We start from the raw sequence: 118,104 nt of genomic DNA, 5'->3' as shown, positions 1-118,104 counted from the left end.
AAAACTACTATAACTTTTTTCAGGAAATAGATAGCATCTACCTAATAACTTCACCCTGACACAATCTAGAAAAATCGTTATATAGCCATATACAGACGAGATACAATTTTAGTTTCTTCAGCAAAGTTTCTGAAAAATAAATTATCTACAACTTTGTAGTAGGAAATATTGCTCTATAAAAAGTTAAATTTTTTAAAACGAGCAAAAGTGAACCACCCTAGTGACTAATTATACCAAAAGGTAAGTCTCTTTTTGTAAACAAAATCTTCTGAATTCATGAAATCTGTAGAGCAGCAAATAGTTTTTACGAGATATTGATTTTTGTCTTGAATTTTTGCTTTTTCGACCATAGTGGGCTTAACCCGAGCATGCTGACTTGATTTAAATGGTGCTATTTAAAATGCATCAAAAATAAGAAGAAGAAAACGAAAGCAATCAATCTGCAACCGAACTGGCTTCTCTCTCTTAGATAACGATGAAACAATGATCTTACAATAAACCTAAAAAGTTACGGCACATAGGTTACGTGATAAATATGAATTCAGAGAGGATTGGAACAGTTTCTTCAATTCTACTATGATAAATTCTACTACGCAGATTGAGAATAGTTAAATACGGTTTCAGCAATGTTCCGGAAATTCAGTCCACAATAACAATAACGCCAATAACAAAAAATACTTAACTAATTGCTTTGAAAACGGAAGTGTTCGGTAATTCTTTCAATAATTGTATAGTAAACTGTCATTGTATTACTGTATTATGCAATCATGCATTTTATTTTTACTAGAACACTGATTAAATAAAAGAAGAAATATGCAAAAAACATGTTCATATGGTTGATTCGCATCTAGTTTGTGTAGATTACATTGTGTTGGCTTTCATTGTTGCGTTAAATCGCGGCTATTCGATTGGTTTATTTTTGCTACGATTATTTGACGAGGGGTTTCCGTGTTCGATTCTCTTGTTTTGCAGTATAAATGCTGCTATGTTAATATTTTACAGTTGCTAATTTGAAATATGTGTTAGTTCTAATTCATTTATTTGGCTAAACAGGGGTATAAATGGTTTCATATTGATTAGCACAGCTGCGATCGATAGGTTCATTACTTTGTAATGAAAATTTCACTACTTTTAATCAGTACATTGTCGCCGCGCGAGTACCACCAGTTTTTTTGGTTGTACGATTCTCCTCGCATTGTTGTATTTTGTTTTCCTACTAGCAGTCTTTTTCGTCGAACGATATCCAATCACTTCACGCCTGTATTTCTCATCCGTCGTTAAATGTAATCAGTTTCATAATAAATACATTTTCTGTTTGTAAAAATTTTATAGCTCGCCACTTGATCGTATCAACACCTGCTGCAGCTGCCAGTAATTCATTCACTATCCTTAATCTGCTGCCTCCTTTACTAATGTAAACTTAGCTGCAAGCTGCCTTAGAATGGGAAGATAACCCTGAAATGTGCAGAAATATATTTAGAAGAACTTCTTCTAATGGTTGCCTGCTACTTCAGCGCAAAACTATGAATATTGAAACCTCGAAACATGTCTGATGGGATGGGTAAACAGAAGAATTTTCTAAAATAGTTAATTGAAACTTTTTGTGAGGAAACTAGCGCTTGTTTCCATATTGTGAATGAAGCATATTTTGCTTATGAAGTAATGATGATGAGAAAAACAATACTAATTCCCATTAACACGTTACTTACCTGCTTCTCGGTATCTTCTAGAAACACTTGCACTCGTTTGACTCCTACGTTTTGGAAAAATCACCCGGTTGAACGTCCGCTGAGCTGCCGCCACTGCCGGTTTGCGCGAAGAATAAATTCCTCAATATATGGGTTCTCGACTTCGGACCCCTCCGTGATTCGTCTAGTTTCGGCGATGCTCGACTTTCGACATTTCCCGTTGACAGCTGCACCTTGGGCGACACTGTCAACGACGACGAAGATTGTTGCTCTTGTTGAGACTGTTCCTCTAGTTCCTGCTCAAGGCTAACATTTTCCGGAATGTTGTACGAGCCAGTGTTGCTGTCCATTGACAGGGTCCGGTGTTGATGCACGGCTGACCCGAGTTTAGGAATACGAGTTCCAAACGCATTTATCCGCTGATGTTTAGAGGTTGAAGCCACCGAGCTTCCGGCGCTGCCCGCCGTTCCTCCCCCTGGGTTAGTTCCCACAGCACAGTGACTATGATGGCTGGTACTAGTGGTGTTGGCAGTATTGTGCGATGATGATAGACTTGTTGAATCAAAGTCGTCCCGGAATGATCGCTCTGAGCTCCGGAATGATCGGCCGCTGCCCAGACTTGCCTTATCGGCCGCAGTGTCCTGGAGGTAAAAGAGAGCACCTTAGCAACGGAAACTAAAATAAAAACAACTTCTTAAAGTTAACCTGATCCAGGGGGACAGTATACCAGATATCACAGGAATCTTTTTTGCTACCACCACCACCAGTGCTACTGTTGTCAATAACATAGCATACAGTACTATCAAAACGTACTCTTTCGGAGGCACCGTCTTCCGAAGCGCTAAAACAGGCCGAATCTGTAGCCATCTGTTGAGCTCGATAGCTCAGAATTGATCCGGCCAGGGCCTTCGTCGAAGCTGTATCGTTTAGAGTGTTGCCTGATTTTTCGCTTACGCATGTCACTGCCGAGGCCGTCTCAGAGGTGCTAATGTCGGCTTGTACCTCTAAACGATGGCTGTAGCGAGGAAAAAATTTAATTTCTTGATTTTAGAACAGAAAGATATTTAGCTTACCCCGTTATACTGCCGGCCAGGGCTGTCGTTGATTCTCGCGTAGACGGATTTGTGACGGTGCCAAAGTTGGAGTGTTGACTGCTGACGCCCAGATGACTTCCGCTAGCAACACTCAGACTTACTTCCCCTATACTAGTGGCACCGATCCGCGATACGGCATCCACGCTGGTTGCGTCTGTGGAATGGAGGACCAGATTGTAACAAAAGTGGAACACAGTGTTGGCGCATCGTAGCCATCTCTTACCATGATTCCGAGAGCCGTTGTCTTCTTCCTCGTCGAACTCGAATTTGGTTCCCTCGTCACATCCAGCGCGACACAAGGAGACTGGCACTACACCGTAAACGTAGAACAACAGGATGGGTACCCCGATGGCGACGGCCAACCCTGCCAGCACTGGGGATATGATTACCTGGAACATTAAAAAAAAAAAAAGAATATGAGATAGCTGGTAGTTTGTGGCAAATTAACAGGATCCGTACGAACAGTGAAAGCATATCCACAGCCCACATGTAGCACCACACCGCAAGAAATGCTACGCACGGTGATTCGACGCTGATTGACGGCAATTGACAGATGAGAAAAACTACGCCAGAGCTTATATGATGATGATGATGGTTCCACCCCATACCCCTACGACGGATTGACGATTTATCTACTTAAGATATTTATGATATAAAAATGTAGCCAGGTGATGAAAGCAAATAACGAACTGGCTCCTAATACAGAATGAATCAAAATTTCAAAAAACGTCCAAGGCTCGTCCAAAACGTTTCCAATCTGAAAATTATCTGGACTGGATTAATAATCGAATCTAATATTTTAGAGCCCCAGCTAGTCACAATTGGTTCTAGATAATGATCTAGCTATGACTAGTCAGAACAGCGGTATTAGTAATTGGACCATGCGTATCCCCGTTACATGTAACAAAAGAAATTGGTGCAGAAAGGAGGTTTCGGAAACAATATTTAGATAAAGTCAACAAAGAAACAAAGTTTGGAAACAAAGTTTAAAATTCGTAAAAACATATTTTGGTAGGTTTTTCATTAAGCTTTGAAGAAAAATACAAAAAACAATTATTTTTCGCCTTTTCTGATAAACTTTAAATCTTTTCATGTTCTACATAGTGATTGTCAAACATATCTGCCATATTTTTCTACCGCTTCTCCATATCAGGTGTTTTGATGGTTTTGCTACATTTTTTCATTTTATGCTTGACGATTGTTCAATATTTTCCGATTAGACGAAAATTTGGACAATTTGGTGGATTTATACTTTTTTTAATGAAATCTATATTTTTCTTTTTATTTACGACATTCCGGCTGTATTGGCAGCTGGCAAAGTCGGGCCGGAACTTCAAGGGACCTTCGTGTCCTCGAATAGATGGTAAAATTATCTTCTAAAGACGCTTCTCTTCATAAAGTTGTCCATTCGAAGTTGCTCCAAGTGATGAAAATCGTCGGAAATTGGCGACGACCCGATGAACTAATCCGGAAAATTTCCCGTACGTTTAGCAAGGTTATAATGTTGATCCGGGATTTGTCTAAAGTACACATCCGGAGTGATTCGCGATAAGGGCGCAACTAGCAAAGTGTAAACAATAAGGAATATCACTGTGATAATTTGCCAGTACATTTTCAAGCCATAATTTAAATAACAGTTATAAAAATCAAGTTTAAAGACATAAATTGGTGTAGAAAAAATCAATCTTATATTTTCACAACAATACTGCATAAAGTTTGTGCATTCAAGCTCAAAATCTAAGTTTTATAGTTGAACACCTTGGAATGAGCCTCAAAGCATTTTGATTTCGCCCTGTTTCGCCTTGTTTTGATTTTTTTATTTAGTTTCGCCTGTTTACAATGCGCCTGTGTTTTGAAAACAACGCAGTTTCGCTCTTTACTATCGCCTGTTTACAAAACGATTTGCAAATAAGCCTGTTACTTCATAACAATGAAAGGGGCTAAACTGCCAATAGTCTTTTGTTGTGATTAAACACTTCTATCGCCCATCACTAAAAACTTGTTTTAAATAATTCTAACGATTAAAACAGAAGAAAGGATTCTTGCCAAGGATATTAACAGTCTTGTCAAGGCCGATGGTGTAATAAAACGATTTGTTTACAATTTGCTAGTTGAGCCCCAATCGCGAATCACTCCGGAAATACTAACTGGAACTGACTTTATAATTGAGTCTCGTTTGTTTGAGAAACCCCACATGTGCTTTTAACACAATTGGACGAAAACAGAAAAAAACTGATTTTCTCGAAATATTTTCAATCCCAACTAAAAGGGGTTTGTGGAATCAATCTTTTTCCAGCATTTGAGTAAAGATGTAGGAATGCTCGAGGATTCAAAACTGTCAAAAACTCATGAAAATTGACTCATGTCAAATGGCGCTTGTGGGGTTTCTCAAACAAACGATTCAATTATATTATTCAACAGTGAAGAAAATGAAGTCGTAGATAGGAAAGTAAAATTCAACGGTCTAATGCGTCTAATATGGGCTGATTATCTCGCCTAGTGTAATACGGACGATTTAATGTACACTAGCGTCAGAAGTAAGCTGTTGTCACTTCAAAACTAGCAATTTTCATTGTGCCCTTTCCGCAATAATAAAATTTTTCTATCTTATTTTTGCTTACATGCGGCTGCAAGCAACATTTGTTTGCATATATCAATGTGTTTTTAGTGGGACATTCAGCAAAAGCAGGTCAAGAACGAGCACGAGGGGGTCGACCGACAGCTGGACAGTTCTCTGATTAGCGTCTCAATGGCAATGTAACAGAAGGAGACGGAACGTTAATCTGTGAGTGCTATTCCTAGTGCGTGCTAGGACAGGACCTGATATTTCGCATGTACAGAGATAGAGATGGAGCTATCTTGACTGACGACCGTGCGGTGATCGATGGGTGGAAGCAGCACTACGATGAACATCTGAAAGGCGTGCAGACGAAAGACCATGATTGCGGAGGAAGTGACCACATTGATGTAGCAAGCAACGAAGATGTACCACCCCCATCGATAAGGTTAAAGAAGCCATCCAGCGGCTGAAGAAAAACAAAGCAGTGGGAGAGGAAGGCATTGAAGCGGAACTTATTAAAATGAACCCGGACAAGTTGGCCTGCTGTCTGCGTGAACTGATTGTCAAGATTTGGGACTATCTATCGGAGGAGTGGAAAAACGGGGTTATTTGCCCTATCTCCAGGAAAGGCGATAAGCTGGATTGTGAGAACTACCGAGCGATCACTATTCTGACTATCGCCAATAGCCAATAGATTTGTGGGAAGGTATCAAACCGGATTTATGGAGGATTCGGTCTACAACGGACCAAATCTTCATTCTGCGGCAGATCCTCCAGAAGTGCCGCGAATTCTGAGTCCCCACGTATCACCTGTACATCGATTTCAAAGCCGCATATGATAATGTAAACCTACAAGAGCTATGGAATATTTTAGACGAAAACGACTTTCCGGGTAAGCTTATCAGACTTCATGACTACGACGGATGGATCCAGTGCTGTGTGAGAATCTCGAGTGGATTGTCAGACCCATTCGAATCTCGCAAGGGACTTCGACAAGGAGATGGGTTTTCCTGCTATTCAACATTGCGTTTGAAGGTGCTATAGGACGAGCGGCGATCGAAATGCGGGGCACAATTTTCAATAAATCCAGTCAATTTATCTGCTTTGCTGACGACGTGAATGCTGTCGGCAGCACATTTGAGGCGGTGAAAGATTAACACCCCTATTCTGTATTTCGAACGAATCTTTATTTCGTTCGACTTGTTTCGAACGAGATGTTTTGCCCATTTGATTTTGCTGGCGGAAATTTCGTTCGAAATACCAATTCGTTCGAAATGCAGAATAGCGGTGTAATACACCAGACTAAAACGCGAAGCAGAGAAGATTGGATTGAAGATAAATACGTCTAAAACGAAGTATATGCTGGCGGGCGGGACCGAGCGCGACAGAGCCCGCTTGGGCAGTTAGACGTATTATCAGCGGAAGTCGAGCCTACTACGGACTCCACAAACACTTGCGGTCGAACAATCTGAGCCCCCGTGCAAAGTGCACTGTACAAAACGCTTAGACCGGTTGTCCTCTACGGGCACGAAACGTGAACACTGCTAGAAGAGGACCTACGAGCACTCGGAGTTTTTGAACGGCGGGTGCTAACAAACAATTTTGGCGGCATGCAAGAGAACGGTGTATGGAGGCGAAGAATGAACCACGAGATCGCGCATCTCTACGGCGAACCCAGTATTCAGAAAGTGGTTAAGGCAGGTCGAATACATTGGCCAGAATATGTTGCTAGAATGCCGGACAACTATCCTGCAAAATCCGGCCCTGAGTCCGGTAGGAACAAGACGAAGAGGGGCACAGCGAGCTAGGTGGCAGGACTGGGTGGAGCGAGATCTGGCGAGCACTGGATGCCCGCGGAACTGGAGACCAGTTCTCATGGACCTAAATAGATAGAGATATTTTGTTACGCATGCTTTGTTATAAGACGTTAGGCCAATTAAGCAAGTAAGTGTGTCGCATTGCAAAGAAGATAATTTCTGTCAAAAAGGGCCCGGCTTCCTGGTTGACAGATTTGAAGCACTTGCCATATTTGAACGAAAAGTGTTGCCGACTATATTATGCAGAGTACAAACGGAAAACGGAAACTAGCGCAGGCACATGAACCACGAGTTGCTTATTGCAGAAATTCCCATCGTACATCTAGTAAAAGTAGGGAGGTTACGATGGGCCGGTTACGTCTCGAAGATGCCGGACGACACTGCACTGCACTGTGGTGGATTCTGTTCCACACAGACACCAGAGATAGAGGGGCCCAACTTTGCTAGATGGCTCTACTAGCTCGAATCTGACCTGTGAGTGTCGAGACGCTCAAGCAATTGGCGACAAGCAGCCAGATCGAGGAAGAAAATATGGTATCATCTTTCCAGGCGAGGCTTATCGAAATTAGCCATTCTTCTAGGGTTTTTGGAAAATTGGTAAAGCAAATCCCCCTATAGGTTGGACGACCAGTAATTTTGGGTGTCCCAGTAATCTGTGTGAGTTCCCAGTGGGAACTCGAAACATTTCTGTACTTTTTTTTGTTCGATTATAGTCACTTTAACTCATGGTTGAGCTCATATCTAACAGACCGTACTTTACGGGTCAAGCTGGATTCCACAGTTTCACGTGCATTCAGTAATACTTCTGGTGTTCCGCAAGGCAGTAACATGGGGCCTTTGCTATTCGCCTTGTACTTTAACGACATAGTCATTCTGCTTGGTTCCGGATGCACACTGGTATATGCCGATGATCTAAAGATCTACCTCGTTGTGAAATCTATCGCTGATTGCTACCGATTGCAAGCGCTGTTGGACACCTTTGCTGATTGGTGTAATAGAAACAAGCTCACAATAAGCATTGGCAAGTGTGTGGTTATAACATTCCACCGCACAGTGGTCCAATCAGCGAAATTCGTGATCGTGTGATATTGCGCTTAAACGTGAAGTTTTTCGCATATAGTATCTTTAGGAACATTTCATGGTATAACAAGCCCCTTCTTGTGAGAGAAATCTTTGGGTGATTAATTCCCTTAAAAGTGAGATAAGAAATTTATTTTCTCGTACATTCGAGATACAGGTTTGGTATTTTCGGCAAAGTTGTAGTAAATATCAATGCAAACAACTTTGTCAAAGTCACCGTACTTGTATCTCTTCATGGAAATTATCTATGAAGCGTTATTCGTGGACAAACCCTTCAAAACAGTTTTTAAACCCTAACTTATTCTGGTCAACTTTTACGTGTTCATAATGTTCTAGAAAGTTGTTTATTTTGCTAAAATCAACGTTTTTGTAGAACATTACTATAAGTGATTTTCTGCAGTTTCGAAGATTTTGAGCATTTTTGGTGAAAAATAGTACTACTTTGAGCTTAAATATTTCCCAAGGTGGCAAATGGTGGCAGACCAAACAACTCCTACTTAAAAGTACAGCAAAAAACCTTTAAAATCAAATGTCAATTGACTGTATCTGTTTGTATCCTCAAAAGTTATAATTGTTTTAAAAATCCTTCACATTCATGTTTATCGAACAATTAAAATGTACTTCGGATGCAATAAACGCCATTTTGTTTATGTTGACAATCCCTTTCTAACAAGTTGAGTTACCAGCAATTTTTTCGCCTATTTTCGAGTCGAAAATGAATGCAGACTCAAAATTATTTGACGCAATTAATAACCACGCAATTTGACGCAATTAATTAAAAAAAAAAAAAAAAAAAAAAAAAAAAACCGAAAAGCTTCCAAACAACTAACTTAAGTCTATTTTGTTCAATACCTTCGATTGGTGTCTTTTCAAAAGATCCCACTCATAATGGGCTGGTACCAAATGGCCGAAACACAAATGGTCGAATCACGAATGGCTGAAATCCAAATGACCGAATTTCAGCAACAGTCACAGAAGACCAAATTTTCTCGGAATGACTTTTTAGTCTATTTAATTAGAAAACACGAATTGACAAATAGTTAACAATTAACTTTACTCAAACAAAAAATAAAATAAGCAACACATCTTGTTGTTGTACTTTTAAGTACGAGTTGTTTGATCTGCCACCATTTGCCACCTTGGGAAATATTTAAGCTCCAAGTAGTACTATTTTTCATCAAAAATGCTCAATATCTCCGAAACTTAAGAAAATCACGTATAATAATGTTCTACAAAAACGTTGATTTTAGCAAAATAAACAACTTTCTAGAACACTATGAACACGTAAAAGTTGACCAGAATAAGTTATGGTTTAAAAACTGTTTTGAAGGGTCTGTTCATGAATAATGCTTCATAGACAATTTCCATGAAGAGATACAAGTATGGTGTCTTTGACAAAGTTGTTTGTATTGATATTTACTACAACTTTGCCGAAAGTACCAAACCTGTATCTCGAATGTACGAGAAAATAAATTTCGTATCTCACTTTTAAGGGAATTAATCACCCAAAAATTTATCTCACAAGAAGGGGCTTGTTATACCAAGAAATGTTCCTAAAGACAATATATGCGAAAAACTTCACGTTTCGGCGCTATATCAAACGATCACGTATTTCGCTGTTTGGACCACTGTGCACCGATGTAATATGCCCATCTCATTTGATTACCGGATAAACGGAGCTATGGCCCGGACGCGTCGATCAGATCAGCGATCTTGGAGTTCTACTGGAAAATAAGCTCATGTTCAATCAACATTATACTGCTGTCATCTCTAGAGCTTCGCAACAACTTGGGTTCATCACAAAAATTTCCCGAGGCTTCACAGATCCCCATTGCTTGAAAGCATTGTATTGCGCGTTGGTACGGCCAATACTTGAGAATGCCTATGTCATCTGGAATCCTTATAGCCTGTGTTGGAAAGCCAGAATAGAACGTGTTCAACGAAGATTTGTTCGTTTCGCCCTGAAACATCTACCCTGGCGTCCTCACCTCACCTCACAATCTTCCCCGCTACGTAGACCGATGCCAGCTTTTGAATTTGGAGACATTAGAGAGTCGTCGAAGGATTCAACAAACAACTTTTGTGGCCAAGCTGCTTAACCATGAAATAGATGCCCCGGCTCTGCTGTCCTGTATTGATTTTCATGCTTCACGTAGACAGCTTCGCTCATCAAATTTACTGACAACCAGATTCCATCGGACTATGTACGGGTTTTATGAACCACTGACGTCATGCATCCGCACCTTCACGCTGGTCGAAGAATTATTTGACTTTGGAGACGTTTCTTCACGCGCCTTCAGTAGAAGACTGACAAGGTCTAGGATGCTGCAATAGTTTTGTTCTAGATTTAAGTTTATATTCATGTAGATAATATCAAAATTGTCAGATGAATCGACCAAAATACAAATACAAATACAAACACTTTTAGGTCATTCATGACTTCTGCGGGTTAGGATTTGAACCCGGGCCCTCGACGTTAGCGGCGTGAATGCTAACCACTACGCCGAGATTGACCCCAACCCCTGTACTTGTTAGCAGTTTTATCTATGGTACATAGTTAAAATTTAGGATGTTGGTGCAAAAATCACAAATTTTTTTTGAACAGACCAATAAGGTGCAATGGTTTAAGAAATTCGTAGCAAACTATAGCATTTTAACAAGCCTATGCTCTTATCAACCTTCTGCCATACTCACTACAAGCGTTACTAAGGGCGGTAAACAATATTTAAACTTTTGTAGGAATATTTTCCACTACTAGAGGAACATTACCACTACAGTAGGAGCACAGATTAACGAGAAATTAGCAGTCATTAACTTTTCGTCGGTGAGCCCAATTTCAGAAGCAGCTTTTGGGTCCAAATGCGGGGTACTGTTTATAGAAATGTATTCACTGCATTCTTCTTGCCAATCCGAACACAGCGAATACATTGTCATCAATAAAAGTTTTGTTTCAAACACAAAAACTGCTTTTGAAATTTGCAGAATGGATGACGACTAATTTCAACCTTAATGTTAGGAAAAGCAATATTTTAGATATGTATATTGACCAACAGAATGGTATAATTTTAGTATTTAGTGTTTAAAGGCAACATTATCATATAGTTCAATAGGAAATCATCTTTAAAGACTGTCCCCCGACATAATCCTACTATTTCTGGGGCGTCTACCCTATTCCATAACTAGAATTACCACTGACAGTGCTTTGTCTTCATAACATCACTGTTAGAGAGTGGAGTATAGACAGGTTACCATCGCATACACATTAAGTTTGAAAAACATGATTTTACAGAATTTTTTGACAGAAGTTTTTGGAGCGTCTTAGTAGAATACGAAACCTAAAAATAAAAAATAAGAAAACTTATCCAATTTAATTCTACTATGTGTATTTTATTCAATGACAGATACGTATTTCGCCTACGACTTGCAGGCTTCCTCAGTGTCTGTTTTCGAAAACAGACACTGAGGAAGCCTGCAAGTCGTAGGCGAAATACGTATCTGTCATTGAATAAAATACACATAGTAGAATTAAATTGGATAAGTTTTCTTATTTTTTTTTTTATTTTTAGAATTTTTTGATTTTTGGTATACGCAATTATTGTAGTTAAGAAAATTTACGTTTAAAATGTTCAAATATCATGAACATTTTAACCCAATCTTGCAATAAATATCACTCACTGGAATTATTTGTACATTTATTTTAGGCCATGTCTGCACCTGCTTTGAGTTTCCGTCGTCTTAAAGTTGGTACTCTATCTATAGAAATTTATATGAAAAAAAAAAAATGTAAACATTCGACAGAAGTTTACTCCACTTTTTCTCTACTACAAAATGAAAGAAAGCGAAATCGGCATATAATGATCCTAATCCTAATGAATGTGCCTCATACCATACACGCACATATGACATGTTTTTGCCCCGAGGAACTCGTTGACGCTACTTTTCTACTTCTGATTTGCAAGGGTGGTTTTGCGTTCTCTGTAGTGCCGCACTAGCAGCCAGGGCAACGTTTTGGTTCATGATCCACGGTCGGCCACAAATGTTGTGGATTGCGGTTGCATTGTAGGAGATGTTGTTTACGGATTATGTAATTATATGTCCTAACGTACAAACGGTGCATTGAAACCGCAACCGCTTGAAATATGAAGCATTTTCAACGAGATTGATTGGAAACTTTTCATCAACTCCTTGCGATGCTATAAGTGATTCTGAATTGTATTCTACTCTCAACGATTATTTAAATTTGAATAAAACCTCTTGTAATTATAAATTAATACATTAATCAGTCGCATCAGTTGGATTAAAAAAAATTTCTTGTGGAACTGTCGATCGAGAACTTTAAAACAAAATGGTCAAATTATTGAAATTTGTTAAACTAAAGTTGGCTCAATGAACACAGCGTTTTGAGATCATGGTATCTAATGATTTTTTACACATCCCGTGAGCGTTGAATGTTCATAATCTGTGATAGTATAAGCAACATATCGTTACGTTTAGTTTTTTGTGAAATACAGCAAACAAACAGTGCCGATTTCAACTCGCAGGTGATCAACCCGCGTGGCTATAGCGTCCGAAAAAGTATCTGAAAAATCATTTTCATTCCCATTCATTTCCCAGTCAGCTGGGCTGGTTCAATTTTTCATCTCCCTTCAGTCAGATCACGGACAAAAGCCATCCCGGAGCGTAATCATGTCACAAGGGTTGAGTAAACTGTGCTGGTTTTCTCCCGCTCTTCATCGTTTCGTTTCGTTTGCTCCATTTGGCAGTGGCAAACAGAATATAGCCGAAGGTCAAACTGTGCTCGAGAAGGATGTAGGCTACACTATCGGGATGAAGGTCACGTCCCGATAAGAATGCAACATTAGTTAATTTCAGTTCAGACACACATTTATTAGTGGTTTTATGAGCTTTCGTTTTAACTGAATGGCTCGAAAAAAAGGTCTCAAATAAAGATAAACGTAAGAAGATTAAACTTGTTAAGAGAAAAAAATGGGAAGAAGAGATCTAAGAAAAAATTAATTAAAAAAAAACACATTTATCTAGCATAATCGTTACCCAAGTTTATCTGTGTACATGATTGAAAGAAAACTTTTCATGAGTGGTTTAACAAAATTTCAAATACGAATAAAGGAGCGATTATTTAATAAAACATAACTAAGTATTAGACTTCTACCTAACGTAATGGGTGACAGTAGTTTAGTGAGTAAAACATTCGGATATCAACCGAAAGAGGGTGGGTGTGAGCCGCTCTTGCCATTGGTACAACCAAATATACTATTGGTTCGAAATTTTCCAGTTCGTCCAATTAATCATTCTTTGCATCAGACACTTCCTCCCTTTTCAAAATAGTTCACGTTATGACCGCGTGTAGAGTCATCATATACGAATAAAGAAATGCACGAGCCACCCCGGTAGGCTGCTGACGACGGCGACGACTTTCTTTATAGTTTGTGCTGATCATAAATTCCTGCGGAGGTTTTCTCTATCCATTTCAACGCATCCCAATAAGAAAAGTTGCTATAAAGAAAAATTTAAACTCACTGACTTTTTTTCATCACAAAATTCACAGAACAAACTATGAGGTTATCTTGATTATGAAACATAAACGACCACTCTCCAAATTGACTTGAAAACCTAAATGAAGCTTAAAAATACATTTTAGCCACGTGTCAGCTGCGTTTGGTCCCAAAATATTACGGTGCGGTGCAACTTTGATTGGGATGGTCCATAGTTACAAAACACGAAAAACGCCACTTCCTGGGGAATCAGTTTATCCAGTGCATGAACTTCCTGCCGCCTCAATGGAGCGTAAATTGCTCTCGCGTGAACGGAATCTGGCGAGAAGAGCTCATCATTATCCTACAGCAACATATACGGTACACGGGAGACTCTGGCTGGCCCACCCATCCATGCTGTATGGTGCTGCGGTTTTCACGACCATCGCTTCGGTCGGTCGGAGTGATTCGATTGCGTTCGTCGTTGGTGCCAGTGCCAGTGCTAGCCAGTTCCAGCAGTAACCCTGTCGCGTTCGGACGTGATTTTCTCGAACGGTGGAAACCGAACACATTGCTGTTACAACATTGTTGTGTCGGTTATCGTCGCGGGAAAAGTAGAAGAAGGTGTGTTTCAGTGCGTAATGGAAAGGCTTGTCCGTGTTTTCGGTGTGGAACGGGTTCCACCCATCGTTAATTGGGTTGATGCGTTTGGGTTTCCCGGCCGTGGGCTTGTGAACATCGCTTACCATAACATTGTTACATGTGTTTTCGTTGGGTTGAAACAAATTGCATTTGAAGTGCACTCAAAAAGGGTGCGGTGGTTTCGAAAGAAAAAAACGGAGATGCGACAAAAACGATGGTGTGCCATATGTTGCGATCGTATAATAAAGAAACGAATATGTGGGCAGAAATACCTGTCGAAAAAATGATCTATCAAATTCATTGAAAACATGTTTAAAAACTGTTACTATCCAGATGTTACCCCACGCTGTGCCACGACATAACAGCCTTTCCGATTCCCGTAGTGATGGATGGCAATTATGTTGGGAACAGTTCGTCCAACGGTGACGTTCATATTGTGTTCTATTCCGGGATTGAAACACTCAATGTCAAAACGTAATACGACGATGCGTAACGATAATGAATGCTACTAAGAAAATGATTCGCTACATTCCAACCTCAACAGCTGAACCACAAATTACTCAAGGTTTTAGATATTGTACAAAATGAACGTTGCTAGTTAAGGGATAGGTCCGCCCATAAGGCGCTGCTGGTACCGAATGGGATGGGAAAATTTCCTCGAAGTTGTAAGGAACGCGTAAAAGCAGTGCTGCTCCCGGGGACGTGAAACGGAAAACTTCGAAGATGGGAAAGGGCGTCGCAAAGCCTGGTTCAATCATTCGTCTAGACGGCAAACCGCCTACGCCGAAATGGTTATGAATTAAATTACTCTAGATGACGCCGGAGTTTACGACGACGACAGGCTTTTCTGTTCGGTGGGTTCGGTTGTGCTGAGGGCAATAAAGTCGGTCAGAACTGACGTCACCACCGACTGTCGGAAGGAGGAAAATTGCCAATGCAGTGTGGCTTTCGCAAAGGAGCAAAAAACGCACTCACTGCTGTGAACTGACTGCGTGTATAACACGGGAAATTTTGCACTAAAAGAGATTGGAAGCTAGTTGCCGAGAGTGGATTTTTCCACCCGTCCAATCCCGATGAATGTCGTTGGCAAAATCACGCTGATGATTTGCACAAAACCGCTATTTACTATTCGTTTTCATCATTTTACTTATTTTAGTTGGGACTTAAGCAGTCTTTTCGAGCTTTGTAAAAAAACTCTTATATAAGAAACTTGTACAATAATTCAGCTCAACTCAATCAAAGGGTATAAACATTATTTAATCAAATCAGTTGTAGAATTTTACAGGTTGGTAATCTTTAAGAATTGCCAAGTCATACTATTTTATAAGCCTAGAGTTTTATATGATGGTATAAAAAGAAGAAAAGCTGATTTTTTTGACATTAATGTGTATTCTTTCTCATTGATATAAATATATTTCGAGACTTCATTAAAAGAAAACATAAAATCGAAGATACTCCAACTTTGAGGTTTTAGAAAAGAAAAACGAAGCCCATAAATTTATACAAGTTTAAATAATGAATCAGGATATTCTGCTTCGAATGTCCCACATGCCTCTTTTTAAAAGAAATAGCTTTAACATGAACAGCTGGTTTGTACTTCAGAGTAGAATATAGTGAATCATGAACTGTGTTATATCAAATTTAATTACGATCCTATTAAATAGGCAATATTTCTTAAAAAATTATTTTCGATTTTCTTAGTAGAATTACCGAATCAACGAGAAAATTTGAAGAAATTTACCACAATGAAGAAACTTACAGATAGGAATCGAAATACGCTTAGTGAGGAGAATTGTTTTGTAAATACAAGACCATGGACGGAACAGCACCGTTCGCTGGTTCTCTTTTTTTATTATCTCTTGAGTAGTAACGCTCACTTAAGTATAATTAAAACAAAGCTTTTCTCGATGAATAGTGTGATTTTCACGGAGTCCAGCGTCAACCGTTCGATCATTTTTTATTCTGCCTCATTGTTTATTGGCACTTGGCGTTTCGGCCTTTTTAGGTAAGCTATCCAGTCCTCTGAAATTCAACCTTGTTACTTAATTGTTTTGATTTGATCCCGCAAAAAAATGCAAAACTATACCGCAGCGTTCGCGGCATAGTCGCATTTTCGAACGGTTCCTCGGTCCCGTCGTCCGTATTTTTTTTTGTGTGTTCAACTTCGCTCCAATTGCAATAAAACCCAGCCGGACGTATCATTCCGCAGGTATTCTTCTTGTTTCTATTCTATTTCCTGATATACCACGGTTTACTTTACTACCAGCTACTCTGATACTCTCCGGACGGTTCCGTTGCGTCCATCATCATTATTGATGTTGGCCTTTCATCGCTTCCTTCCCCCGCTCCCCGTCCCTCTCGATTCGAGACTTTGTTTCACCAAGCAGTCAGTGGCCCAATTTATCTTCTACCGTACAATCTGCCGCTGGAGTGCACGAAAATTGCAGGCCTGCAGTTTGCTCTGCATTCATTATATTTAAAGCTTTCGGAACGCTATACAATGACAAATAGTTCTTATTTTTGTCTTTTTGAAAAAGGTCTGTGCTCATTCCGACGGATGCGCGTCGCAACGATGATTATGTGTTTATTGTAACTGAGAATGTATGTGCGTAGGCGATTTGGATGACTCCAATTAATCTAGTGCAGAGCCGGAAGTTATATGGACATGAGATGATGTCAGCCATGCCCATGATTGTGTATACTGTTGCTATCGCGAAGGTGTGGCCCCAGGTTAAGCTTGTACTTATCGATCGTTGAACCAGAACAACCAACAAACGGACTGCTGCTGCTACTGTTCGAAAACATTTCACAGTTACATTGTTCTGTAACGATTCGAGGGAGTTTACCAACCCAACCTTTCGCCGAACTGCATAAAATTGTGCGGAGGAAAGAAGACTGAAATTCGTGAATTACATGTAGATAAGCACCATGAAAATGGATTAATATCAGAAATGAGGGGGAAAAAATAATTTATTTATGCAGAGACTGAGGGTGTATTTAGTAAGTTGGTTTTGCTTGTTTGAAGATTGGAAACTTCCTGTTTCAGATGGAGAACTTAACCGAGAGAGTGAGTGCTAGTTTGTATGGAAAAAAATCGGAGAGAACCGGTGTCAGGAACTCACAGTTTGGGATGCGAAATGCAGTTTCCTGCTTCGACCTTGGCCTACATTGTGTAACACAACCTAGGCACTGCCTGAGAGGGCAAGGCAGGCAGGCATGCAGGCTAGAGTGAAAAAAAAAATTCGCTGTGGTCCTAATATCCTATATCTATGGAAAATAGTTTCTTAAACGCTGCGTCACTTAGCTGCAAGCCCAGTTGTTATTTTTATTATTCAGAAAAGGAATCATAACAGTTTTACTGCTCCGAATGCCGGCAGAGGAAGTTGAAGTATTCGAAATTGCTCGTGCATTTGCATTATTTCGTACTAAAGCACTTATCGGCGATTATGGATGGTAGTTAGGAATAACCTTGACGCCTTCTGAAAGTGGCTAAGCGAGGAATGTTGAAATATTAGACAATAACACATTCTTCATTTCATTGCAGTGCACATATTTGTACCTTACTACCGTGCCAAGTCTGAACACTACCAAGAGTAAGTTCTTATTGATTCTTAATTTAAGATAAAAAATGATATGATAATAAAGGTGCAATCTACATTTGCATCTTGAAAAAATTACCTCTTCAGTGTTATATTTACCGAGGACTGAATAACGGGTGGCAACTAAAATTTTGGAATTTTTTTCTCAAGCTGTTAGAAAAGACAACGATACATGAAGAAGATCTGATTTACCGAAATCAAAGATGCATTATCCATTGTTCAAAAAAACTAGTGTACATTTGAAAACGATCCGTGATTGGTTGTTCGGCGAAGCTTCTGTTTAATGTTGGAACAGGAGCGTTGTACGGCCGTCATGTCAACTTTGCGAATGCATCTCTTGATTCTACCAATAAACTGTTTGCAATTCGTGGCTCTCCAGTTATTATTGTTTACACCAAGGAACTTAAAATCCCGAAGAAATCTTCGATTGGGCGCACTGAGACAGGTTTTTCGGGTCTTGGTTTTTGGGTACAAATGGGATCTAATGGGCATTCAAAAATGATTGTTTTTTTGGCGTGACGCGATGATGCTCTATCCGGCCAAAATACGTATTGTCCATCTGCATGACGTTTATAGAAACGGGATCAAAATTTTCTCTAAACATTCGTATGGTGCATATTTTTATTGATAGCTAAACCAGAGGTCTTGTTGTTGAAGGCATGAGAAAGAGAACGACGTCCTTCTGCGTCCATAATTTTGGCTGATCTTCCACTACCTTGCTTGCGAATAGTTGTTGGCCATCTTAGGATATGGTAAACAGTCGAAGCCGCAACATATTAACTTTTTAAATGTTGTACCGTATTCTTTTTGCCGAGATTTCTGTGGTCCGTAGAAGTGTACAACGCGCTCCCGACATGCTTCTTGTTTCGGCGCTATTTTAAGCAAAATTTGGTAAGCATAAACAAAAGAAATATTAACAAAAGAGGATAGAGAGAGCTGACACATACATACTCTCATTTCTCTCTGAGCACGTTTGTTGTTGAGTATGGGGGCCGCGAAAAAAATCCAAAATTTTAGTTGCCACCCGTTAGCATAGCTATGATTTTCCATGTCTTCCGCCGTTCTTTCATTTGTCAACGAAAAGTGGTAAAACATTTCTCGTCCGCAAAAGAACGTAGCAACACTGTTAATACACTAGAAGGCATAACGAATTTTATAGAGAAAGGTCAAACTTTTCCATATTAATTCTAACTATTAATGTTATTATTCCGACAGATCATTCCTCTCGATGAACAAATCAAGAATCAAGGACACTTGATATCTAATGACTTAAGTGTGGGTAGACTATCAGGTCTCTCATTACGCTTTTAACATGCTAAATTCTACATTAACCTGATTAAGGATTTTGACTGTACAAAAGTCGCTGTTACAGGTAGTGTACGCGGTTTTTAAGTAAATTTCGGAATTTACGCAATTTTTAAAGCTAATTTTGAAATTTACACAGTTTTTTACTCGACTTCGGAGGTTTTTAACGTGAATTTGTAAATTTACGCTATTATTTACGCTAATTACGAAATTTTCGCCGTTTTTTACGCGGATTTCGCAATTTGTGGTAGTTTTTTCACGGTTTTGACGTATTTTATATTTTGAATTGTCAACTTGTCACGGCGTTAAGCTCTAAAGTTTCGGTGAGCGTAAACTTGTGCTTTACTGAAGAATGGCTTCGTTTCAGCAAAACAAAGTATAACACTATGTACAGTGACATCGAATTTGCATAATTGAAGATTGTAACTCATTCGAAGGTGATTTCTATAAACAAATTTATAGCGCACCCATGGTAAACTACCTTCCTCGTCTTCTATCTGAACTCTTTATAGGGAACAAGGGAAATAATTCTTCTTGAAGACTAGCTTCTTCTTCAACCAAGCACTGAAACAATTCAGTGCTATATAAAACTAACTCGAATTTGCTGTTTTGGAAATAACCTTTAATTTATTTTAATAAGAACTTTTCATAGCAAACAGACAAATTAAATTATAAGATAGATTTTTTTTTACCAATTTACTAAGGCGGATGCATTTTGGGTTCTAAAACTTGGTGTAGGTTAAAAAGGCTTTTAGAAATTATCAGAAATTATAGTATTACTTTTTATAATAATTCATCATTTGAAGAAATACAGTAAAGTCTGCCGAACTTAGTGTTGTTGGGGTGCGAAATTCCACAAATTTCAAATTCAAAAAATGTAGTTCGCTGAAATTATCGAGAAGTTCGCAGAAAAATTAACAATCATGGTGGACAATTTGCTTCTTTAATTTTTATTAAAAGGAGTTGTTGCAAAATCGTAATTTTTTAGCTTTTCAAGAGTCGCAAAATACCAAAGACCATACCTTTGAAAAGTTCTATTATAGGCAGAGATTCTACTGCCTATAGGAAATTATTTTGGCGACTCGAGTTTTTGTATGCTACCGTTATTTTTAGAGGGTTTGATGACGATTAAAAAAGGTTGGAAGCCGCCGTTATAGTAGATCAATGCAATTGTCAATCAATTTCCCTATTTTCACGAAATTCGACTTTGAATAACGTTTTCCAAAGGACGAAAGAAAACCCCACTAGTGATTCTAGTCCTCAAACTAGCATTCCAGCTGACTAACAGTTTAAGTACCCTACGGAGATCGTTTTTTCCCGATTCGCCAGAAGCATTTTTCAAGCCAATCAACCTGACACTTATACACCTGGTGATTTTTCGCCCGCCTGCCGCCGCTAGTTGGCTGGTGGAGCCGAGATGTGGAACATGAACCAACAAAAGCATCCAACGATAAATTATTCATCCTTACGGTTGATTGAAAATATGTATGAAGGTAACTGTCCTCCCCGTGCGGTGGCGGTGCAGTGCGGTCGTCGGCGTACGGGCGAGCAAGCAGCCAATAAAAGGGGCAACCTCGACCGACGCTCTAAGTAGCAACTAAATATAGAGTTCTGCAGCGCAGTGACTACGATATTCACAGACCAGTTTGGTTCTATTTAAGGGCAACCATTTCTATGGTTGTTGTTTTGTTAGCGAATAGATGAGTCTCCAATGGATGTTTGCATTAAAATCAAGCTTACTGGAATTTTTGGTTCACGTGAGCAATGCCCTAGGAATCGTGAAAAGCAGAGGGATTAATATTAGTTTTATAGAAAATCAGGAAAATGAAAATAGTACTCCAGGAGTACTATTCCCATTCATTGTCCTCAACTGCTAACAACAGCATTGAAGCACAAAAATGAATGAATTAATACAATTAATACTGAAATCTAGAGACACATCGACAAGCTCCTAATTATTTGGTTTATTACTTCAAGCTCGCTACCCTTGTTCAACTGAAGTCCTGAAGCCGAACCAGAATGTCCGATACAGAGGAAGATTCGATCAGCTCTGATAGTTGGCCCATCAACGAAGACTGGCTGGTAGAGGTGTTAAATAAGCACCATGAGGTTCGTTCCGGAATTAAGATTACGGAATTCAAAGTGCGGCAAGGTTGTCACGAAGGGGTGAATAACCTAAGCGATATCCTAGCCGTTGCAGTGGTCTACGAGTTGCAGAACAGCCAGGTGGAGACTAAAAGTTTGGATATCGTGATAAAACTTCTGCCGCAGGATCCGTTCAGCAGGTTTTTCGTCACGGAGGCGCAGTTTGACTTGAGAGAAATTAAATTCTACACAAGTGTAAGTTCAACAGTCGATAGCGAACTTATTTGAAGAGAATTACTCACAATCACTCATTTTCAGATACTTCCTGATCTCTTAGCTTTTCAAGAGTCGCAAAATACCAAAGACGATGGTATCGGAATGTTGATCTCGGTGCCCACGTGCTTCTACACCCAATACGCACCAGCTGTCAGTCCTTCGCAGGGAAGTCCAGAACCCCCGGAAAGTATTCTGGTGCTGGAAGACATGCGGTCGCTGGGTTATAGAGTCTGTTACTTTGTTCGTTACTGTGTTCTATATTGCTGTGCTAATAACAAATTAATTTCAGGGTGCTAACTTTACTTCAGGACTCACTGTCAGTCAAACGGAAGCTGCCATCCGAGCAATCGTGACAATCCATGTGCTTTCGTTGGGCCTCAAAGTTAAGAAAAAGGTCAACATCAATGAGAAATATCCGGTACGTTACAGTAGTTTTATATATTTGATTTTTTATTTAACATTAACAGAATCATTATGTGACAGTTTCTCTTCCAAACGACCCGAGCAACCGAGAGCTATCAGCAATTGGTGGAGCAGGGCATGCCTCAGTTAACGAAATTCCTTGAAACCAAGCCAAATTACGTAAACGAACTGAAGGCGCTTAATAAAATCCGTCCCAAGACAAAAGAACTGATCGAATCACTTTTGCAGCCAATCGAACCGATGGGATTGATTACCCATACGGACTTTTGGTGTAACAATTTGCTGTTCCGTTCGGAAAACGATGGTACCGATAGCTGCATCATATTGGATTGGCAGATGGTGACCTACAGTCGCCCGACGAATGATCTGGCACTGCTGCTGATATCCTCCATCCCATCCAACATTCGGCGGCAGCACAGCGCTCGTTTGTTAAATTTGTACTACAATCTGCTGAGAGAAAATTGTTTAAAGTTGGATATTGACATAGAGGTTGATCTGGACTATAGTCGAAACAAGATGGAGCTAGAGTATCGGTAAGATTGTTGCAAAATGTGGAGGAATAATATCCTAACTTTTTTTTTGCTGAATTTTAGACAATCCGAACTTTTGGCGCTTCTGCTTTGTATTGGGTCCATCGACATAGCTATCGGAAATCCACTAGCCGAGCAACGGCTGCTGGATGTGCTACAAGATTTAAATGAGGGAGGCGTGCTTAGCATGAATGACTGTATTTAATCGCCAGTTTAGTCTTGAAAGATTAAAAATAAGCTATTTTACAAGAACACTAATGAAGGAAACAGTTTGAATCTAAAGCTTGAATTAGGTAAAAAATCTATTCAGAATCACATCCAACTCGCAAGAAGATGAATTATAGTTGTTACCGCGAAGACCTGAGCTTATAAACGTAGAATTCAGCCTATTCGTTCAGTTTATCGTTATAAGCCAGTTTACCGGGTTTGCATAAAAAAACTGCATAGGATTTTTCAACTGTTTCTTATAGATTATTTATTGACTGAGTTCAGAGAAAATAATGAAAATTGTCCATTACGCCCAGTTTTCTTTTAAAACTTGTTGAACAATCTTAAAACTTGGTTTTAGTCATATATAGACAGAGTTGGTGCGCTCACAAATGTTCAGTTATGCCTATTCGACGGTATTGCCGTATAGAAGAAAATTCGGTATAATCTTTCTGACTTGAGTACTGCATTATTTTTTGTATTTACGCTGTAATAATGTAACTGCATCATTATTGCGAAAGCAAAACTAAGCCAGTAAGCAAATACAAAGGCAAAGCCTTGGGTATACACGCCTTTCAGACTTGATCCCTTATTATCGATCGACAGACTTCGGAGCCGGTTATTAGAATACAGGACAATTACGGGGCTAGTGCAACGATCTTACTAACTCTAGCAGCACCACATAGTCGAGATTCGAACACACGACAAGTGGTTTGTTAGACCAGCACCTCGAAGCTAACTGGGCGGTTGTCATTAGTGTAAACAAACGTTAAATTTATATTAGAAGGTTTGAAGATCGTTCCCAGCATAAATGTAAAAATAATGCGTTACTCAATTTTGCAATATTGTAGATTGCGGATTTTGCTGAGTGCAACAACCTCGTTTTGAAAAGTAAAAATAAATCAAAAATTTTATTGAAACAAAATTTCAGTCCAGTGGTATTTTTTCTGTGTTAAAATTTTATAAAAATTAGGAAAAAAAACTTGTTCAGGTTTTTCACGAGTCTGTGTATTGATTTTTCCATCGGAAGTGTGACTTTTCCATATAAAAAGTATATTTTGCAGAAAATCTGTACGTGATGGAGAGAAATGGAAATCAGTTTTGGATACAGCAGCTCGAAACACATACAATTCACCTAAAATATCTTATGCATCTGCAGAGAAACTTTTTTGCAGACCTGTGTAATAGTTGTTACCGCGAAGATCTGAGCTTATAAACGTAGAATTCAGCCGATTCGTTCAGCCAATCTTTATAAAACAGTTTATCTGAATAAAACAAGTAAAGCGCATTAACGGCTAAAACAGAAAGGAAAATCAAAAATATGAAGGAACAGTGTCGTGTTGGTTTCAGCGCTATGTTAGACGTAGGAATAAAACTCAGAGCCCATTAACGACGACAGTCTAGAAGCAGAATCTGAACTACCTGTCAGACACAGACTAATTTGCCCACAAACGCACATAAATACAGAGTTTACAGCACTACCCGGACTGCCCGCAATCGTAAACTAAGTTAATTATATGTCGTGATCCTGCGGCTGGGCATGCGAATTTCAGCCATTTATTGCGAAAGAAATTTCTGAACTGATTGGCTCCTAACTGATGAAATAGAATAATAAGTTAAATTGAGGAATTAATGCAATATCAATCTACTTTAGTTATTGATTCTTGTATTTTTTATTAATTGAAAATTCTTTATAGTGTTATACTGTATAGATTAAAAGAAATTTCTTGAAAAAATGGCATTACTTCGAACAAGTTCACTTATTACTACTACTCATTGTTGATAGTTTACGGTTACGTTTTACCGTAAATAGCAGTTCCAACCGAAGCTTTAACAGTCATATACAACAATAATTCGGAGTTGCTTTTCTGTAATCAGCATACAACCTTTTTTGCAGGCTATCGTTTTTTACACTGCTGCTGTAAAGGAATTGATAATTTTCTAACACTATTTTTGAAATCAAGCAAAATGCTCCAAGAATTTAAACAAAACTGCGTTTTTAACTTGCTCTAACATAAGCCAGTCGTCGTATGTTAGAACCTCGGTTGGGCGATGCTGCTCCCAAGTAGCACACTTTTGGAACTTCTGGTTATAGCAACTCAGTTACATTGGCGTAGCTAGAAAATTTCCCTAGAGAGGGCATAGGGGGTGCCTTCCAAAAAATGTTTGATTATGATCCTGTTACTCTGGCTATCACCGATACCACGAGGTTTTGTAGGGAAATATTGATTTCAAAGCAACATACGATACAGTCGATCGCGACCAGCTATGGCAGATAATGCACGAACACGGTTTTCCGAATAAACTGATGCAACTGAGCTTTGCTACATTGGAGAGAGAGTGTTGTGTTTCGTGTGCATCTCGGGGATACTTTCGAGTTACTTTGAGACGCGGCGAAAGTTGGGACAAGGTGACGACATCGCACTTGAAGGGGCGAACCGACGAAATCGGAATCTAGGACGAGTGTTCTAAACATAAATGCGGCCAAGACCAAATACTCGAAGGAAACAAACGCGTGCCTTTCGCGGACGGTAATTGTTGATGGCGACGAACAAGAAGTGGCAGATGGGTTCATGTATTTGGGATTGCTGGTGCACACGGACAACAACACTAGTAAGGGGATCTAGTTGCGCATGTAAGCGGGAAATTAGGCTTCCTTAGCCCTTCGCAAAACGCTAGGCATACGCTATGTTTGAGCGGAAGGTACTGCGGATGATATTTGGCGGAGTACAAACTGAAAGCGAAGATTAACGGAGACGTATGAATCATGAGCTACAAGCACTGTTTGGAGAGATTGCCATCGTCATCTGGCGAAACTCAGTAGGCTACAGTGCGACGAAAACAGTTCTCTTCAACAAGTGCACCAGCATTAGGAACAGGGAGGCTCAACGTGCAAGATGGCTCGACCAGGTCGAATGTGATTTGCGACTTCTGTGACTGGGAAATTTGCGACGAGAGGCCCAAGATGTAGTTGAATGGAGACGAACGCTTGAAACAGCGTGAGCCGCGGTGGCTACTAAGCTACTGACGACGACGACAACTACGCTTTTGCGATGCCTAGTGAAAAAGAAAATACCTACACAGAGGGAACATATATACACTGAGTTTTTTCCCGGTTTCCAATTCCAATGAGGAAAATTTCTGGCGGGGGCCTGCAGAATTTTGGAGGGGGCCTGATACCCCAGGCATCCCCTCTAGCTACGCCAATGCTCAGTTACGACCTAATTTGTTATATATCGGTTGCTACAACTAGTTTATAACAACTGTGCTAGTAGAGCTAGATAGTCAGTAGAACCGTTGCACCCGTAATTGTCCTATACTCCTGTAGCCAACTGCGAAGTCTGTCGATAAGAAAGGGTCAAGTCTTTAAAGACCAGGGCGGTGGGCACTTTTGATGAAAACCGGTATTTCGGTATTAGTGAATAAAATACCGGTTTTTGGCAATATTTAGAAATAAACCAAAAGTTAGTTTTTTTTCAATTCTGCTCGCATCAAAATCTGACGAATGGTTCTAAGCGCTTCGGGAATATTTCTTTTATTCTTTTGAATTTATAACAAGCAGTTGCAGATTACGGAACCTCAGCTGGTTACGTAATCCGTAGAAGGCCCTGTTGGCAGTTGCGGTCCGTCTTTTGCATCAAGGCTCACATCTTTGTCAATTGTCACAAAAGTAATAAGGTAAACAAATTCGTTGACCACTTTGAAAGTATGACAAGCTATCACTACCTCAGTTCCAACATCCGAAAAGCTGCCACGCTCTCTACCAGCCACCATATACTTTGTTTTGGCAGAATTTATGACAATCCCAATCCTCTTAGCTTCTTTCATAAGATGCGTGTACGCATCTTCCAAAGCTCTACGATTAACAGCAATGATATTGATGTCATCCACGAACCCTAGGAGCATGTGAGATTTCGTAATGATGGTACCGCTTCTCCGCACGTCTGCCCTTTGAATAGCAACTTCCAATGCAATGTTGAATCGCAAACTCGATAGCCTGTCGCCTTGAAAACCATCTAACGTCATGTCACAAACGAATGGAGGGGAAAGATGGGAAGGGTGAGGGGAAGGGGGGGGGGGGGGATTTGTGAGCTACGCTCAGGAATGGTTCGATCACTTTGACTCAATTTTCATTCATTTGACAGTACCGTCTAAGCCGAGCAAAATTTGACAAAGTTGTGCATGGGACATTTGTAGAATTGGTTATTATCTACAATTTTGCTGAATAAAGTTTTACTGTATCTTTTGTATTTATGGGGCTACAATGTTAGTAACTCATTAGTGACTAAATGAACGTTCATAGGGTCACAACGACTACTTGTTAAGCGTAGCTACCAATAACCTCGTCCTCGCCCCTCACCCTTCCTCTCTTTCCACTCCATATGTCTTTGATAAATTAACAATGAATAGAATATTGATTGACTCGGAACCGCCATCAAATTTAAATGTTTAAAAAATGATTCTTTTTGCTTCGATCAAAAACCATATGGGGCATAATGGGCCACCATACGGCGTATCATTGCCTACCTTACGGGGCAATATGAGCACTTTAGTTAAAGTTATCTTTTTGGACAGTTTTTACGAGAAAATAACATAAAAGATTATGGGCCCTATTCTCACAGTCACCTCACCTAAATTTTTTGGGTGAGAGCACAATTTGGTGTAATGTAATCTCAGATTACAGCTTGATTCGACTCATGCACCTTCCAGCATTGGACAAAAGGTAGGAGTCAAAATGACTACTTGTCAAGCATAGTTACCAATACCCCCCCTCCCCCTTTTCCTTTCCGCTCTTCCCCCTCCTCCTTCACCAAAAAATTTTCCATTTCTTTCCCCTACCGTCCCTTCATCAATTGTAGAACCATCGTTTTGTAGGAGATATAGTAGGCATAGTGTAGAGTAGCAGTATATATAAGAGTGACATTTACTGTAATATTAGTAACCTTCGAGAAGCGGACGAATAAACATTTTATAAAGAATTTCCCGAAGTGTCTTCTACAGTTTCAAAAAAATATTAACATTAAAATGCTAATTTTTCTTCATGTGAGCATAATTATGTTTCACAGATTTAGTTACTAATTTTTTTCGATAGTTTTACAGATTTTCACAGATTTGTAAACTAGAAATACAGATTTCAAAATGGCAACCCTGCCAGGTAAATGACAGACATAAATTTTGCTGTGTAACCGTTATTTTCGGGTTGATTGTTACTTACAATTACGCAATATCATACTCGACTGGGTCATTTAAATGTTTATATTACTTTCCAGTCTTTATTGCTTATGATATGTACAAATACATTGCCAGGTATGATCATTATGCCCCTTGCACAGCTATGCTAATCAAAAATAATTTGTATAATAATGCGATAAAACAAAAAATTATTTCAATTACACAAAGTGATTGTTTATATATGGTAATAGTGGAGAAGTCCATAGCACGCAACTAATGGCATATAGAGCTTATTTTGTGGGTTGCAATTCTTATAGTATTTTTACAACCCTGAGTTTTAGTTTTAGTTTTAAAACATCGTGTTACAGTGGCATTTCCCAGGCAAGTGTTCGAAGATTCGACAAGAGTTGAACGGGTTGGTTTGTACCGTGCAAGCACCATATTCAAAACAATGCCTAATTCCGAACAGTTGCAAATTTTTGATAAATATTGACAAAATTCAAGCTATTTAAACAATTTAATCACTACATCTGATGATTTCATATTATTAAAATGGTTTAAATAGCTTAAATAGTTCTGTTAATATTTAACAAAAAATTTGCAACTGTTCAGAATTAGGCACTGTTTTGAATATGGTGCCTGCACGGTACTAGGAAATGAAAAAAATTGGCACTAATCAGTGTGTCAACAGATGCCAAGTAGCAAAACGATGTAGTTTAGAAGGTTCGCACGAAAGAAATATCTTGCAGCTCGTAGACTGCCGTGCAAGAATCGACGTGAAAAACATTATAATTTTAGAGATTAGGATTTGTAATGTTTTTTTTTTAAATTCATGTTTGCTTTAAAGCGTGTATAGGCAGACTTTGGCAACATCGTAGCAGGTTTGTGAAAAAACTGTAACAGAGGAGAAAAAATTAGTAAAATTAAGCAAGCAATCGAGTTCGAAAATGTCGAACCGTTCAATGAAAGCTGCGAAGCATTTTGAAGCAGCAGCAGTTTGAAAATCGCAAGTATTAGCATTAATTATCTTAAGAAAGAAGCGTAAACCTGACGACCGAAAAAAAGCACTGGGTTCAGGTCAAATTTTGCTACCAATACGTAATGAATTGTCAAATAAAGAACAACGAGAGGAATAAGAGTGCTATAAAAATCAAAATTGAATATTTTGCTAATGAAGTTTAAAAACTTACATCAATGTAGGTGTTAGAATTTCTTCACATTTTTCATACGACCATAGCTTATGGACTAATAAATGAAAAGAATATTTAAAATATTCGAGGTGTATTTTTCCCGAAAAACCCAAAGGAAATTTATTGGTGTTTTGTGGGAAAATAAGAGATCCCGAATGTTTAAAAGATTGTTTTCGTTGATAAGTCAATAAACTACCTACAAACAAACCCGAGCAAGGTTTGACAACAAAAGTATATCAAATTTATTACATATTCTGCTGTTGACATCAACTAGAAGTCATGTTTTGTTACCTAGTCCAAATAGCATATTGAAAGAAGCACGCGATGACTTATTCTATTTATGATGTAAATAAACCTACAATATTAAATTAATCTATTTTCACATATTTTTTTCTAGTGAAACGGTCAGTTCTAATTATATGATGACTGAAATATGATGTCGATATGAAGGCAAAATGACAACTAGTTCAGCTTTCCCATTGGTATTGTGTAACAGAAAGATTAGTATTCCATTTGATATTTTTTATAGCAAAAGTAGTAAGGCACACCGGGGCTATTTGAAACGATTTTTTGAAAGTTCGTCTACAAAGTTCTCTAATAAAACTATAAAATAATTATTTTCAAATCTGCTGATGCCATTTATTAGCTTAGTCCAATGACTATCGAAAAAAATAACAAATAATAAAAGTCGTTTTAAATTATTAAAATTTTTGATGCTTATGTGCGGTGTTTCAGCTTACCTGGTGAGCGGGGTAAGCTGAAATACTGAACGGGCATGCGTTAAATATTTAAATTTTGCTTCTATATTTGCGTAATAAGTTCTACAAGCCTGCAAATCTTCAGAATTGTTAAGTACCTAGGTCATAATTTTGTAAGTGGAATAAGTGCAATAAAAGCGAGTGAAAAGATCGCCAAAAAAGTTTAAAACATTCAGTTAAATGTTAAAAGTTAAAACAACTTAAGTTAAAAATGCAATACTGCTCCAAGCAAAAGCTTGTTTCATAAATATTATAGATTCTCTTGGAAGGGATGTTGCGGGCAACGTCTCGGAGCAAATCGAAGTAATGTGAGATCAAAAATGGATCAGCTGCTCGTTTCCTGGCAAGTTCAACCGATTGTGAACCGACCATGATGAATTCTGAAACCGAATACTCAATTCGAAATAGGAAAATAGTCGAACACTGTTGCTGTTTCAACTTGTCCCTCTGTATGCATTTCTATTTACCCCAAGAGGATAAAATATGACGGGTAAGCTGAAATGACACAATACAAAGCAAAAAAAAAAAATTTGTATAGACTTTTTTAACATTGTTACACTTAATCAAACCCAAATAATTACTTGACGTACAATTTTGAGATGAAACTTACCAAACAAACTATTAATGAGCAGATTTAGACAACCCGAAAAATGTTTTAAATTTCCGAATAGCAAAAAGTAAACAAGAGAACGGAGAGCATTCAGTCACTTCGATCTTCCATTTATGGCAGTCAAAGGGTGCAGGTGCACCTCTTCATTGAAAAAAATCAGGCAGCAATTCATCGTTTCCGGTGAACATTGTCGCTTCCGCTTCAACTTACCCCGCATTTCAGCCTGCCTCGGTGTAGCTTATTTAATTTAATTTTACGGCTTGAACTTTTTGCAAACCGCCGAGTAATTAAAATCCGTTACATTAAGGTATCAAATTTTGTTTTCAATTTGCTCTAAAGCTTTGCTCTTATGTGTAATAATTTGCGCAATAATTTTAAAAAATCCCCGCAAGCTCTTCGAGGTCTTTTTTTTAATATATTGGTAAACACCAGTGCCGTGCTTGTAATGATTTTAAGATACACCTAACTTAATTTGTTTGTTTAAACGATGTCAAGCTCTAACACTCTTCTTATTCGCCGCCTATCTTTTGGACTCAGCTTCCACTTGGACGATTCCAACTAGTCGGTAAAACCTAAATGAAAAAGACCGTAAAGACCTGCACTTAAGTGATTTCTGAACGAATGCACATTCGAAACGAAATGCGCATTCTAATGATTTATCGACTAGAACACTTCATCAATGATTAACGAAAATATAAAAAACAAAGTAAAGCCTAGGTGCTAGATGCCGTTATCGAAACTTGACCTTGTGTTTTTATATGACAGACTTCGCAGCCAACTGTTAGAGTACAGGACAATTGCAGGGCCAGTTGCTACGATCCTATTGACGCTAACAGCCTTTCATAGCCGAGATTCAAACATACGTCGACTGGCTTATTAGGCCAGCATCATACCTCGTGGCCAACTGGGAGGACATTAACGAAAATATACGCATGACGAAATGCTTATTCAACTTAAACAAGTACCGATAAGACGACACAAAAGATGAAAAAATACATACGATCTATCATTGAAATCTGTACATTGGTTTCACTTCCACCTTCACCAACCGATTCTAATCAGTCGACAACACGAATCATTCGTAACAATGCAAGTTTATCGTTTTCATGCGAAAACCTTCCGAACAATCTCCCAACTGATACTCATTTTCAGTTTTATAACCCGTGATACGGGGAAATGTATAACAAACATTCTGAGCTTCATTAATTAGCTGCCGTAGAATTTTTAACCTACTGCCGGGTGCAGTGACCAGACCATTCAAGTATGTGTGCGTGTGTATACAGTCGTCATACAAGCCTCGAATGCTTTACAAATTGAGGGGCAGATTGAGCGCGGTTAAGCAAATTATAGGTTCATTACTTACCGACGCCGTTACACCACCCAGAACCGCAAAGTTTCGCTTATGTTTTCCCGCCGCTTGGTACCGTGTGTGTATTTTCCTGCCCACCCAAACGGGAATGCCTAAAAGCGAAACAGTCTATCAGTTATTGGTTCCGAAGAAAAGTTGCAGTTGGTACTTACCGATGATCATGGCAGGCACTGCAATTCCTGCGACCAATGCGATACCTAGTGGTGCTCCCACCAGTGTTCCCAGTTGCCAGAGTAGCTTTTTCTTCCGGGACCAAGGCTTTTTGCCCCAGAAAGTACAGCCGGATGGGCTGAGATAGTGCAGATCGCTAATCTCCTTCATACAGAGCCAGCAGAATTCCGATCCGCAGATGGCACAGACCATATGGTTGCAGGACCCATCGTCCATTTTGACGATCAGCACCTGACAGCGCGGACATGGTTTGATGTCGTCCTCTGAAAATTGAAAACCGACAATCGATTACGTTTCGAACATGCTGATGAGATAACTGATTGCTGTATTGTGTACGGAAGGCAACACCGATGAATGCGTGCGTATGCAAAAATGGCCGGTAGAAAGGTCAATGATTTGGGAAATTGTTGATGGACAGCAGGTGCCGAGCTGGAAATTCGGTGGGGTCGGGAAAAGGTGAATGATCGCTGTACATGTGTTCAAATCATATCTAGATTGTTTCTTTTGTTACAAAGTTTCAATTGCGCTGGCTGGTCTGGTATGCAGGGGGTAAAGGGGATTTCAACTCTGAAGGTGTCTAGATCGTGACAACGATGTAATTGAGCAATTAGAAAACTAATTGCCATGAGTCAACAGTGCGTCTTGACTGATCCCAGGGGATTTTTTATGTATTAGTTATTTGCACATGCGTCATTCGGATAATGGATTGATTGCATTGCAAATAGCAATAATTGATGTGAAACAGAACTCGTTTGTGTATTATTAAAAACAATAATAACTTCGGTGCAATTCTAGCAGGTATGATGCATTGGTCAAATTACGTACTTCACGAGTGAGTGTATGAGTGGGCACAGCAAGAAAAGTACTTTTACCAGCCAGGCAAATATCAATTACACAAAAGAGAACCTACAATTTGGAATGATGCAATGTATGCTTTATCTAAAAACCTTATAATAATTGTGAAAGTATTGTCTTTCACGGGGTTTGAAAGACGATAAGTTAAAAAGCGTACCTAAACTATGTCTGAAAAAAAAATACAATATTTACTGCTTTTAATTGAGTTCTCAACCGATATTTATATCGCCTTAAAATGATTCAATGTAAATTTTTCAAATTTTGTTTTTTATTTAAAACTTTACAGTTTTTGCGTAATTTAAGCGCTTCCCGATCAGAGTGATTTTATAAAAAATATTAAACGGATTTCACGCCAACTCGTCTATGCGGTTGGCAGCACCCTCTCAGAATTCAATGAAACTTTGTGAGTGTAAAGAGTTCTTGTAAATAAGCAACTTTGCATACTTAGTTTTTCCAAAATTAGCCTAGACTAACTTTTGGAAAGGGCATAATTTTTTCTCTTTTTTAAATAAAAATATAACTCTAAAACTCTAAAATCGGGACTTTGTTTATCAATAACTGTGATAGAAATGTGATAGAACTATCAACAGTTGGAATGATTAATGTATTAAAATGTATCTCGTTCCTTTATTTATAGGAACTATCTATGCCACATGCCATGAAGGCTTATTTCTGTAACTATCGAAAAAATGGAAAAAAGAAATGAATATTATTTATCTGGAAAACATATCCACTATAAACGTTTAACCGAATATGTTTAAGTAACAGTACTAGGACGAACAAGTACAATATGCATACCACAAACACGCTGCCGCTACTGGTGACGACATTCGAGTACATATTCTAATAAAACTAGATGACATCATTGTGATTTGATGTAAACCTAAGCTAAACTCAACCAGTTTTGAATAAATTAACCACCCACACGTTCGAGTTCTAAAAGTCATAAAACACAAATAAATCTGCACATGCTCTGAGTACGTATACTTAAGACATAGCAATTACCCAAAGCCGTATATCAACCGGTCACCTACAGATAACAATTTGTGATTATCCTTGCGTCCTTTGCGCATTGGTAATTTTCTAAGCGAGTACATACACAGGACCCAATGTCATGTAAAAATAATTCACACCAAAGCCAACCGCATGCAACATCGCACCCTTGAGCCAAACGCAAACATAAGACAACAACTCTTACTGTGCTGAGAATCTTGACTTATACTACCGGACGGTGCCCTGGTGGGGCTTTGCCTGGACGCTCGGGCTGCATCGCACGTCTGATCCGGATGCCACTCGGCCTTGCAATGATAGCAGAACTGCACATCGCAACCCGGCCGTTCGCATCGTATCCGTGGGCAGGAGGCACACCCGCTTGCGATAACGGCATAACTGCAGTCCGGCCCGGGACACCAGCGTGAATCCGGATCGGCCAGCAGGACTCGACGCACCATGAAATCTTCGTATTTGGTTATGGCAGCGGGACACATTTTCAGCAGCGTTTGGATGTCAGTCGGATGCATCGGTTCGGGACACTGCGGGCAGCTAATGTCCGTTCGGCTTTCGGAGATTTCGATCATTAGATAGTTTTCTAGGCAGCCTCGGCAGGCGTAGTGCTTGCAGTTCAGTAGTGAGCAGAATTCTTCTCCTGCCGGTAAGGTATCGTAGCACAGGGGACATTCTTCCGGCGAGGACGTTGATTTGGTCCCGGAACCGGCGGTTCCGCCCGAAGCGGAACCAGTGGTGCTCTTACTCTGTAGACTATTCGATGATTTATAGTTATTTGGCGTCAGTTTGGAGGTGGAGATGCCTCGATCTAGGTTGCCTGGAGAGTGGGCCGAATGTTGTGAAGTGGAATCGGAATTGTGCTGTTGGAGAAAGAAGAAGAGTTTTTGTTGCTTAGTAAGGAAATATGTCTAGCAAACTTTCAATAAATAAAATCTCACAGACTTTCAAAGCAGTTAGAGAGCGATTGGCTTTTACCCTTTTCTGGCCTTTATAAGGTAGTTCGCGCTTTTAGAGCGATTCAGAGCTTAATTTTGGAACACTTTGTTTTTTTTTTACCTTTTCTGGCCTTTATAAGTGGTTTAGAGCGATTCTGGTTTTAATTTCGGATCCTTTTGTTTTTTGACCTTTTCTGGCCTTTATAAGGGGTTTAAAAGGCCAGATTCTGAGCTTAATTTGGGATCATTTTGGCTTTTGGCCTTTTCTGGTCTTTATAAGGAAGGTGTTAGAGCGATTCTGAGCTTAATTTGGGAACATTTTGGTTATTGGTCTTTTCTGTGTAAGAAATGGAGATGGCAACTGAGAAGAGCATCAGGCATAGCTCTAGCCATCCATCCCCTACCTAGCGGCTACACGTGACCATACCCGATAATGCAAGAAAATGAGTAGCTAAGTTAGGAAGTGCAATGCCGAGGTAAGTTAATCCTTATAATTTGATACTAAATTTACTATATATCTTTTATATATTTTATTTATTGTCTAATACGGGTTGACTCCTTTGACAAAAACATACCAAATGATTGAAAGTCCAAAAGAAATATTAAAATCCATATGGTTCTAGTGTTACTTTCTGGCGGGGCTTGCTGACAGGAAAATTATGCCGGGATACGCTGCAAGTACTCAGTCATTCTTAATGGGGCTTTGGACTGTCAGTAGAGCTAACACTTTCTGTAGCCCGAAACTAAGATGATTTCAGAGACTAAGCATCACTGCAGTAACCTTTTTATCTCTGTAGTACTGTAACAAAGGTTTAAAAATTGGTCGAAAAAAACGAAGTTGATCCGTGGCCCAGAGGGCCGAATCACATATACCAATCGATAAGGTTCGACGAATTGAGCAATCTGTGTGTGTGTGTGTGTGTGTGTGTGTGTGTGTGTGTGTGACGCTTGACTTTAGTCGTCTGTTTCTCGGAGATGGCTGAACCGATTTGTTTGGTATTACCACAAACTATACAGACACCACGCGTAGTTTGTGGTATTACGCTTATTTGAAAGGTGTTATCACCTTGTAGATCACTATTGAATTGTTTTGCGGTTCGACATTTTGTTTAAAAATTATAAAGAAAAATGTAAAACTTACGTGACATGATTTTCTCCGGAACCGCTCAACCGATTTCAACAATTTTAGTATCAAATGAAAGCTCCTGCTACTGCAAATTTTTTGGGAGATTTTTATCGAAAACAATCAACCGGTTCAAAAGTTTAAAATGTGCTTTTTCAAGGTGTCATTTAGTCAAACGTTTCTCAAAGATGTCCAAACCGATTTATGCTCTATTGGTCTCATTTGGTAGGTAATGTAGCCTCATAGATCACTATTGATTTGTTGTTTTGATTGGATGTTTAATTTGAAAGTTATAACCAGTCGTGTACAGCATAATAAAATTTACAATTATTTATAACGATTTTAACCAGATAATTAAGCAGATTTTAATTATGTTAGTATCAAACGAGAGGCCTTAACGCTGTGAACATATCTGCTAAATTTTATTAGAATCGGCCTTACCAGTCAAAAGCTATGATTGACTGAGAGGTGCTCCTCCACTTTACTAAATAAAGACCCTGGAAACGGTTACTCCTGGCTTTTCAAATATGTGCCAAAACACAGACATACAGGAATACACACAGACGTAACAACTTCTGGTTAAAAAACTTCACTCTCTCTCCTTCCTCGGATCCCGATTTCACATTTTTCACAATTTTCGCATAATCCCATTAGACCCTTTCAGGTTTTCCTTCATTTAACTAATATTTTATTTTTTTAGATTTCGACTTTTTTTAGATTTTTAGATTTAGACTCCTGCAATAGAATTAGTTTACCAATAGAATATAGCTAACAATATTATCAGTTTACCTACACCAACTGTGTATACCTACACAGGTAGTTTTAAGCAAACATTGTATCGCTCTACACAGGTAGTCTTAAGCAAACATTGTATCGTTTGACACAGGTTTGACCTTTTGTATACCAGCAGCAAGAAACCTGAAGCTCCTATAAAAACTGTAAAATTGCTTTGGCTAATTTAGTTCGAAAACAGACACTGAGAAAGCCTGCAAGTCGTAGGCGAAATACGTATCTGTCATTGAATAAAATAGTAGAATTAAATTGGATAAGTTTTCTTATTTTTTATTTTTAAGTCAAAAGCTATTTTATAAAATATTGATGAAATTATTTAAGCAAACTTTACCGATACGAACCAAATAGAAAAAAACACGATGCGTAAAAATACTTAATTTTCCCTTGGTCTTTGGAAAAGTTTATTAAAAAAATATGGCGCAACTTTTTACACTATAGGGTGACCGTAAATCTACCTATTACGGTGATACAAATTTTTGTTTTTTTAAACGCGTCCAAAAAATACAGTGTCTCCACAATAGGACACAGTAAAATAAGCAACTTTGTTGTACATAGTAGCTATCTATCTCTTACTGGTTGTGAAGTGTAACGATTTTTTTAAATGCAGTGAAAATTGAAAAATTGAGATATCGAAAAGCGGCTACGTCACAATTTAGATAATTAATTTTTACACGTCAAAAAAAAATCAGCCAAATCATTACTCTAGATACTGAGCTGAGATACACGCATCGTCGGTGAAAACATATGGTTTCTAGGGGAGCGCGTTTAAACTATTGTACAGCACTGCACTTCCCTTCGAGCAATCCCACAATTTTACTGGAAATTCTCAACGAGATGACGTACCGAAAAATACTTTGAGTTCAACATTTCTGAAGGGAAAATGCAAAACAAACAAGTTTTTCGACTTTCCAATGAGGGTTCCGCCTTAAATATCAATCCTGCCCAAGAACTTTGCACACGATTTTTTGATTGATTTCAAATATTCTACAAATTTATCATTATTTACAAATATTTATATTACATACACATGCATATGTGTTGATGATAAGTACCATTACTGCCCATAAACGCATAACAGTCCCATGTGAGTTTTCACCACTTTTGAAGTAAGCCTGGGAATCATCTTTAAATTGTTCATTCTTTCAATATTTCAGTAACAGTAATAACAGTAATGTTATGTTTGTTCCCAAAATTTTGAAAAAAATATCAAACTATGTCAGTCATAAGTTACAAATAAACGCATAACAGTCTCAGTAGTGAAAATATAACAATAAACACTGCTTTTAGGAAATGGCTGGACCGATTTGACTGAATAACTACCAAACGCAAAGCAAAGTTTTGTGGCCTAGAAGAATTCTATTGCACAAAATTTGGATCGGATGTACGGTTCCGAAGATATGTCGGGAACGAGTTCCGGAATATATGAAACTTGAACATAGAAGCACCTCGAATCATAACAAACCCGTCATGCGACACCTCCAAGTACTCTAAACTAGACCATTGGTAGTCGGATAAAATATTCAAGACATTATGGAATGTATGCAATGTATGGAAGATTTGTAGGCCATATAATTAGGCTTATACAGATTTGAAAAAAAGTTTATGTCCTGGTCTCAAAATATTGTTGAAGGGGGGGGGGGGGAGCAAGAAAAAAATAATAACATCAAACCTTCAATAACTAAACAAAGAAACCAGCGTTTATTTATGCATATTATTAAAAATTTAACACAAAAATTTTGTACAGTACTTAAATTTCAGTTTAAACCAAACCAAACTTCAAAATTTTTCGACCCGAGCACATAAAGTAAGAATCCTGATAGAGATGAGATGAACCAGTTTGATATTAGTGGAGTGCCACAGGCTCACCTTAGGGAGCCACAAACGTATAACTTCACTTGAATTTTGCTTTGAACTCGCGTATCAGTTGGTTAGCTCCCTTGATTTTTTTTTGACGTAGGACTACGTCTTACGGCAAGTTTTGAGATAGGGTGTCATTCCAAAAAATCGAAAAATGCGAGCGTCACGAAAAATGAAAGGTTTTGAGCGCTAATAGCTCAGCGGTTTTCCGATCGATTTTCAATATTCTTACACCAATCGATCGGAAAATCTTCTAAGAATTGACCCAAATGAAAAAAACTATGCATTCTTGATATTGAACTATTGAAAAATTGAAAATAATGAACCTATGTTTTACCAGAATTCTCGCTACGTGATTGATTGGAAGATTCTTTGCGATGGTTTAAACCTATACCAATTTGATATCTGTGCTTGGGAAGTAAGCCAAAACAAATGACAAAGTTTCCTCATTTCAACAAAATTTCTTAACACCGCGGTTAAACCTAGACCATTTTGATGTCCTTGCTTGGGAAGTACGCCAGAAAAAGTGACAAAGCCCCCTCGTGCCAACAGATTTCTTACGAACGCGATTAAACCTAGTCCAATTTGATATCTGTGTTAGGGAAGTGTGTCAGAAAAAACGACACAAGTTCGTTGTCCCAACCAGGGCTTGAAAAGGGATCGCAAGTTGAATGTGACTGCCGTGAATGCGAACTTTCCGCATTCAAACTCCGCTTTTTGAACGATCATTTGACTGTTTTTCTTATCCAGTCAATATGCCGCTTGCGCTGCTGCCGTCTTACAATTCATGCGGCATCTCAGCTAAGGCAAACAGTCAATCTCCCGTTTTGCTTTGCGCTTTGAGAATATAAACTGCAAACTGACTGGAAGCATACGGTGACGTATTTTTTCGTTTCTCTTTTTGTCTCCAAATCGGCTGCTCACAGTAATAGTTTGTCACCCGGACGTCGGTCCGACGCAAGCAAAATATTCGTTTGTATTGGACGGAGTCCGACCGACTTCTTCCATGCACATGTAGTGGTTGTTTTTTTTGTAGTATTGAATCAAACGATTGTGCGGTTGCTTTTCGTTAGCGTGGTGATTGCCAGTCATTTGACTGTTTTGCAGTCATTCGCTGCTCCAAACGGTAAAGGCAACTTGATCGAAACGAAAATGTCAAAAAGCATTAGAACGCATTCATACTGTTGCGTGCATTCGGCGTTTGACTGAGCGAACTGCCAGTTGTGTTATGCATAGCGTTCGTATTCCACCTCTAAACGGACGGTGTGAACTTGAATGCGCGTTGGTGTGACTGCGGTAGAAAAAAAGGATCGGTCGAAGCCCTGGTCCCAACAGATCGCAAATTCTTTACTGCGAGACGATTAAACCTCGGCGAATTTGATATCTGTGTTGGAAAAATGTGCTGCAGCTGTAGTGTTCGGTTATAATACGACTCTGTATGAATACGCATGCTTGCCGTTTCATTAGAAGTGTAGTGGAAAGATGTGCAGTTGATAAAATAGGATTGAATTGGTAAAATCCCTTCAACGTGAGGAACCATGGGTAATAAAAACAATCTTTAATTTCAGTAAGGTAGCAGGAAAGCAATAGTTTGTGTTCTTGATTTTGTTTAATTATTTTCAAATGCACAATCTTTTGAGAATTGAACGTATGCAATGTTACTACTTTGATAAATGTTACATACAACGCATTCAGCATGTATATATGTTGCGTATAGCATGTATGCATGAAGAATCGAATGATTACAAGTATGAATACATGCTATTATCACTACAAAGAGACTTACGTAGTCTTGCGTCACCTATATATGCGGTCGTGTCTTGTACACAACCCCTCTGATTTTTCAAATAATCCAAATCCTTGTCATTTACTAGTTCAGAACTAGGTAACCACGAAAGAGTATCGCAATCTAATCATAGTGTGAAAATGGGAGTTTAGGCCCTACAACTTTTTTACGTGGAATGCTGTGCTACCGACATGTTTTAAGAAAACATATCTTTGAAACTATTCACGTTTGAAACCGCTTGTTTCTTGGTCAACTTTTTAGTCATGAATCTCAGCTGATGCTTGTTCTCCAATAATAAACGTAAACGTGTTTACCTTTGTATATGCAAACCGTTTCGAAAATTTTGAAGTTTCGAACAGTTCAGTGACGTCCTTTCTGCATGCATCTAATGCACAATAAAAAACTGTATCTCTGAGTTTTACGTTCCCAACAACCAAAATTAGGGTACGTCAAGCAAAATAGTCGCCTGTGGCTTGCAGCAGGAACCAGAAAGCTCAGTTGGTGAAAGAAAGTTGATCAAGACTAACGGGATAACTGCTTTAACTTTGCACATATTGGATAATTTGAAGATGTAAACTCATTGAACTGTAAAAAATCTGCTTATCACTTAAGAATGCAACATAATAATATAACACTTTATTTTTTTGCCCCTTCACATTTCGAAAAGTTTTGAAGGGGGGGGGGGGGGGAGTCGACAAACTTTTTTTCAAATTTGTATAGCCTTATCTATCTTTAAATTTTTTTTTAACAATTTCTGAGATGGCGTTTTTTTTTAAATCGATTTTTAATTTTTGAAATGCTTTTTTTCAGTGTAGGAAATAATTTTGGTTTTTTCAGTATTTTTTATGAAAATACAAAACATTTTCTAAGAGTCACCCATAGATTATTTTTTTGTGGGTCCTATAGTTTTCGAGTTAATTTTTTATTAAAAACAAGTGAAAAAAACCGCTCTTTCCAAAAGTTAGTCTAGAGCAATTTTGGAAAAATGGACGAGAACGTTGATGGACTACGTGGAGGTAATTCCCGGCCCGTGGCGATTTGCCAGGTAGGGTTCGATATCGGAACGAAAATTGAAGTCCGGGTTCCGGTCCGGTCCGGTACGGTTAAAAATCGGATCGAACTTTTTTAGTTCGACTTTATTCCGGTCCGATTTGGGTCTGTTCCGGTTCCGGTACCGCAACAGAGACAAATCGGACCAGAATAAAGTCGGAATAAAAAAGAAATATATTCAGCCCTGATTTAGCTAACTATCCTTACTCTAAAGTGATGGTAGAGTGGTATGCTGTCAATAACGTCAATTTAGTGCCAAAAGAAATGCACCATCCAAATTGTACGGAGTTTCGATCCATCGAAAAATTTGGGTGATTGTCAAACAACTACTTCGACGAAGCGGGAGGACAGTCAACAGTGCTAAGCAAATGCGTGCAAAGTGGAAGAAACATGCTGATTCTATCACATCTTCAACTGTGCAAAATATGTTTAGGTAGTTCTATTAAGAAAAAACTTCGTGGTTTTAACAGAACCAGAGAAATGCAATGAAGAAATACTGCGAAACTTAAAGCTGAATGAAAATCCTGCAATACAGTCATTTATGGTTTTTTTGCGAGACTCTAGTCCTGAATTATAGGCGTCCAGATTATCACTTGACAAGGCTTTACGAATTATTCGGCAAGTGAATATTTTGTGAAGTTTGTTCATAAAATACATATGTTTTCTTCTTAAAATGGTCAAAATTTTGTGCAAAACTTTTCCTAGATGTTATTTTTCCTGAACATTTTCAGCAAAACAATAGCCAATGAGTAATCTGAACAAAAGCAAAAATAATGTAATTCGTCAGTCACAAAAATTATAATATTATGACAAAGAACCCTTGAATGACAAAATACGTGGGAACTTGTGGACCAATTGCTAAATTTATTGCAAAGGAAACAAACCGTGTGCAGGAGATTGGGTCCCTGCCGAAACAGCTGGGTACGTACGAACGAACCAAGCATGCAGCGTCATTATTGCCCGCCGATGATGATGATCATAATAGGTCCTACGAACATGCATTGTTTGTTTATCCGTCAGGTTGTCACCCACTAGCAACAACAGAATCCTTTCATACAACCAGCAATAAAGAAACGACACGCTTTTGATTAGTTCGGACAAATTTACTGATTCGGTTCAATATATACTTTGATCACGCCATGTGAGTGTAGGAGAAGCAATTTGACGCGTGGTTATCGCTAATTTGTTCGTAGGTGTTTTAGATGATTACTCAGCCACGCTTACCAATTTTCATTCTGTACACTAGTTTGTAGATTCGGCCACAAACTTCATATCCTATACTGACAAAATGCGCATCATCGTATATGTTAGGAATGGTATTCAGATATTCAGACTCATTGGAAGCGAACGCGTGGCGTTTGAAAATTATGAAAACCTAAATTAACCATAAAGGAAAGTATTGTAAACAAATAAAAAAAAGTATACGAGTTCGTGCGAAATTTGCTAATGTGCTTGAAAAATTATTCTCCGTGAAAGGTGGATGGGTAAGCAGAATAGAATTGTTTGACGTTATACGGTAGTTCCGTCCGTTCGTTGGTCAGTGAGGTACTTATCTGATATTTTCATTCGGTTATGGGTAGTTTCGTTTGTCCTTCTAAATACTTACAAGTGCAAAATTTGACTTTGATTTTCACTTTGGCCTTACGTAACTCAGCATTGTGATGCTGGAAGAGCCAGTTTAATTTCTGTTCGGTTGAAAAAATAGCTGAGACCGGGAGTGAAAGGTCAACCAACTAGTTTTATAATTGATAAAGAAAATGCGGGTAAATAATCCAAATGTTAATTAAATGCGAAAGGTATGAGAATAGTGTAAAACTGGTCATTAACTTTAACAGTGGGCTGAATATATAATAAAGAAAAAAACATATCGTAAATTCTACTAATTGTGTAAATAAAATAAAAAACGTCAAGGTCACAAAATATACCGCTTAACGCATGGGCCAAAATACCTCATTAACCCTACCTTTCTGGCAAAAAAATGAAACATTTACCATGCTTAGCAAAGTATTTGTTAAGTAACACGATTATGCACGTGCATGTATTACTGGAAAAAAATGATGTAGAATTAGTTGATACGCGTACTATTTCTTAATTTTAAACGAATTCTGGCCATAAATCAAATTGACGCAGAGAAACAAGATCTACATATCGTAGCTGTATGATTTAGCTTATTCCTATGTTAACTGTTGCGTTCCCCTTGAACAATCTTACCTTATGACCACCACCGCCAGACGGCCCGCCCTTGTCATATTTGCCTCCGCTGCCACTGGGACCACTGCTTCCGCTGCCGCTGCCACTGCCCTTCTCCACGTCGCATAATCTCTGTCCAAGCGGAGGGCTTCCCCGAGCTGCACGCGCTCCCTGCAACAGCAGGCGTCTTAGCGAAAAATCAAAATTGAACGAATTTCGACTTGTTCGACGCATACTGATAGCCGCTATTTTCACTAGACGATCATTAATAATACTGCTTTAAAGTTGCACATTGATAGCGTCAGTCGAACACTTCTATAAAATGCAGATGATTCACTGGATTGACTGGGCGTCTGGTACAATATACAAAAAAAAACTGGTTGGCTGACCAACCGATAACAGGTGAACCACACCGAGAATCACGCGCGGAGGCAAATACTTTCACGTGCCTCTAAGAACTTATACGAAGCCTGTATCACGAACAGCAACAATAGCATCGATGGTGCCTATTCACATAATAATCACATTCCAGTTGTGAACCATCGTAACACACTCCCAGACTTATCTTCCCCGCTGCACTTTTGCGACGTACACAACACTGTGGGTACCGACTACGTTCCGAACGGTAGACACACTCTTAGCAAATGCTTCTGATGGAATAGGAGACAGGGTTGGCCATCCGAAGCAGAATGCGATATACGCGAAATATGATAACCACGTCTTCTCCTTCTAGTATACGTGGACAACCGGTCGGCAACGCTTATTCGAACGTAAAAAGAGGAGGGAAGGCTTTTTTTCTCACATCAAAAATCAATGCCACTTTTTGCAGGCCGTTTCTCGACAGCACATAGAAACGCTAAATGCACTTTATCGTACACGAGATTCGCTCAAACGTGTTCGATTTAAATTTAATTCACAACAGCTGAAGAAAACAGCTTCTATCCAGCGGTTACGCGTGTTAACTCCAGATGTGTTGCTGAAAATACAAAGAAAAAACACGTTAGACATTGGTTTTTTGTTTGGAAACGAAAAAAAAACAGGAAGTAGATTACAAAAATCGAAAATATGGGTGTAGAATAACTGAAACTGTTTGCCACTACAACGAATGTTATTCCTGGAGTCAGTTTTACTCGTTATAAATGATTCTGCCAGAACCTCACTACGTTCCTCTGACCAGAATACTAACTATAATACTGACTATGTTCTTTCAAGGGACTTCATCGGTATAATATACAATTCAATGTAAAGGTAACGGGGGCTTGAGAATAAACCTAGTCTTAAATCACTCGATATTGACTGACCGGGTTGAAACTGGATGATTTTTTTTTGTGTTCATTTGCTCCGACTTGACAGTTTATTTCTTCCAGTTCCAACCTGGAGTTCCTCGCATAAACCTCTTTACCGCTATCTGTTATCATTACCTGCAGGCTTGGCACGCACTTTTCGCTTCGATTTTGCTCTTTTGATTACTGCACCTAAACCAAGCAGAATTTGAAAAAGTGATGTATGGGATATTTGTAGAATTAGTTATTATCTGCAATATTGCTAAAGAAAGTAATGTTTTATCTTTTGTTTTTAAGCCGCTACAAGGTTGCTACCCTGTCGGTAGCAAAAAGAGCTTCCAACGGCATTGCAACCCTATAGCGCCGTAAATACTAAAGATAAAAAAGTACTTTCTTGAGCAATATTGTAGACAATTACTTCGGCACCAACTTTTCAAAAGGGCCAATCTAGAAATAGGTAAACAAAGCGAGTGAGGGTTGCTTTACCTATGCTAGTCCAGCAAAAAATAACCCTCACTCGGTTTGTTTACATTTTGCAGATTAACCCTTTTGAAAAGTTGGTGCCGACTTGTTCTACAAATGCCCGATTCACCACTTTTTTAAATTTTGCTTGGCTGAGATGCAGTAATCAAAAGAGCAAAATCGAAGCGAAAAGTGCATGCCAAGCCTGCCTGGGATCACTTGGATGCACAAAAATAAAAATGCAACGCAAACATGAAAGATTTTAAACGCTCTTAGAGTTTTCCATAAAGCACCCAAACGAAGTGAAAATCCCGTAAAAAAAATTTCCCGTAAAAATTATTTTTTTTGAATACATGAGAAAAATAGAAAAGCGTCCCTGCAAGGGGAATTGATCAATCCGTACAAATCTTTGGGAAATTCAATGCGGGGTCGGAATGAGCAATTACAGTCAAATCTTTTTTTAACGGGGGATACGTGGCACGTAAATGATTTTAAAATTAAAAAATCGCATTAATTCGAAAAATGCTGTGAAAAAACCGTGTTAATTCAAAAATTGTCATAAAACAAGACGTGTTAATTCATAAACCGACGTAAAAAACCGCGTTAATTCAAATTCATCGAAAATCGTTGAAAAACCGCGGTTTTTGAAAAATCGTCATAAAACCGTCATTAACCCATTAAGCCCCACACTTTTCCCAGCAGGGACAGAGAGTTGAAAGCTGGGCGTTAAGGGTATACCGTTTTTGCATACCTTCATTATTATGCATATAAATGCTTCTTACTTTTTCACCGTTATATCAAATTTGGGATTTTTTTTGTGATTTTGAGTATTAATAAAGATTAAATGAACGACATAGAGTATTAAATGTTATGTTTTATGATAGATATCGAAACATTTGGGTTGGAGACCATCTTTGCGCTAGACGCATAGTATGCAGTTTGAATGCTAAATCTATGTTATCGCAGATGATTAAATGCCTACCAACACGATCCGGAAAGGTTGTAACATTAAATTTGGGTTCATGAAACTGTCGTTGTCATCACTCAATTCCTCCAGATATTCCGGAGACAAAGGTACTTTAACAATTTTATTACGCTCTTATCACAACGGCTTCTCCATCTGCCATCAGTGTTTGAAGCTGCGAATTCTATGTTATGTAAACTTTTATAATGTTTCCGGGATATTTTAAATAAGCGAAAGATAAGATTTACATTCATTTGTTTACTAAAAAGCAACGACATCAAATGAAACACCGCAGCGAACGAACGAAAACAAACGTTCCCGTTGCAAATTTTGAATATCGTTACTTGCTAGCGTTGCGTTTTCGCAACGCAAAGCTTCAAACCTATCTTAAAATTACAAAAATAATGAAAATTGTGAACCCAAATTTTTTTTTGGCTAGCAACCGATTTTTACTAACACTGATTGATAAGTCAGGCGTTAATAGAGGTAAAATCGAATTTTATGAGCATTTTTCCTTAACTGTCTGAAAAATAGGAAAACCTGTTGTTTTGTCATAGCTGTAATTATGTTACATGTAACATATGACCTTTGAGCAAAAACAGGTCGATTTTTTTCCAATCTTTCCAAGTTGATATCTTAAACCGGGCCTTCTCTAGAATCGAATGAAAGTGCGTTGCGTTTTCGCAACGCTGGGAGAAAATGGGTTAAAACCCGCGTTAATTCAAAAATCGTAAAAATAAAACGTGTACTTGAGTGTATACCAAACTTGGTTGAAATCAGGGGTGATCGATTATAATCCGGTATGAAAGGGTATAAGTGATCATACCCATGAGATGACCACTATAAACACTCAAAAACAAAGTTGCAAATCGAGAGAGAAGCCAACGATGCATACTCTCACGCGAGAGAGTATGAAAAGCATAGCATTCAACGCTTACGCCGCTTGCGCAAGTGTAAGACAAACAACCGCCGTTGTTGTGTGTAGACATTCTGCTACCTACACACTCACGAAATGCTCGCGAAATCCTCATATCGTTTTCCTGCATCTCGAGTCAAATTACTCGTGAGCAATCAGCTGCGCACTGGGATACAGATTTTGCATTAAAAATAGGATTTTGTAAAAAACTCATGATAGAATATTTTCCTTTGTTAAATTCATTTACTAACATCTTGTGAAGAGAAATCTGAGGTATATGAAAGTTTACCAATAAGTGCCGTCAGACATAGTGTGTGACAGCATTCTGAATCTGTATGTCGTTCTCGCTCATGAAAAGCTGGATAATTATCCCAAACTCCGTTTAGGAAGAAATTTAACTATTGTTAAAAACATAAAAGTAATTTTCAAGAGCTGGAACGCGTGAAAGTTGAAGATTTACTTGACACAGCGAAATTTTCGTTTTGCACTGAGCCCAATTTATCTAACATCAGCGCTAGTGCGTCGGTTATGAGTAAGAGCTGTAATTTTTTTATATAGCATGCCATTACATTGAGCATCAGCAGTCGGGCCAACAACTAAAAGGAAACACTTCTCAGCATTCGGCATTGTGCTACTGTGAAGAAAGGTTTACACCGCAACTAAAGCCGTTGTATCTAGGAAGACACTCGCAAAATTTTGACGTAAAAGTGGCGTGCAAAATAAATGAATAAAATACTGGCCACAGTTTCGAATACAGAGAGAAGGTTGTTTAATCGAGAAAAGAGCTCAAAACAATTTTGATGATAACATTTTCATTGAAGATCGAACGAACGGCCACTTTAAAGGGTGACCACGACAAAATTGTAACACTTCCGTTGGGTAAAATTACTTGAAATTTGGAGTGAAGAAAGTTCAACGTGCATTGTTTAAACCATGTGAACTTTTTTCATCAGGTGCGTCAAAATCAGAAAAATGGCATCGAAAGAACAGCTCGTTCGCGAAAACATTCTGTACGAGTACATCAAAAATAAGAATTTATCACATCGTTCCATCGGCAAAAAGTTGGGAGTGCCGAATTCTACGGTTTCTGTACGAAGGACGTCTGACTGTCGATTGTAAGCCAAGATGCGGAGAAAAAAGTCGTTCGTATAGTGTTGGTAAGGATCACAAACGAGTAGTTAGGACATTCGACCGGAAACGAAATTCTTCCGTTCGAGATGGAGTAAAAAAATTAAATCTGAGCAAAAGTTTCGTGCAGAAGGCCAAAACTTGAGCTGGATTACGAACGTTCAAGATTCAGAAGGCCCCAAACCGTGACGAAAAATAGAATACGATCGTGAATATCCCATTCGTACCCAGAAATTATAAGATAAAAAGCTGACGAAACCACACAACGGACAACGAGACCTACTCACGTAGCGGATGTCAACCAGTTTCCGGAGAACCAGTATTTCACTGCCAAGGATAAGTTTGCCATTCCAGAAAACCAGAAGGCCTCGAAGATTGCCATGAACTTCTTGATTTGGCAAGCAATTTGTTTAGGCGCCTTTCGTGACCACAAATACCATCAATAGACAGGTGTGTTTGAAAGACTGCCTCTTTTTTCTCTTCTGAAGTCTCACAAATGTCCTACTTCTTGCCGGATTTGGCTTCATTGCATTATTATGCAGAGGACGTGCTGGTGTGATATAAGGCAAACAATGTCGGTTTCCTACCGAAAGATCTTAACCCCCAAATACACAGGAGCTGTAACCAACCAAGAAATACTGGGCTATTATGAAGTAAAATCTTCTGATACGTTCTAAAGCAATTGCTCCTACTGAAGAAATGGGTAAATATGTAAAAACATGTCGATTCCGAGGTCCTACAAAACCCCATGAGTGGGGTTAAGACTAAAGTACTGACATTCGGATATGAAGTTGAAATAAAATAAAATAAAGATGGTAAAACTGAGTTTCATATAATACCCCGAATATCTGATGACAATCGGATAAAAACTGGAATTTTCCGAATTAATTTTATATGTTGCAATTTTATCGTGAACACACTTTATATTGTCATAAGCTGCGTAGTCAATACTGTAATAAAAACCAAAAAAGAAAAAACAACTCGCCATCGAACCCTAATTCATGCCCGAAAGGATAAACCGTTAGCCGTGCATAAATTTTGCCCATACCTTGACTGGACTGGCACTGGTTGGTCAGACATGCAGATTGCGCAAAGAAAGGAGCAAACGCCAGACAACAACAAAATCAACGACCGCTGTTTCGAAGCCAGCACCTGGTATGCTCCAGCCCGGCGATGACTGTTATGCAATGTACTGTGAACAAACAAACAAACGGTGTTTGGTTTTGCCGTACGAAAAGACCATGCAATCTAATCGAAACATTTATCATAGTTTAACATGGTCAAGGCATATGCGGATCAAAATCAAGATTGACCATGCGCTCGTGATTTTCTTTTGTAAGATGAAAAAGAATGAAACACGCTGCTAGGTGCAAACATCATGGTTTTTTATACCTGCTTGTGCACTTGTCGATACTGCTGATGTGTCATTGGCAGTTACTTAATCTTTAGCAAAAAGATACGGTCTTAAAATTGTTCAATGAAATGTAAACTTTAGGCAGCGAACGGTGGTAGGTATCGGCACAACGTGTCCCACCCTACATCATGGTCAGCAAAAATTTGATGACCATTGAGCGCTGCTCACCTGCGTGTGCGATAAACATCGAAAAATGGAGAGCCCTCTCTTGCGAAATTTGCGTTACTGCAGTAACAGACGAAATTATTGTGAACAAAATGTTGTGGGATAGTATTCAACAAACCACACAAAAATAGCAAATCTCGCGAAACTTTTCAAAAGGACCTAAGTAACATTGAGAGTCTCTCTTTGGTGTCCCTCTCTTCTGATTATTGCGGTGACATAAATGCATTTTAACCAAAGTTTTCTTAATGAATAGCTAGTTTGTGACGCCAGCAACCGATGCATGCAAAGCTGATGTATCAAAGTGCTTTCGCATCGCCGTGATAAGCGAAAGAGAAGAGACCTGACGAGAATCTCTCATTGTTACTTAGGTCCTTTTGAAAAGTTTCGCGAGAAATCTTCCCTCTCAGTGCAATGCAACGCGAATGTTTTTGATTGGTACTGTGATGCAGCAATCGACGAAGCGCCGCCGTGTGCCCAGATAGCAGCTGGCCGTGGTTTTGCAACGCAAGTTCATCGAGGAAAACATCGTACATCGGCTGTAGGTACACCTTTTGTGTTGAAAATTGTGCTTATTTATAGCGGTACGATTCGGTTCAAAGCCAATGGCGTTTAAATACCGTTGTGCTGAGTTCAAAGGCATGGTGGCATTTAACTTAAGGGCGTATACACAAGCAGATGTAGTGAATGAGACAATCCGACAATTACTGTTTCTCTCGTTCGCACGGCTGCTGGTTTTTTGAGCATCTCTTTGATGCTCAATGATGTGATTGTGAATCGGAAACTAATCGTAATTGTAATCAATTTTTTTCTTACTTCAAAGTAAGATGAATAATATTCACAAGCTTTCAACTGAACGAATTGAGCTAAGAAATAATTGCCACCATGAATAGAAAGCGAATTGAACGGTGATCATTGGTCTCACTGACGACTACGTAAAAGCGGCTCTTTTGACGGAATGAATTCCCCGATTTTCGCTAGCAGTTTTGCTGGCGAGCGAAACATTTATTTGGTGCTTATGCACCAAGCCTGACAAAGATCTGCTAGTCACAGTTGAATCAATATTTAAGGGAACACATTACACGGAACAGCGTGCGGCGAAGAAAGGAACATATAGGTCGTAAGGAAATAAACCCCAAACTTTGGTTGGGTTTGCTTCACAATACGAATGCGTCACTGCATTGTAGCTGTTGCGTCCTTTAGAAACATGTGACTATGTCTATACATATTCTTTAATTTATTTCATCTTAAAACATCTCTAGAAATTTCATAGACTTAGTGGGACATTACGAATAACATATGCAAAGGGCGTATGTAAATCTTAAATCTATTTAATTAAATTTTGTTAAAATATTTCAAAAACGGCAGCCACTCGAATGATTTTTCGAGAAAAATACAACTTCGTAATTTTTCAATGTATATGTGTATGAAAAAAATCAATTTTCTACAACACATCCTTAGATATAATTTTGGCGGAAGATTTCCCTTGGAATCGTTCAATCATATTTTCAAGTATTAAAACAGATTTCTAACCATTATCAAGCTTCTCCCAAAGTTGTTTACAATTCTTCACCTTTGAAATAATCCAAATCGATTGAGTTGGCTTTCGGAGTAGAACACTGATTTTCACTGATAACTTTTAAAATGAACTTCCTATGCCGATCACTGACTCCTCAATAGCATGAAAAAAATTATATTTCATAATTTTGACGTCTTACGGCAGGTTTGGAACAGGGTGTCATTCCAAAAAATCGAAAAATGCGAGCGTCTCGAAAAAATGAAAGGTTTTGAGCGCTAACAGCTTAGCGGTTTCCAGATCGATTTTTAATATTTTTGCTCCACTCGATCGGGAAATCTTCTACGCATCAACCCCAATCAAGAAATCTATTGATTTCAAAGTACGCACTATTGAACAATTGAAAACAATGAAGCATTGGCCAACTGGAAATCCTCGCTTCGTGACTGGTTGAACGCCATCATAGTTTCAACGTGATTTTAGAAAAAAAGTGACTAAATCTCCCCGTCCCAACAGGTCGAAGATTCTTTACAACGGTCTAAACCTATACCAATTTGATATCTGTGGAAGTAAACCAAACCAAGTGACAAAGTTTCCTCGTCTTAACAAGATTTCTGAACACCGCGATTAAACCTAAATCATTTTGATTCCCTTGCTTGGGAAGTACGCCAGAGAGAGCGACGAAGTCCCCTCGTGTGAACGCGATAAAACCTAGTCCAACTTGATATCTGTGTTAGGGAAGTGTCCCGGAAAAAGTCCCTTGTTCCAACAGATAGCAAATTCTTTACGGCGAGACGATTAATCCTAAACCTAAACCTGTGTTGGAAAAGTGCGCTATTGCTGTAGTGTTCGGTTATAATATGATTCTGAATAGGCAAGTTTGCCGTTTCATTAGAAGTGTAGTGAAAAGATATGCTGTTGATAAAATGGGATTGAATTGGTAAAATCCCTTCAACGTGGGGGAACCATTGATAATAAAAACAATCTTTAATTTCTGCCAGGTAGCAAGAAAGCAATAGTTTGTGTTCTTGATTTTGTTAAATTATTTGCAAATGCACATAGAAATAACTCTGAAGTCTATTGAGAATTGAACGTATACAATGTTACTACTTTGATAAATGTTACATACAATGCATGTAGCATGTATATTTGCTGCATATAGCATCTATACATGAAGAATCGAATTATTACATGCATGGATACATGCTACTATCACTACAAAGAGACTTACGTAGTCCTGTGTCACCTATGCGGTCGTGTCTTGTACACAACCCCTTTGATTTTTTACTTATTTCGTCGTAGCTGCAAGACATATAGACTACCAAAACTTTTCGGTCTTTGGTTAGGCGGGTAAAAACGAAGCAGAAAGAATGATGATTCTAGCATGAATGTGAGACTGGACTGAAAGAGAATGGGAAACTAGGACAGAAACATGATACAGATATATGCAAAAACATGAAAAATTGTATTACTAAATGCTGCATGATACAATGGGATTCACGATGTTAAACACAGTATTCACATTTTTTTTATCTGAAAGATATTTTTTAGCAAGTCATCATAAAAAGTACTATAAATTATAACATCGAATTTTCAATCTTCTTTATTCATGCAACCGTTTGAATAAAAGTTCAAAAACATAGGTCTTACAGTTTTGCGCAGTCATTTTGCTTGTCGGACGCGATTAGTCTACTGCCTAGTTTCGACGTTTCGATGGCGATTGGACGTTTCACTTTAACAGGCGAGCGGCTACGTTGTCGAGAAATCTATGTTAAGCGAATATCAAAATCAATTATTCATTCAGCAAATACGCATAGGTAATGCGTATTAGGCAAAGACTCAAACACCAAAAATATGTTAATATGTCGTGTATAATAATTACTTTACGAGACACAACAGGTTGTCTCGTTAGAAAAACAGCTGAAGAACACTAATTGAGACGTACTAGGAAGACAATCTGAAGCACGGAATAACTAAAAACCGAAGCTGTTGCTTCCAGCTGAGTTGCACCTTAGTGAGCAGTCAAATGACCGCAAACAGCACATCGAATAATACACCCAAGTAGTTCATAGTTTCCGAAAACGGAAACGGATGTAAATTATTATGAACTAAAATTATAAAGAGATACCTACTAATAAATCAAGGAAGAAAAAAAGGTCTATGACCTATATTATTGAACACAGGTAGTGGTCTTGAAATAAATAAATAGTTGTATCCACAGTTCGAATATTCGTACAAAAAATGGCAATGTACACACTTAAATGTGTTTACCTGTAAGTACACTATCGACTTATTTGATGTGCTTAAAGAGACCGAAGCGATTATCTACGAATTGCCTAGCTTACAAAAAGCTCAATTCGCATAAAAATAACTTAAATAACCATTTATGTTTTTTTTCTTATATAAGAAGGACGTGTTAAATTTGACAATTCGCATAAATTCGAAACATATTGGCCCAGTTGTCTCCCAAATGGGGATATTAAGTGGGAGGATAGTCAAAATGCTCAGTTCAAATTGCAAAAAAAAACAACAAACATGAATAAAATATTTACAAGCTCGAAAGAAATCCACTACAAATCACAACTCAATCGCATATTAATTAGCTGTTTAAACATCCAGCGATGGAACAAAATGCAAATTGTGAACTTAGTTTTTGGTTGTTCCCCACGTGAAAAAATTCATGGTACTTGATGCCAAACGATTCGGAAACACACTTTTCGATTGACCGGAGTATTGTAAACGGTGCATTTAAAATTATTTCTGAGTTCAGTCGATTTAGTAAAGCGCACTTTGCTGTTTCGCCACCAATACTGACGTTATATGGGAGGATTCCCATAGGTGAAGGATTCCAGAATTTTATAAATTTTCGCGCACTTGCTTAGGTTATGCTGAAAATAGTTTTTAAAACAGTGGACGCTTCTGCTTTTCTCGGAAATTTTTTAATTTAAGGTAAACTTATAGACTTCAACGAGAAATGCCGGGGAGGGAGAGTCGACTGAAAGAGATGACCATGCACTTTGATGTTTTCCCCGCCATGCCGTTTATAGCACACCAGTGTTGAATAACGTTGTGTGTTGAAACATTGAAAGCATGCGACGATTTGACTGACCGAAATATCTTGAGATCATCTGCGAACAGTAACTTTTCCGATTTCAAGTAATCACAAATGACATTTACAAACAGAAATTAATGGTCCCAATATACTGCCCTGAGGCACAGAAACAGCGCGCGATTTGGTTCCATGTAATTTAACGAATGCACTACGATCGGTCAAGTGTGACGATATCCAATTTGCAATCCAATCCGGTAAATCCATGCGTTTAATTTTTTCAATTGCTAGTTTGTGAGGCACCTTGTCAAAAGCCTTTGAGAAATCGAAAACAAATTGCATCTACTTGTTGACGTTTTTCGATACTCTTGAGTACTTTAGTTGAAAAAAAAACATTAAATTCGAGTTAGTGGAACGATTTTTTACAAAACCATGTTGGTACTCATTGATGATATTTCATGTAGCGGTACAAAGGGAGTGATGCATTATCTTTTCAAACACATTTGATAAGCAGTTCAGAACTGAAATGCCTTTGTACTTTTCCACATTGTGCCGATGTCCACTTTTATGTATAGGACTAATAGATGCCAGCTTTCATGCTTTTGGATAGCTCTGGCTGGTAATGGACCGGTTGAAGATAATTGAAGGTGGAAAGCGAGAGTTATCGCGCATTGTTTGACGAACATCGGAGGTAGTCTGTCTGGTCCTGGCCCTTTAGAGGAATCCACCGCAGAGAGGGCAAGCAATACATCATTTTGCAATAGTGTTAAGGGTGGTAGATGGAGGTTGAATGTTAGCGAGTGGCTAGTTATGTCTTGATGAGTTGTTCCAGGTGCAGTAGTGTAGGCCGGTTAAGGCCCTAACTCAGCGAGGTTAAGGCGCCGAACAAAGTCGCATTCGACTTTGCGCGACTCCGAATAGCCACTACGATGGGAGCGGGAACTCTTATCCCTACCTCCACGCGGTACCGGCCGGGACGCAACTGGGCCTAGGGTCGACCAAATACCAGTCTTTGGTTGCACCCTCAGTTGTGTGCTAACAGGGAAAGGGGGGCACGTCGTGCCTGAGGGTAGCGTGGCGCAGTGGTGTAAAGAGGCGAGCGGGGCTCAATTCCTATAAGCCAGCTGCGGACGCCGTAACGTCCTGTTAGAGCTCAGGACTTTAAGCAAAAAAAGCCGGGTCAGGAGTGCCATGGGCACATTAGGATCGGTTCCAGGAAGATCCTAATTACGGTGTACTGGACGGGCGGGAATAAACGTTTGGATTTGGCGCTACAGGGCTGACGGCTGTGCTATTCTACTACCTTATGTAAGGAAGGGTGGTACCTTCCTGAAACGGCGAGTAGGCTAATGGTACAGCTGCCTTCCGTCCCGTTAAAACCGTGGCTGGTCTCTAGGTACGTTCAAAGCTCGTCACTCACGTCAAAGTGCGGTGGTGTAGGCTCAGATGATACATTCCTGACTAACGCCGATCGGATGCTGACATCCCTGCCCCCATGAAGGGTAGGGGGGAGTGTCCCTAGCCATGGCCTCCCTGCTTGCATAGATCACCATGGGATCGTTAAGGCGACTACACAATTACGAGTGGAGATAGCGGCCTAGAGTTGGGACCCTTTCGAATGGACAAATTTCTAAATTTGAATTCAAAAGAGGGATCGAATACGGGTGCTACTAGTGGCAGAGATGATATCTTTGCCAAAAGTAGTAAGTTGGCAAGGTCACCAACAGCAAAGACAGGTAGCCCCCCGTTATCGGGGGCGCGACCCAAGAAGGGAAGCCCGCCGAAATCGGGGGCACAGCCCATTCAGGGAAGCCCCCCGAAAACGGGGGCGATACCGAAGAGGAAGTTGACACCACCTAGGACTAACACCCCAGTTAGAACGCCGGTGGCCATCGCTGCCAGCTCAGCCAAGAAGGCGAGCGACAGCGGTAGGCAAATGTCAACGGAGGGCGTAGTGCACCCTCCTGAGGGCGAAGTTGGGCATCTTCCAGCTAGTAGCAAGCTGGAGGAAGCCAAAAAGTTGGTGGACGAGTTGTACTCGTTCATCAACTCAAGGTCAAATGTCCACCTCGACATTAAAAAGCTGGCGGTGAGCCTCCGCTCTACCGTCATAGCTGCCGAGGTGGAGAGGCAAGAGCTTCTGCAGCGATGCGAAATCGCCGAAGCTCTGGTCATAGCCGCTAAGGCTGTGGCCATGCCTAGTCAGGCGCGTACGCCGCTTGCCAAGCGCAAGGCGGCTACGCCCGACCATGGACCAACGCTGGTAGCCAAGAGGCAGCGGACTTCGGCTCGCGCCTCTACCAGCGAACGTGCGGAGGCGGTCCCGGATGGTGCTTCCGGGACCGGGGATGACGAATGGCAGGTGGTTAGGCGTAAACCGCCTAAACCGCCGAGGCCGAAACCGAGCGAGGCTGCGGCTGCAAAGCCAAGGCGCGTCCATAAGGGCGACGCCTTAGTAGTGAAGCTGACAGGTGAGCTGTCGTACGCCGATCTACTGCGTAAGGTTCGAGTGGACCCCAAGTTGCAGGAGCTTGGGGCCAACGTAGTAAAGACCCGCCGAACCCAGGCAGGGGATATGCTTTTCGAACTCAAAAAGGACCCAACGGTCCAGAGTTCGAATTACCAGAAACTGGTAGAGCAGTCCCTGGGCGAAGCGGGCCAGGTAAAGGCGCTGTCGCAGCGTGTTCTGGTCGAGTGCAAAAACCTCGACGAGATTACGTCGACAGTGGACCTGAGTGATGCTCTGCGGGATCAACTTAAGGTTGATGTGGCACCCGCAGACATCCGGTTGAGGAAGGCATACGGTGATATGCAGACTGCGACCTTAAACGTGCCAGAGGCAATCGCCAACAAGATGTTGGCGTCTGGCAAAATTAAGGTAGGATGGTCAGTGTGTACACTGGTGTCGAAACGGCGTATCGAACGCTGTTTCAGGTGTATGGGCTTTGGCCATCGGGCGGCCAAGTGTAAGGCCCCCGATCGGTCCAAGCTGTGCAGGCGGTGCGGCGAAGATGGCCACTTCGCCAGGGGATGTAGCAAACCCCCCAGGTGCATGCTCTGCACAGTCGATGCAGGAAATAAGCATGCCACAGGTGGCCCACTGTGTGCGGCTTATAGGCGGGCATTGCAACGATAAGGGTGCAGGTTATACAGATTAACCTAAACCACTGTGAAACGGCACAGGAGTTGCTTTGGCAAACGGCAGCCGAGACGGGGTGCGATATTGCCATTATCGCGGATCCCTACCGGGTCCCCCGTGGAGGCGCTAACTGGGTTATCGATAAGGGTCGGATGGCAGCGATCGCCGTGATGGGTAGATACCCGATCCAGGAGGTGGTGTCGTCCGACCAAGAGGGGTTCGTGATCGCGGTGGTCGATGGCGTCTGCATCTGTAGCTGCTACGCTCCACCTAGGTGGTCGCCGGAGCAGTTTGACCGGATGCTAGACGTGCTCACCGACGAACTCACGGGCCGCAAGCCCGTTGTCATTGGAGGAGACTTCAATGCTTGGGCTGTCGAATGGGGTAGCAGGTGCACTACTCCGAGGGGACAAAGCTTGCTGGAAGCTCTGTCCAAGCTAGATGTAAGTCTGGCTAACGTGGGATCCGTTAGTACCTTTTGTAGGGGGGTACAACAATCGATCATCGACATCACCTTCTGCAGCCCAACGTTGCTTGACAACATGGGCTGGAGGGTGTCAGATGAGTACACGCATAGTGACCACCAAGCTATACGGTACACGATTGAACGACGGGCGCTACGGCCACGCGGGGCGAAGTCGACAGGGAGGAGGTGGAAAGTGAAGGCCTTCGACAAAGACCTGTTCGTTGAAGCACTCAGTGCAGAGAGCACCCGCTCGAACCTGAGTGCTCGTGAGCTGACCAACGTCCTAGTACGGGCATGTGATACCACTATGCCTAGGACGGGGCAGCCAATGAACGGTCGTCGCTCGGTATACTGGTGGAGTGATACCATTGCCCAGCTCCGTTCCAGGTGCCACAGAGCGAGAAGGCTAGCGCAGAGGGCCCGGACCGATGCAGATGCTGAAGCTCGGGGAGTTGATCTTAGAGCGGCAAGGTCGGCGCTTAAGAAAGAGGTTAGGCGTAGCAAGAAATCCTGTTTCCAGGAGCTATGTCGCGATGCGGACTCAAACCCCTGGGGTGGTGCATACCAGGTGGTAATGAAAAAGATGAAGGGTACTTCTGCGCCGCAGGAAACCTGCCCCCAAAAGCTGAAAGTCATCGTGGAAGGGCTCTTTCCGCAACACGATCCAGTTTGGTGGCCTCCGACCCCGTACGGTCAATCGAATGATGTCCTCACTCCGGTCACGAATGAGGAACTCATCGTAATTGCCAGGGGTTTGCAATCGAAGAAAGCGCCCGGTCCTGACGGGATTCCGAACGAGGCACTCAAAGCGGCGATCCAAGTGTATCCCGATATGTTTAGAGAGACGCTTCAGAGTTGCCTAGAGGTATGCGAATTTCCAGACAAATGGAAAGTCCAAAGATTGGTACTGCTGCCAAAGCCAGGGAAACCGCCTGGTGATCCCTCGTCGTACAGGCCAATTTGCCTATTGGACACGCTAGGCAAATTGCTAGAGCGGGTAATCCTAAACAGGCTGACGCCTGTAGTGGAAAGTGATGTCGGACTGACAAACACGCAGTTTGGCTTCCGTAAGGGGAAGTCCACTGTAGATGCCATAAAGTCCGTAGTGGAGAGGGCCGAGAAGCCTATGAAACGGAAAAGGCGAGGCGACAGGTATTGTGCCATAGTCACAATCGATGTCAAAAACGCCTTAAACAGCGCTAACTGGGGTGCAATTGCGGTAGCGCTGCATAGGATGAGGGTACCGGATCATCTATGCAGGTTGCTTAAGAGTTACTTCGAGAACCGGACGCTAGTGTACGACACGGCGGACGGGGCGAAGAGGTACAAAGTGACAGCGGGTGTTCCACAGGGTTCGATTCTCGGCCCCACGCTTTGGAATGCTATGTACGATGGGGTGCTGAGGCTCGAACTACCCACTGGGGTCGATATCACTGGCTTCGCCGATGATATCGTCCTTACAGTGGTAGGCGAGTTTCTGGAGGAAGTGGAAATGCTGGCATCAGACGCCATAAGCATAATAGAGGGTTGGATGGCGGGCGTCAATCTGCGATTGGCCCACCATAAGACGCAAGCTGTGATGGTCAGCAACCGAAAGTCGGCCATAGAGGCAAAAATAATCGTGGGGGGACAGGTGATTGTCTCCAAACGAAGTGTGAAGTACCTGGGTGTCATGACAGACAACAGGCTGAACTTCACCAGTCATGTGGATTATGCTTGTGGTAAAGCGTCAACGGCGGTCACTGCTCTGTCTAAGATCATGCCGAACGGCTACGGTCCTAGCAGCAGTAAGAAACGCCTGATGGCCAGCGTTGCCATGTCGGTGCTACGATACGGTGCACCGGCGTGGGCCCCGGCTTTGGAGAGGAAGCGCAATCAGGCATGCCTGAACAAGGTGTTCAGGCTGTTAGCATTGCGCGTTGCGTGCGGCTACCGTACCATATCGTTGGATGCGATTGGGGTTATTGCAGCCATGATTCCAATATGCATACTCCTAGGTGAGGATATCGAGTGCCATAGGCAGAGGAACGTCAGGGGCGCTAGGGACAGAGTTAGGCTGGACTCTATTAGGCGTTGGCAGGCGGAATGGGATCGCACCGACCATGGTAGGTGGACCCATAGGCTGATCCAGAACATATCGTCCTGGATCGGCAGAGGTCATGGTGAGGTAAACTTTTTCCTTACCCAGTTTCTGTCGGGTCATGGATGCTTTAAGAAGTATCTACATACGCGCGGGCGGGCAGATTCACCCTTTTGCCCCGTTTGCACGGTAGCCGAGGAAACGGCGGAGCATGTGATTTTTCACTGCCCGCGGTTTACGTCCACTCGGCAGGTGATGCTTGCGGTCGTTGGAGAAGACACCAACGCCGACAACATCGTGCAGAGAATGTGCGCTGAGCAGCGTGCATGGGGTGCCGTCGATAGGGCGGCAACCGCGGTGATAACGGAGTTGCAACGGCTAGAACGTTTGCAACGACAGGGCCGACATAGCTTGCTAGGGTCAGTAACGGGCTGATTGGGCAGCCCAGGCCCTAGGTGAAGGGTAGTGGCGGTATGAAATGGCAAGGGTGTTGTGTGGACCCACACACGCAACGGACAAGTCGGAGTGCTTCGGCACGTCCTCCCTCCTGAAGTAAAACCTAACGGTAGTTCCGGGAGGGGTTCAGGAACGGGCAGCAGGAGAGTTTTTAGTAGGTAGGCGCATGTTGGCACCATGTGAATCCTATTCGGCACCGCGAAGGTGCTGTCTATGAAGATTTTCTCCCTGCATAAACAATACAAAAAAAGGTGCAGTAGTGTAAACCGTCTGAAAAAAAAATCGTCAAAGAGATTTGCTGAGTCCTCTTCAGTAAGCGCTTTAACATCCTGGTATGTAACGGCATTGGGAACTTCGTTACCCTTCCTGCGGTTCTTGAAAAAACTCCAAAAGGACGATGGATCAGTCTTTACCTGAGATTCGATTTTATGTACGTAGTCACGAAACGCTAAATTACGTATAGCTTCATATTGCTGTTCCAAATGTCTGAGAGCTTGCTTATTCTCATCAGATTTGTATTTTAGAAAGCGTTTACGGGCTTTTCGTAATTGATTTCTGCAACGGCTTAGTTGAGAGGTCCACCATGGCTGATGGTAATTTTTCAAATTAATTCGGCACTTAATTGTCACATTCGTCTCAATTAGACCGTTGATAATTTCGTAAAAACATTAAACGGCATCATCAACATTCCGATTTTCAAGGATTCTTCTCCAGTATACGTGTGCTTCATTTATAGCTTTATTTATCACATCAAAATCGCAGCGGTTAAAATCATAATACCATTCGTCAGGTTTTTTTCTTTCGATCATAGTACGAACGTCGAGTTTCAAAATAAATGGTCTGTGATGAGCGTCAATTGTTAAAATAGGTAATGGTGGTTCAATGATTTCACTGATAGCAGCGTCATTCACGAATGCGAGGTCAAGAAGTCTTGCATTTTGATTAGGAAGATTGAAAATTTGCTGAAAACCGTTTCCGAGAAATGACTCTGTTAATATTACTTCTTGCTCAGTTAATACGTTTGTCGGAATAAAACTGTTAATGTCCGCATAAAAATTCCATATAAGATTCGATAGATTATATTCATCAACAAGTATTAAAGAGTCTGTATTTTTGGCTTGGTCGGAGAGCTTTTGAACACAGGCACAGTGCTCGTTATAGCTAATTGGGTCTGAATTCGGCTTGATATGAACACAGTATATGTAAACACACTGGTTCGGCAGTTCAATACAAACAGCTGCTTGTTCTAAATGTGTGTCACCAGAAAGCTGAACTAATCGGCATCTAAAATGTTTTATGGTAATTAACACACCACCTTCACGTGTCGCGGTACTTGTTACTGAATTCCTGTCGCATCTGTAGAAGATGTAGTCCGAAGATAACTCAGAAGAAGCAATGTCGATGTTGAGCCATGTTTCCGTAAAGGCAAGTACGCGAAATACAAGTCATTCGTCTTTGTTCGTAATCCTCTAACATTCTGATAATAGGTCGTAAGAGGAGCTTCGTTTGGCGTTTTTAGTTCGGGCAAAGTTTCAATTCTATTTTGATTGGTCGTAGAGTCATTTACCCAAATGTGTGAATTTTTTAAACGGAGGGTTGGGTGTTTGCTGAAACATTCAAGGTCTGACTGGGTCCTGCTATTGTTAATGTCGGTAAGGCGATGGAGGTTTCCAAAAACACATTCTTGGAGACAGACTTATCTTCAAACTAACGGAATACAGTGCCAACAAGCCAAGTGTCTGAATTCATAGCTTAAGTTTTTAGGTCAATGGGGAGTTTTATTTTGTATGAAATGGAGTTTAGTGATCTGGGATCTCTTCCGCGGGGAATCAACTTTACGACAGCTACGTTGCCAGTGCCAAGTTTTTCAGTCGCCAAGTTCGTCACGGTTTGATCAGCTACATCAGGTGAAATTCCGGAAAGATACAACCAGAATTTCTCTTCAGTGTGATTAGACGTTGTCGGTATAGCGAGGGGTTGTAGTTTCGTCAGTTCCACGCAAAAGCTTGGAAGGTCTAAGGCGACATCCGTTTAGTACGTCACGCAAATTTTGACCTAAATCAACCCCTCCTCCTTTACTTGTCACATTTTTTCACACATTCATGACTCCCCTGAGAAAGTACGTAACGTCACGATACCCCCCCTCCTTCAAAACAAAACAATTTAGTATACATTCCAACCATTTTATTTCAAGCTATCAATATAATTCACTTCGATCAATTAAATTAAATAACAAAAATGAACTTCAGCAAAAAAAAAATCCGAGATTTCATCGAAGTCATCGATTAGCGGATTTTGAAGATAATCTTCAGTTGCTTCGAACGGATACGCTTCAGAAGTCGCTAATGTGTCGTCGTTCACTGTTTCGCGCATATCCACGTAATTTACATCCATCCACTCAAATTCGTCTAATCTAGTTGAAAGAATCAGGATTTCCTGCTGATGTCTTGCGCGCCTTGGAAGAACTTTTCTGACGGATTTTGCCATTTTGTGTATTTTTGCTATCATTCAACGTAACATTAGATGCGAAATATAATCCGCAGGTGGCACAAACTCTATCATTCAGGGAGCTTTTGAGTGAGAGGCAGTATAGGTTATACGTCAGAACCTTAAAACCACCCGTGAAAATTCAGTATGAGTTCATGTTCATCAATTGAGTTCAGCATGAATATGAAGAGAAAACATTGCCATTGAAAATAAAAAGTTGTCATGTCATTCAAAAAATTTAACTATTTGTTTTAAAATCCATCAGTACGTTAATTTTATAGAAGCCTTCAATAGTCGTATCTTAAAATGAAAGTTAAATTATAATTTCTCGAACAAATTTTTCATTTGAAATTTTTTACATGTGACTTCAAGTTCTGGCGAGGTTCCCATCTCTCCTACGTCACAAATCGTCAAGATTATGTCAACCCCCCTCCCCCTATAAGCGTGACGTACTTTATGTATGGCCCCTAATAGCAGCAATATCTATATTTGGATGAATGCGGGATATATTAAATGGTTTATTAGCTAAGTTGGCGCTTTAAGTATCCGTCAATGCAAACTTTTGGTAATGTTTTGTTGATTCCATCAGCGTCAAGTCCGGAGCTGACGAATAAAAAGTACAAGAAAACTCTCAAGGCTGCCCACAAAGTTCAAACTAAGCGTTGGAATGGGACTCTTGATCGTCAACTGCGACTGAAGGTCATACGGGAGGTCAATGCTAATCCCAATATCAGGGATTATGCTTTAGCGAAAAAACTGGATACTGACCACTGTACTATACGGCAAATCTCTCTCGAAAAGGCTATAAGTATCAATGAGGATTAAAGAGATATGGAAATAGCTAAAAATCAGTAATGGAAGTCAAACCACAAAACCAAACTGAGTCGGACAAATAGATGTTTTTGAATTTTAGATACACGCTTGATCGTGATTGGTCGATTTACGATTCCACCCACACCATGATGAAATTTCTTCGTTGCACTAATAACACTTTACCCACATCTGTATATACCACATTGTACAAGTATTACTGAGCAAGTACAGATAGCAACCAAAGCCAATGTCGTAAAAATCAGTGCACCTTCGAGCCAGAAGCGGTATATTTTCATTTCAACAGATTAAGTTAATTTCGACTGAATAAATTACGTGTAACGATTGTTTCGGCAACATCATTATGCGTTTTGCTTCGAGTGGTGAGTTTAGAGAATATCAATTGAGTGTGTTTATTCCAGTAAAGAACACAGGTTGAAAATAGCCAACGGACTAGTAATTGGCAGTTTCCTTCACAGCGCATCGTACTTTATAGCATGGGTTCTATGAATTTAAAAACAAAGACGCTACCGAAGCCAACATGGTCATCACCAGCCACAATAGCCCATTCAGCTGCAAACCTCCGACCTCCGTCTGGGTTGGCTTCCGCGTGCGTGCATTTATATTTGATGGTGTAAATATATATATAATCGATTCAGGTTTGCTTCATCGTCTGTTCAAATGTACATCCGCTGCAGAGTGAAAATGCTACCTCTGCCGTTGTGAGCTATCAAGGTGCACGGCTCGATAAAGGGAGACATAACCACTTTTGAGGGTCATTTGAGAAATACATTCGTTTTAGCGATATTCTCAACACGCAGACGATCCAAAACTCGATCGCCACCGACCGTAGTCATGAGACTTTTAAGTTACGAATTCCAAAAGGTACGACTATCCTTCAACTCAAGTGGCATACCCTCGGATCGTTGATCTACTAACCTGAAGTAGCGCCAGCAGCTTGCACCTTGCCACCAACAAAAGTGCACTCCATCACGGATCGTTGCGCCCAGCGTAGGTCTTGTATGTACGACAAATTTATCACATCGTTCTCTATACCCTCACGATACTGTATAGCAGCAAACTATAATACTAAGAATTCAATATTCAAACGACTCTTAACTGCCAACTATTTAGCGAAACTTGACACCATTCGCTGGTAGTTTATCTGACCGGAGGCGCTATGGCATTTACTCAAGACTTTGTAAGTGCCTGACTGGAAGCTAAGAAATTTCGAGATCTTCTACATGTGGTCTGAGTCACTGATGGAAGTAAATAAACGAAACTAAACGTAACAAAAATATTAGGTAAAATCGTCCTATTTGCAAACAAATTAGAATTGTTCGCTTTACTAACTAGTTTGAAGAGAAAAAAAACTATCCTCAGTCCATTATTCAATTGCAGCCTTCGCTTTGGTCACGTTGGCACCGAGCAGGTGAACTGTGATCATTAGCATAGCATTGCTTGCTCAGCACGGAGGGCTAAGGAGATCGAGGCGACTTTGAGAACAGCCTACAAGGACGGGCGACTTTCCGTTAGTCTACGTGGAGAGCGGAGATTGAAAAATGCGGTCCAAGTCGGTGTTTCAGGCTGAAGCGGACCACCAAACTAAGAAAAGTACTGCGAAACTCTGAAAAATATAAAACACTGGTCGACAACATTGAATCTCTTTGTTAACAAATACAGTACACAATAAAGTACTGTAAAGTTTACAAAATGAAAAAAAGGAGAATGTGCAATTGTTCTTATAGCTTGTAAAAAGCGTGTATTGGAAAAATTAATTTGTCTAGATATTTTTTGATTTATTTTTTGATTTTGATTTAGTTGTGGACCAGTGTCTCAACTTACATGCGAATCAGCATCTATGATACTAGGTTATGTATGTTAATTGTAATTCGCTTGCACCGTAGATCACTTCTCACCGTTAGCGTGTCAAACCCGCGCTCACTGTCGCGAGAAAACCGCACTGCATAACTATCCAAACAACTATCAGTTAAACAAGCACGCTATCGTTGTAAGCAAGTATCACCTTTCATCGCCGCTTATGCTTACCAGTGTGTATATACATAGCACACTCTAGTAGAGTGAGGCGCACTTATGCGAGAGGACACCAGTTCCATTGGCAGATACGATGAACGGTGGCGATACTTGAAGGTGCAATGTTTCAAAGTTGCTAAGCACCCAACAATTCACGCTTACTGCCCATGTCCCTGAATCTATAGCTTTGGTTTGCTGTCAACAGTTTGGGGGCGTGATCGACTGCTAATTGAAAGGTTTTAAGGTCAGAAAAAATACATGCTTGACCTTTACATGAAACCTCAAATCAACTTGTATAGGTATTTCCAATTAGTGTGGTATCAATTGTTAGCAATAATTGTATCGAAATGGTGAAGTTCAATCGTTGAACATTAAAATATTCGTTGAATATGCATTAAACATTACTCGTTGCTAGCTGACGAAGCTTCGACGTGCTGTTCGAGAATGGTAGCGAGCGCTACACGCACACACACTTCTTCATCGATACGATCACTAGCAGAGAAAGTAAATATGTTTAACATTCTGCGCTCCCTTTGCATCACTCGGTCAACCAGCTAGTGACGAACGATGATTTATTGAGGTAAATCAAACGTTCCTATAACAGTAGAGTACGTTCGTCACTCAAATCACCCCATCGACCCTTGATTATCGCGCCCTGGACGAATTGCGCCAGGGGCCGCACGTCACTACTGGTTTACTAGTGGTGGCATCGTTTCTAGATTAGCGCAGAAGAAAGGATAGGTTATCAACAGTGTAGCACGGAATTTGGTTTACTATCAAGGGTGGCGTTCTATAGCTTTTTTTATTGAATCAGGGCAACCTGGTTGAGTATACTGATGTCGAGGATAGGTTCTCCACTATGTATACCGTCGCACAGTGGCGCTCCTCCATACACAGCTTGGCCAAAAGTCAAAAGTTGCTTCAAATTGGCAAAAACTAATATGCTTAGCTAATTGTGGATCACTGATTTCAAACTTGGGATCAAATATCAAAAAAAAAAAAAGATTGCTCATTAAAATGGTACACAACCAATAAAATGATCGTATATATGCAGCACATCTTTCTAATATTCATCGCGTCAAAGTGGCTGCCAAACGTTCTAGAATGTTTCCAGGCTGATGGTATGGGAATGTTTCCCACAAATTTGAAGGTTCCATGGCTGTTCATTGAACATGGTGTCCAAATCAACTCTAAATATTATACCGATAATGTTTTGAAGAACCATTTGCTTCCCATCGTAAAAAACACTACAAGAATGCACCGTACTGCTTCCAACAAGATTCTACCCCGTCTCACCAGGCGAAAGCTATCAAAAGGCAAGTAACCCGTGACTAAAAGTCAACAAAAAATTTGAAAGCCAGATTTCAACGAATGTTTTGTCATCCATCACACAGCACCTGTAGCTGGTCAACACCTAGAGCTTTCTAGTGCGGGGTTCGGCAACAGTTTGCTGGCGTTCGTCGTGGTTTGGGAAATGTTATGTATTTAACTTATTTTTATTAATTTTTAAATACATGTAAATTAAGGACTAAGTTATGATAAGCTTGGGCTTAAACGTCTTTTCTAAGACTCTTCTTCAGATTTCACAGCCGGCTATTACAGTACAGGACAATTATGGGGCTAGTGCAATAATCCTACTGACAACACCGCCTAGCCGAGATTCGAACATATGACGACTGGCTTGTTAGGCCAGTATCGTACCTCAAAAAACCAACTAACCGGACTAGGCACTTCTTTTTAAATTCAACAATATATCACTTGTTACTTGTTTGCTTGAACTAGCAAGTTCAATTCAAAGTAACGGTGCAATGCACTATATCACTAACCATTTAGCTCAATTCCTTTCAACCAAGAACTAAGCCAACTAAGAAAACTCAGAATGAAATCTTCTTTGGGATCGAATATCTAGAAGTTGGCTCCACACTACCGTTGCTCGTACAATGAAGGCATCGCGGAAATCAATGTTGCTAATCGAGCGAGTGCCAACGATGCCTACTCTCACGCGAGAGAGTATGAGAAGAATAGCTTTCAACGTTTAGGCAGGCGTAGGACAAACAGCCACCGATGCTGTGTGCAGACATTTTGCTACCTACACACACGTGAAAGCACAGCGTTAGGTCGTCTTCCTGCGAGCTATGAATAACATGTGAACAATCAGTTGCTCATGAGGGCTAGTGGCGCACTGGCACACAGAGTTTGCATTACATTTGAGTGGGTCAGAAGGAAAGGGGTGTAAGTGACAAAAAGTGAATTTCGAGAAAATCAGCTCCAAAGTTAACATCATCTAGAAAATTCGTCAGGTCAAACAATACAAAACTAATGACGTACTATGGTTGTGTTAACATTTCTTTATTATATTCTATTGAAATCTTGGAAAAGAACTTTGATTTTCGGAATTTATAAGAAATTTTTGAAAATGTTATTTGCACTTACTCCCCTTTCCTTCCAAGTTATGCACTTGTATCCCTTTCATTCCAAGCGATTATAAGGAATTACTACTTAGAGTGAAAAAGGTGCAAGTGCATATCTTGGAATCATATTACAATCATCTTCATTGAAAGGTAGGTAAGCGGGCAGGCGGTAGCAGTTCAGGATTTTCTCGCTACGTGGTGCTAGTGCATATGTAATATTCTTGTATAGTCTGTATCTTACGCTACTGACTATTTAGAAAGTTGCAATTTTCGGGAAGGCTGTTCAAATGACTGTCATCTCGGAGATGGCATTGAAAATAGTTCAGAACATTCTCAACGCACGGCGCTAGTGTATATGCGAGCTCGTTTTATTTGCTATAGCTTATAATCCATGTAACCTCAGATATTACTTTCTTAGGGAAAGTTGATAAGTAATAGCAGTCTTGCAGATGGTATAGAAAATAGTGCAGAATTGTCTCACTACGTGGCGTTACTGTATATGTAATATTACTGTATAGGCTGTAACTTATACTACTGATTACTTAGAAAGTAATGGTCTTCGAGAAGTTTATACAAGTGACTGTCACCTTCAAGATGGTATGAACAATAGTTCAGAATTTTCTCATCGGTCGGCTCTAGCGTATATTCGTATACTTTATATATCATGGTACGAGTTAACAAAAATACTACTTTCTTCGGGAAAATTGTTTGAGTAATATCATCCTGGCCGATAGTATGTAAAATATTATAGAATTGTTTCACTACGTTGTGCCACCATACATTTTATATACTCGTGTGGGCTGTATCTTGCGCTGCTAACTCTCTAAAACGTTGCTTTAGAAAATAGTTCTGAATTTTTTCAAGCACTAGTTTATGTATCATCATCTTTCAGTTGCCATAATCTTAGTAATCAAAGAAATTACTTTTTTTCTAGAATTTAAACTGTATGTAACCGCTACAACGCTTTTTTTGCTTGATTAAAAAAATCACATGCCACCCCCCCCCCTTCAGTTGCCTCACATCGGAAGGACAAAAACTTCATAAAATATAAGTAATGGCATAACTTGAGAACTGTTGGGCCTCAAACAAAGTTAAAATGACATAACTTGATGATGCGTAGCATTTGATTTTGTTTTGGTTTTACAAAAAAAGTAAAATTAGGATATTTTTGAAAAATTTATCAGATTTAAAAAAAATCGAAAGACATTTTAGAACATGTTTTAAGCTATCTTTAAAAAAAATGAGATAAATCTGAGGGAGCATGTTTTGATAATTCAAGCTTAATGATTTTTGTCTTGATTTTGAAAAGTTTTTTCTTTCAGTGTATTTTTTTTTCGAAAATGTACTAAATTTCGTGTAACTTTTCCGTTGACGTCATTTTTAACAAAGAAGTGGTTTCCGAGATACGATATTTAAAAAAAATCTCATATATACGCCCTTTTGAAAAGTTACTCTTGACGAAAATAATTAAGTTTCGTGGAAAATGAATCCTTGTGTGGCATCTAACATATCAGCAAACTTTCATTTCAATAAAAAATATTCCAGACAAACCGTTTTGTTAGTTGGGCTAGAATTGCTCAGATAGTGCACTTACACCCCTTTCCTTCCAAACGAAAACCAACTTTTATTTTGCTCGTTTGCTTCATGTTTTTAAAAGTCATTAAACGGTAAGATTTTGACGTGAATTTTCTGGCATGCATAAAACCATACTCAAGGTATCGTTTCCTATCATTATCTCGATTTTTTCAATTTTGTCACTTACACCCCTTTCCTTCTCACCCCCTCATTTCTTTTCTTCTTCATCGAGAGCGATTCTACTCACGAACGGGAGTGCGATCCTTCGCAAGTAATCGGTATCAGCAGCTCTGGCTGCAATGACAACATCGACGAGCTCTTATCCAAATACACACTCGCAAAAACTCGTTGCAGTGCATGAATAAATAAGAGCGAGAGTCCGAAATTGATCCTTAGGCTGGCGTGTTCGTTAGAATGAGTACGCGTGTGTAAGAAAATTAGATCACACGAGTGTGGAGTTCGCAACACTGGCGGTAATGGAAAGTGAAAAGCTCATAGTTCTGATATTCCTAAATGGTTTAAAATTTTCTGACAGATTCCAAGGCTCTTGATGAATAAATCTAAACAGTGTCAAATAACAACGTAGTTTGAGAAAATCGTACAACTTTAAACAACAACTTTAAAAGTAATTTGAAATGGCCTTATTAATTTGATGTTTCCATTCCAGATTATTCTGAAACACAACTACAAGCATAAGTACTTAGTCAACAATATTCGGCAAGCAGGATGGCCACAGTTGCCTTGTTATGAACATTTTCTTAGTTTAAGACGAGTTGATGGAAAGAAGAATAGGTTTAGACCAAAGAAAAATTTGTTCTAGACCTGCGTTCACATCCATTGTGGAAGCATCAACAGAACAAAGATGGAATTGTACGTCATCTGCAAATATATGAATCTTACATATTTACCTTAAGAACGGCCGGCGACTCCTTTTTTTCTTTTTTCCGGGTTATCCAACTGGTCGCTTAATAGCGTATAAAACTCTGCGCTGGGTCCTTTTGTGATGTTAACAAAGTATCAGGGAGACCTCAAACATCAGTTCTACCTGACGAGACGTGCAATGTCGCCCACTAAAACACAGGTAGAGCCCCAAGCATAGCCGTCACGTCTATGCCCGCAGGCGGAGGCGTACCGGCCCTACGCGGAATCCGCGAACTGACTTTAAGATCTCTCTGCCAAAGGCCAGAATGTCATATTTTAAATATAATGATGATGCTGATGATGATAATAATGATGATGAGAAGAAAAATGAAAGATCGAATTTCCAATTTGCTTTGGACTTTTTGTACTACTTGAGTTGTAAAATGTAGAATAGTGAAGAAGTGGAGGATTCGTCAGCCCCGCCTAACAGCGGTCCTCAATCGCGCGCCCACTATCAATTTTCCAACACAAACAACCACAAATGAACTAATAGGAAAGACAAATTTTGGAGCATTAGTGGTTGTTAACATATCAGGGCAAATTTAAACCTTCATCCCCACAGCATTTATGCACTGTCTCAAGACACAAAGTAAATCGAGCGCAGCACAAGCTGGACGTTCGCGGTAGTCGACAGAAGCTTTAAAATATAGAGACGCACCCACCTTCCAACCCTCGGGACCAAAGAGCTAATGCAGTAAAGCTGTGGGCTTAAACGTCTCTCTAAGACTCGACCCCTCCCCATCGACAGACACCGCGGCCGGCCATCAGAACACAGGACAGCCACGGGCCCAGTGAAAAAATCCTACTGACTCTATCTAGTAGCACCGCCCAGCCGAGACTCGAACACACGACACGAATTGACCTAATTTTCCCATCTGCTACCTAAGCACTTCTATTATTACCCGTAATCATTATATAGTGGTCCTTCAGCATCCAACCGGATCTGGTATCCTGCTTACATCCTCTTACTAACCCTAAGCCGCCGACCGACCCAATCAATGTCAATCCAACATTTTTCGGAGATATTTGTGACAGTTGTGATAAATAGGGATGAATCCCAGAAACATTCATCTATTAATTATCAGAGATCCCCATACTGGTCTTATTCTTAAACGGAATAAAAGCACTTTTTGAACAACGCAACAATCACATTTGGTAAAATTTTACCCTGAGTCCCACTTGAAATCACAAAAGTATTTTGACATATACCCACATTCAGAAGTAAACGTGAGCGCTGTTCATTTACTGATTAGTTAAAAAGCCCTACACCACGATAAGGTTCAGTTTTATCGTAGGGACCTTAAAAACGGCCGACAAATCGTTAATAGAGAAAATAATAAAGGTCCAAGGACCGACCTTTGAGGTACACCTGGCAAGATGTTGATTGGGCTTGAGAGTTTATCTTCCGTTTCCATAGTTTGAGTGCGTTGTAAAATTGTTGGATTGTATTAGAGTAAACGTTTTGCGAGAGTAACAGTATTGACTAGTAACAGTGTTGGGCACCGCTGATTCGCTAATTCGCTAACCGATACAATTTGCTCGATAATCGTGGAAATTTCGCTAATCACTAATCGCAAACTGCAAATTAACAGTTACTGTTTATTTTTGAACATATCGCAATAACTTGCATTGTAATCTATCGCTATACAAATTATTTGTAATTTACATTTATTACATGGCTTTTCTTAATTTACCTAAGATCAAAACCTATTATAATGGATAAAATGCTTTACAGTTTATTAATTTTAAAATAGACAGCGGCATTTTATTTGGAATCATGGCCCAGTAACATTTCGGCTAGTCTGAGTATAAATTATAAAGTATAACTAGCGTTTCTCGATTGGTCGGTTAGCGAATTAGCGAATTAGCGGTGCCCAACACTGACTAGTAACAGTATTTGTGGTACAGTTGCTCTGTTATACTTAATTTTCATTACTTCTGCCTAATTTTGATAAAAAAATAAGCATCTTACTACCAGTCATCCGAGAGCCCTGAAAAGCCTTTTCTTGTCTAAGGTCCGCTGGATATTATCTTGAACCTTTAAAAGAGCTGTCGTCGTGCTATGATTACCCGATTGATACGGATTAAATAAATCAAAGTAATTCAAAAATGCTTCAATCTGATTTAAAAATTTATTTTATTTCAACACTTTAGACAATGAGCATAATATAACGGGTGGCAACTAAAATTTTGGAATTTTTTCGATGCCCCTGTACTCAACAACAAACGAGCTCAGAAAGAAATGGGGGTATGTATGTGAGCTCTCTCTCTCTCTCTCCTCTTTTTGTTAATATTTTTTGTTTTGTTTATGCTTGCCCAGTTTTGCTAAAAATGGCGTCGAAACAAGAAGCATTTCGGGAGCGCGTTGTACACTTCTACGAACTGCAACAGAAATCTCGGCAAAAACTATACGGTACAACATTTAAAAAGCGAATATGTTGCGGTTTCGACTGTTTACCATATCCTAAGATGCCCAACAACTATTCGCAAGCAAGGTAGTGGAAGACCAGCCAAAATTATGGACGCAGAAGCACATCGTTCTCTTTCTCGTTTCTTCAACAACAAGCCATCTGGTCAGACTATCAATTAAGATGCACCAGACGAATGTTTGGAGAAAATTTTTATCCCGTTTCTACAAAAACATCATGCAGATGGACAATACGTGTTTTGGTCGGATAGAGCATCATCGCATTACGCCAAAAAAAACACAATCGTTTCTGAATACCCATTTGATCTCATTTTTACCAGAAGACCACGACCCGAAAAATCTGTCTCAGTGCGCCCAATCGAAGATTTCTTCAGGATTTTGAGTTCCTTGGTGTATAAAAATAACTGGAGAGCCACGAATTGCAAACAGTTTATTGGTAGAATCAAGAGATGCATTCGCAAAGTTGACATGAAGGTTGTACAACGCTTCTGTTTCGACGTCAAACGAAAGCTTTGCCGAACAGCCGATTACGAACCGTTTTCAAATGTACACTAATTTTTTTCAACAATGGATAAGGTATCTTTAATTTCGGTAAATCATATCTCCTTCATGTATCTTTGTCTTTTTTTGGCAGCTTGAGAAAAAAATTCCAAAATTTTAGTTGCCACCCGTTATTAATCGGCGGTGGTTTTTGTCTCCAGAAGCTTTATGTTGATTAATAATTTTACGAGAAATATACATTGTAGATTTTTGTTCATAGATTTATGTTCAATTATGTCATATTTCGAAAGCTCAGGTACAGCCACTTGGTTGAAATTGAGAATGAAATCATCATTATTTGTTATCAGCAGATCAATTAAAGAACATCCACCCGGATAAAAATAAGTCGGTTCACGATTGTAGCTACTAAACCCAAACTTTTCAATAGCATTACGAAAACGTATCGCTTTTGTGTTAAGTTTATTCAAGTCTGCATTATATCTTCCAATAAAATAGTAATGGAATAACGTAGTGATAACTCAACGAGCTTTACGTTTGAACCTTATTGTAGTTGCAGTCGAAAACCGTAATAATTGACGTGCGATATTTGGTTTTATTCTTGTTCTGTGTGTCGCAACTACGTCGCACGTGGTGCGCTGTGTTCGCACATTGATGCGCTATACAGCGCACCGCCTGCGACGTAGTTGCGACACACAGAACAAGAATGACACCGAATGTCGCACGTCGATTATTACGGTTTTCAACTGCAACAACAATATATACATGTAATCCAGGCATGCACTATGGGCCAGAAATTAAAATTTCGGGACAAATATATTTGCGGTTAAACGGCATGTCTCAGATCAATGTGGTCTTCGGCAACTTTTTGAATGAAAAAATGATGTATCTTTTGAAGGGGTCGTCCAATATTTAGGTGTTACTTTAACAACAATTTAAGTAATAACTTTTTGAGTAAATTTTTTTTCACGTTTTTGGTTTCAAAATATTAAAGATAAACTAATTTCAAGTAATTTTTCTGTAGATATGAAACTTCTACCTTTTACCCATTTCCAGCAATAGACCTTTGTTTATAAACGACCCCTCAAATCACATTTCTTCTTGTAACATGTTTATTTCAATAGACAGCTCAATGTGATGTTCTAGACAACATTTTGCACATAAAAGAAGGATATTTTTGCTGAAGACTGTTTTCTTTTTTCTGCATTGATTAATAAGATATAACCACAGACTAACAGACGTAACACTGAAGCCTCATTCCATCGCCAATAAAAACGATCATTTCAAATGTTCAATTAAGCCAAGACTCAAACAACAGTCGCTGCGCGAGGACGCCGCTCGCTTGCGCTGGCGTTGTTGTCACATAATATACAAGTAAATTTATAGCATTGCTAAATTTATAGCAAGCTACTTTGCGTAGCGCGAAGACTGCACCAGGTGATGATAGTGTCTTTTCCAATTTTTAGGGATGTCAATGAAACGATGTTTTCTTAGAAAATTTGTTCGAAGTGTTACGTCTGTTAGTCTGTGATATAACTGTTTTTATATTTAAACCGTCTGGTGAAAAATACGTATTTTTTCAAGAGGGATGTCTCCGGAGAAGTAAATTAATAAAATATAGCGCATTTTCCTGCACTATTAGGGTGACCATGAATTCACCTATTAGGGTGATACGAACTTTTGTTTTCTTAAATAATTAAAAAAAAAGTTGTTCTCTCCAAAAGTTGCAAAACATACTAAAATAAGCAACTTTGCTGAATAAAGTAACTATCTATCTCTTACCGGTTGCGAAATATAGTGATGTGTTAAAAAAGAGCACTTAAAAATCAAATATACACGGAGAATAAATATGTAGTTTCAACCATATTTATGGTTGTTTTACGCACAAACAAAAATTTCGTTTTGTTTCAAACTGAAATGTATGATTGAAATGAAAATATTTATTGTTATATCAATGTTAACTTCAAATTTGAAAATACTTTACTTTTAATTCAAAACTGTTATTTTCTTGATTCAAACAGAATCTCGTTTTGAAACAATATTTTCAGGTTGCTATAAAAATATTTTATTGAGGCTTAAAGCAACAATCATTTTGTTTGAAACAAACTGGAGCTTTTTCGCTCCGTGTACTTAATAACTTTGCACACGATTATTTTATTGCTTTCAAATGTTCTACAAAGTTATTCAGTATGTTGAAATACATATTTTCTGTGAAGACTGTTTGATGCTAGGACGCATATTTAATAAGTTATAAAATGTATGAAAAAATCCGCACTATTCCCAGCCATGGTATTCCCAGGTATTCTCTGAAATACACATTTGAACAGATAGCTTCAATAATTCCCTACAAATTGGTATCCAAACTAATTGCAGATACTTGCAGATGACTAAGATATTCGGATTTTTCATCAGACGGGTTTTAACATAAAATCAGTTATATCTGATTAATTAATGCACATAAAGCAAAACAGTCTTCAGCAAAAATATTCCCCTTTTATGTGCAAAATAATTTCTAGAACATTAGATTGAGCTGTCTGTTGAAATAAACATGTTATAAGAAGAAATGTGATTTGAGGGGTCATTTATAAACAAAGGTCTATTGCTAAAAATAGGTAAACGGTAGAAGTTTCATATCTACAGAAAAATTACTTGAAATTAGTTTATCTTTAATATTTTGAAACCAAAAAGGTAAAAAAAAGTTTACTCAAAAAGTTATTACTTAAATTGTTGTTAAAGTAACGCTTAAATATTGAACGACCCCTTCAAAATATGCATGATTTTTTTATTCAAAAAGTTACCGAAGACCACATTGAGCTAAGACATTCCGTGTAACCGCCGATATTTTTGTCCCGGAATTTTAATTTCTGGCCCATAGTGACATGTAATTTTTGGCGACATCTTGTGTTGAAATATTGAGATTCCTGGTGAAATTAGCCTTGATCTTTCCCCCTTGTTCCTGCAAGCTGTTTGTTGTTGTCCCGCCAGCTCCTAGTTTATGGTCCAATGTCAATCGATCCTTGCACCTTTTCAACGCTCTTGAGATAATGAAATTACGCATTTTCAGCGTTTTTTCTAAAGCACGATGGAATAGCTCCAATGTTCCATATGAGCTAAAATTTTTCACACGTCTCCACTTGACTCGCTTCCATCTTGGCGGAAGCAAAATGCACAAGAACGAAATTCACAGGATATAAACTGCAATCCACAATCCAGAAAAAATGTGTCAAATTTATTTGATTTCTACCTGGTAGAAGAAAATTATGGCCAATGATAAATGTTGCTATAATTTGGTCTTCACTCTTTAGCAGTCGAGCGCAACACAATTCTGTCTAACTTGACTGAGTCAACGAAAACTGTTCAAGTTGTATAATATGACCATTTTGCTCGACTCTACGGTGACTGGGTCGAGTAGGTTTACTTTATAATTTCTATTTTTTTATAAAAAGAATTAGTATCCCATTCAGAGGGAATGTTGCTAATACAAATTTAGCGCGGCCGATGCACTCCGCTGTTTGCTATTTAATTTGCTATCTGACAAGCGAAGAGACAGCATACGATGAACCCACTCTGTCGGCGGTTGAGACGTTTAGAAAGTAGTTGCAGTCGCCCTGCTAACTAGCAGTGGGGTTGGATAGCTGAAACAAGTTATGAACAGGTTGACAACCGCATCCACAAACTCTCGCTCTGCAGAACGGTGTGGGATAAAACTCGTCGAAAGACCACTCGAAACGACAAGCTGCACGTCTGTTCGTTCGTGCTTTGGGGAAAGCAACGCGCGAAACGACTCGGTAGATTCGCAACCATTACTGCTCCCGCACGGACCCACCGGTTAGAAAGACTGTAAAGCCACATTACGTGATGCAGTCGCAGTACAGTTGGAACAATACCCGTTCGAATTAGAAAACGATCGCGGTCTAAGCAAGGCTGAAATAATTCATATATTTTTATTGCACCACTTAATTTACTCAGAGTGGTGAAAATCATTTCAAAATCGTGTGTGTGGTGGATGCGTTATCTGTTTCCCAAGTGACCGTGACATCATATTGAACATGCGGTAAACACCTAAAAAGCGAAGCAGAACCAATCACGATCCATGTCAGCTCGCGAACAAACTACGAAGGATGGAGGAACGCGAATCGCCTCCAAGGTTAACTACATTAGAGCACCAGTTTTAGGTCTTATATAATTCTAACTTTTTTGTTTTGATCAATTTTATTGGTGACCTAGAAATTGTACCACATGCATGCATGCATGCTATGGCCGTTGAGGAACAGTTCAACGGTTCATCATCATTTGCAAGTATTAGCTAAAAATCACGAACCAATGTGATTCGAATGAGAAAATTCCTCTCGTTTACATTTAGCTGAGTCAGCAATTTATTTTAATTAGTAAACAATTGCCACTGACATTGGTTTGCTAGATTGAAGCAACAACGGTGCAAATCAAGCAAGTTGCCCGTCGATATTTGCATTTCTACAACTTCGTCTCACTGGCGCTATCCGCCTTGAACGTAATGTATATGTTTTACATTTAAAGAAGCACTTCGACGCTCTCGTAGACTAGCCGCAGCATTGTTGTTGCGTTTCTGCAAAAACAAAAGCGTTGAATATTCACTTTTTTGCTATTTGTCAAAATGTTTTTACTACCCTGGAAAGTAAACCGCACATCGGATGTTACGCTATAACAGTGGCGACTCGTCCGCATGTTCAACCTGTTCATAGGACAGGCAACAAAATTCAGCCCGACAAAATTGTTTTCATCACTGGCAGCTGCTATTGGTTCATGATTTCGTTTGCACCGACGCATATGCAATACGAATTTAGTTTAGTTACGAAGCTGATGAGCAAAATGTTCAACACGACGTTTGAACGTTGCTTTAGGGATTAGCACCAGGAACAATGTGTTGGTACGTAGGGGATTTGAAAATAGAGCGCGGTTTGCATGCATTATTCGCAAAATTTTCTCATTAACTCATTCATCTTTAGTATTGAACAACTTACGCATATTGCTTGTGGTGTTCTGCAAAATTATATGCCTATTTCTGTGACCCGAATGATTCTAGAGTTAAAGGGTCATAAATGTAAAAAAATATGCGTATTTGGCACCGTTCTCAGGCATCACAGTAAGGTGGTTATTCTTGAATTTGGTTCAATAGGTAAATTGAACGAAAAGTTTTCGGTTTGTAGCTAAAATTCAGAGACGAGTTTGCTGGTAAAGTAAACCGTCGTATGTTTGTTTGATGCTTGAAATATAGTATTGATTTGTATTTTTCGCTGGTTGAACAGGTAAGCTAAACCCCCACGAGTCGCCACTGCGCTATAATGTTTCGGTGTAATTTTTACGATCAGTTTTTGCGTAGCAATGCCTAGTGAAAAAAGTAAGATTAAAAAGTTGTCTATATTTCACTGGTATCATGGTAAAAATATTATACCTAGTAAGGTAAACCATTCCGTCACATAATTTTATTTCTTATGATTTGCCACGTTGCATGTTATTACTATATTGATTGATGACAAAGAATAATTGTAATAATTTTAGACCCATAACGCATTTTTAAATTGTCAAATCAATCAAAGGCTAGATTGCTTCCGAATCGCACGGTTGATGTCATTTGCAAATTTATAGATTTATAAATGCACTGAGTATTACGTATTGAAAATACATTTAAGGGGTTATGTAAAGCTAGAATTTTCGAAAAATCTTTGTTTTTGTGCAATCGTCGAACTGGTAGGTACGTAACAGAAAATTTTAAATATTTACACACATTTATAAAGACGTGTCAGAACTAGTAAACGCCTTTCTCTCAAATCTTTGTTTTGAAACATGATTTTTAGTTCATGAGAATGCGTAATTTTGGTAAGAATTAATACACCTATTCTTGTTTTCGAAAGTTTAAGTAGGTGATATTTTGATGATACTTGTTCTCAACAATCGGTTTGTTCGAATCCATTCGAACGATGGCAGCTTGCTTCCTTTGGTTCATTCGAATATGAGAATATTTGGTGTAGCTCTTGCAAATACCACACGATACCAGGCAAACAAGAAACAAATGCCAATTTGACTAATTTGCAAATCTTCTAAACAATAGCAGACTATAATAATGTGAGCTGCACATCAAGCGTATCTTCAAGGTCACACGCATTTAACACCAATGTGTTAATTAGTAGCATTTCGGAATGGAAGAATTTCTACTCTTAAAGTTTAAGATATCTCTAAAACACGACAGTGCTCAACTTGATAAAAAAAATCACATTCGATATTGAAACAATCCCGGTTCAGTGTGAATTCCCACATCGTACAATCTGTACATTATTGTTTTATCGTTTCTCAGCATTACGGAAACCAGTTTGAAACTGTAGGCATTTTATTTAATAAATTAGCATCTTTAATTAACATGCAGTAAATTTTTGCATCATCTGTTCACGGCTAAATCAGTGCTGAAACATCCTAGTACGTAATCATAGTAACTGTTAGTTGTTTATTTGTTTTTTTTTTTTTGGTTATACCTCGCAATACCTCGTAAATAAACGCTCTACACTAACAGCTAAACAATGTGGTAGCAACTAATCGATGCGGCTGGATGGTCATCAACACAGCAAAATCGTTCAGGGTTCCAGATCGGGTCCGAGAATCGCAATGCTTACGTACCACCAATAACCGTATCAATTTTGCTACGTTTACTCTAAACAAACCGATTGGTATCTTGGTATATTGCGAATCAACTATTTGTTATATGTTTTTCAGCAATGAGCCAAACAGGCAAACCTCACAGCACGCATCGGTGTTTGATTTTTATGGGTGTAAATAACCAAGAGCCGAACAGCCACAGTTGGGCTAACTCGAAGAAATCGATCAAACGGAACGAAACGATACGTTCTGTCTCCTGGAAAATGCGCTTTAGATTTGGTTGATGTTTAAACATATGATTCGAAATAATAATCAAAGCTTTTGACCGGATTACAAGTCAAAACTGTTAAATGGTTTTTTCTGTATCAATTAATGTAACTGGGTAAACAAATGTGTGAACAAAAAGTGAACAATTTTTAAAACAGAATTAGCGGAGCTACATAGTTAAAAGTGATATTTAACAATTATTTCGGGATTGAATATATTGCTTATCCATCTATATCAAGTTATATAAGTGCTATTAAAGGCTGGTAAATGGCTGAATAATGCGTACCGTCGGTGCCTTGTGCACGTGTAGGCATAAAATAGACCCTACAGTGTTTCAGAGCCTCTTATTCAGCAACTCCTATTCCCACCTCCTCGTGGTACCAGCCGGGATACGAGCAACTTTGGTGGAGATCGGGTAACCAACTCCGGTGGAAGCCAAGGTCGTATGCTGACAGGAAAGGAGGGCTCTTTCGAGCTTCGTTGGCCCTCTGGCGAAACAGGGGGTTGGTGTAGCAGGCTTTGCAAGCCGTCACCACGAAAAATACTAAAGCACGGAACGAAGAACAAATATATTCTTACTGGAACAATCGGAATAGACCCACGCGACGAAAAAGGACTATGGATTGGAAACTCGGGACGTGGAACTGCCGATCTCTCAACTTCCAAGGGAGCATTCGAGTGCTCTCCGACGTATTGAAGAGCCGCAAGTTCGACGTCGTAGCACTGCAGCAGGTGTGCTGGAAGAGCTCAACGGTACGTACGTTCAGAGATGGACATACCATCTACCAGAGCTGCGGCAACACACACGAGCTGGGTACAGCTTTCATAGTGATGGGTGAGATGCGGAAACGGGTAATTGGGTGGTGGCCAATCAATCCTCGAATGTGCAGGTTGAGAATCAAGGGCCGATTCTTCAACATAAGCATCATCAACGTGCACAGCCCTCACCTCAGAAGTATCGATGACGACAAGGATGAATTGTACGCGCAGTTGGAGAGTGAACAACATTCGGTACCGACGCCAGCCTCGGTTAGATCTCGCGCGGCTGAAACAGCCAGACGTCGCCGCAAACTACGCGCATTCACTCGAAGCTGCGTTGCCGGAAGAGGACGAGCTGGACGAAGCCCCTCTCGAGGACTGTTGGAACACTATCAAAACAGCCATCAGCAGAGTAGCGAAGAGCTCCATCGGCCATCTGGCCCGGAATCAGCGGAACGATTGGTTTGACGATGAATGTAGGAGGGTGATGGATGAGGAGAACGCTGCGCGGGCGGCCAAGATGCGCAGTGCCGCACGTCAGAACGTGGAAAGACACAAACAGAAGAAGATGCAGCGAAACCAAATCTTTCGGGAGGAAAAGCGCGACCTGGAAGAGCAGGAATATGCAGAGTTAGAGCGGCTGCATCGTTCTCAGGAAACGCGGAAGTTCTACCAGAAACTGAACGGATCCCGCAAAGGCTTTGTGCCGCGAGCCGAAATGTGTCGGGATAAGACTGGCAGTATTCTGACGGACGATCGTGAGGTGACGGATAGGTGGAAGCAGCACTTCGACGAACACCTAAATGGCGCCCAGGAGGAAAACCATGGCGGCGGGGAAAGCGATTTCGACGGTGCAGCAAACGGGGAAGAGGTGCCAGCCCCAACGATAGGCGAAGTTAAGGAGGCCATCATGCAGCTAAAGAACAACAAGTCAGCTGGAAAAGATGGCATCGGAGCGGAGCTTATTAAAATGGGACCAGAAAAGCTAGCCGTTTGTTTGCACCGACTAATTGTTAGAATTTGGGATACGGAAGAGCTACCGGAGGAGTGGAAAGATGGGGTTATCTGCCCGATCTATACAAAGGGCGACAAGTTGGACTGTGTTCGAGCGATCACCGTTCTCAATGCCGCCTATAAAGTGCTGTCCCAAATCATTTTCCGCCGTCTATCACCAATTGCGAATAGATTTGTGGGAACTTATCAAGTCGGCTTCGTCGAAGGTCGGTCTACAACGGATCAAATATTTACACTGCGGCAAATTTGTTATTTGTTATTTATTTAATAAATTCATCCGACTGGAGTGTCTTAATGAATATGGCTGGGAAAAGCCACCTTGAAAATCATGGATGACAATTTTCAAGCCGGCACAAAAACCCAACATCTTTTTGACATAAATAATACATAGATATAACTTACTCACTACAAACAATTCACATTACAGGCAACAGATAACGAAAAATCAAAAATTGAAGTTGTGTGCAGCACTGTTGTATGATGAAGCAAGGCGACGGATAGGTTCCTGTTGGCCATAGTTTGTGCGATGAGTATTTAACCATAGCAAACGTTGATGGCGTTGTGGGCGCAGAGGGCAGTGTAGTTGTAGCAAATCCTCCAAAAGGGCCGTGAATACAGAGTTCCCACGCATCATTTATTCGTTGACTTCAAAGCCGCATATGATACCATCGACCGGAAAGAGCTATGGAAAATCATGGACGAGACCAGCTTTCCCAGGAAGCTCATCAAACTGATTAAATCTACGATGGATGGTACACAGTGCTGTGTTCGGATTTCGGGTGGATTGTCAAGTTCATTCGAATCACACAGAGGGCTTCGTCAAGGTGATGGTCTTTCATGCCTGCTGTTCAACATAGCGCTACAAGGGGTTATGAACCGAGTGGGTCTCAACACGCGGGGCACGATATTCAACAAATCTAGTCAATTCGTCTGCTTTGCCGATGCCGATATTATCGGTAGAACATCTGTGGCGGTGGCTGAACAGTATACCAGACTAAAGCGCGAAGCAGAAAAGATTGGGTTAAAGGTAAATACGTCTAAAACAAAGTATATGCTGGCCAGCGGAACCGAAGCCGAACGACACCGCTTGGGCAGTAGTATATTGATCGACGGTGATGAGTTTGAGGTAGTCGATGAATTTGTCTACCTTGGCTCACTGGTAACGGCGGACAATGATACCAGCCGTGAAATTCGGAGGCGTATTATCAGCGGAAGTCGTGCTTACTATGGGCTCCACAAGCAATTTCGGTCGAGCAGACTAAGTCCCCGTACAAAGTGCACCTTGTACAAGACGCTTATTAGACCAGTTGTTCTCTACGAGCATGAAACATGGACAATGCTCGAGGAGGACCTGTGAGTGCTCGGAGTCTTCGAACGATGAGTGCTAAGAACGATCTTCGGCGGCGTACAGGAGAACGGAGTATGGAGGCGGAGGATGAACCATGAACTCGCACAGCTCTATGGCGAACCCAGTATCCAGAAGGTAGCTAAAGCTGGACGGATACGATGGGCAGGGCATGTTGCAAGAATGCCGGACAACTACCCTGCAAAGATGGTGTTCGCCTCAAATCCGGTAGGAACAAGACGACCAGGAGCGCAGCGAGCAAGATGGTTAGACCAGGTGGAGCGAGATCTGGCGGAGAGTACTCGGTGTCCGAGGAATTGGAGAGCGGTAGCCCTCAACCGAGTTACATGGAGAAACTTTGTTCAACAGGCTTTGTCTTAGGAAGGTAAGCCACCTAAGTAAGTAAGTAAGTGCTATTAGAAGTAAACTAGAATTGAGAATTGACATCTGAAGAATAGACCTCCCAGTTGGCCTCGCAGTACGACATTGGTCCAACAAACCAGGTGTCGGTGTCGCCTGTTCGAATCTCAGCTGGGATAAGCTGCAAGAGTCAAAAGGAGCACTAGTAGCACTAACCTTTGCAATTGTTCTGTACTTTAACAGTTGGCTGCGAAGTTTGTCGCATAAAAAGAGGAAGGTCAAGTTTCGAAAGCGGAATAGCACCTTGGCTTTGCTTTGCTTTTTTCATCTAGAGCATAGAATTGTGTTTTTCACGTAAAAAAAATCAGAGGGGTTGGGTACAAGACACGACCGCATATATAGGTGACGCAGGACTACGTAAGTCTCTTTGTAGTGATAGTAGCATGTATGTATCCATGCTTGTAATCATTTGTTTCTTCATGTATACATGCTATAAGGAACATATATACATGGTACATGCGTTGTATGTAACATTGATCAAAGTAGTAACATTGCATACGTTCAATCCTCAAAAGATTTCAAAGTTATTTCAATGTGCATGTGGAAACAATTTAACAAAATCAAGAACACAAACTATTGCTTTCCTGCTACCTTACTGAAATTAAAGATTGTTTTTATTACCCATGGTTCCCCACGTTGAAGGGATTTTACCAATTCAATCCTATTTTATCAACAGCACATCTTTTCACTACACTTTTAATGAAACGGCAAGCATGCGTATTCATACAGAGTCATCTTATAACCGAACACTATTGCTGTAGCACATTTTTCCAACACAGATATTAAATTCGCCTAGGTTTAATCGTCTCGCAGTAAATAATTTGCGATCTGTTGGGACAACGCACTAGTGTCATTTTTTCTGGCACACTTCCCTAACACAGACATCAAATTGGACTAGGGTTAATCGCGTTCGTAAGAAATCTGTTGGCACGAGGGGGTTCTGTTACTCTTTCTGGCGCACTTCCCAAGCAAGGACATCAAAATGGTCTAGGTTTAATCGCGGTGTTAAGAAATCTTGTTGAATTGAGGAAACTTGGCCACTTGTTTTGGCTTACTTCCCGAGCACAGATATCAAATTGGTATAGGTTTAGATCATCTTAAAGAATCTTCCAACCAATCACGAAGCGAGAGTTCTGGTAAAACATTGGTTTATCATTTTCAATTTTTCAATAGTTCACCATCAAGAATCCATACTTTTCTTCATTTAGGTCAATTCTTAGAAGATTTTCCGATCGATTGGTGTAAGAATATTGAAAATCGATCGGAAAACCGCTGAGCTATTAGCGCTCAAAACCTTTCATTTTTCGTGACGCTCGCATTTTTCGATTTTTTGGAATGACACCCTATCTCAAAACTTGCCGTAAGACGTAGTCCTACGTCAAAATCACGAGAACTAAACTTAAGCGGGGATCATAGCATTCAATCCAACATGTTTATATCAAATTGAGATTTTAGTTACCCTGCAAGACTCTGCTTGATGTGACCAATTTTCAGTCCAGTTTGGACCAATTTTTATAACATTTGTGATTGTGTTTAGTCCATGTAACGCAACGGGAACGATATTGTGTAACGAATCGGATGGAGATGGAATTTCTGTCGCTTTCACCAGATGGATAAACTTACCTTACTGGTCGCAGTTTACGTGTCCAAATCGGTCCGAAAATATCGGAACTGTTTAGTAATCTATCAGGGGTTCCTCAAGGAAGCAACTTGGACCCTTTGCTTTGAAAAAGTTTCATCCAAATCAAAGAGGTTCATTTCAGATTTCAGCTTTTTTTGGATGATTTGGCGTGGAACTGCTCATCTTCAAAATTGCTGTTGAGTTCCGGGATCCGTTTTGTTTTCATTAGCTATGCTGCGCTTTGGTCTCATTACTCGAGTCCCGCTTAATTTTTTTTCCCGAATGGATTCATCACTGCGACCAGTATCGTTAATCTATTGTAATATCGCTCGGGTGTTTGCTGTATAACCTGCATTGCAGTTTTGTGCAATAATCACTATTAAATGAGCGATATTTATTATTATTTATTTATTATTCATTGAAAATAATTCATCTGACCTTAAAATTGTCTACATAAATAAAATCTTATCCTAAATTGGCTCTACGCAATCTCTGTGCAAACAAGTGTGACGGTACACCAAAGTCAAATAGTTCCTCCACATTAGAAAAGGTCCTGAAAGGTTGATCGCAACGGTCGTTGTGATGCTCGAAAATTAAACATCGAAAGCAAGTTTGGGGAGTCGATTCCGCCATTAATAGTTTTTGCCACGAATATTGCTTGTTGCATCTTGCGTCGGTGTTCAAGGGTGTCCAAGTCGAGTAAACGGTACCTATCTACGTAAGCAGGTAAGCTATCAGGATGTTCCCAGGGCAAATGTCGCAATGCTAGTCGGATAAATCTCCGTTGCACACGTTCAATCCGTAGGTTCCATGTTAGCTGCTTGGGAAACCAAACAAGACTACAATTCTCCAGAAGTGAACGTACTAGGGCGCAGTACAATGATTTAGGACAGTGTAAGTCCCGCCCAATTTTAAAGATGAAACTATGCTGTCGAGGTGCTTTGGAGATAATCAACTCATGATGTAGATTAAACGTCAGTTTGGTATCCAGCAAGACACCGAGGTCACTAGCTCGGTCCACTCTGAGTAACTCAATACCATCGACAGTGTAACCAAGGGTGTCGGGTTTGGATGCGGTGAAAAGTCATAACTCATAACTAATAGCCAAATAACACATTTGGTTATACTTACAATGAGCCAGTTCCGTTTACACCAGTCAGTGAATAAATGAAGCAAATCTTGTAAGCGGCTGCAGTCGTCTATATTTCCTAACGAAGCAAACAATTTCAGGTCATCGGCGTACACTAACTTGCAGCCAACTTCCAGCAGCAACGCAATATCGTTAAAGAATAGCAAGAAAAATAGAGGTCCCATGTTGCTTCCTTGAGGGACTACAGACTTATTGGTAAACACCGATGAAACACTACTACCCAGTTTCCCACGAAGCACCCTACCACTGAGGCAAGAGTTCAGCCATTCAACCATCTGTTGGGAGGCACCAAGTCGAGACAGTTTCCGTAATAGTATTGCATAGTCAATTCGATCGAGAGATGCCTTCAAGTCAGTATACATAACATCAACTTGCTTCTTGTCCTCCATATGCGAGATACACATCAATGTAAACTCCATCAAATAAGTGCAAACAAATCTACCAGGCATGAAGCCGTGCTGTACCGTTGGATATGCTTATTAAATTATCCCTTCCTTCAATGCCAGCTCTACTTTACCCACCTTGCTCCTCAATGCCAGTACTCTCTCCAATTACAGCCATCCCTGGCGAGGCTGGCCAGTACATTTAACTATAAGAGTAACTTTTTGCACCGTCAAGAGTGCTTTATGTAGGACATTATAGAATTCAGCATGAAGGAAGGGTAATGAGGGGCCTGAGAATAAACCCTTGCTAAAGCCACTTGACATCGAATGATTTGGTAAGCTACGGAGCCTCCCGTCCTACTTAATAGTCTGGTGTCCGTTTGAAGCCAGCTGGATTACGAGGATCGAAGCAGTACAAAAAAGTTCGTTCGTTATGATCTTCGGGTGCTACCCTGAAGCAATCCGTTGGACTTGCCTTCATGTGATACACAGTGCAAATTGCTGGGACTGGAGACCCTCGAAAAGAGGCGTTCGACGGCTCTAGTTGTTATTATGCTCAGGATCGGTCAAGCTGATTGTTCACCTGTCCTTGAACCGCTAAATCTATACGCGGGTTCTTCGAACGAGAACTTCCTTCATCTTAACGCTTGGAGAGTCAACTGCGGTCAGTTTAATTCGAAAAGCTACGCCATAGACACTTTCAAAAGACGACTTTTGCCGAGATGATGCAGTTCAGTTTGTAATTTTGTGTAACTTCTTTTGTAATTTGGAATTTTTTAATTGTTTACTACTATCGCCTTTTATAAAATGCTAATTCCTCCAGTGGTACCCTACGGCCACAAGGAGTGGATGTTGAAACAGAGCGACCGACGGGCTTTTGGCGTTTATGAGCGAGGGATCCTGCCATCAATTCTTGGTGGCATATTAGAAGAATAAGTGTGGCGCAGACGCTTAAATCACGAAATATTATTTGTTATTTACTTACAAAAATTAATTGGACACAGTAATGTCTAATCGAGGACTGTTCGACCATCAACACAGTCATCAACAGCATAGCAGAATACATCTCCGTCGGTATAGCCGTGAGAGGATGATGGCTGCGGGCGGCAAGAATGCACAGTGCTACTCGTCAGAACGTGGTAAGACATCAACGGAAGAAGATGCAGTAAACCCAAACATTCCGTAACAAAACGTGCTGCCTAGAAGAAGTGCCTGGTATGTGGAGTTGGAGCCGCTGAAACGTTCTCAGGAAACGCGAAAAGTCTATTAGGTATTGAACGCACCCCGCGAAGGCATTGTGCCGAGAGCCGAAATGTGTGTGACCCGAGTCGGAATAAGAGTAGCAGTTTCCTAATGGACGATCATGAGGTATCCGAAAAGATGATGTCGCATTCCGACGAACACTGGGGACAACGTGGATTATGAGAACTATAAAAAGATCACTATGTTCATTGCCGTCCCACATCATTTTCTGTCGACTTTCACAAATTGTGAACAGCGTTGTACGTAGTTATCAAGCTTGAAGAACGATTAACGACATTATTTGGTCGACGCTCATAAGACCGATTCTCCTCTACGGGGATGAAACATGGACAATGCTCGAGAGTGACCGGCGGCTACGAGTGCTTGGAGTTTTCGAAGGCAAATGCTAAGAACAATGTTTTGCGGCGTATAGGACAACAGAGCATGAAGGCAGAAACCGAATTATGACCTCGCTCAGCTCTAAGGCGAAACCAATATTCAAAAGGTTGCTAAGCCTGGACAGATACAGTGGACAAGGCATGTCACGAAAATGAATTGAATCGTGCGAAGATGGTGTTTACTGCGAATCCGGTACGAACAAGACATCCAGGAGCACAGCGATTATTAGGTATCTTGTACCAGGTACAAGATTTCGTTCCACACGCACACGCAGTAGAAAAAATTGGATGTATGGGTTACCAAATTGGGCGACACTCTAGATTCAATTATACCTCATCGAACGCTCTCGTTTTGTCAGGTTCAATGTTTTAATTCGGCTTGTTTCGAGATACGATCCGGCGTGCTCCAAGGCAGTCATTTAGCGCTTTTGATATCTGTATTATTCGTTAACGAGCTGAGTAGTCGTTTGAGCTGCTCAAAACTTACATTCGCTGACGATTTATATTTCGTGAAATTAGGACCGGACTAGCGATTCTCTTTCACAACGGTGTATTCCAAATCAATGGCATGTAAGCTAACGTCATGAAATGTTGCGTCATATCGTTCAGCCGTCTATGTGAGCCTCTGCGATATTATTATCGACCAGAGCCATCTACACCGAGTGCAGGCTTTCAAGGATTTGGGCGTTGTTATTGATTCCGAAGTCAGATTCAATGAGCACATCTCTACGATAACAGCTGGACCTTCGGAGTTCTAGGTTTCGTAAAAGGAAACACCAACGCAATCCAGGACAACGCGCCTAAATCGTTGTAATGTGCACTTGGCCGCAGCATTTTGAAACACGCGGTAGCTGTGTGGGTACCATACCATGCTGGTCAATGGTCATACAAACCTAAAACGAACGCTTTATTGACCTGCATGCGTTACTGCAAAGACTTTTTGTTTTCGGACTACTAAACGGAGATGTCGTCAATCACGGAGGGCAGTGGAACTACGAGCGGTCTACATAAGCAAAAACTTTTTTACAAATAAAGAAACAAACAGTTCCGTAAAATAAATACATAGCCCTGTTCTTTCCAGAATGGTAATAAACATTGATATGATTCATAGGAAATAAACGGATGATTTCAAATTTCCAGCCAAAATAATTTTTTTGGAGAACGTTGAAACCCACGATTCCGGGAAAACAATCTGCAACTGCGTTGAGATCGATTATTTCTCCATTATCTCGCAATTTTTAAACAGCTGAGAACGACGAGCATGTCAGCGTTTAGTGGGCCCTCGTGTGCTACCCATGTTGGAACAATGCACACAAGCCACTCCATGGGTATCACATGGATACAAAGCAGACTGATTGCAGCATAAGAAATTAGGTGCGGCAAGGTTACACACTCCAAATAACTATTTCCATTTAGGGTGGGCGGTCGCATTGCCGCCCCATCGCAATTTATTCAGTAAATTCAAATGTGCACAACGAAGTTTATTCGAAGAAGAGTAAACAAAATCGATCGACTGTTTACTCTCACTTAAATGGTTGCGGAAAAAAAACTTCACGGTTTTTTATTTCTACTAGGAGCTGCATGCTTTCTGCCAACACATGCCAAGGCCATTATTAACTGAAAGGCAGGAAAACTAGCGCGAACTGAGTTTAGAGCCCCAGTGTAGTACCGCATCAGATTATTTCGAGCTCATCATGGGGGTACAAGATTGAGCATGAAAGAAAAATACAAGGAAAATTTTCCCAGAAAGAAGTGCGTGTAATTTTGCTATACAGTGCCATGCGCACTGCACTGATTGTAAGTTAGTAGGTTACACAGATTAGACATTTTTAGGGCATCAGATCGTCGTCGCAAGCACTGCTACTCATTACCGTCATGGGAAAGGGTTTTCCACAACGCGATGAAATGGAGTCACGGCAAACAATAGCACCTGCCGCGATGCGATGCGAACAACAGAAAAACATTGATCAAACGTCAATTAGTTTGCTGAGTTATGTGTAGATGTGAAACCAGATAAGGCAGTTTCAGATGGAATACAGTTTTGTTACGGAATACCGATCCGGACGATCAGGCGAAAGACAACTGCAGCTGGGCTCGTATGGAAGCAAGGCAGGGAATTCCAATAATGTATTTACATAAAATGCAATCGATTGCTTCTTTGCACGATGGCGTACGGCTGTTTACCCCGCCAACTGTGGTAGTTCATATATAAACACAAACCGGGTGCGATGCATGCAAATCAGTTGCTTCGCACTGTTTATCACTACCAATTACAGTTCGAAGTAGCGAGTCAGCACTTTGCACAAATTGCTGAACTTCGAACTGAATTTGATGACCAGACAGTCGAGACGAAGTGTATCAATTGCAATTCGAAACTGGAAATCTACAGAAGACTCAGCATTCCTCAGATAAGAATAAAACACAGATTTGACATACTTTTCTCTTCAAAACGCCATTTGGTAGCTTACGAATGCGGCTTGTGCGCAATAAACGGTACCAACGGTAGGGTTTAAAAGCTTAGAGTAGCAGTAAACGCCAACTTTGCTGCATGAACGAAACATATCCAATTTTTGCCGGTCTAATCGCAGATCTCACATTTCTTCCCGGTCGATCGTTGGCACAGGACAGGGCAGACTCGAGTTGTGCTAAACTGTCCATCAATAGCTCAAGCGTTCAATACGATCACAGCGGGAAAAGAGCGCGCGGCAGCTGCTATTACGTGCCAGCAGTAATGTATTTAGTCATTTTTGCGCTCCGTGTTGAAATGACCACTTGCTTGGATTTTGTTTCAAAGAAAATACAGCCGTTATGCAACCTGCAGCAGGTTTGCCAGTGCAAACCAATCCGACTGAATAGCAAAGGGTGTGAGTTGTCTGTATCAACAGCGTGGTTTGTATATACTTGATTATTGGTGGTGCCTCCCCTAAGAGTTATCGATAATTTCGATTTGCGTATTTTTTCCATCTCACAAAATTAGACTTTAGGGGAGACTGGAGAAATACGCAAAATGAAAGTATCGGTGAACGTACTCGGAATAGAGAGATACGCAGAAGCAGCTATGTTGCGAGATAAACGAACACCGGGGATCGGAAAAACAGGCCAAACGAACATGCTTACTGTTTGCCTACATGTTTAACTGACAACCAATTTAAGCTTATGTTAACACATTTCAAATATTATACTCCGACCTCCGAAGCAATCAAGGATGAAGTCACGATACACTACAGCATTTTGGTCTGCAAGAAGTGTTAAATGCTGGCAATTGTATACTGTTGCCAAAGCATTGGCTTTAGACTGTGAACCATTTCAATAAATTAACTTTTCAGTCAAAATTTGACAGTTCCATAGTTATTTCTTGGCGAGTGGGTAAAATTAATTCAGAATGCAAAACATTTCATATTGTGAGATTGATAGTTAAAATTCTGTTTCTGTTTCTGTTTCTGTTTGCAGCACAAGGTGGGGCAGTTAGAGCCAAGTCTGTCCAGGGCTGAGATAAGGTGGTTGTGATAATGTTAAAAGAATCCGTGCGGATTACGCTAGCTCCATAATGTATTGGTGATTATGGATTAATGGGCGGAAGAAGAGTGACAGAACTTGGCTTGATATAATTGTGTGCTTGGTCAATATAGCATAAGATGGCTTGTACTTATCTTGTTTTCCCCTTCCTTTTTTGTTTCCTCGTCTTGTTCGTAGTTAATCTTAATTGAACCTAAAGCAGGCTCCACGCCGGTCGTCCTCTCCATCGTTGTCACCAGTGTGGTCATCTGTGGCTGATCTCTTGCCTCCCCTCACGGCAACATTATTGTTGCCGTGAGAAGAAGCGATAGAGATCAGGCAGAAAAGAAAAGAAAAGAAAAGAAAAGAAAAGAGGAAATTTTTAGTCAACATGTTGATTGCAATTTTCAAGTTAGTAATATCACGAGAATTCTATGTCTGACCATCACCTATGTTACTACCGACTAACTACTCGCTAGGCTGGACGCTACTCATCTCCCAAATACCCATGTCATCACGATTGACCCAGCGCTGTTCAACAACCTATGCTCATTAAAAGCCACAGCTTTATCTACCATCTTTGCAGTATTGTAGCTGATGGCGTAAATTTTCGAATATTTTGTGCGGAATATTATTCAAGAGCAATATTATCGCTCAGAACTATCGAAAAACTACTTGAACTTCCGAAAAATAGAGCAGATGCGATATAATGGGGACTGGTACTCGCTCGTATTATTCCCGGTGGCATTAATTGCATATTTGTAGCGGTAGTCAACCGATTTGTCGGTATGCTCTTCAGACCGTGGTCAATTGAAATGATTCTGTAACTAAGAAGGGATGAGGTGGATCAAAAAGAACTTCACTTGGAGATATGTATATATGCCGTGTTAGATCTTAAGTGCAAGCTGTCACTAAAGCAAGACTTAATAAGATGTTAACGACGTTGATAATTCTGTGAGGATGGTATTGAATCGAAAAAAAAAAAAAAAAAAAAAAAAAAAAAAAATCCTCATACCACGGCCATATATTATGTACTATGACCCCATTTTAGGAAGTGGAAATGATTGAGGACAGCCCTTCGCAATCGCTTGAATCAGCCAGAAAATCGAATACCTGTTTTTGCTTGAAGAAGTTTTAACTCTAAAAAGATTTAGTTAGAAATGGAATTTCAGTTGACGTCTGCCAGCATTGGGCAATGGACAGAACAAAATATATATCGAGGCTATAAGGCTTTTCGAGAGATCCACTAAGTCCGACCGCGACGACAGCCGCAAGAATGGAGAGGAGCAGGCCGCCGGTGAGTTGCCACCGTTCGACTTGATGGACTCTCCGACAGAGGCTCATCAGCATTAGGAGGGCCCTTGGGAGACAAACAGCGTCATTCATGATCGTTTTATGTTGTTAGTTGAATACCGTTAACGCGGTTAGTCACAAGACATGCAAATCATTCTAATAAAGGAGGGGGAAAAAAATAATTATAATTACATCCAAAACAATACAATAGAGGTGACAGTAACAGCAACGATAGCAATATTAGTAATAATAGTAATAGCATAGGAAACTGACACAGGAACACAGCTACTGACTATAACTTCCTGCCCATTAATAATTGTAATTTGGCAGCATAAGTATAAGAAGAATTTCCGACTCATCATAGAACACTCAAACATATATTCATTCGTACCTATACACCCATGCACACTCATACATGCATACACATGTATACATGTACGTGTGTGTATATTTTTCAGTGCTGTGCTGTCCATAATCGCATAACAGCCACAAATTCTATGGCAATCTCATAGAAAATGTCTCGATTACGCAAATAAAGACATCACATCATTTTTGAACACTCGTTCGTTCTAACTAGCGATACATTTTAATTTTCATGAGTAAGTCAAAATCTCATGAATGGTGGGTAGGATTTGGTTTCAGTTTTCTAGAGAAATTTCTGTGCATACCAGCAATTCATCTAGGGAACTGAGTAAGCCCTCCCGGTGCTTCGGCCCAAACGGATTGAATTTAAAATCAAATCCGTTCGATTTCGCTCCATTCCGCTTTACGAGACACATGCTACACATAAAGCTAAATTACATACTACACATATATCCAACTTAAACTATAAACATTCTACATGCGGAACTAAGAATTTTTAGGTCGTTTGGCCGAAGTACGCGTCAAACCACCTACCCATGGGAGGGATTGTGAGATTGATAGTTAAAATTGAATAAAAACTTCGAAAACAGACACTGAGGAAGCTTGCAAGTCGCAGGCTAAATACGTATCTGTCGTGAATAAAATATACATAGTAGAATTAAATTAGATAAGTTTTCCTCTTTTTATTTAATTTTAGGTTTCGTATTCTACTAAGACGCTCCACATACTTCAGTCAGATTGATAGTTGTTGGACTCAATGAGAGCAAATAAGGTGAGGATGAAGATATGATTCTATAATAGCGAATTTGTTAATTCAATCCAGGTTAAAACAGGATGAATTTTTGATGTTCATTTATTCTTTTATGATATATAATATTCAATCTATGTTGAATATACTCAAAATACTGCCTTGTGGTACTCCAGAAGGCATATCGAAACAGTACGATTTGGTTCCGTTCAGATTCACGAAAGCAGTGCGACCGATTAAATGTGATAACAGCCAGTTGGTTATCCATTCCGGTAAACCAATGCGCTTCAATGTTTCAATTGCTAATAACTGTGGTACCTTATCGAATGCCTTGGAGAAGTCTACATATATTGACACATTCCACGCACTTGTCACTAAGAAATCGGTATTTAAAACTGCATATTTCAACACATATTATACTGGATATGAACCAGTGGTTATTGAACTACACAGAAAATGTAGTTCTCAACACAATCAACATACAGAACGTTTAATAATTAGCACATTGAAGTGTATACATATTAAAACATGGTGGAAAAAGCGGTATTTCTGCGATGGTGTCCCGTTACGAAATGTAACTTGTTATACCTACCTAAATAACAATTTAAGTCAAAAAGTAAATACTAGGTTAGAAAGTACATTTAATAGACATAATTTAAAACTTGTTTAATAACTTAATCACAAACGTATTTTTTGCTAGCGGGAGCAAAATGTCAATGAAAGTCGGGTCCTCGTCGCAACGGGACAACGACACACGCTGGAATGTATCTATTGCATCTATCTGTTAACGTTTCTCTAGGCATTTTAGCATATTGCTTACAAAACTCATCAGGTCTGCGGCGGTTGATCGGTTCCACACAAATCCAGGTAATAATCAGTTATTATATGACGGACAGCTCAGTATAACGAATGATGCAAAATCTTCTCAAAATCTTTTGAGATGCTGTTTAGAACTGGGAGAGATAGGTCTGTAGTTTTCAAAGTTGTTCGTACTACCGCATTCATGAATTGGTTTAATAGAAGCATGTTTACCGCATACCTACGGAAAAACTCCACTACTGAGAGTTATTAAAATTATCGTTAATGGCAACGCTAACGTTTTGGCAAAATGTTTCAAGTTAAATGTTAAGTTAAATGAAAACATAGCCCTAAACGCCCCTTCCTACATACCGTTTCCTTCCTTCGATGAATTCGACGACATCACTAGAACGATCTTCGCGGAGTAACAATCCTTCCTAGTAAACACTTTTGTTAAAGATTAGATTGTTCAACTATTATGTACCTAGCTATCACTTGGGTGAACAAGCGCTTACTAATTTTTATTATTATTCTTTTATTTAAGAGCTTTTCAGCCTGCGGCTGGTTCGCCTCTCTATACAACTAAAATATTTCACTGTAGTGGACAAACTATACTTTCGATGGATGTAAATAAACAAGAAGTTACGGTTTAAGTTCTTACTCCAATCCAGATTTTCCCCAATATTCTCATGTTTAAGAGATCAGCGAATCGCTGTGTTCAGAATTTAAATGATGAAAAACAATGAATTGAAAATTCTAACCAAAGAAATTGGAAGGGAAACTTGTTTTGTTTACTCAACGTAAAATAGAGTGGCCTTGTTCGAAGTACCCAAACTTTTCATAGTCAAATCGATCATTGAATTCCAGGCAATGAATAAGATTAATAATTATTTAACCGAATTTCAGCCTGAAGCAACATTGGTCAAGTGTTTGACATGAAACAAATTCCGAACGATGCGGAATGTTCGAAACCTATCCTGCTTCGTGCTAAAAATAGACCTTTTTACAGCACATCATTGGGATGCTTTTCCACTCCGGCTATGCAATGTATAAGACAGATTTTCAGACATGTCTAATCGCTCCTCTCATTCACGCAAGAAAAACTTTGCATTGTATCTTATCTGCCTGATGTCTTTTTTTCTCAGAGTGAAACTTAATATTTTAACCTGTAAAGCATTTCTGATTTGTTGAACACTTATGGACAAAATGACAGCCACCAACTTACCAGCTTCAAAATGTCTCCAATTTTAACTCTGCGCTACAGGAAGTTGTCTATCCACGTTCAGAATAGCAGTAGTTATTAGGCCAACGAAACACGATTGAAAACAACTTTCCCCAGAACGATTGACATCAAATTCGAAACTCCTATATTTGTCTCTCGAAATATCACTCACACGCACTTTGGCTGATGGCCGACAGCCCAGTAAGGCCCAGATGGCTCCTTCACCGCTTGTTTAAGCACTTGAACGAATGATTTTCTGCCACGAAAACACTTTTGCACAATCAGAATATTACTATTCACTCGAAGGGAACTGCTGGAAAATTTGCACTACACGGCGATATAGAGCATCGACGACGACGGGACGAATCCGGAGTACTTGGAACGGCTGTGCCAAGAAGCAAGAACAGTCAAAGGCAGTAAGCTAATCTACCACGATCGCACAAACACGACCGTCCGCAACGACGACTACACACGACAGCAAAGCAACATAAAAGTTGCGATGACTGCAGCACTCTGGCACGAAACTGAAACCTTCCGCTTCCACACCTTCCGCACTACTGATGCAGTGTTCAATGATTGCTCTAATACCACTACACGAGTACATTGTTCGAAGACCGAACTGTTTCAGTGTTAGTGGATCACATTTCAAAGTAGCGCTACGCAATTTTTCCAGGGATGCCAATGCTACAATTTAAACTGCATTGTTCCAGTTTTTATCAGGCGTATGAAACTGAAGGGTAAAGCGGAACATCTTTTTACGCTTCCTACACGTCCGACACAAAAAGAAAAAAAGCAAAAAAGTAACTTTGTTCGAGAGCTTACCAATACAGATGCATCCGAGGCTGAAGTTAGAGCGGGATACTCACACATTTTGTCCGAGGCACAGTTTGTTGTGGGCTAGATGCAGGGATGCCAGGTGATTGTTTGAAAAGTCTTCACAAATCAAGGAAAAATGTCTTCATTTGTCTTCCTTCGGCTTTCCGCCCATTTAAACTGCATGGTGAAGACATGTCTTCGCATGTCTTCAAGTGAAGACATTTCATTTTTTTGTAACAAAAATGTCTTCAAAATGAAGACATGTCTTCACTTCTGGCATCTCTGGCTAGTTGAGATGTTGGATACACGAAAAATGTATGGGAATGACATTTGTGACAGTGGGGTGGTTTCAAGGGTAAATCGCTTAGAACATTGTTGCCGGCTCAATTTAAGGAACAGCTTACCTCATTGATTACAATTGCGGTACATTCATTTCACAGTTCATGGCACACTGTGACCCACCTTTTTGACATTTAAATTTTGAAATGTTAGAAATTGGCAGCCCGGCCAATGTTTGTTATTGTCAAAACGATCAAAACAGTCTGGCTGGGCGCAGGCGAGTTTGGCAGGTTTCACACGATCAGCACCTCAGCGGCACAGTAAGGCACAGACTGAACAAAATTTCTATGAATGAGGTGAATGGAATGTTCTCAGTGACGTACCCTTGGGTGGTTTTTATTTTTACGTTGGGTCCTTAATTTTTGGTTATTTCTATTTTTAGCTTTCATTCACTCTTAAAAATTTCGGTAAACAGTTCGGTGTCATAAAAAATTGTATCGAACGTTCAGCTGCTAAGATTTCGATAAAACTTTACCGAACTCGGTGCTTGTTTTTAGGCGTGATCTTTTGAAATGAGTTTCTATTTTGTTCGATATTTTTACATAATACCTAATAGACCATTTTACGAACTAACAACATTGCTGATATTGATATTGCTTTCCCGTGGGGTCATCTGATGCGGATTGTTAAAATTCCATCACGGGAAAGCGCAATATCAATATCAGCACGTTTACCTTGTCGCTTGTCATATGAAATGGTCTATTAGAAATTATTTTTTGATTTGTGAACAAGATTTTTCGACCCTATTACGGGGTTTGAAACATCCAAACTATTCGCTCTTCATTGGTTCTATCTTCATTTGATGAAAATTTTAGTTTTGTTATGAATTCTTTAGGATTTGATTTCAAGTTCCAAACAATTCCGGAGTGTTTCGCGATTACGGCGCAACTGGCAAAATGGAAACAAATCGTTTTATAGTACCATCAGCCTTACAAAGACTGATAATATTCATGGCAAGAATCCTTTTTTCTGTTTTAATTGATAAAATTATTTAAAACAAGTTTTTGGTGATGGGCGATAGAAGTGTTTAATAAAAACAAAAGACGATTCGCAGCTTAGCCCCTTTCATTGTTATGAAATAACAGGCTTATTTGCAAATCGTTTTGTAAACAGGTGACTAGAATTAGATCAACTAGAAGACTTAGATTTTGAGCTTGCATGTACAGTTTTAATGCAGTATTGCTGTGAAATTATAAGATTGCTTTATTCTACACCAATTTATGTCTTTAGATTCGATTTTTGTCACTTTTGTTTAAATTACGACTTGAAAATGTACTTGAAAATTTTCAGTGATATTTCTCATTGTTTACATTTTGCTAGTTGCGCCTTAATCGGGAATCACTCCGGAATTTTAAATTCATTGAATATATTTTTAACAATATATTGCTGATTGCAAGGAAAATTGTACCATCCAAAGTGCGATATTGCTCATAAAAGTGCTATTTTGCATTAAATCGTTTCGGTATCTTCGGCGCACTTTTTCGTTATATTCCAAGCAATAAATGCGCCGAAGAGACCGAAACGATTAAATGCAAAATAGTACTTTTATGAGCGATATCGCACTTTGGATGGTACAATTTTCCTTGCAATTGACAATATTTTACTTTTAGATAAAATTTTTCTGTAATTAGTCAGGATGTAACTTGAATTTAAAATTGATATGAAGAACAAACAAAAAAAAACAAATTTTAAAATAATTTAGTAGAAATTTCAAATATTTGGCATCTTTGCATGCACTGCCTAACAGGGATACTAGGTGATTTTTTGAAGTCTTCACGAATCAAGGAAAAATGTCTTCATTTGAAGATAGAATTAACAAAAGGGCGAATGACGCAAGTGTAAACAAACCGAGTGAGGGTTGATTTTCCTATGCTGCTCCAGCAAAAAATAACTCTCACCCGTTTTGTTTACATTTGCGACACTCGCCCTTTTGTTAATTCTATCTAGATTTGTCTTCCTTCGGCTTTCCGCCCATTTAAATTGCATGGTGAAGACATGTCTTCAAGCGAAGACATTTCACTTTTTTGTAACAAAAATGTCTTCAAAATGAAGACATGTCTTCATTTCTGGCATCTCTGCTGCCCAATATTTATGAATAAGGCTTCAATTCAATGACGGTGAATCATTGCTTCGAATCATAAATATATACGATAGTGTGTGTGATGTTTTGCTGAGAAACGACTTGTTTAGTTTTATCTGTTGAATTTCGTATGAAGTAATTTGCGGTTTCGTCACTAACCAGAATGACATTAGCTGAGGATCGGTTATGTAGGAGTGAGAGGCGGAGCGAAGAGTGGAGGAGAGGATCCGGGAGTTTGATATTTGATGTTTTTGATATTATTCCTACTGCAAACAGCCTCAGCGAGGGCCTCAGCTAATGTCAAAAAATCCTTATATGTGTGCGTGGTGGAATACTTCATTGTATCTGCCAGTGTCAGACCGGGCAGTATACAGTCAATGAGATTTAAAAAGGTGTGGCAGATAAAGACATTTGATGGTATTAGTAGCGAAAAATCAGAAAACGACGTCAAACTACAAAAACAAACCACGTCGGACAATGGGGTTTGTTTTTGGAGTTTGACGTCACGCTTCATCGTGATTGGTCGATTTACGATTCCACCCACACCATGATGAAATTTCTTCATTGCACTAAACCACTTAACCAACATTGCCATACCTGTATATATCACATTGGTCACAGTCTACACCCTTAATTTATTCCGACTTGATTTCGACCCCGACTAATAAAATAAAACCTTCTCGGCAAGTTGCCGGCAGACCGATACCAATAATGATATTAAAGATGTTAAACCACTGAGAACAGACATCCATTCAGGAACAAATGTTTCGGGAATTCTTGGATAAAATTTCAAATTAAAATCACCTAATATGCTAGCGTCACCGCCACTATAGTTTCCCAACTGAATGATTCTTTTGATTTGCACACTGACAACCTTTAGCTCCTCTGTCGCTAGTATATATGGACTGTAACCATTATGCTACCGCCAGAAGCTAGCTGTTGTGAGTTTAGTGCAGGATTTTATGCGCCTTAAGCGACATCATTACTACAGTTTCCCAACTAATTTGACATAAGTTTTATCCAAGTGGGGACCTTTCGCTTGGATGTCTGTTCTCTGTGGTTAAACCCTTATCTTCCAGCGGATCTTAATTTCGTTCGACTTGTTTTAAATGATTTGGCTTGGCCGTTTAATTTTACTGGCGGGATGGAGAATACCATTCACTTTCGTTCGAAAAACCAATCCGTCGGAAGTCGTTAAAATACAAAATACGGAACTGGTCTTCCGCAGTCCTTATGAACAGCGAGTGTGACGCATCACGCAAGCTCGCAGTTCTACAAAAACAAATTACGTCGGCCGTGCCTTCTAGTACAAAACATAGATCCTGTTCTAGGCCTACACAACAGCGAAAAGAAGCAAATCTCGGGTAATTTTTCAGATAGATCTATGTAACAATGAGAGATTCTGTTCGTTTTTCCATTCTTCCGCTTTTACGGCGATACTAATGCATTTTAACACATTAGCTTTGCATGAATCGGTTGCCGGTGTCAGTACCCAGGTAACCAATAAACATTTTCAATGCAATTTAAATGCAAGCCAATAAGCATTTAAGTTGCCTTGAATGCTATTTTGGCAAAATATGCGGCTACTTTACTGCTAGCCCACTTATAGTGCTGACGATGCTTATTTGCAGCTAGTTACCGACAAGAAGAATTTAAATAGAATTGTGGATGCCAATTTACAACAATTATGCAGTCAAAAGGCTGATAAACAGCAACCTGCAGTATAAAACGCCAGGGATGCTAATGAACGATTGATTTACTGCTTTTACTAATGCTTGTTGGTTACCAGGGTAGTTAGCTAAATGTTTTGAAAATTTTCTTTTCTATGCATTTATGTAGCCGTAAAAAGCGGAAGAGAGGAGATGCGAAGAGAATCTTTCATTGTCATATAGGTCTATTTGAAAAAATACCAGAGAAATGTTCAGCTCATATTGCCGTTATTCCTATTTAAAAACCTATCTTTTGTATTTACGGCACTGCAATGCTGAGAGCTCATCTCAGTAAACGTTGAGTTAGCTATTAACGAGCTACCAGCATTGTAGTACCGTAGATACAACACAAAATACAGTAAAACTTTAACTAGCAAAATTGTATAGAATAACTACCTAGTTCTGCAAATGTCCCAAATATAACTTTGTCAAATTTTGCTCGACTGAGAAGGCACTGTCAAATGAATCAAAATTGGATCCAAGTGATCGAACCATCTCTGAATATCATTATATAATTATGCTACTATTTTGAAGCTCGATTTATGAATCAATATGATATCGTTTGACTAAATGATAAGTATTAACTGACCCAAGTTACTACTTTACGGTACCCCAGATGTGCTAACGAAAGATTCTGATGTATCTGAGTCTATTCGTTACACGAAGCCTTCTCGCTCCAAGATCGGATTTCAACCATCGAGTATATATGATAATTTTTAACGCCAACCTGATCTGCCCATGGATGCATAGTTGACGTAACGGCCAACACTATCATTGTTGAGAAAACGCATTTTTATCGGGAAAAATGTTTAAGGCCATATAATCTTAACTGTATACTTTTTCAATCAAATAATCTGTCAAATTAGTAGAGATTATTAGTCAAAAGAGGGCCGATAGGGTTTCGTGATTCATTTCTCGGTTATTGTACTCAAAAAATGCATACGCCAGTTCATGCGAATAAACGGCTGTTTATTCTCATAGCTTGGCGTAAAGCCCGTGAAAAGTAGGTTGCTATGCTAGGTGATTATGCGAGGAGTTACGTCAACTATATGCAGAGTAGCTCTATTTTACCAAATTTCTCGAATATTTTCGAACAAGCAAATGTTTGAGCATTGGGCATGTATATTACATAGTTAAGAATGCGTAAGACCGAAAAAGTACATTTCTGGCTTTAGTTTTCAGGTCGCATAATGCATGTAAAAGGGTTGATTATGCGACCTTTTGAAAACTAAAGCCAGATTTCGGTCATTTTGGCTCTTATGTCAACTATGAATCCATGGGCAGTGATGTTCTTGAGTTGTGCGATCGATGGGAAACGTACTCGTATCTACTGCTGTTGCTGCAGTACTGTTACATATAATCGTGATATTATAATATAACATGCACTATATACTGCTTAATATGTAAATTTAGGGATACTTTTTATTTTGATTGCGGCCGCTTGGAATATTCAAACGATCACTTTTTGCTCTCGTTCATTTCTGCGTGCAGGCATTCATCATTTTCAAGTTTTATTGCCGTTGACGCTTTATCTTCATGTTCATGTTCAAACTGCCTATGCTTACTACTCATGTGATATACCACGCTTTGTTGATGTTTGAATTTTTGACCGCAAATTTTACAGTCGTGTGCTTTATTCTTTTCTTCGACGTGTTCACCGTTTGCCCTACATTTGTGCACATATGTGTACTTTTTGCCGCAATCCGGACAATCGAAGAGCTTTCCCGTATCATGTAATTGCAAATGTAGTTGGAAACTTTTTGAAGACCGATAGATTTTACCACAGATGTGACATTTATGCTCGGGTATCACGCCTACTTCGCGACCTCGGTATACTGTAATCTGGTTGTGCTGTGTTCGTAGATGAACGGTTAGATTGTACGACTGGGTAAATCCTCGATTACAATATTCGCATACGTAAGGTGTTTCACGGGTATGCACACGAATGTGTATTTTAAGCGTGACTGACTGTGTGAAAGACTTTGGACAATACGGACATGTGAAGGGTCTTTCGCCTGGAATGCATTTTCAGTTGAATTAGAGACTTTTCTTTTGATCAATCTTACCTGTGTGCGTCCTGACATGAAGTGTAAGCTTCGAGTTTTCACAAAAACCTTTACCGCAGTATTTACATTTGAATGGTTTTTCACCTAAAAATATCAATAATATAACACGTACGTTAGCAAAGAAATTCTTTTTTATACCAGTATGCCACCGAATGTGTGTAGTCATTAGACACTTGTCAGCAAATCCCTTATTGCAGTAAGGGCATCGATGCCGAATTGGCATTGCACGATTCTTTTTCAATGGATGAACTTCTGGCACAGTTTCCCTTCTTTTGCGACATTTTTTTAGCTGACGTACATGTTCGAAAAGGCGATCAAACCCTTGAAATTCTCCGGTATCCAGCTCCTCCTCACCAATGCTATTAATCACAAATATCTCACCATTCTCACCCCGAACACGCATTTCGGTTGTTGGTTCTAGCGGGAATGGTGACGGTTCATCAGCATCCATCGTGTTTTCGCTGTCGGAATGCTCATCGTCAGCATCATCTAATTCCTCGCGCAATTCCGCCTTAACATCTAACAACTCGGCGCTAGGTCGAATTTGGAAGCAAACCTCCGGAATCCGATGTTCTGTAGTAATCATTTTGCGGCATATATCGCAAGTCGCATAGAACAACTGTTTTCGAAAGTGGGATGCCAAATTCAGCTTCTGTAGAACAGACTGGATTTGCTCTTGGTGCTCTTCAGTGACTGCTAACACATGTCGAAAGGCTCCTGTACATTGAGCGGCACAGAAGCTGCAGGTGCCGGGACTGAGGAAGAAAAATGCGATTTATTTAAATGTTAGTGTTTTATCAATACGCCGTGCAGTTTCTGGTGGTGAGCTCTGACTGATTTCATGGAACTGACTTACAATTACAACAGAAAAAGGGGTTTACTGGAGGTTTTGGTAATACTCACGGATAACAGCGTACCAAAGCCATTGTGGATTACATTCATGTTTCAGTGTTGGCTACATAGCGATAATGAGATAACCAATTTAACAAAATAAAATATTTTCACGAATTTCATTACAATTTCATTGCTTATGGAGTGTGATCCCACAAGTTTTGTATTTGGAACGAAAATAAAGTTGTTTATTCACATCATTCACACGACGACGACGACATTGACAATTAGAACTGTCATACATATAGTAATCCAATGAAAGTTAATATACAGGTGATGAGGACAAGGCTAGGCACGTAAATAATCCGCTGTAAAAAGAATGTGCTTCCCGAGAAAATGAAGATAGAATTAACAAAAGGGCGAATGTCGCAAGCGTAAACAAACCGAGTGAGGGTTGATTTCCCTATGCTGGTCCAGCAAAAAGTAACTCTCACCCGGTTTGTTTACATTTGCGACATTCGCCCTTTTGTTAATTCTATCTAAAAATATTTCGTTTTTCAGCTTCACATACACCGAAAAAACTATACTCGTGCGATCAATCAGATCACCCCGGTGGCAACTTTGACGTTTGCGAACAAAATAGGTGAAGCCAACATAGCTGGATCACTGGATCACTTTTATACGTATCGGATCACTAGTGTGCGTGTAAAAGAACGATTCACACGATATTTCTGCAACGCCAGACGTAATTTTCGTTACATTATTATTTATTTCTTGTCTTAAAGGCGACGTTTTCTGTTAGTTGAAAGTAAATTATTTTTATCGATGAATTCTTATTGAGATTCATATAAAATTTTTCACTTCGACGTGATTATGTTTTGTTGGCTTGATCGCATCACTTCGCTGCCGTGTGAATGCTGCGTATTGAAAGCAAAACGTCTGTAGCGCCACCTCATTTTGTGGCGGTTACAGGAAACATAGTAGATGCCAGGGGGTTGGATCCGATCGATATTCTCCTCGTGCATATCACTACAGTTCCATATATGGAATGATATAGGAATGACACATGAATCATATTCAAATTCAATGGTAAAACCATGGCTAAAACATTTTGAGATGATTTGATATTCACATCAACTCATCGTGAAAGCCACGTGAATTTCAATTAGAATGACATCTCATAAGAGTTACCCTTTGATTAAACGTGTAAAACCAGTGAAATATTTATAAAAATTTACACCTTAATTTCATGTGGATTGCAACAGGATATGATCTAATGATAAAACACGTGGATTTGCAGTGTAAAAGCAGTGACTATTATGTTTATTGAAGGTTTGTTGGAAAAACATGGTTGTTTAACGTGTTTTCCATATGAAATATTTCATTTCACGTTAAATCGAAGGGAAACGCTTTTGATACCCGAATGAATGATATATGAAACAAGATTATCAATATTGCCTCTTTTATGACTATTTAGACTACTGTTATGCAACATACTGCATTTTGTACTGTTAATCTGACACTAGAGTGGCTTTTAGTTTAATCAACTTATGATTCATAAGTTATGTGTTTGACTTCTTTTTCCGTCTTGCCCTTCTTGTTCACTTCATTTTCTTTGAGCGAAATCGTGTGCGAGACACAGAGAACAGACATCCATTCAGGAACAAATTTTTCGGGAATTCTTGGATAATATTTCAAATTAAAATCACCTAATATGCTAGCGTCACCGCCACTATAGTTTCCCAACTAAATGATTCTTTTGATTTGCACACTGACAACCTTTGGCTCCTCTGGCGCTAGTATATATGGACTATAAGCGTTATGCTAGCGCCAGAAGCTAGCTGTTGTGAGTTTAGTATAGAATTTTCTGCGCCTTCAGCGACATCATCAGTATAGTTTCCCAACTAATTTGACATAAGTTTTATCCAAGTGAGGATCTTTCGCTTGGATGGGTTAGGGTTGCCAAGTCTGAAAATTACAAAAACCGGCCGGTCGGTCTTGCCTTCAAAAAATGCGGGGGGAAGGGGGGGTGGTGGGTTGTGACGGCATCCCAAGCAACCAAAAGTTCGAATATTACTTGACACGCGAACTCGAAAGTTCATAATTAGTTCAGATTCAGTTCCGTGGAACTTTCACGCTAATTAGTAGTGTATATCAAGTATATGTGGAACTAAATGCTTTAAGAAGTGCTGCGAGTACTTCATAGATACTTCAAAGCTATTAGGATGCTACATGAAGTTCTGAAGTAACTTTAGTTGCTAACAAGTTCTGCGTGTTGCTTTTTTGTTTATATTTCTGGTGATCAAACCAGCAGAACCTGAAACTATTGGAGATTAATTTTTATTTCACTTGAATAAATTTAATCCTCGCACATTTCTAATTACAAATATAAATTAGAATGTAATGCTCTTCATTATTGTGTTGTGTAGCATATGCTGTCGGTATCTCACTACTACAGTTAATTGCCTGGTTCCAAACTTTATGTTCTATAATTAACTCGCGCTGCATAAAGCTGCTGCAAGTTCTAAATCGAACTTTTACTTAACAACTCATTGGCAAAATTCACATCGCTTGTATACGACAAAGGTGACGCAGTGGATCGGTATAGGTTTACAACGCGGAGCACCCGGGTTCAAACCCAACAGCAGGCAAATGCAACGAATATAGAAGTTAAGTAGAAGTATAAAAATAGAACATAGAAGTGCTGCTAAATTTGTTTTTTCTTAGTTTTTGACAGTTTATTTCGAAGCTGCTTAGCGTTATATGCAGTGAACCCAAGACAGCTTGAAAGTTCGGTTAATTACTTAAAAGTGACGCTGCTTAGCAAGTTATAGATTGATATACATAAAGCTGTTTAACCCTTGTTAGACACCATTATTCGAACTCTTGGTTACTTGGGATATTAGTCTGTAATGTGTAATGTGCGTTAGACAGTTTTCCGTGTAAATTGTTGAAAATAGCTAGTTTTTGAGTGACATCTACTTGCTTTTGGCGCTAGTGGACAATTTAATGTATATTACCGCCAGAAGCAAGGTATTATCACTGCAAAACTAGCTATCTTCAATGATCCACTGTTCAGGATTGGTAATAAATTTATCAGAAAATTTAACAAACCAGGCAAAAAGTACTAATCCGACTTCATACGTCGGAAAACCGGCCTTTTTGCTGAATTGACCGGCCACCGGCTTTGCAAGTGAAAAACCGGTCGGGCCGGCCAAAAACCGGCCACTTGGCAACCCTAGAAGGCCACTCGCAAGTGGGTAGAATTTTTTACAAGTAAGCTAATATAATTACCTTCCATGGAAAATTTATCAAACTCAATTAGCTGTCTTAGTTTTTTTTCACCATCCGAAAAAAAGTCCATTTTTAATGCATACGTTATTTGGTTTGTATGGCTAGTTATTGTGCCCCGCAAATTCATATTTTAATAATTATTATCTTGTACTTCTTACCAATCACATTGAAAATATGCTCGTCATGCAAGGAGGGGTGCAGTAGGGAGGCAATAATGAGAAACTGATGGTTCAAATTACTAAATTGCAAACCTGTGTGGTAGACGTAGAAGAAAACCACGCTAATAATTTTCGCGTGGAAGTTGAAATATCTAGATGGAATCTTCGTAATATAAGTCGTTGAAGAATATCTGTGATCTGGACTTTTCTTTTATTATGTATGGTTGCAATAGAAAATTTTACAACTTTTAGCAGTAGCAATATATTTACTAGGATTGTTATCTTTGGTAATTTTTCTTTTGATTTAATTCGCAGCAAAAAAAATTATCAATAATTTATTTATACTTGTATGTACAGTGATTGGCTGAACATTCAATACCTAAAGGATTTCGTAAAGTTTCTCCTGTCACATCGCTTTGGTTTTTTGCTACATTCAACGTCACATTAATATCTCCATTTTGCATTAATTGGTAATTTCTATGTTTTTCCTTCGAAATTTCACACTTAGTAAGAATATGCACTTGTTCTGCAGGATGGTTTTTACCGCTCTGCATTTGATTTCTCGATGATATTTTTTATTTTTCGACTAGTCAGTCCACAATCATGGGTCACACACAATCGTGGGTCATTTTAGCTTTAGCTGCTAATTTCTGTTTAAATATCCCCCAGCGATTGATCAAAATATTAGTGCTACTTATGAATAACAATTTTATCAATCATTTAGTATAATATTCACGCATTAATCGGCAGATACAGCTAAAATGACTCATAATTGTGTGTGACTCATGATTGTGGACTGACTGTAGATCATCGTCAACTTGAACCAATAGTCAATTATTTCATCGTTTTATCCAGTTATTTTTTTTCGTAACAGAACTATGCACCGATCGGCTTAGTAATCTAAACCTCAGTTCATCGTAAAATACTTTTCGATGATATCTACAACCTACAACTTGGGTGGAAATCAATATTTTCATTTCAGCTTCATGAGTGTATATACATTGGCCATGCTATCAGTTAAATATTAACCATCAACATTACTTCATTACGGGATTTCCCTGCAAAACGGTGCGACATATTCGATGCGTTGGATGCTATGCAATTTTTTTTCTTTCTTGAAGATACCAATTGTCAATCTTTTATTTTTACAAAAAAAAAATTGTTAGAAATAAACAGCCATTTTGCCACTAACACCATTTATAATAGCTTCTCTATAATTTATTAATTCACTATCTATGTACATCATAACATAAACTATATTACACATATCTATACACACCTTTAACAGGCAAAACTGATAAGGCTTGCAACCTGTTCATTTTTAGGTATATTTCCTTTTACTTTTGGAGCGAAGATAATTATTTGAATTTGTGTAAGAGCTTCCATTTTCTCTACTCTTTTCACTCTTGTTGAGAACTTTGATGCTTATACTCGAATCGACTTGGAACGATTTTATCGGATTGAACTCCAATTTACATTTTTTTTATTATGAAGAAATAAGCAAACTTGAAACACGACTCAGTTCCTGTAAAAGCGTATTCCAAATGGAAATTTAAATAAATCTATAATTTCACCGGAAAGTTTGGTAAATGAACGCTGGATTTTATCTTTAAACTTAGATACATTTTATTCTGATTTAGTTGATTTGCTTGTCTCTAATCATTTTTCGATTGAAATTAAGTTTCATGTTTTTTTGTTAGATTATAGTCACTTTAACCAGCTTGGGTCATTCAAGACTTCTGCGGGGTTGGGATTTAAGTCCGGGTCCTCGGCGTGAGAGGCGTGAATGCTAACCATTACGCCGGGACTGACCCCACTTTCATTTTTTTTATTTAGCAAATTAGATATGAAAATAATATATTGTCTTTTGGTTAATTAAAACAATATCATAGAGTTTTTTAGTATATCAGAAGCATGAAATTCAGGTTTTAATACTTATTTTCGTACACCTCTGATGGCAAGGCCAATAGTACATAGCTCATAAAGACTCCTCAGTAAGATATTTATACCACTTTATACCGAATAACCGGTCTACTCAACCGAACAGTTCCAAATTTGAACCAACGTTTCAAAAGGGCCAATCTACAAAATGTAAACAAACCGAGCGAGGGTTATTTTCTGCTAGGCTAGCATAGGGAACAAACCCTCACTCGGTTTGTTTACATTTTGCAGATTGGCCCTTTTGAAAAGTTGGTGCCGAAATAACAGGCCTCATCATAACCTCTAGCCATGTAGTGGCGCTGGTGACTCCATTGTGTTTTAAGGTGATTTATCTTGCATAAATAGATACCTCGAATCTTACGACTGGTAAACAATAATGGCTTTAGTTTTCAGAAGGTCGCATTAATCAACCTTTTTTGTATGGTTTATGTGATCTGCTGAAAACTAAAGCAAGGATTCTACCGACCTGATCACCTTCTAGCCTCTGTTACGTTTTTTTGTCGAAAAAGCTGTTGGGCGATATCATTCAACATTTGAAAGGAATCGGAAACAAGTTTGACATATCTATTCAACAAATATAATTAGTAAAAATCTACTAATGCCAGCGCCACTATTTGTCAAGTAGAATTTCTTTTATTTCAATAGTTTGCACTGTTTTTCCTTTCAATTTAAGCACTACACCTTACAGAATTGTTAAGCTAGTATAACATTCGACTTCAATTCACTATCGCACTCGCTTTTCACAACCTTATACTTCATATAAATGTGAGTCAAAATAGCACAAGGATATTTAATACAAAATAGAGTGCCGTTTCAATTTTGTAATTAAAGCGCTTTGATTCTATTTTTACAGCAGAGAACTTATTATGTATCGGTGATAGTAAATGAACTTTCAATGTAATTAAGAGCTATCTAAAACTGCGAACAACTCAGTTGGATTTTTGTTAAAAAATGTTATAATGCAAATTCTCTTTCTACTCTGCTTCTGTGTCCATTGTATAGACTTTTCGATCATGTTTTCTAAGAGGAAAAGCTTAGAAGCTACTTTCATTCGTGTTATTTTTAATAATAAATTTAACATCAATAACAGATCTGAATTAAACACATTTGATTGCTTCCACTATGAACCTTTTTAACCGCTCTTCACTTTTCGGCTGACACAAACCTACTTCAATATTCATTCGATTCATAAAACAAATAACAACTGATAAGAAACTAAACAGAACTTATTTTCTATTGATTTTTACACCTTTGTATTTTGATTACTTCTCGTTAAGCTTCCGCTTTTGTTTGCTTCATTGTCCTCTCTGTGTATTGTGTTTAGTGTTTTAAGCGCCCGTGGGTATACAAAAGTGTTGCGATGTCAAACAGAGAATATATGAAATCTACGGAAAGGATAATTTACAGCAGAGGTCGCCGCCGCATTTTTAGCTCCATAGCTGCGAGCTGTCAGTGAACTATCTCGTTCCTAGTAGTCCTGTCCGGTACGGTTGATGATGATGATGTCGGATTTCTAGTCGAATGCAGATCGTGTTGGCCAGTATTGTTAGCAGGACAGCCAGCAGACTACAGCTGCAGTAGGCTATCGACGAGTGCATGCTGGATGATCCGTTCGGTGATGTTACTGAAAGTAGGAGGAGAATAAAAATGTATTTTAGATAGGTTACGAAAGATGTCTTCCTTTTTAGATGTCTGATAAGCTTATATTTTGCAGGACCTCACACCTTCGAGGTATACTGGTCTAACAAGCCAGTTGTCGTATGTTCGAATTTCACATCTGCGGTGTTGCTAGAGTCAATGGGATCGTTGCACTAGCTGCATTCTTTTTTATCCTGTACTCTACAGCCGGCTGGCTGTTTGAGCCCAAGCTTCTGCTTTGTGTTTCAGGGTATTTAAGAGCAACTAGATAAAAATTGCAGCAATTATCAAGAGGAAAAGCATTCCGTTCTGGCGGATGTAGACCATATCACACCGCTCCGCATTATATTGAAGCATATCAGCGAATTCCAGAACTCTCTGGAGGTGTGATGACAGGGATTCATTTTATTACTACTACTGTTTCTCAACGTTATGAATTATGAGATATTACTTGGAGCGATTGACCGTAGACCAAATCGAGGATTGCCTTGAAATCCTTTAACGATGGAGCAGCTAAATGACACCGACCTAGCCGACAACATTATCTTGCTCGCACAACACCGAAACGATAAACAGAGTGACCTCTCTGAGAGCTCCCAGACAGCAGGTTTCATTTCCAATGCTGCAGAGACTAAATCTATGATTGTGAACACTGACAATCCCACGGGTCACTGTACGATAGTGGGATAACAGGTTGAGCAGGTTGAACAGGTTGAACTTTTCAATATTTTGGTAGCCGGACAACGCCCGACCCGACGGTGCGGTGGTACCAACTGATATAGCCACACGGATCAGGAAGGCCAGGGGTGCCTTAACAGTTTTGCGATACGTTTGACGCTTAAACCAGATCAGTCTACATACGAAAATCCAAACTTTCAACTCAGACGTTTAATTCGCATTGCTGTATGCGTGCGAAAAGTAGTGCGTCTCAACGAAGACAACGTAAAAACTGCAGGTATTTCTCAATCGCTGTTTGCGATAGATCACTCGTATCTGGTGACCTGATAACTGGATATTCAACGGAACTTCATCGTCGATGTTATCAACGGGCGATAGCAACAGAAATTCGAGGACGTAGGGGGAAGTGGATCTGACACCCCTTGAGGATTTGTAGACGAGCACTCGACTGGGATCCCCCAGTACAACGTAGAACAGGCAGACCCAGAGGCTCGAGGCGACGCGGTTTAACCAAAGCCATGGTGAATAACGGTCAACAGTGGAGATCTCTGATTTCATCCCTTTGCTCTGCCGGACTGGCGGACATGGATACATATATAAACTAAGTAAATGCCTATCTTCGTCAAATATTGCCCACAGCACCTTTCGCTCGAACAGGAATGTCCTCTGTGACCAGTTATACAGCTTCAAGTCCTTAAAGAACTGCTGGTCTAATGACTGGGTTTTGTACATTATCAGCTTCATCGGCGCGAACGCTTCTTGGTCATAGCGTTTCTGCGAAGGGCAAGGTACAGTGTGACTCATGTGTGTATTTGAACAAAAACAAAGTCATATATTTTTGTAAATAAAGTTGTTTACCCATAGATACCGAACGCAACAAACAATCATTACTCTATTGAATCGCCTTTTGTTTGGCTTCAAACGCTTTTTAAAGTCGTTACATGCGGCACGCACTACTTTCAACGGAATATCATCTCATATCTTGTTGATAACTAACTTAAATTCATCCAAATTATGATATTTGTAATTCTTGAGCTTCTGTTGCATGTACCGTCATATACAAAAATCCAGAGGGTTCAAATCAGGAGAATTTGGAGGCCATTCCTTTTTCGATATGAAATCGGTCGGATTGGCTTTGCACCTCGTCTTCACAAGATTTGCAGTGTGGGTTGGAGTTCCATCCTGTTGGAAGCCGTAATCTTCTTCACCATACATTCGTCGAACGTAAGGTATCAAATTTTGTTCTAAAACCATTTCCAATTTTTGTTTTGTTGCTTCCGTTAATCCATGGATTTTACGTCTTTTGAATGGTTTCATATGCAGATCCATTTTCAAAATTTGACAAAGAGTTTTCCTTTTGATATTCAGCTGAACTGTCATTTTCCGTGCGGACCGGTCGCAGATACGACGAATTCGTTCTCAAACAAACTTTTTGACCTCTGCAGTTCTAACACTTCGTTTTCTTTCGGTTTTATTAGGGTTTTCAACAGATCCCTTTTCGACAAATCTTTTTAGTGTATGGTATACAAATCCTCTTTTTATGCCGTGGTGTTTGAGGTCACGCAAAATAGTGCCGCATATAGCACCGTTCAACAATTTATTTATTATCAACGACCGTAACTCAAACTCTGGTACGTTCACACCGAACAAGACATAACACGAAAATGAAACTACGCCAAGTAAGACTTAAGTCATGATGCTACACACACATGGTCTTAGTTTGATTGTATTAATTGTATATGCCGCTGCAAGAATGAAATGATTTTTGTTCGAATATATATGTGTCACACTGTATGTCCGATATGCCGCCTAAGTGCGCCACTGTATTTTCTTTCTAGTACTGTTGTCCGCGGACTCCAGCGGCCCATGCGGTTTCATGTATTTGGTCCTCGATGCAGTTTTAACCCAACCCCATCACCCTATCAAGAACAATGTTGAACAGCATAAGCCGTCACGATGTCTCTTTTTTCCACGTGTGGACTCATCACTGCGACCAGTATAGTATAGACTTTATTATGATTGATATCGCCCGGGTGTTTGCTGTATGACCTGCACCGCATGTCACCATGTCTCAGCCCTCGCTGTGCCTCGGGGGGACTATAGAGTGTCCCCTAGATGCGCACGAAACACATTACTCGATCCAATGTAGCGTTGATCATTCGCGCTTGTTCATCTGGAAATTTCCTTAAGCTGTTTTTGTGCATTATGTATTATAGTTGGTCTCGATCGACTGTATCGAATGCTGCTTTGAAATAAATAAAGATATGATGCGAGAGCACGTTGTACTCCCGAAATTTCTGCAAAATCGGTCGGATGGTGAACATTTAGTCCAAAATGATGCGAGCTCCTATGAAACCCGCCTGATAATTCCTTACGATACCTTCTGCTAGCGGTGACAGTCGGCGCAACGGGATCTGGTAGAGTACCTTGTAGGCCGTGTTTACCAGCAGTATATCGCGATAGTTGCAACAGTCGAGCCGATCACCCTTTTTGTAGATTGATAGACAAATCACTCTTTTCATCAATTCGTCCGGTAGCCTCTCCTCCTCGCAAATCTTGGTAATAACGCAGTGTGGAACCGTTGCCAGTGTTTCTCGGGCATGTTCATAAAGGCAGTTGGTGGGTGGTCCGTACTGACGACTTTGATGGTCTTCAGCAACCCGATTTCTAGTTTGACTTGTTGGGGACCAGGTGCTGGGATATTAGTTCCTTCCGTGGGTATTTCTACTGTGACGCCCCTCGGTGTAGCACTGTGCGATGCACCTTTATGCGATGAGCTTGATCGACATTCGATCGGATAGATCGACACACGATCAGCTAGATCGACGTACAATCAGTTAGAGTGATCAATAGTGTCTTTTCAACGCCTATCAAAAGAACTCCAAAGCACATTGTTTTTCCTTAACCGTAAGTATTTTCCTTATTAAAAACGTGTAGGCCTACAAGTTGTATTTATAATTGCTGATAGATTATCACGTAAGTTTATAACCTAAATATGCTTATACATTGAATATAAAAATTATATTGATTAGATTATAGCCAACGGATATTACGATTCGTGTTACGATCCTCCAAATGGTTAGTCGAGTACACCAAATATTTGAAAGTACACGATTTTCTTTACTTATCATGCAATAGTTAATAAAAAATAATTGTTTACAGTTGAAGTTAAATCATAACTAAAATTCGGGTTTTACTGTCGAAACTGGTGATATTCTTCTCTCCCACATCTACATTAACTTTCTTTCCAGCTCCTTCTGCAACTTCGCCGTGGAGGTGTTTATCGAAGAACTGCTTTCCTCCGTCGTCCATTTCGCGTCCCTTTGTTATCAGATTCTCTTCCTCGTCCCTATACATGTCAGGTTTCGGTGTGTAGCCCTTACGAGACTAGATCACTTTCTCATGAAATTTGTGCATAACATCAGCTCGAAATAGTTGTTTTAATTCTTCACGATCTTGTCCTACATCTGAAGCTTTGTACCCCTAAGATCGTGGTCAACTGTTTCCTTGCTTGTCGGTTTTTTTGGTATCTCTAGTGGCAAGATAATTTTTCCTAGCCATTTGTTTTTCTCTATGATAGAGAACGTGGTCAATGTGGTTTATAGTACGTTAGTTAGGTAAAGAAGGTGCTTTGGATTACGAAGTTTATACATTGGCGGAACTAGCGCTCATTTACTAGGGGGGGCTATAGCCCCCGGCATTTTTTCGACCATTTTATTTCCCTGGCATATTAAAATTAAATGTACATTGATGCATGGGAACTTTAAGTTGTGATGCATATAAAAATTACTCTTAAGTTTTTATTATGTAAAGTTATCTAACTATAGTTTTTTCTTAAATTTAAAAATCCAGCCTAAAGGGGCTAAACGTCTCCTAGGGGGCGCTTAGCCCCCCTAGTTACGCCAATGAGTTTATACATCGTTGGCCGTCGTTCGTGTTGGGGTGCAAGCTTTGGGGTCCTATTACCGGCCTATACATATCTTCCCTACTGACGATATTAATGTCCCGTGACAAACAGCTATCGTACGTTGCATCCAGCCGCGTGTAGAACGCTTCCTTCTCATCGTCGAGTCTACCTTCGTGCAGGCAGTGCACGTTGATAATGCTGTAACGGCTCTTTATCCTCAATAGGCAAATTCTCTCATTGATCGTTGTCCAATCTATTACGCGATCCTACATTCTGCCCAATTCCACAAACCCCATTCCAAGTTCGTTGCTAGTGTGACCGGTCTGGTAAAACTGGGCCTTTCTGCTGCGGATCTTCCAAACTTCTCTCCTTTGCGACAGATTTCCTGCAGAGCTACGATACTAAATATGCGGGGTTCAAGCTGATCAACCAGCACCCAGTGGTCACCTACAAAATTCAGTGACCTGATGTCCCAAGTGCCGAGTTCGACGTCCTTATTTCGTTACCTAGGTCGATGCCGAATATTCGAATCCGTGTTTGCTTCAATGTTCGTAGCAATCGTTGTTAAGGTAGGTTACCTTACTAGGGCTAAGCTACCGAATATCGTGATGAAACTGCCATCTTGGCTTTAGTACCCAGACATCACATTCTAAATTCAGCTAAAGCTAAACAGCTAAACATTCTAAAGCCCGCTCCAAAGCAGATGCTTCTTTTTTTACTGACGCTCCGTTTTCGCATAAGTGTCTCCTTTCATGTTCGACTAATTTTGCTCGTATGGCACTTGGTACCATACGTAAGAAAGATAGGAATTACTGGATAAGAGACTGAGGACTGCTGTGGGGTCTTTTTTATTCCGCAAGGTACCGATATTACACGTTCATCAACCAGCAGAGAAAAAAAGTTGTATATTCTGGTAGGAAATTCTGTTTACTCAGAACTCCATCAGCAAAAGGATCATAGGATAGGGTACGGGAGGATATTTTCACCCTGTTTCTAAATTCAGCCTAACTTTTCTTTCTTTCTCTATTAGTTATATTTTGCCGACATACAACTTTAACATGTCAAAGAAATAAGCATAAGCACGACATTTCTCGATAAACAATTGAAAAGGGTCAATCAACCAAACGTAAATGAATCAATTGAGAGTTATATCACTGACGAACTGACATGACACATAGAAGAAAATTCTTCAAAAACCATCGTCCTACACATTTTGCTTGGACACTAGCGTCCTTTGTTATGCATGTTGCGGAGTACCTTGCATTTGCAGGGTTTTATACTGTAGATTTTTTACATTTGCAGGGTTTTATGCTGTATAGGTTTTTTACATTTGTATGGTTTTATACTGGAAACTCGAAGCAACACTCGAGCGCCACGGTGTGGCCATGTTGCGAAACATGCTTTTTTGAAAAATAAGTGGTTTTCGAATGGACTATGGAATTAACGCGAGTGTCTCGTCTGTTTGTCTGTGGTTATATCTTGCTGGTGGAGGATAGGAAAACGAACCCTCACTCGGTTTGTTTACGTTTGGTTGATTGGCCGTTTTCAATAGGACACGGCCTCTAGTTTCTGATAAATAATAAAGAACAGACGTTGGCGCTAGTGTTTCGTCATGCGCCATGCGTGAGAGTATCCTTGAAAC

The 118,104-nt window shown here is 39.8% G+C and overlaps 3 protein-coding genes across 5 annotated transcripts; 1 reads left to right on the top strand and 2 right to left on the bottom strand.

The window, feature by feature from the left end:
- Positions 1–755: 755 nt before the first annotated feature.
- LOC128732778 (E3 ubiquitin-protein ligase RNF19B-like) lies at positions 756–97,527 on the bottom strand. 3 transcript variants are annotated; one of them, XM_053826149.1, is made up of 10 exons: positions 97,009–97,527; positions 43,683–44,637; positions 34,122–34,788; positions 32,050–32,331; positions 31,892–31,989; positions 3,006–3,171; positions 2,762–2,936; positions 2,394–2,703; positions 1,710–2,329; positions 756–1,455 (listed from the first exon to the last, which is right to left on the bottom strand). In XM_053826149.1, the coding sequence occupies exons 2-9, from the start codon at positions 43,893–43,895 to the stop codon at positions 1,754–1,756; spliced, it is 2,487 nt and encodes an 828-aa protein (XP_053682124.1). In that variant the 5' UTR covers positions 43,896–44,637; positions 97,009–97,527; the 3' UTR covers positions 756–1,455; positions 1,710–1,753. The 3 variants fall into 3 exon arrangements, with proteins under 3 accessions (XP_053682124.1, XP_053682140.1, XP_053682134.1); XM_053826165.1 differs by having other exon boundaries at positions 2,502–2,703; XM_053826159.1 differs by having other exon boundaries at positions 34,149–34,788.
- LOC128732795 (uncharacterized oxidoreductase dhs-27-like) lies at positions 14,279–22,796 on the top strand. Its single transcript, XM_053826179.1, has 6 exons — positions 14,279–14,355; positions 21,255–21,617; positions 21,681–21,866; positions 21,928–22,056; positions 22,122–22,594; positions 22,655–22,796. The coding sequence occupies exons 2-6, from the start codon at positions 21,297–21,299 to the stop codon at positions 22,794–22,796; spliced, it is 1,251 nt and encodes a 416-aa protein (XP_053682154.1). The 5' UTR covers positions 14,279–14,355; positions 21,255–21,296.
- Positions 97,528–103,349: 5,822 nt separating the features above from the next.
- LOC128745192 (zinc finger protein 664-like) lies at positions 103,350–105,073 on the bottom strand. The gene is made up of 4 exons (XM_053842210.1): positions 104,919–105,073; positions 104,154–104,770; positions 104,016–104,099; positions 103,350–103,964 (listed from the first exon to the last, which is right to left on the bottom strand). The coding sequence occupies exons 1-4, from the start codon at positions 104,939–104,941 to the stop codon at positions 103,408–103,410; spliced, it is 1,281 nt and encodes a 426-aa protein (XP_053698185.1). The 5' UTR covers positions 104,942–105,073; the 3' UTR covers positions 103,350–103,407.
- Positions 105,074–118,104: the final 13,031 nt, after the last annotated feature.

This window comes from Sabethes cyaneus, chromosome 1, assembly GCF_943734655.1.
Source record: "Sabethes cyaneus chromosome 1, idSabCyanKW18_F2, whole genome shotgun sequence".
Taxonomy (NCBI): domain Eukaryota; kingdom Metazoa; phylum Arthropoda; class Insecta; order Diptera; family Culicidae; genus Sabethes; species Sabethes cyaneus.
This window is presented reverse-complemented; position numbering and strand designations above follow the sequence as displayed.

Coding starts and splice junctions, on each gene's coding strand:
- LOC128732795 (XM_053826179.1), top strand. CDS start 21,297: ATGTCCGATACAGAGGAAGATTCGATCAGCTCTGATAGTTGGCCCATC. Junction 21,867..21,927: donor TGCGGTCGCTGGGTTATAGA/GTCTGTTACTTT, acceptor AATTAATTTCAG/GGTGCTAACTTTACTTCAGG. Junction 22,057..22,121: donor ACATCAATGAGAAATATCCG/GTACGTTACAGT, acceptor ATTATGTGACAG/TTTCTCTTCCAAACGACCCG.
- LOC128732778 (XM_053826149.1), bottom strand. CDS start 43,895: ATGCGTCGAACAAGTCGAAATTCGTTCAATTTTGATTTTTCGCTAAGA. Junction 32,332..34,121: donor AAGTCAAGATTCTCAGCACA/GTAAGAGTTGTT, acceptor TTCAATTTTCAG/AGGACGACATCAAACCATGT. Junction 2,937..3,005: donor CAACGGCTCTCGGAATCATG/GTAAGAGATGGC, acceptor TCCATTCCACAG/ACGCAACCAGCGTGGATGCC.
- LOC128745192 (XM_053842210.1), bottom strand. CDS start 104,941: ATGGCTTTGGTACGCTGTTATCC. Junction 104,771..104,918: donor GCTTTGGTACGCTGTTATCC/GTGAGTATTACC, acceptor TTTCTTCCTCAG/TCCCGGCACCTGCAGCTTCT. Junction 104,100..104,153: donor ACACATTCGGTGGCATACTG/GTATAAAAAAGA, acceptor TGATATTTTTAG/GTGAAAAACCATTCAAATGT.